Source organism: Ornithorhynchus anatinus, chromosome 3 (assembly GCF_004115215.2).
Source record: "Ornithorhynchus anatinus isolate Pmale09 chromosome 3, mOrnAna1.pri.v4, whole genome shotgun sequence".
Classification (NCBI taxonomy): Eukaryota; Metazoa; Chordata; class Mammalia; order Monotremata; family Ornithorhynchidae; genus Ornithorhynchus; species Ornithorhynchus anatinus.
Window position 1 is genome coordinate 88,733,200 of NC_041730.1, and position 144,179 is coordinate 88,877,378.

The following is a 144,179-nucleotide window of genomic DNA, read 5'->3' on the forward strand; positions in this document are numbered from 1 at the left end:
AGGAAATGTAGACTACTTGCTCAAGGGATTTGGATAGGACTGGTAGGAGGGAGGGAGGGAGGGAGAGGGAGGAGGGAAAGCTAAAAAAAACCCCATCTATTAACAGGGCTCACCTTGAACTAGACTCACCCTGAAAAGGCATACAACGAGCCTACCCCTAAACTCGGCCTAGAGGATTATTGAACAAAGTCTTAAGTTAAACACACATCTCCAACAGATTTATTTTTAAAAGAGGGTGGGATTCTTTGGAAAAAAAAAGAGGGAAGGGTTGTTTAGAATAGAAAATAAATACAAATAAATACAAATACAAACGTAAAGTTGTTTTGCTAATTATTTTATAGCCACGATGAGCAGACTAGTACACAGGAGACCCCTATACATTAACAACAGCAGCTCAATAAAGGCTTAGAGAGCAAGGTGTTCCCTTGGCAAGGCTGAAGATTTCAGTCTCTGGTATTTGGATTTTTGGCTGCAGTCCTTTTTTGGATGGATGAGTAGATCTCATAGTCCATGCTTTAACCGGATTTCAACAGAAGAATGGCAACTTGAGCACTGTGGGGTCAAGAAAGGGTTCCAAATATTCAAACTGATGTGGCTTCATCAACCCTCCGCTCTCTGGGAAAGGGAGATTTAGGTGTGGAACTGGTGGGCTTTGCAGAGGAGCTGTGTGGCCTGGCGGCTAGAGCACGGTCCTGGGAGTCAGAAGGTCTTGGGGTCTAATCTCGGCTCCGCCACTTGTCTGCTGTGTGTTGCTTCACTTCTCTGGACCTCAGTGACCACATCTGTAAAACAGGCCTTGAGACTGTGTGTCCCACATGGGACTGGGACTGTGTCCAACCCGATTTGCTTGTATTCACCCCAGCGCTTAGAAAAGTGCCTGGCATGAAGTTAGCGCTTAACAAATTCCAAAACTATTTCACTTCCCTCGGGCTCAGTCACCTCATCTGTAAAATGGGGATTAAAGAGCGTGAGCCCCATGTGGTTGTGTCCAACCCAATTTGCCTGTATTTATCCCAGCACTTAGTCCAGTGCCTGGCACACAGTGTTTAACAAATATCACAATTATTATTATTATTATTATTTTTATTGGGAGGTTCGAGGTCATGAGCTCTCACAGGGCCCAGCCCCAGTAGCAGAGGGCTTCTTTTTATGCCATTCTCTGCAGCTTCCAATAATAGAGTTTGAAATATTGTGCATTTAAGTGGAGTTATCTTCATGTCTATATTAATGTCTTCTTCCCTCTTTAGACTCTGTGTAAGTTCTCTGTAGGCAGGAAGGATGTTTACCAACTCTGTTGTACCGTACAGTGCTCTGCACACAGTAAGCACTCAATAAATTGAGTCAGCCTAGCTTCATGAACAGAGCACGGGCCTGGGAGTCAGTAGACCTGGGTTCTAATCCCGGCTCCACCTCTTGTCTGCCGTGTGATCTTGGGCAAGTCACTTCACTTCTCTGGGCCTCATCTGGAAACTGGAGATAAAGACCGTGAGCCCCATGTGGGACACGGACGGTGTTCAACCTGATTCCCTTGCATCTATCCTAGCACTTAGAAGAGTGTCTGGCACAGAGTAAGTGCTCAGAAATGTCATTAAAAATACAACTGAATGGTATCTTTGTTGCTCTAGGGTCAGTTTTTTTACTCTCTAATTTGTGAGAATTATTTATGATGCTTTTGGTTGAAAACGAGGGTGACCTAGAGACACGTGAGCCATTCCGTCACCCTCTCTACTCCAGATGTCCCAGGCCCAGCAGTGCGGGAGGGATGCTGCCCCTCTCCTGGGACACTAGGGCTTCCACGGTCCCCTGCTTCAGCCCGGAAAGGACTCGACCATCTTCCGCCAACCTTCCCGACTTTGAGAATGTCGAGGTGACCAGGGTGGCTGCAGTTATGACTTCTGGGACTGTTGGCCTGCCCTGGAAAGAGCCTATAAAACCCTGCTGCTCTTTTGATGTTTGTCACTGTGGCCATCATTTGTATTTGCCTTCGCCTTTCCTTACTTGTCTGTCGCCAACACCCTCCCTGCTATTCTTAGATTGTGAACTGTTTGGGGACCCGGGGCCTTATCTATATCTCATGTTTGCATTTCTTACCCAGCATGACTTAGCAGATAAAGCACGGGCCTGGGAGTCAGGAGGTCATGGGTTCTAATTCCAGCTCCGTCACTTGTCTGCTGTGTGACCTTGGGCAAGTCACTTCACTTCTCTGGGCCTCAGTTCCCTCAGTTCCCAGATTGAGACTGTGAGCCCCATATAGGGCAGGGAAAGTGTCCAACTCGATTCGCTTGTACCCACCCCAGCGCTTAGTACAGCGCCTGGGACATAGTAAAGCGCTTAATAAATACCATCATTATTACCCAGTGCTTGGCACATAGTGAATGCTAAATAAAACACTATTAGTGCTACTTAGGACAATCAGCATGATGTAGTTGTTTTCTCTATAAGCTTCCTCTCTGGAAAACTTCAAAACGTATTTTTGATGTTGCAATAGATATTTGAAAAGTTACTCGAATTTCAAGTAGCAGGGATTGACTCTATTGCTCCATTTAGATTAATGCAGTAACTCACATAGACGCTTGGTAAATAATCAAAAATATCTTTAAAAATCCATTAATGAGTAACTGATGATAAATAGCTATCTGCTTATATCCAAAAGAAGTCAAAGAAATTTTTTTGCAGTGTAACAAAACAACAGTCATTTTGCTTATAAAATATTTTCCCCCAGAGCCCTGCTGCTTTGCAATAACTTGTGAATACCGGTAAATAATGAAAACATTCTGCAAACACAGTAGAAAAAAAAATGTAATAAGCCACTCCACAGGACTCAAATGAAAGGAAATTACTTGTACTCCGGTGCTGAAAAGAGAGAACTCATCCTGTTGTCCCTTAGGGTCTGTGATAAAGTGGAGTTGGAATCACCTTGTAAATAAAGAGCTAAATCTAATCCACATACAAACTTCGCAATTTACTTTCTTCACTTTTCCCATCAGAAAAGGGGAACGGAAGTTAAGACTGCAGAGGGAGTCAAATGTCGAAAATGTTTAACACTGGAACACGTCCAGCCCAGAAATGGGTGGGGCTTTTCTAATCTCCCAAGCACTCCATCACAGTGCTCTACACACAGTAAGCATTTAGTAAGTAAATAAAAGCACTTAATACCACTGACTGAATATTTGGGAGAGCATGCAGTGGTACAGTAATGATAGGATGGACTAATTCAACCTTATTATCCATACTATTTATTCAGCCATATTTACTGAGCGCTTACTGTGTGCAAAGCACTGTATTAAGCGCTTGGGAGAGTACAGTATATAAACAAAGACACATTCCTGCCCACAAGGAGCTCACATCTAAGAGCTTGCATTCTAGCCAACGGATCCCAACTAAAAGAAAGGAGTTGTGCTTCCACAAGACACCCAGACCTCATCCTACCAAACTCCTCCTTACGTTTTCTTTAATCTTAAACTGCTGCTTTGCTTAAAGAAGGTATTGACGGAGAACTCGCTCGGATTTTCCAATTCAAAACTAGAAAAATAGCATTAGAGATGCAAACTGAAATCTACCCATCCATCAATCAATCGATGGTATTGACTTACGGTTTACTGTGTGCAGAGCACTGAACTAAGCGACTGGGACAGTACAACAGAATTAACAGACAGGTTCTCTGCCCATAACGACCTGACGGTCTAGAGGGGGAGACCAAGGATGTCAAATAAAAAAGTTGTAACTTTTCCATATGTAATTCCTGACTTTGTGAGCATTTGGGGTGAACTTGGATGAATCATCTTGTTCCTTATCATTTCCGTGCAATGAGGCTGCATTTTAGTTGCCCCAAATTTCAGAAGTTCCTGATGGTTAATACTGGCTCATGACAAATGGCATTTTTTTTTTTACAAATCAGTAAACTATATTTACTTTCTGTTTAGTACTTTTTTCTCTGAAAAGTAAGTTTAATATCCCTTTAAGTTACAAAGCAGGTGGGAAGTGTAGGTGCATTATAATAACCTAGCCAAATTTTACTATGAATCTTTGAGCTCAAGTCTCTGACTACACACCCTGAGAGCTTATTCCCTACCAGCCCTGCTCCAGTAACAGGACACCAGGTGAGGCAGAGTGAGACCGTCACATAATTTAGGGTGTTGGGAAGGCTGTGGCTATAATAACAAAATAATAATACTAAACGATTCTTAGGTGCTTACTATGTGTCCAGCACTGTTCTAAGCACTGGGGTGGGTACAGACAAATCAGGTTGGACACCAGTCCCTGTCCCACATGGGCTCACACTGCTAATCCCATTTTACAGATGAGGCCCAGAGAAGTGAAGTGTCTTGCCCAAGGACACACAGCAGTTATGCAGCAGAGTCAGGATTAGAACCCAGGCCCTTCTGACTCCCAGGACCCTACCCACCCTGCTAAGTCATGCTCCTTCTCCCAGCCGGTCACTGTAGCTGGGTCTGTGGTGGTTATTGTACTCAAGGCTCAAGGAATCCAAACCTCTGCTCCCTTAGACACAGGGAAGAGAAGCAACTTGGTCTAGAGAATGGAGCACGGGCCGGGGAATCAGAAGGATCTGGGTTCTAACGCTGCCTCTGTCACTTGCCTGCTGTGTAGCCTTGGGCAAGTCATTCAACTTCTCTGTGCTTCAGTTACTTCATCTGTAAAATGGGGATTAAGACCCAGAGCCTCATGCGGGACAGGGACTGCGTCCAACTCCATTTGCTTGTACCCACCCCAGCGTTTAGCCTTCATTCATTCAATCGTATTTATTAAGCGTTTACTGTGTGCAGAGCACTGTACTAAGCTCTTGGAAAATACAGTACAGTGCCTGGCACATAGTAAGCACTTAACAAAGACCATAAATGCCATTTAGATTTTTGGATTTTTATCTTTGTCCTTGTCTTGTGTTTTTATTGTTGTCTCTCTTTTTTGTCTGTCCCCACTTCCCTCCAACTCTTCGATGAGGAGGAGCAGTGAGGCTTAGTGAGGAGCGGTGTGGTCTGGTGGAAAGAGCACGGGCCTGGGAGCCAGAGGACCTGGGTCCTAATCCCAGCTCTGCCTGTTGCCCACTGGGTGACCTTGGGCAAGTCACTTCACTTCTAGGCCTCGATATCCTCATCTCTAAAATGGGATTCAATGCCTCTTCTCCCTCCTACTTAAAACTGTGAGCTCCATATGAGACAGGACTGTGTCCAACCTGTTTAACTTGTATCTACCTCAGCACTTAGAATAGTGCTCGACACATAGTAGGCACGTAACAAATACCATAATAATAATTCTAAGTCTCTGTAGGGTCAGGGATAGTGTCTAATTAATAATGTTGGTATTTCTTACATGGCTCAGTGGAAAGAGCCTGGGCTTCAGAGTCAGGGGTCATGGGTTCGACTCCCGGCTCTGCCACTTGTCAGCTGTGTGACTATGGGCAAGTCACTTCACTTCTCTGTGCCTCAGTTACCTCACCTGTAAAATGGGGATTAGCTGTGAGCCTCACGTGGGACAACCTGATTACCCTGTATCTCCCCCAGCACTTAGAACAGTGCTCTGCACACAGTAAGTGCTTAACAAATACCAACATTATTATTCTTAAGCGCTTACTATGTGTCAAGCACTGTTCTAAGCTCTGGGGTAGATACAAGGTAATCAGGTAGTCCCACACAGGGCTCACAGTCTTCAACCCCATTTTACAGATGAGGTAACTGAGGCACAGAGAAGTGAAATGACTTGCTCAAGGTCACACAGCTGACAAGCGGCAGGGTTGGGATTAGAACCCATGACCTCTGACTCCCACACCCACGCTCTTTCCACTGAGCCACGCTGCTTCTCGTGCCTCTGCTTCTGGCTGCTAATTCTCACCTGTGCACTTTTTCTAAGCTTCCGGTACAGTGCTTTGCAGACAGTAGGTGCTTAATAAACTACTACAGCTAAGATTTTTCTTGAGATCCTATTCATTCCCTTGACTGGATGAAGAAATCACCTATAGGCCCTCCCTGAAATGTGGAAGAAGGATGAGCATTAAGGTGGATAGATACATTCTCGGGACCATGCGTTGCCCAAAACATAAATTGAAATTGATTTATCAGTGGCATTCGAGAAGCTACTGAGAGTTAAGTGTTTAGGATAATATAACAGTAGTGAAATACACATTCCCTACCCTCAAGATTACAATCTAGTGGGGGGAGAGCGATAAAAATGATCTACAGCTACTGAATGCTCCTTTCAGCGATCAGCGCTTTCTTTCCAGTTTACCTCTCAATTTTCACAAGCCCAGAGATATAGGGCCCAATCTAGCTTTGTTACACTACTGTCCTTAAACGTGAAATTCCCTGGGTTCAGAGAATGGTTTATCCTGGATGGGTTCTTTCATTTAAAGTTTATATAACTTTTATGTCCCCACCCTGAGGTCATACTGTTGGAGGGAAGAGAGATAGAGAGACTGCTAGTTGAGGAGTGAAGGGTTAGGGGGAAAGAAGAAAAATAATAATTATGGAACATACGAAGTACTTACTGTGTACCGAGTACTGAACCAGGATAGATATAAGATAATCAGGTTGGACCCAGTCACTATCTCATATGTGGCTTACAATCTAAGTGGAAATCTTTCTTTTCTAAGTGAGGAAACAGAGGCACAGAGAAGTTCCACAGCAGACAGGTGGTAGGGACGGAATTAGGACTCAGATCCTCAGGCTCCCAGGCCCGTGCTCTTTCTAACTAGGCCACTAGAAGACTAAAGAAGGAAGGAAAAAGAAACTCCTCTGAGGCTCAGAAGAGATTGTGGGTGTAAATGAAGGCAATCCATTTAGCTTTTATCCCCCTGTCATAAATAAAATCATGTAAGTTATGGTACCTTCTTCCTCAAGTCATTTCTAATGAGTTTGCAGCTAATAACTTACCTTACCCTGTGATAATTTGCTACAAAGAGTGAATTGAGAATTTCAAACCTCTTCTCCCCTGAGCCAAGGATTTACCATTCGGCCCGGAAATATCCATCAAGGTACCGGGAAAAACATTCCAATCACTTCTGAATTCACTCCCCTTTTGTTTACAGGATATTCGAGCAGCGCCATGGTGTAGCGCCTTCCAAAATAAACCCCAACTTTGAATCGGAGGAAGTCCAATGGCAAGGCTAGGTTACAGATAGACAGACTGTGTTCCTTTCACTAATCTGCAGGCAGCAAGCTGGCTGTCACTGAGACCCAGAAACGTAATCAGGATTAAGAAGCCTAATTCTGTGCAACCCCAAAGGAACCGAGGTGAAGAGGAAATTAGATAGGCTATGGCAGTACTGCTTTAGATCTGCTTGGGGCCGCTGCAAAGTCAAACAAAAATTAAGGCCTCAACGTTCGGAATCAAACGGCTTTTTGGGTACCATAAATGACTCCTGGACTAAACATATTTGCTGAACTGTCAAAATCTTGTATCCAAAAAAGGTGTATTTTTGCTCCCTGATGAATATTTTAGAGTGATTTCTTGGATTTTCTTTTTATGAATATGTTTTCTGAGTACATTTGAACATATTGATTTAAAATCGTTCACTTGGAAGACTCACAACCAAGCTAATGAAAGCGCAGCTACAACTTGACATTTTCACTGGATAACTGAGACACGCGAGGGCATCTCCAGAAAATATGCTTGTTTCCATTGATTTGAGAGGTGTAGAATTATTTTACTCTGACATTAAGTTTGTGAAGGAAAGTGTTTAAAGAGGAAAGAGAAATTAGACTACTGAGTGCAAAATAGAAGTATAAAATTTATTTAAAACCACCCACAAAGTTCTGTGTAATCAGGAATGATACAATTTGTAATAGTCTTTTTAAAAACTCATGACAAGATTTAAAATATATTTTCAATTACAGTATTCATTTAGCCTTATTCAGTTAGGACAATAAAAATGAAAGTTTACGTTCTAAACAGATAATGAGACACACAAGGAAAATCAAACAGAACAGACAATTTCCACAACAACTATCTTTACATGTATGTTTCAATACTAGTATCAACATTTCAATGCATCTTGCTACATAAACATGAAATCATGTACAACAACTGCTGTGCACCAAAAATTTAGCTTAATTAGGTCTTTCAAGTAACATGCAGTCACAACTCACAAGTCTTCAAGTACCGCTGGTAAGCGTTCCCTTGTCTGCAGAGGATATTTCAAATGTTTTTCATGAACTGAAGTCATTGTTCTCTCCTTCTCTACATAACTGTGACATAGTGAAGTGCTTTTCCTTTTAGACTTTTTTTCTGGATGTTAAGAACTAAAAAGAAGGCATTTGTGGCTTTAGGAAATGTTGCTTTAGAACAGTTATTCATTTTTTAAGGAATATGACATACAGTAGGTCCATCACAGAAAAAAAAATCCCCAAACAAGAAAGTTCAGAGTTAAAAAAATGAGTAGTAAATGCATCCCAAAGAGAGGAAGAATGAGAATATGATGACGATTTTTTTTTCTACTTCGAATATCATACCTTCCTAGCTTGACCACATGGAGTGGGGGGAAAGAGTCTCAGAATATTTGATTTTGGGACAAGAGAACATTGTTCCTACTGGAATTCTATGTGACACCCTCTCTAATGTCCTCACATATTATCATTACGAAAGGAAACTTCCTAGATATTGTTCCTTTCTTCTACCATCAAAATAGAAATTTTCAAGGTCCTAGATTTGGAGGTTTTTTCCAGTCTTCTGATGGGTTCTGCGTTTGCTGCTCGGGGAGAATTTTCAGACAAGTTACACTGAGAATGTGAAAGCTGCCCTTGGATTTACTACATCTATAAAATGACTCCCACAGAATTCAAAAAGTAGCTATATTGTGGGAGTGCGATTCAGAAACTTCTCGCAAAGTACCTATCGCATGGATGATGCCCAACAAATGCTTCTAATCAGTACCAACAATAATAATAGATTACTCACAGCCTGCCGAATGAAAAGGACTATTTTGCCTCTCCTCACAAAGCTCCTTTTGTGCGGCGGTATTTTCAACCAGACATTTTGTAACAACGGGAGCAGAGTACTGATAAATGATTACTGAACTCCGTTAATACAGCCAGAATGTATGGGAACATTCAGCATCCTTTCCTACGCTTCCCCATTCACCCCAGATGGGATCTCGGATGGTTCAGGCCATCTTGTTGGATTTGATATCAGCAGAGAAGTGGGGCAATTGGGGGAGGGTCAATGAAAATCTTGCAACTGCACCTCAAAACCATCCATATCCCTCTGGTAAAGGTTGCGCTACACTTGAGCCCAGAAAGCTCAGGCTGCAGGAAAATGAAAGGAGGATACTACAGAATGGTCCTTTAGAGAGCCAATAGGTGTTAGGCCCAGTTCTACGAATATTGCCAAAAAAGAATCATCAGTGATGACCAGCACATCCCTCGGTAGGAAAGCTTCACTGAATGAACATAAGATTTACAATAAGATTTTTTATTCTGTATAAGAAGGGCTGCTTTAGGATATTGCCTTCCACAGGCCATCTTTTTTTTTTTAAAAGAAGTTATTCCTCCATTAGTGGTTTGGGTCTTCTCAGCACCCAAGAGCGAAAGAATTAAAAACAACAACAACCCAGTAAAACAGTAGCACTGATTCATTAAATCAAAGCTAAATATGTGCTTTGACACCGACAGGCCAGCCTTGTAAAACACCTCAATAAGAACAAATAGGAGCCCTGACTTATAAAAAACTGCAAAATTAGAAGATAAACTGAATACCTTTTGGAACCAACACTAGCTAACACAATCATGCAGCTTTCTCTCAGGTTTCTTTCTGTTGATATTTGCAAAATATCATAAGTAAAATAGGAAATGAAAGAGGAAGAAGAGGGAACAGCTTGGCAAGTGTAGCCTGACAACTGTCCTATGCGTAGAAGAGGAAAATCAAATTCAAAGGTAGGAAGAAGCTAAAAGGAATGAAAGTGCAATTAAGTGCTTCTGAATAAATCAGCTGCAGGGAGGGAAAAAATGCAGGCAGATAATTGGAGAAAAGTTTGGAGTCAATCATTACTGCAGAGAAACAGGAAGATCTTACCATTTGAAAGGAGGGGAAAATTGCATTTTAAGTCAAAGGGGGGTGGACCATTTTGAAAATAAAATGAAGGGGAAGCATGTGCTCAGGAGAATCGTAAGGAGAGACAAAAGGATAATCTAGTTCAGAGAAGTGAACTCATTAAAACGGTATAAATTCAAGGTGCTCAGAGAGGTGTAGGTTTAGAGGGCTCAAAAGAAAAAAACTGCAACCGAATCTTCAGAAAAGGAAGGTGATGAATGTAAAGGAGGCATGTATGGGTAGGCCCTGATAGCTTGTTATTGAACAGCAGGAGGAACATAAGGGTAGGTGCCGATAGCTTATTACTGAACAGCAGGTCACAAAAGTCACAACAGATGGGATATTTTTAGGCTGCTCAATAGATATTCGATGATAAGGGCATACCAGAAAGTGTTGGGGCAGAAAAAATAAAGTTCCAGGTATGAAGTAAAGGTCAGTCTAAACTCAGGGAAATTTAGGCAATACATGGACTTTGGAAGATTTCAGGGTCTGAAACAATTCACTTCAGTATTTTATGGGAGGCCAGAAGGAACAGGAATCAAAGCAAGAAACAGAAAAAAAAGCCAGAAGGATTCCAGACTGAGCAAACAGAGAACTGAGTGTTAGATAAGACGAGGACCAGTTTGAAGGAAAACGTGCTTTACCGTTCACTACTTACTGCATGTTAAAATCACTAAAAATACATATGTAGACACCAAAGTGGTTACTTTCAAACATTTGGAGGAAATGAAAGAAAATTGCGTGCCCACTTGAAGGAGGCACAAGTAATTCCCGATCATCTCCTAGAACCTCAATCCTAGGTAAGATATGCAGAATTTGCATCATTAAAACCTCTTAAATATGAAGGTCTTTACTCTGAAGGCAAGGATATGCAATCCCTGGTCCTCAAATCCAACTGCGTCTTTGTCCACAGCCATTTGTTTCCCACTCTAAATACGGTCTCCCCCTCTATACTGTAAGGGATGGTGCCCACCAACTCGACTGTACCGTACTCTCCCAAGCTCTCAGTAGTGTTCCGCACACAGTAAGTGCTCAGTAAACACCAATGATCGAATGATTTAGATTAACTACAGCACGCCAGCAATGAATGAACTCTCAGCTCTGAAACAGCAACGGGGAGTTATCATCAGATGAGACCGACTGATCAAACGATCAGTTGATCAAATATCTAGAGAGCCCCCACTTCTGCATAGCACCTCAGGGCTTGGGAAAGAACTTGCCTTTTTCCGAGCTGTGTCCCACTGAGGTAGAGAGGACTACTCAGGAGCCTGGAGAAAGACCGAGATAGATCAGTTCTTTCTTCTCTCCCAGCTTTCCGAAAAGGAGAAGAGACGCATCACCGTGCCTCTGTGTATACGGAAAAAGAGCACGGCCTCCTCTCCGTCGAATTATCTCACGACATGATTATCTGGCAACCCTGCAAATCTGCCGGGCTACAGAGAGGATTTCTGAGCTGCAAAAGACTGATTCCAATTTGTTCGGCAAATCAAATCCCGTTCTCTCTTGAGGGGTTGTCCCATTTATCAACAAATCTTCTTTTCAATTTCCCCTTAAGATCTCCAAGTTCACGATAAAGTTATAATCAGGTTAAAAAAAAAAGTTTTTCCACACATTAGAAGGAGTTCTCCCTCAGAAAAGCTATAGAATGTAATTGAGAGGCCCGGCGACGTTGAGCTACCTCTCATGTTGGAATTGGCATGCGGTCATTCCATGCTGAAGAATTCCGACAACCTTTACTGCAGGCAAGTTGTCTGAAAACTATCATTTCCTTAAAAAGAATACACAGTTTTAATGAATTGGGTTTCTTACTGCATACATACTAGAAGTGTGAAAAGTTTTTATTACAAAAAATCGGTAGATGGTTTTCAACAACTGACTTGGGAAGAATTCCTTGATGTGCTTCCAACTAACTGTGTGGGCTGAATTATGTCCTATACAGTATTCCCAAGGAATTTACCTATGGATTCAATTTACTTACCAGGCTCTAACAAGATATCTATATGGAATTAGTAAGTTTCTCTCTCTCACAGTCACATACACACACACACCACGTTGCATAATAAGGGTTGGAAGACTTTTTAGAAAGATGAAACCAGTACAGACTAAAGATGCAGAACATCACAAATAAAACCCTGGACCATTTGCGAACAATTGGCATTTCTCCTCCTAATGACCTATAAACATCTGGATGACTAACCTTCCAATGGTAATCGGACAATACAGTCCAGTCTGCCATAACGTGCCTTCATTAAGTGTTTGAGATAGAAGGCTATTGCGGAATCAGGGAATGTTCTTCCGACAAAGCTCATCTGTCTGGATACGATGCGATACGGAGTTGGACATACAGTGTGTGCTTCGCAATGTGAGGTTCTGGGAATGTGAAATTCTTTGGGGTCCTCCCTCCCCACCCCCGCTGCCACTATGGCAGAATCAACTTTTTTTTAGCTTAATTACATCTAGAGTCAAATCCCCTGTTCAGGACCTGACCGATAAAAGTCAGAGATGATGCTCGCATTCCTAAGAAAACATGTCTGTGTGTGTGTGTTTGTGTGTGTTGGGGGAGAGTTGGGGTATTTCAACATCAGTCTTGCAGGGATAAATCAGAACCGATGCAATGGAGGGCTATTTACAGGGCCTGTCTGCGGAAGGGGGAATGTTTCCAATGCGGCCAAAACGTTAGTAGCTGCAAGAACTGGCCTCTGTAAGGGATTATGGCAAGGTGCCAAAAAAAGAAAAATGCAACCTAACATGTTGAGATTACTGAAGTTCGGGCCATGCACCAACCATGCACACATCTCACATTGACAGCAATGGAGTTGCAGCATGAAGAGATATCAGGAAAAGCTCTTAGGTTTTTAGCTCCGATACCCTGGGATTTTGGTTCCCCATCTAGATGCCCTGGAAGAGGAGAATGAAATCAAGAAGTAACTGGGAAGAGGAAGACAGAGCTAAACTTTCAAAAGTCCAATGTTGAGGAAGCATCTTCTCATACTCTGATCTTTTGAGCGCCCCAAAAGATCAACATTTAGAATGCCCCAGTAGTCAGCAAGGAGTACACAGGGGAGAACCCCACAGATTTGTACATCTCTCCCCATCACACACCAAACAAGAAGCACGTGCATTTTTCAACTCCCGGGGGATGAGTCTCCGAATCAGGACATTTTAAAATGCTGTCAAACACTGATGTTACTGGGCCTGACCGACCAGGACAGCCAAGCTGAAATCATCATAATTTTCAAGGAAACGGTCTTCGATTTCCACAGATTAGACATACGATATATTATTATAATCACTGAACATCTCTGCATCTTTGCCATACTTATATACAGTCTGGGAAACATTCTGAAAGGGATTTCTGCTAGGTCTTCTCCTTTGGGTGTAAAAATTGGTAGCTCAACTGCAGTTGAGTAACCAAATGCAACCAAATGCAGAAATACCCTTTTCTGGGCATGCCCGTGAAGCTTAAGGATCCAGACACAGAGAACAAACAGGAGCGGATCTATGCAAGTGCACAAATCCATGCTGATTTTAGAAGTCTGGGTTTCAATAATCGATTCCATTTGCTACAGACACAGACAGTGCTGTCGAAATGGTCCTTTCAAACTGTTAGCCATTCGAGGATGAACACACTGTTTTTGCTCTTTCCACAGGGATTTCTTTTAGCACCTCAATGTCCCAGTAGTAGCCCATCCTGGATTTAGAAGAACAAGGAAAGAGTTGAAGCAGAAACTCAAAAACAGAGTCCTCCAAGCTTGGTAACATGACTGCCCTGTAGCTAGTCCTAATCCATTCGATTAAGTATGGGCTTACTATCTAAAATGTACTGTTTAGATTAAGCAGTACCATCAAGAAAGTTATTAACTATTCTAATGTTTGAGTGGTGGAGGATTTTTGCTTTTTTTTTTTAACGGTACATGTCTAAAAGAGAATGAAAGCATTGGAGAGCTACACTATTTCTATTGAGCCTAGCACATTTGGCATTTCCAATATGAAACTGACCAAAATGCTAAACAAGGGGCAATTGTTTATTCCTGATAGTCTAATCAATAAATAGCGTATTGAAGCAGCTGGAACAATTAACAATGAACCAGTTATGGTATATACAGTTGAAATGTCTATGAAACCTTAGGCTCACAAAAATATACATGTTTTCAAACAGAAATCTAAGGCACACAAAAGACTAAAACAATTTTCATGAATACTCCTATTTTACATATTCAAGAAGCAGAAAACTGCTGGTACAAGATGATGGTCTAGCATTTGACTTTTCATTGGTATGTACAATCCCTTCATGTTCCTTTACTTGAACTAGTTAAAAACTTGCAACTAAAATTTTCAGCACAGGGAATTTAAGACAATTTAATACAAGAAGTTACAACGAAAATCAATGGAAAAAGATTGCAACTTTAGTTGGATCTGAATATAAAAAATAAAAATGAAATAAATGGACGTTTTTTGCACCAAAACAGTATATAGTAACAGCTGTGGTTGAATCCTATGGCATTTCCAAGGAAAAAGCACCATCGGGTTTCAGATCCACCCAAGGAATCTGGACACTTCAGAATCCGGGTATTTTGTTATAGCACCACTAAATAGCACACCATTAAGTACAGCATTAAAAGAAGATCTCATTAAGAATTCTTCACAGAGGTTTAGCTTGGAACACCTTCTTACTGTCTGGTTATTGGTTATCCTACGATTTAATAAATACACATATAAAAGAAGGAAAAAGAAGAACGGGATGTCGTAGTATTTAGGACACGGAGTGACAACTTTGATCACGGAGGATCTACTCTACATCCCAAGTAACCATGCTTATTCTAGACTGTAAGCTCGTTGTGGGCAGGGAATGTGCCTACCAAACTCGGTTATTTTGCACTCCCCCAAGCGTTCGGTACAGTGCTTTGCACACAGTAATTGCTCAATAAATACGACTGATCGACTACTCGGGGATACGTCGTATTTTTTTCCCCACACTGAAATGTTAAGGGAAAAAAATTCAAAGTTGAAAACTAATCCAATCTAAATTCATGGGTTCTAAGCTTTATAAAATTTGATTTTTAGCAAAACACCCCCAAACCCAACAACTTCAAATGACAGAGCAATCTTACTCTGACTGGAGAGCATTCTTGAATGGTCTTGGGTAAAACTTGCTTTTAAGTATTCTACCCAGGCTCCTTAAAAATAAAAATTTTTCGACACTTAATTCATATCTGTCCAGATCAGAATTTTTTTTTTTTACAATAAGGCAATTCCAGGGGGTTAATTTTTTCCACCTATTACCCTTGAGGCAATAGGAGCAATCTAAGCCACTCTAAGCCACATAAATGGCAACACTGTCATCTCCATTCAGGGGAGGGGGAGAGAGAGACAGAGAGAGAGAGACACAGATAGAGAGAGGCAGAGACAGAGAGGGAGACACAGAGAGAGACAGAAAGAAAAGAGAGAGAGAGAAACAGAGAGAGGGTGAGAAAAGAAAAAAAAACTCTCACTGATGGGGGGTGGTGGCCTGACTAGAAACTGCAGAATTGGGCCCTTATTGCTCAAGTAAATCAGAGGTCGTATCTTTAAAAGCAACCAAAATGTTACCTGTAACTCCCAATAGCAACACAAACCACAAGAATTGGCAAGATATCTCCTAATTTCAATTTTGTAGATAATGAACAGTTTCTGCATTGTATTACTGCTTTATGTGTAACAAATATTTTTAATGCAAAAGAGAAATTAAAAAACAACACAAACCATATACACTATCAGTCTACATACTGCAGTTGTAACAATATGGAACTCTACACAGCAAGAATAAAATGATTTCTTTTGTAGAATATGCACAAACAATAGACAATATGATTCTTATACTATACTATTTCAAGTTAATTTTAAAAATAGAAAGTGCTTTTAAAATATATATTTACAGTTTACAAACAGCCTCCAACCATTACTAGTGAGAACAATTCATTGTTTTATACATCTGAGAACTCTTTCTAGAGAGAACATTTCATTGGTTATTTTCAAAAGTATACATGGATTCTGGATTTTATAGCAATGATTGGAAGTTGTTGGAACAATGGCACCATGAAGTAATAATTCAGCTTATTTTTAACTGTTTCGATGTGGTTAAGCACCAAGAGCTGTGTAGAGTTAACACTGTGAACTTGATTTTACGCCGAACGTGGACCTGTTAAAACTCCCTAAAAATGATTTTTGTTTCATAGTAAACAGACTTGATTTAAAGCACCAAAGTATAAATTCCTAAAGGTAATAAACTGAATGATTCTATCAAGGTTAACAACCTAACCAAAACTGTTCTTGAGTAACATATTAAAAACTATAAAACCTTTTCCTTTTTTTCGTATTTTTTTTTGCTTAAAATGTGCTTGAGCACCACCAATTGTCAAAATATAAAGTCACAGTTAAGAAACACCCCCCCACCCCCTCCCCCGGGGTTTCGGTTGTTTTTTTTCTTTACCTCAGCCTTAAAATGGTTGAGATGAGCAAAGAGTAAACTACAACATGATTTTGTTCTTTTAAACAGCACCTGGAAGAAATGTAACACTGCACCAAGGCAAGGCTTAAAGTCAACGGTAGGAAGGAGCCTTCAGACCCAACGGTTGTACGGCCCGGCGACTTGAGTGAGAGCGTAAGAAGACACTGTGATGATGTTGTCATGAGTGACCGTTAATGCTTTGCGGGAAGGAATCTGGTTTAATTCGTTTCCCTCACAGAAAATCTCAGGGCTCTCGCTGGCCTGCTTGGTCTTGCGGTTGATGGGTTTCAAACCCGAGTTTTCGGTTCCTAACCTCTCGGCCTCTCTCTCTTTTTCCCGGGCTCTCTCGGCCATCTTGGCCTCCCAGGCGGCCCAGCCGTGCCTCGGCTCGTTCAGGTTCTTGTGCTGGTAGAAGACCAGGGAGATGCGCGTGGGGTGGTTTCGGTTGGGCTTCCGGATGGGGGTGGTGGCGTGAAGCTCCCGCCGGGCGCACTCGATCAGCACCGAACCGTGGGACGGCGCCACGGCCACCCCGCCGATGTTGTCGTCCAGGAAGTTGTGCTCGCTGTCGGACCACAGCTCCTCTGCCTTCTCCTCCCCGTCTCCCGGCGGCTCGTCCGCGTCTCTCCGCTCCACGGGGGTCGGGAGGCGGGCGGGCTCGGGCCCCGGTCCCCCTCCGTCTGCCGGGGGCGGGCCCAGGCTCCGGGCTTCTCCCTCGCCCGCCTCTTTCGTCGCGGAGTCGGCCGTCACCGAGGTGGGGCTGCAAGCATCGGGGAAGCGGGAGGCAGGGGGGCGGAGGAGCAGGGGCCGACGGATGGGCCCGTCGGCGCCGAGCGGCTCGGGGGAACCGGCCGGAGGGTCGGCGTGGGCGGGGCGGTCTGGCGCGGTGGGAGCCGGGTCCGGGGCCGCCTCGAAACAACGAGGCCACAACATCGCCGGGCACTCCCCGCTGGCGGCGTTGGCACCAATGCACCTCGAGGAAGGCATCGTGCGGGGCGGGTTGCCCCCCCATTCTGAATACCCGTAGGGAACCGCGGCATCTTTCTGGAACGAGCCTGTGGCCGCTACACCGGGCTTTGAGGTGGTACTTGGAGGTAAGTTGGCTGCCTTCAGCGGGGGGTGCGCAGAGAACTGTTTGATCGCTGAGTAGGTTTTAGTGTTTTCGGCACGTCTGATGGAGAAAACCGGCTCTGGCGATTCCGCTTTTATTTCGGGTTGAAAAGTCTCGGTTTGGTTTCCTAAGCAGAGAGAAGGAAAGGAAAAAAGCAAGAAAGTGAGTACACCGATGGCCTCTCCCTTTCTCTGCAACGAAAAGTCACCAAGGGACAACAGCTTGGCCACCGCGTGTGTGATTCATACCGTCTAAAGTAGCCATCGCTAGTCATGACTTCCCTTTAAGGGTTTCAAGCTATTTGATAATAATCAAAATAATTATAATTATGGAACTTCTTTAGCGCTTACTTTGTGCCAGGCACTGGACTAAGTGCTGGGGTGGATACAAGCAGAACAGGTTGGACACAGTCCCCGTCCCGCAGAGGCTCAGTCTTAATCCCCATTTTATGGATGAGGTCACTGAGGCTCAGAGAAGTGAACTGACTTGCCTGAGGTCACACAGCAGACAAGTAGCAGAGTCGGGATTAGAACCTATGACCTTCTGACTCCCAGGCCCGTGCTCTATCCACTATGCCACGGATGTGTGACTCTGGACAAAATAAAGCCTGCAAAAATAGACTTGAGATGGAACTGCCATGATATGTAACTTACTGTAGTTATTTCAAAAAAAACCCCACAAAACCCAGGAACCTGGTTGATGTCCTGTTAATTGAAAGTGTAGCTACATGTTGAGCAGAATGAATCTCTCGCTCTTTGGGCTGCTGCCACAGGACACTGTCTTCCGATTTCTTCCCGTTACTGATGTATTTATAAGCAAAGCATCCTGAGAGGTTTAGACTGCGCACAGAAAAACTTGGTTTTATGGGCTTTCCTGAGAATTTCCCCTTGGCTTTCCTGTCAGCAGACTCCAGGAGGTTGCTGGATCCCTGGAGTTACATAAAGTTTTCCTTCTATTCAGCAAAGATGGGGAAAGAGTGGATCATAGATTTCGGAAAAGTACTTCAATGGTAAAGATGAAAATAACAGCTGATGGCTTCAATCTCTGCCCATTCTTTGATTTTTTTTTTTTTTAAAAAGGACAGAAACAGAGGATCCTGGAAGATCCTACTCAATTAACCCCCTCAGCTCTAAGCAAAAAGCTTCATTGATAGTATAGCCCAGGGTTTGGCGGCTGTTTCGTGCAGAAGAGCCGAAAACATACAATTTAAATGGAAGAGAAGGAGTTTGAGGGGAAAGGAAAAAAATGGGGAGAAAAGAAAAGAGGTAGAGAGCAAGAGAGAGTGGAAGAAAGAACGAATATTTATTTCTGGTTCTTCTCATCTGGGAAAGTGGGGAGAGTGGGTGAGAGAGTTGTAAAGTACCAAGCCTGCCTCTGCAGCCGTCTCACTCACCTTACCCGTCGGTTCTGGAGCTGGCAGGCACAAGGAGAGGCCGGGGAGATAAATCTTTTTCTCTGGCGCCTGTGGGGACTGTGTTAAGCATGCGCCGGCCCACCGTACTGGCCCACGGCAGCTACAACCCAGTGTGCATGTGGGAACTTAGGGGATGAGGAATTGCCCTTCCCTTCCTGGCGTGGCTAGCCCACTTGGGTGCCACTGCTGCCTTGGGGTCACGAGAAGCAGCCTCAATTTGCGTGCCATCTAGTAAAGAGGATGGGAACGTCACTGGTCCCAGAGTCCCGCTGGTAGAGTGGAAGGAGTGGAGTGGCCATCTTGGTTCCCCCTCAGCCTGTTTCTGGCTTCAAGAGATGGGTGGGATGTCTACTTCCTGCTCAAAAAGCAGTGGGGGTTAAGATAATGGCGCTGCCCTCATGGTGCTGAGAGCCACAGGTATAGGCCCTAAAGCTCTATTTGCTTATGGTGCTCTCTGAAAAACAGAAAAAATATTCCACTCTCTTGACAGGAGGGAACAGTTGGCCACCACTTTGATAGGAAGCGGGCCGGAGCTGGGCTAGAGAGACTGCATCTCTGCCATTTTTCTTTGTTTTTTTAATGGTACTTGTTAAGCACTTACTATGTGACAGGCACAGTTCTAAGCGCTGGGGCAGATACAGGGTAATCAGGTTGGACACAGTCCCTGTCCCATATGGGGCTCACAGTCATAATCTCCATTTTACAGATGAGGTGACAAGGCCCAGAGAAGTGAAGTGACTTGTCCAAGGTCACACGTGGGACAACCTGATTACCTTGTATCTACCCCAGGGCTTAGAACAAGTGCTTGACACATAGTAAGTGCTTAACAAATACTATTATTATTATTATTATTATTAATATTATCTCAGGGCAATCATGACCCTTGGTTTGAAAACACCATTCTACATAGAACACGAACAAAGGTGATTCAGCAAAGAGAGTGTTAGGGTTAAATGACTACAATGAAAAGGTTTCTATGTTATGAAGAGTTATTCATGCTCCACAGCTGAAAGAATCAGTGAAAGCTAAAGGGGTTAAAATGTTCAACCTTCTATTCAGAGGGAGCTTAAAATGTTCAATCTTCTATTCAGACGGGAGCATTCAAAAAACAAAAATGCAAAGGTTCACAGGAAACGGCAGTTATCTCCCGCCTTCCCTAGGACCAGTGAAAAGCCAACAGAGACAGCTACGACTCTCATTAATAAGGTGGAGAGAGGTCTGACTGGAGAGGAAAAAAAAAATCGAAATTTTTCCGGCCAATCCCCTTGCAAGGGACCACTGAGGCCTGCTTCCTGCTCACTCTCACACTCTATCAAGACTCCTGCTCAAGTGGCAAACTGTGACTGTTGGACTCTAAACCCCGGAATAGCTTGAAATACTGCTCCTCTAGCCAGGATACTCTATTTTTTATCATCCTTGACTCTTATCAGGGAAACAGCATGGTTTAGTGGATACAGCATGGTCCTGGGAGACAGAAGGACCTGGGTTCTAATTCCGCTCTGCCTCATCTGCTGTGTGACGCTGGGCAAGTCATTTCACTCCTCTGGGCCTCAGTTACCTCATCTATCAAATGGGGATTAAGATTGGACTATGTCCAACCTGATTAGCTTATCATCTACCCCAGGGCTTAGAATGGTGCTTGAAACTCAGTAAATGCTTAATAGTTATGTGATTGCTATGGGCAGGGAATATGTCTGCTAATTCTGTTGTATTGTACTCTCCCAAGTGCTTAATACAGTGCTCTGCACAAAGTTACTATGTGCTATGCGCTCAATAAATACCATCGATCAATTGATTGATCATTATTATCATGTTCTTGTGTTTTTACTGTTTCATCTTTTCTTACATATCTGTTGGCAACCCCTCCTCTGTCACCCCTTTATTCTTAAAACTCATTCATTCAATTGTGTGTATTGAGTGCTTACTGTGTGCAGAGCACTGTACTAACAGCTTGGGAGAGTACAATAGAACAGTAAACACACACATTCCCTGCCCACAGTGAGCTTTTGTGCGTTCCCTGGAAGCCAGGGAACATGTTTTCATCCACTCATTTTTTCCTGTGCTTACTACAATGCAGTGCACAGAGTTAGAGCCTTGCAGAGAAGCAGCATGGCCTAGTGGATAGAGCACAGGCCTGGGAGTCAGAAGGTCATGGGTTCTATTCCCAACTCTGCCACTTGTCAGCTGTGTGACCTTCGGCAAATCACTTCACTTCTCTGGGCCTCGGTTACCTCATCTGTAAAATGGGGATTGAGACTGTGAGCCCCAAGTGGGACAGGGGCTGTGTCCAACCCGATCTGCTTGTATCCACCCCAGTGCTTAGGACAGTGCCTGGAACATAGTTAAGCACTTAACAAATACCATTACTATTATTATTATAAAAACTATTACTAATAAACCAGTAACGGGAAAACCTACTGACATAACCGGAATGGGAAAGTTTGCGTTTCTCTAGACCAATCAATTCCAGAAAGAGAAAGCTTCTAATCTGGTACATAAAATAATTGTTGCAAAAGTTAACATTTTGAAAACTGCCAGCCTCTAGGAACTTCCTTGTATTTGCCTCATGACAATGACACTGTCACGGGCAAAAAGCATTCCGTGTTCATGAAAGTATCAGTCTGGTCCTTTGAAGAAGCAGAGCCCCAAAACAACTGAATGAGGAACTAGCGATGGGCTGCCCAGAAGGCCTGGGAAGGGACCACCCCAGCTGCTACTCTCTCTAATATTAGATTGTGTCAAATAGGATGGATTGATTGGGTCAATAGCAAAGGAGGGTACTCAGGTGATCACAGTGAATAGAATGGACATTCACCTGATTTTATTCCAGATAGTCTGCTTTTCAGCAGTTTGGTCCCCTGCTTGGAATAGATAAAGCCCAGACATCTTCATGTTCCACTTATTTTTCCTTTATATAACTTGTCTTGCTGCTGGCCCAGTGGAAAGAGTATTATGCTGGGAAACTGGATATTCTATGAGTAAGCAGCAGTGTAACTTACTGGAAAGAGCATAGAGCTGGGAGTCAGAGGACCTGTGTTCTGATTCTGCCTCGGCCTCTTTCCTGCATTGGGACTTTAAGCAAGCCACTTATCTTCTCTATGCCTCGGTTTCCTCATCTATGAAACAGGGATAGAATACCTGTTCTCCTCCTGTTTAGGATGTGACTGTGTCCGACATGACTGTCCTATGTGTTTGGCATATAGTAAGTGCTCAATAAATACCACAATTAGCATCACTATTATTACCAGGGGACTGTCTAGTGGGACCAGGCCATAATAATGATGATGATGGTGATAGTAATAATGATAATAATAATAATGGTACTTGTTAAATGCTTACTATGTGCCAAGCACTGACTGTGAGCCCATTATTGGGCAGGGACTGCCTCTATCTGTTGCCAAATTGTACATCCCAAGCGCTTAGTACAGTGCTCTGCGTATAGTAAGTGCTCAATAAATACTAGTGAATGAATGAATGTTCTAAGCACTGGGGTAGACACAAGGTCATTATGTTGTCCCACATGGGGCTCATAGTCTTAATCTTCACTTTACAGATGAGGTAATTGAGGCAGAGAAGTTAAGTGACTTGCCCAAAGTCATAGAGCAAAGTGGTGGAGCCGGGATTAGAACCCATGTCCTCTGACTCCCAAGCCCTTGTTCTTGCCACTAGGCCAGGCTGCTTCTTATGATAATATATTAATAATAATAATAATAATGTGTGGTATTTGTTAAGCACTTACTTCTGTGCCAGGCACTGTACTAAGCACTAGAGCGAATACAAGCAAATCAGGTTGGATCCAGTTCCCGATCTCCACATCCGCTAAACAAGCTCACTTCCCCGCTTCAAAGGCCTACTGAGAGCTCACCTCCTCCAGGAGGCCTTCCCAGACCTTGCCCCTTCTCCCCTCCCCATCACCCCAATTCCTTCCCTCTGCTCTACCCCTCTCCCTGACCCACAGCACTTATGTATATATGTACATATTTATTATTCTATATATTTTATTAATGATGGGTATTTACATAATTCATTAATTTTGATACTATTGATGCCTGTCTACTTGTTTTGTTTTGTTGTCTGTCTCCCCCTTCAAGACTGTGAGCCTGTTGTTGGGTAGGGATTGTTTCTATCTATTGCCGAATTGTACTCTCCAAGAACTTAGTATAGTGCTCTGCACACAGTAAGCGCTCAATCAATACGATTGAATGAATGAATGAATGAATGAATGAATGAATGAATGGGGCTCACAATCTTAATCCCCATTTTTCAGATGAGGGAACTGAGGCCCACAGAAGTGAAGTGATCTACCCAAGGCCACACAGAGACAAGTGGCAGAGCCGGGATTGGAACCCAGGTCCTATGGACTCCTAGGTCCTTGCTCTATCCATTAGACCACACTGCTTCTCTTTCAGTGGTGAGGCATCAAAACCCACCCAAGATGTTGAGAAAGGTGGACAGACCAAAGAGGAATCCTGAAAAAGAGCTGGATAGGGTGGGTGACACAATTTACAGTAGCTACTAACACAGTTACCTGCTGGGTTATGACACTCTGAACACAACACCGGCACTATTCTAGAGTGTGCTGCAGCCCTGTCATAACTGTAAATTTTCACTGCAATCCCCAGCCCTCGCTCCTCTAATACCAACATACTCACTGTATCTTGATCTCGTCTTCTATCTCAACACCGACCTCTCGTCCATGTCCTGCCTCTGACCTGGACTCCTTTAATGCCAACTTACTCACTGTATCCTGATCTCGTCCATCTCAACACCGACCTCTCGTCCACGTCCTGCCTCTGAACCGGACGCCCTCTTCCTATCCAACAGACAGTTACTCTCCCCATTTTCAAGCCTTACTGATGGCCCATCTCTTCCAAGAGGGCTAAGCCCTCTTTTCCTTTTCTTCCACTCCCTTCTCTGTCGCCCTGACTTTCCACCTTCATTCATTCCCCATCCCGGTCCCATAGCATTTCCGTAATTTATACATATTAATGTCTGTCTCTCTCTCTAGACTATAAGCTCACTGTGAGTAGGGAATGTGTCTGTCATACTGTTATACTGTACTCTCTCAAGCGCTTAGTAGAGTGCTCTGCACACAGTAAACGCTCAGGAAATACGACCGGCTGACTGATTGATTGAATCACTGCTCCAGAAGGCACAGGGAGACACAGTACAAATGGCACCGTGCTAACCACTCCCCCTGACTGGACTATTCGTTTGGCGCCTATTGGACATCAGGCACTGCTCTATGCACTGGGATAGATACAAGATAATAATTCCTCTTGGTCTCCAGGACCAAGATTCACCTGTCACTCCCAAGGGGAGATTCCAACCTGTTTCCTGGAAAGGATCACTCCTGAAGAGAATGCCATTTCTTTGGTCAACAAGTTCTGTCAACGCCAAATAGGGATCATTCACCTAAATGTTGCAGAGGTTTGCCGTGACTCTCAGGAGCTCCATTCTTCAGCTTAATTGGGGTTGAAAGCTTCTTCTCGGACAGTGCTATCTTTTCAACTGGTGTCTTCCGGGTATCTGGCTTCTTTTTCTTAGTGGCTCTCATTGGCTCAGCTAACATCCGCACTTCTCTGGGAAAGGCCGTAAGCACCTGAATGGCCCCGGTTTTGATCTTGGCTTCCAGTCCCTCCTCGGTACCAAACTCATCCGTCTGGGAAATTTTATAGAGAGGTAGCACGTGGAGCTGCTCGTCTTTGGGAACTGCACCCACTGAACGGTTATCTTCCTTTGTTAAAGTACAAACCTGAAAAGCCAAAGAAAGAATAATCATCCATTTTAAAGACCATTTGAGTTGACGGAGCCCCTTTGCAGGAATATAGCCTTTATGTTGTCCACCCTGCAGGCATTTAGTTCAGATTGAAACGGGCTTTACCAGCAGTATTTGTTCAAGGGCCTGGGAATCAGAAGGACCTGGGTTCTAATCCCGGCTCCAACACTCATCGGCTGTGTGACCCTGGGCAAATCGCTTAACTTCTCTCTGCCTCAGTTACCTATCTGTCAAATGGATATTAAGACTGTGAGCACTTTGCGGGACAAGGACTGTGTCCAACTTGATTAACTTGCATCTACCCCAGCGCTTCGTATAGTGTCTGGAACATTGTAAACGCTTCATGATAATAATAATAATAACAATGATGATGGTATTTGTTAAGTGTTGACTACGTGCCAAGCACTGTTCTAGGCACTGGACAAATCCCATAAAAAGACAGAAGACTAAGAGATGTTGCAGAGATGCTCGAAGTTGCTACCGGGGAGAATTTGGCAGAACTTGGAATGGACGATGGGAGACTTGGATGATTCTTTTTATACAGCTTTAGGAAAGCACCTAGTAGAGCGAACCACATTTCAAAACTAACTACCGAATTAAGAGAACATGCAAATATCAACTGAAAAGCACAATTTGGAGTCTTTGGTCACTCTGGACGTTAATCCCTAATGTCCCATTTCCAGGTAGGAGAATGCTGGATTATTTTGCTGGTTCAAAAATAGTTTGTTAGTGGATAATTTGCTTACACTGAATAAACACCTTTTTCCTAGAATAGTAATGGTATCTGTTAAGCGCTTACTATGTGCCGAGCACTTTTCTAAGCTCTGGAATGTGGAGGTTGTGTACGCGCAGAACTCTGCATTTAAGGAAAACTCCCAGTGCAATACTCATCGTGTTGGACAAACAAACCCTAATTCCCCAACAAAGTTCTATCCAAAACGCAGGGTCAAAACACAAGTTATGATCAACAGAGTGAATGTGGAGTTGTCCACATTATGTTTGCTATAAACTCAAAGGCCTTATTGCAATGGAGAAAATGTACTCTATTACAAATCTTAGGGAGTTTATTGTTGAGACTACTCATGGCTTTATTCCATTATTCCAGCGCTTAAGTACTGTGCCCGGCACAAAGTACGCTCTTAACAAATACCCTAATTATTATTATATAACACTGAAAAAAAAACCCCACTTCCCCAGACTTCCTTTTTCATGATGATAATGGTATCTGTTAAGAGCTTTACTATATGCCAAGCACTGTGCTAAATGCTGGGGTAGATAGAAGATCATCAGGTTCCAAACAGACCATTACAACCAAAGGCAGTTTAACTCGGGCAGGCTCTTGATCCTGAAGTGTCAGAATCAAGGCTTATTCATCTTTCTTGACAAGACTCCATCGACACTGAAAATCAATCATAAATCCTAAATGCTTAGTATAGTGTTCTAAACATAGCAAGTGCTCAATAAATACCATCGATTGATAAATACCATATAAATAGACCATGTATGAAGGTAAGTTGCTATAGTGAAGCAGTGTGGCTGGAGAAGTGTGGCTCAGTAGAAAGAGCCCGGCTGGGGAGTCAGAGGTCGTGGGTTCCAACCCCGGCTCCGCCACTTGTCAGTTGTGTGACCTAGGCAAGTCATTCAACTTCTCTGTGCCTCAGTTACCTCATCTGTAAAATGGGGATTAAGACTGTGAGCCCCACATGGGACAATCTGCTTACCTTGTTTCTACCCCAGTGCTTAGTACAGTTCCTGGCACATAGTAAGCACTTAATAAATACCATCATTATTATTATTATTATGTGCCAGGCACTTTACTAAGTGCTGGGGTAGATACCAGCTAATCAGTTTGGACTCGGTCCCTGCCCCACGGGCTCGATCCTCATTTTACAGATGAGGTAACTGAAGCAGAGAGGTGAAGTGACTTGCCCAAAGTCACGCTGCAGACAAGTGAAGGAGCCAGGATTAGAACCCATGACCTTCTGACTACCAGGTCAGTGCTCTATCCACTAGGCCACGCTGCTTCTCTAAACATGATTTATGTGGGGAGATTTCACCACTTGCTGTGCTGAAAAGCGCTTTTTCATATAATCTATCAACAACAGTATACTATGTTCCTTGGACAGTACAAAAGTGTTGGTAGTCTACAAAGAGATTCTATTCTAGAGTGGGAGACAGACATTAATTTAAATAAATTACCATTAAGTACATAATTGCTGGGGGGCTGAGGGTGTGCTGAATATCAAGTGCCTAAAGGGTAATAATAATGATGGTATTTAAGCGCTTACTATGTGCCAAGCACTGTTCTAAGTGCTGGGGTAGATACAAAGGTACAGATAATAATAATAATGTTGGTATTATTTAAGCGCTTACTATGTGCAGAGCACTGTTCTAAGTGCTGGGGTAGATACAGGGTAATCAGGTTGTCCCACGTGAGGCTCACAGTTAATCCCTATTTTACAGATGAGGTAACTGAGGCACAGGGAAGTGAAGTGACTTGCCCACAGACACACAGCTGACAAGTGGCAGAGCTGGGAGTCAAACTCATGACCTCTGACTCCGAAGCCCAGGCTCTTCCACTGAGCCACGCTGCTTCCCAGATCCAAGTGGAAAGGCGACACAAAAGGGAAAGGGAGTAGGGGTAAAGAAGGCTTAACTGGGGAAGGTCTTTTGGAGGAAATGTGATTTTAATAAGGGTCTGTAGATGGGGAGAATGGTGTCTGTGGTACATGGAGGGGGAAGGGAGGATATGGACAAGGGGTCGCGGGCGGATAGATGAGAAAGAGGTACAGAAAGTTGGCAGTAGAGGACCAAAGTGTGCAAACTAGGTTATAGTAAGAAATCAGTGAGGTAACGAAGGAGCGCAAGAGCTGACTGAGTGCATTAAGCCAGTGGAGTTTCTGTTTGGTGCCGAGGTGGATGAGCAACCACTGGAGGTTCTTGAGGAGTGCAGTTGATTAAGTAAACAAAATACTTCAAAGTCTAATGATGAAGTGACGGATTGATGTGGTTTTATGGCTGGAACAGACAATCCAACAATACCAAGAATCAGACTTAGGAGATGCCTATGACTTAATAAAACCTTGATACTGATTACATAGTGGCTTTAGAATAGTGGATAGGTCCCCAGGAGCAGGACCAAAAAAGACAGCCATGTGAAGACCTCACAAAAGTTGTCGGAAGCATCATCTTCGAATATCAGGGTAGAAGTAAATGTTGGTATTTGTTAAGCGCTTACTATGTGCAGAGCACTGTTCTAAGCGCTGGGGGAAGATACAGGATCATCAGGTTGTCCCACTTGAGGCTCACAGTTAATCCCCATTTTACAGATGAGGTAACTGAGGCCCAGAGAAGTTAAGTGACTTGCCCACAGCCACACAGCTGACAAGTGGCAGAGCCAGGAGTCGAACCCATGACCTCTGACTCCGAAGCCCAAGCTCTTTCCACTGAGCCTTGCCTACAGTGGGTAACACAGCGTACGAAGCGCTTCGCAATGTATAATGTAAGCAAAACACAAGTTCTCTTCCCACAAGGAGCTTACAATACAATGGGGAGAGACAGATATAAAAACTATTTACACATAATGGGAGAATAAGAAGAGCATGGATCAGATAGGTAAGAATATGCCAAGATGAAATAACAGAGTAAATAACTGAATAACCATATTTGGTATGCATAGGTCCTAAGGAGGGGTAGAAAACCATAAATCCTAAGGGATGGCTGTTCAGCTGATATTCATTCAATAGTATTTATTGAGTGCTTACTATGTGCAGAGCACTGTACTAAGCGCTTGGAACAAATGATATGACTTGGGGGTGTTGGGATTTAAATCAAGGAAAGCATCCTGGAAGAAGAGGGCTTTCTGCAGAACTTTGAGCATGGGAAGGTCAAAAAATAAAATTCTCCCGAGACTTGCCCAAGGTCACAGAGCAGACAAGACAATCCTGGCAGAGCCAGGATCAGAACCCAGGTTCTCTGACTGCCGGGCGGTGTTCTTTCCCGCTAGGTCACGCTGCTTCTCATTTAGGAAAGTACAATATAATGGGGTTGGTAGGCATGAACCTTGTCCTCAGGGAGTTTACAATCTAGCTGAGTGACAACATCACTGTGCTGGCATTGTTATTTCAGAGTAACATCAGCTGTGGTGGCCTGCAGCAGGGGAGAGGGAGAGGAGTGCAGGGGAGATAAAAGGAGGTAAAAGGAGGGGTGGGAAGATGCCCATGTGGGTAGGTCGTGGGCAGCAGAGATCGTGTCTCCTTCCTCGAGAAGCAGCATGGCCTAGTGGACAGAGCACAGGCCTGGGAGTCAGAAATCCCGACACTGCCGCTTGTCTGCTGTGTGACCTTGGGCAAGTCACTTCACTTCTCTGGGCCTCAGTTCCCTCATTTGTAAAATGGGGATTAAGACTGTGAGTCCAATGTGGGACAGGGACTGCATCCAGCCCAATCAGCTTGTATCTACTTCAGGGCTTAGAAGGGTGCTTGACACATAGTAAACGCTTAATGAATAACATCGTCATCGTTTAATCGTATTTACTGAGCACTTATGGTATGCAAAACTCTGTGAGTTTTGGGAGAGTGAGGCTTGGGAGAGTACACTAATGATAAAGGGACACATTTCTGGCTCACGAGAAGCTTACAGTCATCATCACCACCCTTCCAGCTGATTTCTGAATGGAAAGCCTTCCCTACCTGCCCTGTGTCCTGCCACTTGAGCATGGCACTTGGGTAGGTGGTGGTGCATTCTCCTCCACGGCATCTGCATTGGTGGTGGCGAACTATCTGCCCTGGCATCTGGGTACACGGTGGCACCCGGTCTGCCAATGGCACTTGGACAGGTGGTGATACAGTGCATTCCAAGCACTTAGTACAGTGCTCTGCACATAGTAAGCGCTCAATAAATACTATTGAATGAATGAATGAATATAGTATCCCACACAGTCGCAGAAACTTGCGTTGTGCTCGTCAGGCGGGAAGCCTCCCCACCACACACCTCCTACACACTTTTTTTAATGGGATTTGTTAAGGACTCCCTATGTGCCAGGCACTGTACCAAGTCGAGGGGTAGATAAAACACAAAAGTCTGAGACTTTCAGGGAAGGTTTTAAATGCTTCTCCATTTCTCCTCTTTGAGTCACATTTGGTTTCAAGAAGAGCCAGATAATGATCTAAAGCCAAAGGTTACAGGCACCTACTCAAAAGCAAACCTTGGCTTAAGCATTTCCCTTCCACTACCTTTAAAATGCTTCCATTTACTTGAATGGAGTGATTATGGCCCATTTCAGTTAAGCATAGATAATGGCCAGCTCCAGTCTGCTGACACAATGTGCCTTTTTTTTCTGACAGCGCGGGACAACACTTTTTTTCAGACATTTTCAAAAGTACTGTACTGGCATATGTTTACAAAAAAACTCCACTTCAAAATCTTAGATCATTGGTATGAATTTACATTCCTATTTAATCATGAAAGCTTTGTTTGATAGTTTTAAAAGAAGGAGGTAAAGAGAGGAAAGGAGGAAGGTGGGGGAGAGAAAGACAGGAAACTACTCAATTTTAGGGAAATGACATTTCCAAGTTTGTCTATGAGTAAGATTATTGTTTCTGATATAAGTATACATGCAGATGACATTAAGCAGGGACTCGTACTATTGTGAATAAAGTCATAATGACTAATTCAGTAATTATAAGTAAATAGAAAATGATGGGAATTCAAGGGGGGGAAATATAGTAGTAATATGTCCAGAAGAGGGCTCCCAAACTATAGAAATATGCCCTTGAAGGGATTTTTCAGAGCCAGGGATTGTTCAATGCTAAAGGATCTGAAAGGAGTCTATTTTAAGTAGGCCAGTCTGAGTGATCTGGAATGACAAACACGCAACCAGATTACAAGAGATGAAAAGTATCCTTTTACTGGATTTTGATTTCCATTTGGCATAAACTGAAAACTTCCACAAGGCAAATCTGGTAGGGTGGGGGTGGTAATGGTGGTGTGTGTGTGGTGGTGTGTGTGTGTAGGGATGCCTTATGTTTTCAATTTTTTTAAGGGTATCTGTTAAGTGCTTACTAGGGGTCAAGCAGTCAATCACATTTTTTGAGTGCTTACTGTATGCAGAGCACTATACTACGCTCTTGGGAGAGTACAGTAAAACAATATAACATACATTCCCTGCCCACAAAGAGCTTACAGTCTAGAGGGGGAGACAGACATTAATATAAATCAATAAACTATAGTTATGTACATAAGTGCTGTGGGGCTGAGAGGGAGGATGTGTTAAGGGAGCAAGTCAAGGTGATGCAGAAGGGAATGGGAGAAGAGAAAAAGAGAGCTTAAGTCAGGAAAGACCTCTTGGAGGAGATGTGCCTACTTCACACTTTTAGTTGTGTGCCCTAGGTTGTTTCTCTTCATCGAGTTAGTTCAAATGACATTTTGATCAGGTTTCACTGGATATCTTCAGTATGGCTCAGTATACAATCAATTGTACTTACTGAGTGCTTACTTTGTGCAGAGCACCATAGTAAGCCCTTGAGTTACTACAGTAGAGTTAATACATAATCTCTGCCCTCAAGGATTTTACAATCATCCTTAGGGAAACACTGGCCAAAGTGAAGCAGCCTCTGTGGCCTACTGGATAGAACAGAGTTAGAAGGACCTGGGTTCTAATCCTGACTCCGCCACTTGTCTGCTGGGTGACTTTGAGCAAGTCATTTCTCTGGGCCTCAGTTACCTCATCTGTAAAATGGGGATTAAGACTGTGAGCATGGGAAACAACACTGACAACTGAAAAAGTACAGGGGCTTTGGAGTCAGAGGACCTTATTATTATTATTATACTTAAGCGCTTACTACTTGCCAAGCAATGTTCTAAGTGCTGGGATAGATACAAGTTAATCTTGTACCACACGAACTCACAGTCTAAGCAGAAGGGAGTAGGACTGAATCCCTATTTTACAGATGAGGGAACAGAGGCACAGAAAAGTGAAGTGACTTGCCCTAAATCATCCAGGAGACACATGACAGAGCTAGGAGTAGAACCGAGGTCCTCTGACTCCCAGACCCCCTGCATCTCCACAATGCCCTAGACACCCTGGGTTTACCAACGCTTGTGGATGGTTAAGGACTAAACAATGTTGGAGAAGTCTATTTGTACCCAGAAGAGAAGTTAAGTCTGACCTACATCTCAGCTCTGCCACTTACCTGCTCTATGACCTTGAGCAAATCACTTCGCTTCTCTTTGCCTCAGTTCCCTCAACTGCAAAATGGGAATTCAATCCCTGTACTTTCTCCTACAGACTGTGAACTTCATGAGGGACCTGATGATCTTGGGCGAAGCAGTGTGGGTCAGTGGAAAGAGCCTGGGCTTCGGGCTCAGAGGGCATGGGTTCGACTCCCGGCTCTGCCACTTGTCAGCTGTGTGACTGTGGGCAAGTCACTTAACTTCTCTGTGCCTCAGTTACCTCATCTGTAAAATAGGGATTAAGTGTGAGCCTCACGTGGGACAACCTGATTACCCCGTATCTACCCCAGCGCTTAGAAAAGTGCTCTGCACATAGTAAACACTTAACAAATACCAACATTATTATTATTATCTTCTATCTCTCCCAGTGCTTAGTCCAGTCCTTGGCTATTCTCCTAGCTCCTTGCCTTTATTGCTCCCAAGCTAACCTTCAAACTGTCACCTCTGTCTTGCTCCTGCTTGGAACTCCATTCCCACCATCAGACACCCAGCAGTAGCCCCTCAAATCCCTCCAAAAATCTCCCGCCTCCATCAAGCTGTCTCTGAATAATAATAAAAATAATTCTGCTATTTTTTAAGTGCTTGCTATGTGCCAGGTATTGTACTAAGCACTGGGTTGGATGCAAGCAAAACAGGTTAGACACAGTCCCTGTCCCACCCGGGGCTCACAGTCACAATCCCCATTTTACAGATGAGGTAACTGAGGCACACAGAAGTTAAGCAACTTGCCCAAGGTCACACAGCAGACAAATGGCGGAGCCCGTATGAGAACCCATTACCTTCTGACTGCCAGGACCATGCTCTATCCACTACCCCATGCTGTTTCTCTAATCACTTCCCAATACTCTGAGCCATATCGTCCCTTCAACCAAGTTTAGCACTTAGGAACATATTTACATCCTCTTTAGCATGTCTCTTCAATTTATTTATTTTCACCATTCTAGTGGTAAATTTTTTTTTATGTTTGCCTCCCCCAACTAGTTTAAGCTCCTTGTGGACAGAACTGCATCGGTTCATTACCCTGTATTTCCCAAACATCTAGTACAGTGCACTGCACTAAGTAGGTGCTCAATAAACGCTGCTGCTATTATTATCAAAACAACCACTATTCCCCCTCACCCCCCAACTCCCCGATTTCCCTCTACTCTTTCTTATAACCACTAGAGGGGAAGATGTATCGCTTCATTATTCTGTACTTCCCAAACATCTAGTACAGTGCACTGCCCCAAGTAGGTGCTGAATAAATGCCACTGCTGTTGCTGCTTCCCCTATTTCCCCCTACTATCTATCCTACTATTTCCATAACTACTAAAGGGGGGAAAAAAGTCCAGCTCCCTATGAGACAAATATACTCAGTTCCCCACTTACACAGGTCCTCGTGAAATCCAAATAAAAAGAGAATTACAAAAGAGAGGGCTGAATATATTCTTTTTTTTTATAGGCACGTCTGATTTTCATTAGACACACGGCCTGATTTCTTTTAGGACCACGCTAAATGTTTATAGCTTGTGTTTATTTTCTTAGTTGTACACACTCACGCATGGAGCACCAGAGCAGAGGCATCAATAAGGCCTTGTGATCACTAACATCAAAGCTTCCAGATATTTTTATTCCCGTTCCAGCGCCTTTTAAACGCTCTGTACCAAGTCCACATTACTTCAAGGTCTGCTAAGTGATTCCCGGTGTTATATTAGCTTTTGCCAATGGGGCGTTCATCTTTATTTCTAAAATCCCACATTTCCTAAGTTAGTGCTAGATCTGATTTCCATTTAACTTAGTCTCAGAATAAGAATATATATGTTCCACAGTTTCAGAGGGGTTATTTTATCATTGAAATACATACAGCATAACTTGATTTTCGGAGAGGGACAAGGTTCATAATATGGGATAACACCGGAACATCCTTCTAAATGTTTTCCCGCCAAAGGAAATGTAATAATGAACAGGTCAGAGCAAACCCAGGTGTCCCATAATGTGGGGGGCTACTGTGTCTGACATCACAAACACACATATACACATCCACGAACCACATCTTTCATTCATTCAATAGCATTTATTGAGCACTTACTGTGTGCAGAGCACTGTACTACTACTACTAATTATGGTATTTTTTTAAGCACTTACTATGTGCCAGGCACTGTACTAAGTGCCAGGGTGGTTACTAGCAAATTGGGTTGGACACAGTCCCTTGTCCCACATAGGACTCACAGTCTCGATCCCCATTTTACAGAGGAGGTAACTGAAGCACAGAGAAGTTAAGTGACTTGCCCAAAGTCACACAGCAGACAAGTGGCGGAGTTGGGATTAGAACCCATGACCTTCTGACTCCCAGCTCTGTGCTCTATCCACTATGCTATGCTGCTTCCCACTTGGGGGAGTACAATAAAACAATAAACAGACACATCTTCTGACATCACACTGCATGGTTCTTAGAAGGGCTCACGTAGCTGCATGAAAGTTTCAATGCCTTAACCGTGATCTGTATTATATTCTCCCAAGTGCTTAGTACAGTGGTCTGCCCAGTGAGCGCTCAATAAACCCCAATCGAATGATTAACGAAAAGGCACGGTGAAAAAGCATGGTATGATGAACGAGGGGGCCACAGTGAGATTTACCATAAAAGGACTGTGCTTTAAAGAGGGCTTTAAAGCCTATTGTTGAGGATGGGGTCTCCCACTGGAAATGAACACTGAGCCTCAGTGCGGTCATGAAAACTTTGTCACCAAGAAGCCGAGTGAGGACTACTTATGTTCTCTAGTTCTTGTCGGTTGTGTTCCTGCTGAGACGCTGGAAGCCACAAGACAGCCGGGCTTGAGGGGAGGCATTGTGGTGCAGGCGCACCACACATTTATAGCCAAAGGAACCACAAAAGTGTGTCAATGTCGTGGCACAGAGAAGTAGGCAATTGCCAGGGGAGCCATTTGGGGAGTCACCGAGGCCTTCTTTATGTATGCATTCATTCGATCATCTTTATTGAGGGTTTACTGTGTGCACAGCCCTGTACTAAGCACTTGGGGGAGTACACTGTCACAATATTCAATCGAATTTACTGAGCGCGTACTGTGTGCAAAGCACTGCACCAAGCACTTGGGAGAGTACGCTACAACAACAGACACATGCCCTGCCCACAACGAGCTCAGTCTAGAGACGAGGTCACAGTCTAGAGACACATCAATATACAGACACATTCCCTGATATCAAAGAGAGATTTTCAAGATAGCTGCTGAGCCCGGCCACCGGGAGAGATGCCCAAGGTGGTTCACCAATGATGGAAGAAATCCAATCAATCGTATTTATTGAGTGCTGTGTGCAGAGCACTGTATTGAGCACTTGAGAGAGTACAATATAATAGGATTGGTAGACAAGTTCCCCGCCCACAACGACCTTACAGTCTGGAATCCAGCAAATCTACCCCTTTTTGTAGCTGTTTCACCTGCCACCCACCCCTGGTAGAGTGTTGGCTGGACTTTGATTTGGGGGGACAGGGGGTTTAAAACTACTGAGGGCTTCTCGGTAGAAATTATATTCTATGTGCTGCATACAGTATAGCACTTACGTACAATGCTAATTCTGTTGTACTCTCCCAATTAGTACCGTGCTCTGAACAGATTAAGCACTCAATAAATACCACTGATTAACTGATTAGATCTGTAACTTTATATTAATATGTCTCCCCCTCTAGAATGTATGCTCGTTGTGGGCAGGGAACCTTTCTAACAACTCTGTTATATTTTGTTTTCTCCCAAGTGTTTAGTAAGGTGCTCTGCACACAGTAAGCACTCACTGACTACTGATTAATTGATATAGCAATCAATTCATGAATACATTGATTGTATATGTATTATATGAATATCGAATTGTACTTTCCAAGCGCTTAGTACAGTGCTCTGCACAAAGTAAGCGCTCAATAAATACGATTGAATGAATGAATGAATTGCTGGATAATAATAATAATGGGATTTGTTAAGCCTTTCTATGTGCCAGGTACTGTACTAAGGGCTGGGATGGGTACAAGCAAATCGAGCTGGACACAGTCCCTGTCCAACGTGAGGCTCACTGTCTCAATCCATTTTACAGATGAGGTAACAGAGGCCTGGAGAAGTGAAGTGACTTGCCCAAGGTCACCCAGCAGACCAGTAGCGGCGCCAGGATTGGAACCTCTTGTTATATCCCGGCTAGACTACTGTGTCAGTCTTCTCTCTGATCTCCCTTCCTCCTCTCTCGCCCCGCTCCAGTCTATTCTTCACTCCGCTGCCCGGCTCATCTTCCCGCAGAAACGATCTGGGCATGTCACTCCCCTTCTTAAACACCTCCAGTCGTTGCCTATCGATCTCCGCTCCAAACAAAAACTCCTCACTCTAGATTTCAAGGCTGTCCATCACCTTGCCCCTTCCTACCTCTCCTCCCTTCTCTCTTTCTACCGCCCACCCCGCACGCTCCGCTCCTCTGCCGCCCACCTCCTCACTGTCCCTCGGTCTCGCCCATCCCGCCGTCGACCCCCGGGCCACGTCCTCCCGCGGTCCTGGAATGCCTTCCCTCCTCACCTCCGCCAAACTAATTCTCTTCCCCTCTTCAAAACCCTACTTAAAACTCATCTCCTCCCAGAGGCCTTCCCAGACTGAGCTCCTCTTCTCCCTCTACTCCCTCTACCACCCCCCCTTCACCTCTCCACAGCTAAACCCTCTTTTCCCCCTTTTCCCTCTGCTCCTCCCCCTCTCCCTTCCCATCCCCTCAGCACTGTACTCATCTGCTCGACTGTATATATTTTCATCACCCTATTTATTTTGTTAATGAAATGTACATCGCCTCGATTCTATTTAGTCGCCATTGTTTTTACGAGATGTTCTTCCCCTAGACTCTATTTATCGCCATCGTTCTCGTCTGTCCATCTCCCCCGATCAGACCGTAAGTCCGTCAAACGGCAGGGACCGTCTCTATCTGTTGCCGACTTGTTCATTCCAAGCGCTTAGAACAGTGCTCGGCATATAGTAAGTGCTCAATAAATACTATTGAATGAATGAATGAACCTTTGACCTTCTGACTCCCAGGCTCGTGTTCTTTCCTAGGCCAGGCTTGACGTTTTTTCACGCTGTTTTATCCTCATTTCCTAACCCTCAGCATAAGCTGGGCAAATGAATCTATGCTTGGTTCAATTACGTTTAAGTCCCCGTAGGCAGAGAGAAATGTAGGCAGTGGGCATTGACCCCAGAGAAAGGCTGGACACAGGCACCCAAAAAGGGAGGGAGTCAATATTCAATGCAACTGGCCACAAGGTGAAGCAGAACAGGTTTATTTCATGCAAGTGGCAATCTTTCTTCTCAAAGTCCACCCTCCCCAAAGTGACCCAGTATCCCAGATCAATCATTGCTATTTATTCATTCACTCGAATTTAATGAGTGCTTACTGTGGGCACAGCACTGTACTAAGCGCTTCGGAGAGAACGATATAACAATGAACGGACACGTTTATTGAGCGCTTACTAGGGACAGAGCATTATACTAAGTGCTTGGAAGAGAGCATTGGAAAAGAATTAGCTGACAGGTTCCCGGGCAATAATGAGCGTATAGCCTAGAGAGGAGGTGAGATCATAGAAAACCAAGTATTTGGTATTAAATCACACTTGCAAATTGCTTCTTAGGCACACCATTTTGTGGCTGCTTGGAAGGTCATGGGTAATAATCCCGGCCCTGCCACTGGTCTGTGGTGACTCTGGGTAAGTCACTTTACTGCCGTGCCTCAGTTTACCTCATCTGTAAAATGGAGATTGAGACTGTGAGCCCTCACTGGATAGGGACTGTGTCCAACCTGATTCACTTGTATCCACCCCAGAGCTTAATACAGTGTTTGACACATAGTAAGTGTTTAAAGATGCCACACTCATTATTATTGTGATTATTAATAATAATAAATAGCAAGGTTCTGTTTTTCCTTTTTTTACAGGCTGAAAGCACCCAATTACCCCCAGGAGTCAATCTGGAAAAGGTCATACTCATATAGGCTTACCACAGTGCTTCCATTATGCATGTTGTGTGTGTCCTTGTGGGCGTGGGCACAGAAATCTATGCAGGCAGTAACCCCAGAGAATGGCCGACCATCCTTACAGCCGAGACGGCAATCTGGGCCAAGATGTTCGTTTTCCACCTGAAAAATAGAGTCACCAGATTGATCTGGAAAAGGCACCAAGAGACTTCAGATTTCATGCAATAGAAAAGCCCTGGATGAGTCACTTTATTAGGAAATGGGAAAAAAAACCCACCTTTTTTTCAAAGTGCACACACACACACAAAATCCCTCAAATCTTCAAAATTTTGTGTTCACTTAACCCTTGAGTATTGGAGAATATTATTGAGGCAGGTATCTTAGCAACACTGAAAACAGAATTAGAATTTATGTGAATGGGAAGAGCAAGAGCGGATATATGAGGGGAAAAAATGAAAGAGAAATGCTATCAAGCCTCATCTGTTTGGGCATTGCTGGAGCTGACTTCATGTTGGAGGGCTGGGAGAGTACTTCAATTCCAGCTGCTGGACTTCTCACAAACGAGAAATTTGGGCAATGATTCCACAGTGGAATGGGCAAGTTCTGGGATTCAAATTCATCTATGTCGGGATAACGTGATGAAAATGCTTCCAACTAAAGGTGTTCCTAGCCAGCTGACATGTTCATATGTATTAACGTGTTTAGAGATCCCAAATCTAGGATGCAAAAAGAATCAAGTTCTCCAAATCCCAAGTTAGAGGACCAACTACCGATCTTGAATAGGAAATCACAAACACTTTAAAAAACAACTGTTCTGGCTTCCATTATTACATGGTTTCTTTTCTTCTATATCTAGCTCTCCCTCTCCTTTTTTCTTCTTTCCTTTAATCTCTGCAAGCAGTCTCCCCTTTTTATGATTCTCCTTAGCTTCTTATTTTTACTTTCAGTGAGTTCTCTGATTTTGGAGAAGATTATATATGTCTCTGTTGTCCTTATTCCTTTCTTTCATTTAAACATTTTTGTTAATCTATTTTAAACCTGAACTCTAAATTCATCTGTAAAAACAGAAATAGATATGTTACACAATGAATGAATGGAATGAATGGAATATATTATTGGGCGCCTGTAAACTAAATGATTTTTGCGGGATATTTTATTAGGAACGATACAGGAAATAGGAACAGCAGAACTGCAATAACTAAAGGGTACACCACTCAGAATTATCCTGGCAGTGAAGATAAGGTTTAAGGTTTTTCTAAATTATGCATAAAAGCAGAAGTTTTGTTTCAATTTCAAAAGCGATTTATTTAAAGCAACTGTACTTTCCCTGAAACGGCACGGCAGACATTTCAATAACCTACCTGATTTTGAAAAGCATCAGGAGCAAGTTTCTTATACACAGGAGCTACATCTGTAGCCAGATTCTGCAAATTATTTTCAAGACTTTCTTCCTGTGGAAAAGAACAGTATACATTTTTTTCATAAATGACTTAAATTTCAGGTTTCAAACTCTCACAAATTATTTTCTAGTGGGCTTTTTTTTTTTAACTTTTTCCAAATTTTCCCCTTAAAATAATAAGCCCAGTCTCTTGGCAAAGATTTTGCAACAACATCCACAGCTTCGAAGCTGCATCTGAAGGTGTCCCCCTGATTTAGGGCAGGACCAGTCGGAGAAAATTCCTACCAATGGATGTGAATAACATACTGATTTTCCACAGGAGCACAGTAAATTCCCACCTAACACTGAAATCGTACTCTCAAAATAGGTCGTGTCTCCATGAAATTGCCTCCTCTGAACCAATGAACAGCGGGCCCTAGAGGAAAGAGCACGGGCCTGGGAGTTAGAGGACTTGGTTACTAATCCCAGCTCTGCCATGTGTCTTGTGACCTTGGGCAAGCCACTTCACTTCTCTGTGCCTCTGTTACCTCATCTGTAAAATGGGAATTAAGACTGAGAACCCCATGTGGGACACAGACGGTGTCCAACCTGATTACTTTGTACCTACCCCAGGTGCTTAGTACAGTGTCTGGCACATAGTAAGCACTTAATGAATACCATAAAAAGCCACATCTCCTCCAAAAGGCCCTACCAAATTAAGCTCTCATTTCCTTAATCCATCCACCCCTCTGCATCAAACTATGCACTGGACCATGTACCCCTTAAGCACAGTGGATCCCACAGTATTTATTTAAATCTTCTTATACTCTATTATTTCCCATATATTTAGTCTATTCGAAGGTCTATTTCCCTTTGTAGACTGTAATCTCCTTGTGTACAGTGATCATGTCTACCCACTCTGCTGTACTGAACTTTCCCAACTGCTTAGGAAATTGGATTATTGATTTTAAAAAAAGTTCTCTATTATCATCTGTAATTTACTGGTATCTGCAATTTATTGTGATTGTTCTGTGTGTCTATCCTGCCCTGCTTAAATCCTGGGACAGGAATTTTGCCTGAATTGATTTACCTGTAATTACCCAATGCTTAGTAAAGTGCTTGGCACACAGAAAATATTTAATAATTACATAAACAGTTACAAAGAAATTACAGTACCTAAAGTGTATGTAGGTACACTTTACCTTCTGACTCCCGCCTGTCCTCCTCCTGAACTTTTTAATGGTATTTGTTAAGTGCTTTTTATGGTCGAGCAATATTCTAAGCGCTGGGGTAGGTTCAAGTTTATCAGTTTGAACACAGTCCCTGTCAAACATGAGGCACAGAGCCTAAACTGGACGGAGGTGGATTTAATCCTCATTTTATAGATGATGTAACTGAGGCACAGGGAGGTCACCTGACTTGTTCACTGTCACACGGCAAGCAATTGGTAGAGCCAGGAGTAGAACCCATGTCTCCTGACTCTCAGGCCCAAGCTTTTTCAACTAGGCCCCTAGACTGACTGCATCTTCTGGGATGGAACTGATGCTCAGCTACCTGGGAAATACACAGACTTTTTTGGTTCGCAGAGAACTGACCTAGAGTAGGAAAGGATCATTCATCTCCAACTACCCTCTGTGACTTCCTGGGTCTAGAGAATTTGGATCAGAGACAGAGGGACTGAAGTCAGCAGGGGTCCTGGCCACGCTCCCAGGATCCAGACTAGGGGACTAATTCGCTTTCAGACTGTCCCTTGACTTTTTTTAAATAGTATTTGTTAAGTGCTTACTATGTGCCGGGTACTGTACTAAGTGCTGGGGTAGATCCAAGCTAATCAGATTGGACACAGTCCCTGTCCCATACTGGACTCACAGTCTTAATTCCCATTTTACAGATGAGGTAACGGAGCCCAGAGAAGTGAAGTGCTTTGCCCGAGCTCACACAGCAGACAAGTAGTGGAGATGGGATTAGAACCCAGGTCCTTGTGACTTCCAGGCCCATGTTCTATACATAAGGTCGCACTGCTTCTCTTGCAAGGGCAACATAGAAGGGAGTGAGAGAAGAGGAAATGAGGGCTTAATTGGGGAAGGCCTTTTGGAAGAGATGTGCCTTTAATAAGGTTTTGAGGGTGGAGAGAGAAATTGTCTGTCAGCTTACTCTGTGCAGTCTGTCAGCTTACTCTGTGCAAAGCACTGCACCAGACGCTTGGGTAAACTCCTTGATGGCGGGGATCATCGTCTACCAACTCTGTTGACTTCTCCCAAGTGCTTAATACAATGTTCTGCACTCAGAAAAGGGGTAATAAATCAGCTGATGGAGTACTACAGATTGATTGATTGAGGCATACAATACAGTTAGCCCTCAAGGGGCTTATGCTCTAATGGGGGATACAGACACTAAAAGAAATTTCAGGTCAAGTTGGAAGTTTTTGAGGAGCGGGAGGAGGTGAGCAAAACAATGCTTTATAGAAAAATGATCTAGGCAGCCAAGTGAAGTACGGACTGGATAAGGAAAAGAGGTCGGGAGGTGAGTGAGGAGGCTTCTGCTGTAGTCAAATAGGGTTCTGATTAGTTACTGGACCGGGATGGTGGATAGGTAAGTTTGGATAGAGAGGAAGGGGTGGATTCTGGAGATGTTTCGAAGAAAGACATGACAGGATTTAGAGCCTAATTGAATATGGGGACTGAAAGAGAGAGGAGTCAAGGAGGGTTTGTTGTGTGATGATGATGATGATAGTATTTGATAAGCACTTTCTATATACCAAACACTGTATTAAGTGCTGGGATAGATAAAGATCATCAATTTGGACCCACATAGGCTAACAGTCTAAGGGGAAGGGAAAGCAGGTATTGCGTAATTTTACAGGAGGAAACCGAGGCACAGAAGGGTGACTTGGACAAGACTTCCCGGCAAGCTGGTAGCAGGGCTGGGATTAGAACCTGATCCTCAGACTCCCAGGCCTGTGCTCTTTCCACTAGCCACACTTACATGTGCTTGAAAGACAGGGTGGATGGTGATGATATCAAGTTAGGAGGAGAGGATTTGGGAGAGAGCAATATTCCCAAAGAGACCCTGAAAAACCAACAAAGTTTATTCTGTTCGCACTACTTCAAGTACATTTATTCCCTTTTCCTTCTCTCTCCTATCTGTACTTTAGTGTCTGTCTCCCCCACTATCCTGTGAGCTCCTTTAGGACAAGGATCATGTCTACTAATTCTACTGATCACCCACATGCTTCATATAGTGTTCCGCACACAACAGTGCTCAATAATCACAATTGATTGAACCCTTTAAGGGCACCGCAGGGTTTTATGTTAGTAACTTCTTTCTTTCTTTCTTCTGTATTTGTTAGGTACTTACTAAGGTCAAGCACTGTATCAAGCCTCTACTCAAGACCAAATATAGGTAAACTATAAAACGCCAATCCCGTATTTTATATTCAGCCTGATGCCCAATCCATATTTGATTTTCGACCCCTCTCAAAACTGAAAAGCAGTAAGAGGTGGGCAAAATAGAAGGTATATTGGAGTAACAATATACTCCAAGAGAAACAGCGTGGCTCAGAGAAGCAGCGTGGCTCAGTGGAAAGAGCCCGGGCTTGGGAGTCAGGGGTCATGGGTTCGAATCCCAGCTCCGCCACTTGTCAGCTGTGTGACTGTGGGCAAGTCACTTCACTTCTCCGTGTCTCAGTTACCTCATCCGTAAAATGGGGATGAAGACCGTGAGCCTCGCGTGGGACAATCTGATTACCCTGTGTCTACCCCAGCGCTTACAACAGTGCTCTGCACATAGAAAGCGCTTAACAAATACCAACATTATCATTAACAAGAAATGCATTCCCATGGCTCTTGCCTTGAATTTGCACCCTTTATTTACCCTAACCCTCAGCCCCACAGCACTTAGCCAAATCCATAATTTACTTATTTATATTCATGTCTGTCTCCCCCTCTAGGCTTTAAACTCCTTGTGGGCAGGGAACGGGTCTGCCAATTCCGTTATACTGCCCTCTCCCAGGCACTTAGTACAGTGCTCTGTACATAGTAAGCACTCATTAAATACCATTAATTGATTGATGGATGTGAAGTTCCAGTTTAACATGAGAGCTGACAAATCTAAAGCACTGTTTTGCAAAAAACGGTGTTCACGTCTGAAGTCCAATACAGACCTAGGACAATGTGGATCAGTGGAAAGAATGAACCTGGGAGTTAGGAGTCCAGGATAAAAAAGAATACTTATAGCTTTTCATTCATATAAATACAGAGCCTGAAGAGGTCAAATGTGCTCAGAGATTTGGAGTTCTACAACCACAAAGCACACACTCACCCCAGCTGTCTTGTAAAACATAAACACAGTTTTACCAGAACGTGTGTTTTCACTACAAGTTTGGGATAGACTATGATAGAAATTAGGGTCTGCCTTGAGATACAGTTTTGGAAAAAATAAAATATAAACACAATAGTGGTATTTACTAAGTGCTTTCTATGTGCCAAGCACTCTATTAAGCACTGCGTTAGATACAAACTATTTGGGTTCCACCTGGAGTGCACAGTCTAGGGAGGAGGGAGAAAAGGTGATGAATCCCCATTTTGCAGAAGAGGGAAGTGAGGCTCACATAAGGGAAGCAGCTTTCCCAAGGTCACAGAGCAGATAAGTGAAGGATCTGGGATTAAAACCCAGGTCCTCTGACTCCCAAGCCCAGGCTCTTTCCACTAGGACAATGCGGCTTCCCGTATGTGCACGTAGGCAGTGTTGGGGATGGTGGGAGAAAGAGGGCTAGGGGAGTATAACAGATGAGTTTTACGTAATGCAGAGATCCATAAGAACACAAGCCCCACATTATAGGAAACTGGGGGTAGGGAGTCTGGTCAAGGATAAGCAGACAACTCAGTGCAGCTCATTAATTACCCTGAAAAACAAACCCCAGGGCATATCTTGCTGACAGCAGGCCACCCCCCAGATCGTACCCTAAAAACCACAATTTCAAGTATGAAAGAAAAATGTAGACAAACACATATAACCACCCAACTCCTCTACATTTACCTCATAAATCTTCATATTAATCACGCTGCTTCTTTATATAAATCCTCACCTCAAGAAAGAACTGTTCGTTCAACATTGCTAGTGATCAAAATTCAGCTGTATTTCAGCCTACCTTCCAGAATATCTCCTAATTGCATGACATCCATTTGCTCTTCCCTGTGATGTGGAAACAGCGGCAGTGTTCCTTTTCGGGCTTTAGGATTAGAGGGAGGCAGGATTTGGTGGTGATTGGTCTCATGATGACTCGACTAGTTGCATCATGAAGACCGTAGCCCCCTTTGCCACTGGACTTGCTGACCTCTGAACTTTGTCTATCATGTTGTTTTCGTATTTATGCTATTTAATCTCTCCTATTGTGTCTGTAGCCAAACCCCTCCCCACCTAATTCTTAGGATTATAAATCCCTGTGGAGCCGGGGGCCTAGGCTAACTCTTACCCACAAATTGTTTTTCCCAGCGTTCTGTCCAGAGAGGGTATTTAATAAATACTATTATGACCTGACCTAGAGAACTGAAATGGGAGTAGAGGGAAAAATGAAAACCGGGCAATTTGTTTTTCTTCTTAAAATGTTTCTCTGGAATCAATATAAAAGTCTCAGGGGCGGTAATTACATTTGCACATGGAAAAACTTCCCAAGTAAGAGCACCGTCAGCCATTTCAACGAATTAACCTGTTTAAAAGTCAGCTGCGCATTTTACCAAGATGAAGGAAGCACTAATCGCAGATATTAAAATCACAAGTCTTCCCAAATCAGATTTAGAAAGGCACTTACTTGCTTGGGATCATCGGTGAGAAGCCGGAATCTTCTGGGGTTCTTGCTTCTGGCAAACTTGCAGCCGTTGAAATACATACTCCATGAACAGCCGAACGAGAACGATGCTCCACAAGTCTCTGGATCAAGGCCTTGACATGCACAGGTACGACTATAAGATGGGTAATTGCAAGGTAATAAGCTGATAAAGCAGGACATTTCTTTTGGCAAAACAGTCACTCGAAAGGCTTATTTTAGAGCCTTTTGTGGTAATGCTACCACTAATAATAATTATGGTACTGGTTAAGCTATGTGTCAAGCACTGTTCTGAGCGCTGACGTCGATACAAGTGAATCGGGTTGGACACGGTCCCTGTCCCACATGGGGCTCACAGTCTCAGCAAGAAGGAGGAGGATTTAATCCTCAGTTTACAGAGGAAGTAACTGAAGCACAGAGAAATTACGCAGACCACTGGGGGTTCTGTGGTGTAACCTCCTAGAGGACTTTGGGGTGTTTTTATGATAACGACCTGTTGAATGTAAGCCCCCGTCCTAGACTCTTGAGGGCTCCTTGTTTCGACGAATGAACTTGCACGTTTATAAAATCGCAGCCTGTTTCAGCTTCACGGTGTGTCGGTTGCGACTTCATGACAGGAGGCTCGATAACCAGGGCTATCAGGGGAAGGGAGGCAACGGCGCAAGTGAGAGAAGTTGGCTGCCACCTCGGACTTTCTCTTCTGTTGACCTCTCTTTTCTGCAGCTCCTCCCTGTCCTGTCATCTCCACCCTGGCCGGGCTCCCCCTCTTTGCAGCCCTGGAAGGTGGGGGCCATTACCTGAGAATGCGGCTCCCCAAGATAAATCAAACGACCGGAACTTGAATGGAGGTGGGAGGGGAGGAAAGGGAGACAGGGTTAAGAAAAGGCCCAGGAACATGGGCCAAGATACTGCAGCTCTAGGTCCAAACTAGTTCCATCAAAACACCATGACAGCATAAAAACATTAATGCGGCTATACTACTCATTGCTAACTGAATACACAACTCTGGGTAATTGTCACAAAAATAAGATACCCAGGCTTGGCTCAGGACCCAATCGCCCATTTACAATACTGTTGCTATGACAAAATCGGTTCCTTTTGTTATAACGTTCGGTTTTCAGGAGGCAGTTGTGTTTTAAGTCTGAGGCCTGCCTGAAACACATACTTTTATCCGTCTTAAAAGGACATGCTTAAGGAGCTCAAATATGTATGAAACAGACAATAATTGTATCTGGGCAATTTGGGCCTATCTGGATGTTAGCATCTCCAGTTTACTTGCTTGTTTGTTTTGCATTGTACTGGGCACTGTGGTAGATACAAGCTAATCAATTTGGACACTGTCCGTGTCCCATATGGGACTCCCAGTCCTAATCCCCATTTTTAACGTGAGGCAACTGAGGTGCAAAGAAATGAAGTGACCTGCCCAAGATCACACAGCAGACAAGTGGCGGAGCCGGAATTAGAACCCAGTTCCTTTTGGCTCCCAGGACTAGGTCATGCTGCAGTTCCAAGTTATTGGAAGAAAATGCCATTTCCAAGCCAAGTAACTACCACCCATGAGTAATTGGTATGTGTCTAATTAGCTGTTGGGACCTCTGCCTCTTTAGGGATCCACACTTTGAATTAGAAATGTGCTAATGAAATAGCACCCTTCTAAATCCTGTGACTAAATTAAGAGCCATAAATCCCAGTCCTAGCTGACCTATCGGAGTTTCTGGTTTGTAAATGGAGCTGGGTGGTTTCATTAGCACTCTACATTTAGAAGACAAGGAGAAAAGCTAGGCATTCAATAATAAATAAATAAATAAATAAATAAATAAATAAATAAATAAATAAATAAACTAAAAATTGTGATATTTGTTCAAGTCTTACTATATGCCAAGTACTTTGCTTAGCACTGGGGCAGACACAAGATAACCAGGTAGGACACAATCCCTGTCTCACAGGGGGCTCACATTCTAAGTAGGAAGGAGAACAGATATTCAAACCCCATTTTGTAGATGAGGAAACTGGGGCACGGGGAACAGAAGTGACTTGTTCAAGGTCACACAGCAGGCAAACGAAAGGGCCGGAATTAGAACCCATGTCCTTTGACCCCCAGACCCATGCTCTTTCCATTAGGCCACACTGCTTCTTGGTTTATGTAAGTGAAAATCCCCCATTAAGGATTGGCCAGTGAAACGTTCAGGTAGCTGCAGGATTTGTAAGGGGGAGCAGCAGGAGAGGAGCTTTGAAGATGTATGGCCTTCAGTAGGCTATTCAGAATAGGCTTTCAGTTTATTTATTTACTTCTTAGCTTTGGGATCCTACAGAGAGGAAAGCTCGCACACACCCACACTTTAAAGAGAAATATATACAATGACCTACAATTTTTATTTTACTGCCAGCCATGTGAAACAGAATATTTCCTTTGCAAGAAATCTCCTCTATTCTAGGGTGAAGGGCTCCTGGATGTTCTGGTAAGGGTGTCTGGAGGAGAGGTCATTTTGATTAGCGGAAAGAGTCCTGTTCATACGGAGTCAGTGGCAGCAAATGGATCGGGGCCATTAGCATGGAGCTGGTAGGAAGAAGCTTTGGCCAATCTTTGGGCAAGAATACTACAACCCGCTCACATGTGGAACTGGGTTGCAGGTGTTTGCTTTTGGGCATCACCCACGACCTATTTAAATGGAAGGAGAGTCGGCCGTGGAGGTTATCCATTAGTGTCAGATAATCAACTGCGCAGATATTCAGTGAGGGTTTGAGCAGCCGGCCTCCCTTCCCATATTCTGTCCTCACTGCTGGAGAATACAGGCCCGGGTCAGCCCTGGGGGCTCTGGGGGAGAGGGCAGAAGAGCTCAATCTGAGCTGAAAGATGACAAGGGTCACCTGGGGGAGAAACAGCCACTGCTTCTCCCACCTGGGCTGGGCAGGGAAGGGTGCAGTCTGGGTTATTTCTCTGTTAAGGAGATGCTTGCTGAGGAGAAAGAAGGCTTTTTTGGGTGGTTGTTGTTTATTTTTTAACTTAGCACCCCTCTGGGAGTGTCTCTAGCATTTTCCACAATGCCCAAGAGTGGGTCTGTCTAGTTTTCCTGGTAAGATATTTAATGACTAGCAGAACCCTGATGACTAATTTCCAAGCCCCGTGTACACACCCAAACTAGATGAGAAGCCTACTGGATTTATCAATCAATCGTTATTTCTTGTGCATCTACTGTGTGCAGAGCACTACAGTGAGCATTGGGGAAAGTTCAATACAACAGAGGTGGTAGACATGATCCCTGAAGTGAGGCACAGAGCTGAAGCCGCATAAATAGTGCTCCATAAATCCCCCGAATATAACTCTCCTATTGGCCCTAATGTCACTTCAAAGTGTACTAAGGATGGGAGAATGGAAAGCATATTGGTAAGGGAAAGAAATGGAGAGGAAAAAGAGAAAGGAAATTCTCCACTCTAAATATTTCATTGTTAAAAGCTCACTTCATCCCACAATAGCTTGGAGTCTGTCACTCACCATGACCAGCATTTCTGAAGCCCCAAGTTGGAACCTACAATAAGAATGGCAATCTTTAAAAAGAATAATCAGATTTTGAGAGATCAAAATCAGCATTAACATATGGTGAAAAACGAAGGAGATGGTGGCTAATGAAAGCAAAGAAAACTGAAAAATTTGGGTCCTCCTTTGGGCTTGCGTGAGAACAAAAATCTATGACTATATGCAGTGACTCCTTTTCTCTCATTCATAAGCTTAATCTGATCCTGTGCTAATTGATTTTAAGATAAGGAAAAAGATTACTTGCAAAAAGATGTGTAAAATTATTATTCACCTTCAGTGAAACTGATTTGGAGAAATTGAGGGACTGAACCCAAGATGATTGGGTAGAAATATTAAGAAGTCCTTCAGTAAGTATAACAGACCTGCAGGAAAATCTGCTTTTCAAAAATCTGAAAAGTGAACAGAAAGGTGTAGCTGCATTAAAGAACCCTTACAGAATATAAGGGGAAATTACATAGCATAGTGGAGAAAAACTGAAGCATCGTAAGAAATTTATATGCAACAAGACAAATTTGCTGAGGCAAATTAAGAAGAAAAGAAGGCCAAACCCAAAAAGCGATGCAAGAAATACATTTAATAAATGTAGGAGGATTTTAAAAAGCCAGAGGCAAATTCAGAAACTAGCAAAAGAAAAAAGAAATTAATCATGTTTCAGTTGTTTTGCAAAACCAAGAAAGAACCTTGGGGACAAAATCAAGGTAAAGAGAAAAGGTTAGCCAGGTAAAATGGTATTGATCACCCTCATTCTTCTTTCTTGGCTGAAGCTCCCACTAAAAATCCATCAACAGGGGCTCGAGAGGAGCCTTCAGAAGAGGAAAGACCATAAGAATTGAGGAATATTTATTACAAGCTCCTTGAAGAGTAAGAAAGAGAGAGGAAAACTCACTCTAGCATCTTTAATTTATTGAGAAGATGGGAAGGAGCAAGACAAGAAAGAGCATCAAAGCCAAAAGACTGGGAAAGAACTAGGAGATAAATGATTAACTATAGCTTAGTTGAACATCAATTCTTGGAAGAACTAAAGATTGGACAATGCAAACAATGAGGGCAACTCTGCTGGAAAGAATGAATGACACTGATAAAATCTACCAATGATACCAAATCAGGAAAGGCTGTAAACAGACTGAGATAATAGGAGTTGGTGACTTTAGGAAACAAAGCAAAAAATGCAACAGAATGAGATACAATTTAGATCACCCCAAAGTAACAATTCACTTGGTAAGATAATATCAAGCAGAGGGGGCAAAGTGGAGAACCCTGAGTAGAGAGCCTCAACAGAGGGCAAGAATCTGGGATCGCAGTGGCCTTTCAAACTGAATGGAAGTCAAATGTCATCCTGAGATACAGAAGAGCTCCTGAGTAATACCAAATGTCAGAATTCTACCCTCTTAAAACTTTACTTAGTATAGTCCCATTTACAAGACCGAATGAGGCAAACAGGTATAGGGAGATCATTTCCTAACATAAACTTATGTTTCTGTAAAGTGCTTAACTACTGCTGACCATGCCTCAGCCATAGAGATAAAAATGGCATCAGCCAGTCATCAGCTTGCCCAGGGACTGGGACTCCTAGACTCAAGACTGCTTAACTGACAGAGTGCAGTGAAGGCTTCTTCCACCTCCTGGCACTGACCTCCCAACTCCACTATCAGTCGATGAATCTAATGGTATTTATTGAGTGCTTACTAAGTGCAGAGCGCTGTACTAAGTGCTTGGGAGAGTACAATACAGCAGAATTAGTCAATACCTTCCCTCCAGGGCCGAGGTCAACAGGCAGTGGAGTGGATAAGAGAATTCGGGGCCACAATTACTCATCTCCATCAGGTGGACACCCAAGCCAATTAGAAGGCACCCTCTTCTCCCCCCCCACCAAAAAAAAAAAGAAAAATGAAAGCAGGAATACCCCAGAATTTTACCTGCTCAAGCCCAACTACAAATTTTCCAGTTTTCCTTTGTTCATTTACATTACCCCCATTTGGGTGACTACTAATGGGTCAAGTCAGCACCACTAAGGAACTGTCAGGAGCTATAAACAATTTTTTAACTTGTCATCAACTTTGCCTGGAACTGATATACTAGTAATTGTCATATTTGTTAAATGTTATGTGCCAGCTACTGTACTAGGCGCTGGGGTAGATATACGATAACTGGGCTAGAGACAGTCCCTGTCAAACATTGGGCTCATGGTCTTAACTCCATTTTACAGATAAGGTAACTGAGGGACAGAGGAGTGAAGTGACTTGCCCAAGGTCACACAGGTCTCAAAACGAAGTCATGGATGGCAGGGACTCAATTTTTATATTCCTTGAATGGCCAGAGGCTCCTGATTACTGGCATCAAGGCACTCTGCCTGCATGCTTGCTCTCTTTCGGGCAGGGAATATGTTTATTGCTATAGTGTACTCTCCCAAGTGCTTAGTACAGTGCTTTGCACAGAGTAAGCACTCAACAGATATGATTGAATGAATGAATAAACTTGCTCCTCCCCGGGAAATGTTCTGCTTCTCCCAATTTAACCATTCAGACCTCACTTTAGACACTCTCTCTCTTTCTCTCTCTCTCACCCCCCCCCCCGCAGCTGTCCTGCTGCTTGGAATTCCCATCCCCTCCAAATCTCCCAGACCACAGCTCTCCCAATCTTTAAAGCCATCCTAAAAACCCACCTCCTCTAAGAAGCATTCCCTAATTAATTTCCACCTTCCTAGAACATATCACCCCAACAGCTAACCTTAGCACTTGCATATATAATTATTATTATTTTGGTATTTGTTAAGTGTTTACTCTGCGCAACGCACTGTTCTAAGCGCTGGGTTGATACAAGGTCAACAGGTTGTTCCACGTGGGGCTCACAGTCTTAATCCCCATTTTAAAGATGAGGTAACTGAGGCACAGAGAAGTGAAGTGACTTGCTCAAAGTCACACAGCTGATTAGCAGTGGAGCTGGGATTAGAACCGATGACCTCTGACTCCCAAGCCCGGGCTCTTTCCACTAAGCTACGCAGCTATATATTATTGTGATAATGTTGTCTTGCTTTTGTTTCGTTCTGTTTTGCTCTGCCGTCTGTCTCCCCCAATTAGACCGTGAGCCCGTCACTGGGCAGGGATTGTCTCTATCTGTTGCCGAATTGTACATTCCAAGCGCTTAGTACAGTGCTCTGCACATAGTAAGCGCTCAATAAATACCACTGAATATAATGATGGTAGGTACCCCTAATATTCATCACATACTCTTCTCTCGAGACTACCAGTCGTTCTTCTATTTTTCCTCCTGCTTCCAATACCTGTACACGATTTATGCCTGTTTATTCCCGCCATTCATCATAGGCTCTGCACCTTTTACTTCTATTGTACTCTCCCAAGTTCAATACTGTGCAATCGATGATCTTCAATAGCTACCGTGGAGGAGGATGATGAAGGAGAGAGAACGTTACGATGAGAAGTAAAGGACTGCAGAACAAGCAATGGAATTAAGTAGAAGTGATTTAGGGTGATTGAAACCTCAAAGCGTGATGGCCCCAGTGATTAAAATTAACTCTTATTCTGAGTCGAAGAAAATAACTCGCTAGAGGGGGTCGTTCGATAGGCCCAAGTGAGTTAAGCAGTATACTGCATATAGTAGTAAAGTAGTATAGTATAGCAGTATATTCGTATACTGGGAAGCAGCATGGCCTACTGGATGGAGCACAGGCCTGGAAATCATAAGGACCTGGGTTCTAATCCCAGCTCCGCCACTTGCCTGCTGTGCGACCTTGGGCGAGTCACTTAACTTTTCTGTGACTCAGTTCCCTCATCTGCAAAATGGGGGTTGAGACTATGAGCCCCAAGTGGGACAGGGACTGCGTCCAACTTGACTAGCTTGTATCTACCCCAGCGCTTGGAATGGTGCACGACACAACGCAGCGCTTAACAAATACCGTCATTATTGTATAGCATCCCATCTGCACGTGTGTAAGGTAAAGGCACAGACACCAACAAATTGGGGGTGGAAGTTGGCAGCAAGGGGAAAGGGTCCTTGCCAGTTTTCCCGGAGGCATAAACTCCGGTTGCCATTCCCCTGTGGGGAACTCGACTGGTTCAGTCATTTGTCTAAAGATAACAAAAGTAGGTATTATTAGAACATGGTGGGAACAGACTAAATAGAAAACAAGATATACCCGACAAGGGCCAACAACGTGGCAGAAAGAGGTGTGCCTCCTTGTGGAAAGTCTGAGTACCCTGGAACTCTTTGAAACAAGGTGAACGGAGTACAGTAAACCTGGAATTCCAGCAAGCCTTTTGACTTCCTGGCTGCTGAGACATGGGAGGACAGGTGAGGGTGTGGAGAGCTCACGTCACCAGAAACGGTTTAAGCCCCTTCGACAGTGAACAACCCAAAGGATTAAATAACGTCTCCTTTGGTTCAGACTACGAAACACCTGCTTAACTTGAGCTAAAGGCTAGAGAACTTCATCAAGGAATTGTAGGTGCTTAGGTTCCTAAATGTTTCCAAGCCACAAAAATCCACATGAAGTTTTGAAAGAAAAAGTCTTCCAAGGGGGCACCAAAGAAGGCATGGAGAGAATGAATGAATGCTGCCTCTTGGAGATCCAAATACTGAGCATGATTTTTCTACTTAACCCTCTGTCTTCTATGTAAATTTCTGTTTTTACTCCAGGTGAAAAAAAGGACATTATTTGCAAATAAAGTTCTATTTCATTTGCAAGGGCTAATTACCAAGGGCTTTCTTCCGTTTTAAAGCATTCAATTGGAGCAGAAATGAAGGCACATTTTCCACATTTGCAGAAATTGACTGATTGGCTGACTGCCAGAAGCACCCATATCTAATACTAACACTGGCCCGCAAGGAGAAAAAGGAGGCTTATTTTGTGGTGAGTGGACCTGACAAAATGACTTCCACATTTTAATAAGCAAATTTCAATATGACTGTAAAATACTGGATCCTCTCAGTCCTCACTCTGACACTGAAAACTGCATTACAGAAGCACTGTCTTCCTTGAAGGGAAGAAGTGAAGGTCAGTGTGCCTGGATTTTCAACTTTACAAATATCGAGGAATTTACCAAGGCTTTCCTGTCACTGGCCTCTCTAGTAGGAGCATATTCACAGACCCAAGTCAACGTTAAAAAGAGTTAAAAAAAGAGCATTAACAAATTAAGTATTTGAAGGCATACTGCTGCTATGTCACTAAGAAAGAAACAGCAGTACGTCAACTCACTGTGGACAGGGAATGTGTCTCTTTATTGTTATAATGCACTCTCCCAAGCGTATAGTACAATGATCCGTCCACGATAAATGCTCAATAGATATGACTGAATGAATGAATAGCAGCACCCTGATTTTATCCAAAGGAGAACCAAAATCTTACCAAACATACGAATACTTTGAGGAATCATTATGGATGGCACCACAGATAGTTTGGCTTTATGGCTTGCAATTTAAAATGATAGTAATAATAATAATGATAATGATGGAATTTGTTAAGCGCTTACTATGGGCCAAGCACTTTTGTAAGTGCTGGGGTAGATACAAGGTAATCAGGTTGTCCCACATGGGGCTCACAGTCTCAATCCCCATTTTAGAGATGAGGTAACTGAGGCACAGAGAGGTTAAGAGACTTGCCCAAAGTCACACAGTTGATAAGTGGCGGACCCGGGATTAGAACCCACGTCCTCTGACTCCCAAGCCCGTGCTCTTTCCACTTGATATATTACATTTTAAATATATTTAATATTTTCATTTAATGAAAGATTTTTAAACAAAAACTGGACTAAAATAAAGTTCAATCAGTTCTCCAATAATGTGACTATTACGACCTGTTTGTTAAGAAGGACTTATATGGTGATACACCTTGACCAACAGTGTGTGCAAATGCTTGTTTTAGGCAGGGAATGCATCTGCTTATTGTTAAAGTATACACTCCCAAGCGTTTAGCACAGTGCTCTGCACACAATGAATGAATGAATGAATGAAAAGCAAACAATTTCTTCCGACGGCATGGGGACTTGGAAGAACGTTCCCTAATTCTTCCATTGCATTCTAGTCATTCAATTCATTCAATAGTATTTATTGAGCGCTTAGTATGTGCAGAGCACTGTACTAAGCGCTTGGAATGAACAAGTCGGCAACAGATAGAGACAGACCCTGCCGTTTGACGGGCTTACAGTCAAAACACATTCATTCATTCAGTCATTCAATCTTATTTATTGAGCACTTACTGTGTGCAAAACACTGTACTAAGCGCTTGGGAGAGTACAATACAGCAACAGACACATTTCTGCATGGGTACCAGGAGACCTGACTGGATGCTGCTCTGCATTTCTCCACGAGTGAACCCGTCACTCAGTCGAGGAACCCGTCTACCAACTCCGTTACACTGCACTTTCCTAAACGCTCAGCACAGTGCTGTGCACACACTAAGCGCTCAATAAATACTTTTGACAGGCTGGGAATCTTCCTTCAATCACTTAATAACAACATTTACAATTCTGCTTCAGAGAATGCGCTACTGGAGCCGCTGCCAGCAAGCCAGCATTAAACGGCGGAGACTTTACTTACTCTTCGTTTAGTGCGCATCGCCGACTTGTGGGGCAGCCATATTTTCTGAGACTCTGGGTCAGTTCCTGATACAACGTATCAGCAAGGAGATGTGGAATACCTTCCCAAGCCAAGATCAGGATCACAATCACAGCTGTTTGACAGTGGTGGCCCGCCCGCTGGCGGACCAGGCAGAGTAGTTTCTCTTCGTTGCTGCTTCTTCTTATTACCTGCAAAAACAGATTATATTGTCCTCAGATTAGGAAAACAGCCAGCCGAGCCACAGCTGTAGCTGTCCGTCATTTAATTCCAGAGACACCTTGAATTTAAAAAGTGCCTTTTCCCTAGAGAGCCCCAAGTCGAAGACCTGCTGAATGCTTCTCGCTTTCCGTTCTTCATTCGAGCATTTTCTTTCTACACTGTTATATTGTACTCTCTCAAGGGCTCTGCACACAGTAAGCGCTCAATAAATACGACTGACTGACAAAAGCATAACTCCAGTGACATATCAGGGTGCAAACTGGAGTCTTGAAGCCACTTTTCTTACACTAGCATATTGGCCTTGGCAATATCATTCATTCGTTAGTATTTATTGAGTGCTTACTATGTGCAGAGCACTGTACTAAGTACTTGGAATGTACAATTTGGCAACAGATAGAGACAATATCACTGTTGGATGGGAACAGCACTTGTGGGCAGGGAATGTGGCTACCAACTCTGTTTTATTGTACTTTCCTGAGCACTTAGGAGAGTTCTGTGCACACAGTGAGGGCCAAATTAATAACACTGAATGATCGATCGATTGATTGATTGATCGATGAAGGATTTAACCCAAAGACTGCTGACCAATGGCCCTGGGGCAACTTGTGTATCAACCCCAGGGATCTGCCTTTGGTATAATATTGAGATTTTTATCAGTGGCTTGGAAGTATAAATTGAGCAAACTCGCTATGTTAAAAGAAGACACCAAACTCGGAGCACCGGTGATTGTTTGCAAGAGAGAAACGGAATTTAAATTCACCGTAACACATAGAGACGTGGAAGATCATTTACACCGTGAGGTTCGCCAGAGACAAGGACAAGGATTAAACAGTGAGCTCCATGTGGAAATGAATCGTGTTACCCTCTCTACTGCATTGTTCTCTCCCAAGCACTTGACACAGCGTGGTTTAGTGACAGACCAGGGGTCTGGGAGTCAGAAGGACCTGGGTTTTAATCCCAGCTCCACTACGTGTCTGCTGGTAACTTAACTTGTCTGTGCTTCAGTTACCTCACCTGCAAAAAGGGCATTAACACTGTGAGCCCCTTGTGGGCCAGGAACTATGACTAACCCAATTAGCTTGTATCTACCTCAGCACTCGGTATAGTGCCCGGGACATAGTAAGGGCTTAATAAATACCATTTTAAAAGTCCTTAGTACAGTGTTCTACACACAGTAAGGGCTCAATAAATAGCACTGACTAACTGGAAGATAAACAGACCATGCAATATGGCGAAGGTTGAAGTGTAGGAGAAAAATTTGAAGATCAAAGTGAACCACAAGCAACACAATTTTGAAATTTAAAAGATAATCTGATTTCTAAAGGCATGAACAGGACTCTGTCAATCATGAGCCAGTGGAAAGTTGCCTTTCCACCGTATTTGGCATTGGCCAGACCCTTATTAACACGCTTACTCTCCCAAGACCTGAGAACAGTGCTCTGCACCCAGGATAAATTGGAGCATTCATTATCAACAGCACTGAGGGCTTACTGGATGTCGAGCACTGTGCTAAGCACTCGGAAACCTGCATAGAAGATGCAGTCAATCGTATTTATTGCATGCTTACTGTGTGCATAATACTGTACTAAGTGCTTGAGAAAGTACAATATAACAGACACATTCCCTGCCCACAACGAGCACAAGAAAGGACAAAAAAAACCCCAAAAAACAGGCAGGGAAAGAGACTTAATTAAAGTTTCTCTTCACTATTCAGTTTCTTCCACACAAATATTTTCCCCCAGGTCATCCAGTACATTGCATGAAGCAATTACTGAGCTACTGAATGTGTTATAACATATTACACTTGGGGGAACCCAGATGGGATGGATCAGCAGCATGACCCAATGGATAGCGCAAGGACCTGGTAGTCAGAAAGACCTGGGTTCTAATCCCGAATCCGCTACTTGCCTGCTGTGTGACCTTGGGCAAGTCACTTAACTTCTCTGTGCCTCAGTTGCCTCATCTGTAAAATGGGGATTAAGACTGTGAGACCCACGTGGAACAGGGATTGCGTCCAACTCCCAGTACAGCTTTAGGAGTGAGAAGGTCATGGGTTCTAATCCTGGCTCTGGCAACTTGTCTGCCGCTTTATTTCCCTGGGCCTCAGTTACCTCCTCGGTAAGGAGCCTCACGTGGGACAGGACTGTGTCCAACCCGACTTGCTTGTACCCACCCAGGAGCTCAGTACAGTGCTTGGCACATAGTAAATGCTTAACAAATATCATCATTATTATTCAGTGAGGCCCAGCAGCAGCCTTTATACCTTCTGGGCTTTCCTGTGGTTTATTGAGTTATCAATTTATTTATTGGTGAACTGTACTTTCCAAGTGCTTAGTACAGTGCTCTGCACACAGTAAGTGCTCAATAAATACAACTGAATGACTGAATGAATGTGATACCTGGGGCAGAGACACATTTACCACCTAATAATTTTGTTTTCCATTCTACAGTGTCAATCCAGATGGTTCTTATTCATCCCTGCCAGGAGATGAAAGCAGAGCTACCCGGTTTCAACCATGCATTCCCCTGCTCAAAACAGTTCCGTGCAACTACATAACAAAAGTAGAACAGAACCAGCTCACTGCCAAACTCCTTGGATTTGCTTTCAAATAACAGCAAACACTGAATGGGAGATCTGCATTGGTATTCAGCGCCTACAAGCAAAATCATCAGATGTCCTGCACTCTGCCAAATTTACTAGCGGAATAATTGGTTTTCACAATAAAGAATAACAGTATTCTACATGGCCTTTCTTGGGTAAGATTAAAACCTTTTAAAAGCGTAATCTCAATAGTCCTCTAAACATATCTAAGAATTGAGTGAACTGTACTGGCACCCATCAGATACCCAGTAAACCACAGAAGGAACTATTTGGGGAGTTTCGAAAAAATAGACAAGAAAATATTTTTATCCTGTGGTGCAAACCGGTGAATTGATTAAGCTAAAATGAAGATTAAGTACTATCTGAGAATCTTCTGGGATGTTGGGAAATTCTCCAGACACTGTGAGCAGTTAGAATGGAGAAATGATGCACAGACCTTTCCTTGAGTAGCCTTATAATAATAATCGTGGCATCTTTTAAGCACTTACTTTATCCCAGGCACTCTTCTAAGAGCTGAGGTAGATACAAGGAAATGTGTTTGGACACAGTCTCTGTCCCAAATGGGGTTCACAGTCTTAATCCCCATTTTACAAATGAGGTAACTGAGGCCCAGAGAAGTCAAGTGATTTTTCCCAAGGTCACACGGCAGACACGTGGCAGAGCCGGGATTAGAACCCATGTCCTCTGCCTCCCAGGCCCAGGCTCTTTCTACTAGACAATGGGGCTTAGCTTATAGTCCAGTCAGAGAAATGGTACAAACCCAGATACATTTCTTTAATAGTATTTGTTGAGCACTTACTATGGGCCAGTCACTGTACTAAGCACTGGGGAAGATGCAAGATAATCAGGTGGGACACTACCCAAATACAGAAGCATAAAATGGGATAATTAAAGTTTGCAAGTGTGTACGAGACCCACAGAACATAAATAATAGATGAATACACTGTATACTCTGCAGAACAACAAACAAGTGCTAGAGGTAATGTAGTATGCTTGGACATAGGCTGGTTTTGCAAGAAAGACCTCAAGGAGGAGGTGGATTTTTCAGGTGTACTCTGAAAAAGGACACAGACCAAGAGGGGAGGTGAAGTTTTCTGGTGAGGAGAAATGGCATGCAAATGGGATGCCTAGAACGCTCAAGTCGACGGCAAAGAAATCCATGTATTTTCATTCCAGATGAGGCTGAATCAGTATCAGTAGCAGTCAGTCGTATTTACTGATGCTTACTGGGTGCAGAGCACTGTACTAAGGGATCGGAAGCGGTATAACAGAGGTGGTAGAAATGTTCCCTGCCCTCAGGGCGCTTACAATGAATTATGGCTAGGAAAGTGCTGTAGGGATGAGAAGCAAGTGTGTCACGGGAAAAGAGCCAAGTTCATAAGTGACACGAAGGTAGAGGGAGTAGGGGAAATGAGGGTTTAGTAGGGGAAATTAGGATTTAGTCAGGGAAGGCCTCTTGAAGGAGATGGGATTTTAGTAAGACCACAATCAATCAATCGTATTTACTGAGTGCATACTGTGTGCAGAACACTGCACTAAGCACTTGAGTGTACGATAACAACTGAATATAACAATATAATTCAATTGACTAGAATTCCCAATTAAAAATCATTATTCCTTGAGCAGATTTATAAGCGGTATGTTTCTAAAACCTGAAAACCTGGCAAGTCCAAAGGGATCCACAGTCCCTGCCACATCCTGATTGTTGTACTGTGCTTTCCCAAGCACTTAGCACAGTGCTCTGTACACAGCAAGTGCTCAATAAATATGATCGAATGAATAAAACCCCTCAGGTCAAGCCTCAGTATGCTCTTCATTCTTTGCGAAGTGCAACCCCAGAGTTCAAGTGTCCCCACTTGCATTTTCTACTGCGGAGCACAGAGTTATTTTTAAATTATGACTGATAGAGGGATTGCTACCTCATCCAAACACATCCCAAGAAGCCTGTTTTGCCAGACGGGGAACTGGAATCCAGGGTGTGAGAAATCCAGGATAAGAGGCTGAATCCAAAACACCCTTTTCAAATGCAACATCTCAGGGAAATGGAAAAGTAATATTTAACCTCCAGGGGCCAGAATATTTGGTTGAATTCAAAAAAGAAAGTGTACTGTGTCTGCAAAGAGTCCAGGTGTTTAAGATCTGGACTACTCAGATGTAAAATCGAGAGCTCTCGGGAACCTAGCATATTTGTGAGAGATAATTTCTGCACAATGCTGTTAGCGAACCTATTGGAGAGAATGATAAAATGTCAAAAAGCCAGAAATCACAGGATCCAGGAGTTGTGGCCACAGCCACGCTGAGGCCTTTGCAAAACACAAGGTTTCTTTCTTTTTTTGTAGTCAACAGAAACTTTTGGCAGTTTCTCTTACTGCTCTCACTGATTGGCCTTAATGACTTACTAGTGAGGTCATACTTGTGAACATTTCTACACCAAGAGGCAGAATAATAACAATGCTTCAACACCGCAATCTGGTTCATTTAATTTGTATTTTGTGAGTGAGACAACCGCAGAGATTAAGCCAAAGAAAATATTATGGACTTGCTATTTTGTGGCTCTTCTAGGCCAAGACTTCTCTTCTGAGATACAGAACGCCTCTTCTTTCCCCCATCATCACTCCCCATCCCGCCACCAATGCCCCATCTCAGTTTACAACATCACCCTCTTCCACCCCAACCCAGGAGGCTACGATCTTCCAAGAGGCCTTCCCTGATTAAACCCTCTTCTTTCTTACTCCTTTTCTCTTCTGCATCATCTCTTCATTTGGATCCGTGACCTGCGGGCCTTTGATATCAGCCCATTCCCAAACCCACAGCTCTTAGGAACATGTCTTCAAATCACATATTATAAACTGTTTCCTTCTCTCTCTCTCTTTCTTCCTTTCTTCTCTCTGAGGCTCTGGTTCGGATGGTCTGTGGCACGGCCTTGTGGCAAGAACACAGGCCTGGGAGTCAGGGGACCTAGGTTCTAATTCTGGCTTCTCCACTTGCCTGCTGTGTGACCAAGGGCAGGTCACGTAGCTTCTCTATGCCTCAGTTTCTCTCAGTGCTTAGTACAGTGCTCTGCATATAGTGAGTGCTGACTAAATCTTATGACTATTAAATACTATTACTACTTTCTACTTCAAATTCAGACATGCAACGCATCAAGGTAGCAAATAAATCCAATACATTGCTCCTCCCCAAAATGACAAAGAGAACTGTAATAGTTCAAATCTAATTCCAACCTTTGAGACTGCTTCTAAACATTCAATTACACAGGAAGCCAAAAACCCTGAGCCATCCAAGACGATATGCAAGTTCTGTAAGTTTTGGCCCCGATCACTTTCTTCTGCAGTAAAGTAACCAAATTCTGGTAGTTATCATAACGGAAACTACTCTGAGAAAAAACTGGTGACCCCCCCTCCCCAACTCTTTAACTCTTGTTCACTACTGGTAAATCAGGTTTAGTTTGCTTTTAACTATTCAGTAACACCATCTTTCAGAGTCGTGATTCTGAGAACAGCGGTGGCATGACTTATATCAGGCGTGAGAAGAGTCAAAGCAGGAGTTCCTTAAAGGGCCTGTCTGCTCTCGCCTAAACCTAGCCTGATATCCGGTGACCAAAATGAAGATCTATTAGTAACAACATCTTCAATATATGGGGAACTTCAATGCCCTCCCAAAACTATTCAGCTACATTTTTCCTTGCTTACCTACCCAGGTCCTGATAAACCAATTGGGGAGTGAGTGGATAACTGAATTGGCTGGGGGAGGGGAGAAAGGATGGGGAGGGTTTCCTGGCTTCATGTGAGCTTTTCTCACTCTCTCCATCTCAAAAACAGCCCTGAAGTGGCATCAATCAATATATCAATGGCATTGATTGAGAGCTTACTGTGTGCGGAGCACTCTCCTAAGCACTTGGGCAAATACACTGGTAGAGTTTTTCTCACTCTCTCCATCTCAAAAACATCCCTGAAGCGGCATCAATCAATAAATCAATGGCATTTATTGAGATCTTACTGTGCGGAGCATTCTCCTAAGCGCTTGGGCGAATACACTGTTAGACACGCTCCTTGCCCACAATGAGATCACAAGGACTTTAACATCCCCTCTGGACTGTAAGCTCCTAGAGGGCAGGGAACATGTCTACCAACTAGTTTATATGGCATTCTCCCAAGCATTTAGTACACTGTTCCCTAAGCACCCAATAAATACCATTGATATTGACTGATTTGACAGTTTCTTTTTTCTTCCCACATCATGACCTCCCCCTCCCTTTTTTTCTGCTTTCAGGAAAGTGAGAGCTGAGATTTTATTAAAAAGCATAAAAGGTAGAGGAGGAAATCAGAGCTGTCCTAAGCTCCCTCTAGACTTTAAGCTCGTAGTGGGCAAGGAATGTGTCTGTTTATTGTATTGTACTCTCCAAGCACTTAGTATACTGATCTGCACACAGCAAGCACTCAATTAATGTAATTGAATCGTTTCAAAGGTAATGCTACTGATGGATCCTGCATCCAGGAAGGTGTGTCTTTGAGAGAGAATTCTTTTGCATGCTTTGTCCACAAAAAATAAGGGGAGGGCACCTTTTCTTTCTCCACCACTTTTTAATGGTATTTACTAAGTGCTTACTCCGTGCCAGACACTGTACTAAAGCGCGGGTCTCGATTCAAGCTAATCAGATCGGACACTGCCTGTGTCCTACATGGGGATCGCACTCTTAATCCCCATTGGACAGATGAAGTAACTGAGGTACAGAGACTTGCCCAAGGTCACCCACCAGACAAGCAGTGGAGCCGGGAATAGAACCCAGGTCCTTCTGACTCCCAGGCCTGGGCCATATTCACTAGGCCACGCCACTTCTCATGCTGCAGCACCCTGCTGCTCTGGCTATCACTGCTGACACCAACATTGTGTCCTACCACCAACAGAACATGCACTTCAAACAATCGATCACATTTATTGAGCGCTTACTGTGTGCAGGGCACTGTACTAAGTGCTTGGGAGGATACAACACGACAATCTAACAGACAATTCCCTGCTCACGAGGAGCTTACAGCCTACAGGGAGAGTCAGATAATAATTGTGATATTTGTTAAGCACTTACTATGTGCCAAGCACTGTCCTAAGCGCTGGAGTGGATACAAGTTAGGTTGGACACAGTCCCTGTCCCACTTAGGGCTCACCCGTGATCCCACTTTACAGATAAGGTAACTTAGGCCCAGAGAAGAAATAATGATGGTATTTGTTAAGCACTTACTATGTGCCAGGCACTGTATTAAGCAGTGGGGTGGATACAAGCAAATCGGGTTGGACACAATTCCTGTCCCAGGTGGGCTCACAGTTTCACTGAGGCCCAGAGAAGGGAAGTGGCTTGCCCAAGGTCACACAGCAGACATGTGGCAGAGCCAGAATTAGAACCCAAGACCTTCTGACTCCCAGGTCGGTGCTCTATCCACTAAGCCGCGCTGCTTTTGCTGCCGGGTTGATGATCCTAATCATCCACAATCTCTCACCCGGTGCCCCTGTGCAGAGCATCATGTTTTGTAAGCCAGCTGGTGTGGAGGGTGGGTGTGGTTTGTGGGCACAGTGGAGATTTCACCAGCAGCAGACACCTCAGGCCCCTGACAACCCGCCATTTGACAGGAGTTCCAGAATAGCTTAGTAAGGGATGGCGGAGACCCGTCCCCCTTTTGTTAAAAACTGAAAGGAAAGCAAAATAAAACAAAAAGCAAAAACGAAGAACAGGAGCAGCCAGCAAAGCAACACAGTTGTTCTGAGTCCCTTTACTCTTCCATCACACCCTCCCTGTTGTCGATCTGTGATCAACAACTTCCTTTCAAGGTCATTATAATCTGATGTTGGGCTCAACGAACTTTTTCGATTCTATCAACTCAGGTGCTGTTATTTTTCTTTTTGCAGCTTTTCTTCCTGATAATTCCTTTGACCCTGTAAGTCATTCCACATTGTCACAGTCTCCTTTTTCTTATTTATCCTATTCTTTTAATGCTGAATTGTTAGCCAGCCTATCATGTGCACGTGGATTTGCACTCTTTAACAATAATAATAATAATGATATTTGTTAAGCGCTTGCTATGTACCAAGCACTGTTCTAAGCACTGGGGAAGATACAAGGTAATCAGGTTGTCCCACGTAGGGCTCACAGTCTTCATCACCATTTTACAGATGAGGTAACTAAGGCACAGAGAACTGAAGTGACTTGCCCACAGTCACCCAGCTGACAAGTGCCGGATCCGGGATTAGAACCCATGACCTCTGACTCCCAAGCCCGGCTCTTTCCACTAAGCCACGCTGCTTTATTCACCCCTCCCTCAGCCCTATGATACCTCTGTCTATATCCAGATTGCATTTTTGTTTATATTAATATCTGTCTCCCCTGGTAGACTGTAAGCTCGTTGTGGGCAGGGAACATTTGTTCATTCATTCGTATTTACTGAGCACTTACTGCATGCAAACCACTGTACTAAGTGCTTGAGATAGTACGATAAGAGACACAGTCCCTGCCCACAATGTGCTGACAGTCCAGAGAGGGTGAATAGTGTCTACCAACTCTGTTATACTGAATTCTTCCAAGTGCTTAGTACAGCGCTCTGCAACAGTTAAACACTCAATAAATATAATTGAGGGGTACAGGAAACTCCCACTGTAAATCAATCTTCCTGAAACCCTCACCCTCCCAAAGACTTGCCTACTACTTCGCTTCAATTTTTAAAGCTGCTTCTTCTGAAAGCTTGTTTTGGGCAGGGATCACATCTGCCAACTGTTGTATTGTACTCTTCTAAGTGCTCAGTAAAGTGCTTGGCACATAATAAGCGCTCAGTAAACACCACTGACTGATTTTTTTTTGAAGTTCAACTCCTGGGTACAATTGTTTGTCATTAGGTCCCACTTCAATTCCATAATGATGATGGTGATGACAAAAATAATAATAATTGTGATCTGTTAAGCACTTACTGTGTGTCAGGCACTGTACTAAGTGCTGGGGTGGAAACAAGAAAATCAGGTTGGACACAATCCCTGTCCCACATGGGGCTCTCAGTCTTAATCCCCATTTTACAGATGCAGTAACTGAGGCACACAGAAGTAACGAAACTTGCCCAAGGTCACACAGCAGGCAAGTGGAGGAGTTGGGATTAGAACCCAGGTCCTTTAGACTCCCAGGCCCGGGTTCTATCCTCTAGGTCATTCTGCTTCTCTATGTATCAGGTTTTTAAAATTAAACATCATTAATTCATTACCAACTCCAGCGATAAAACAATGAATTGGTCTCCCAGCTTTAGTAAAGAATATGCTTTAATCAGGAATCTTCTTCACCCATTCAGTACTAATTCCCGCAGGATGTATTCCCATTGCCCTCCTGCCTCCTCTCCCAAAACCAAGAAAAAATTCCATTACTATCCAGATATAAACTGTTCTAAGAGAAAATAATTACAGGGAACAACTGCAGTCACACTGGAAAAGGCAAACCTGGTCAGAAAAGTAATGTTACTTTCTAGATTGTGGACTTGTTGCATTGAACTCTCCCAAGTGCTTAGTACAGTGCTCTGCATACAGAGAGCGCTCAGTAATACCTTTGATTGATTCGCTTTTCTACGACATTGCTACAAATGAGTGCAATCATAACATTTAACCACTTAAAACAAGAGAAAAATTCTTGTGGTGGACTTTTGAAATGGAAACTGACATCAATCTCTATGGTAAGGGGCAGTTAATAGCAATTTGTAATTTTGATTTTCTGTTTGGCTGAATTTTGCCTCAAATATTTCCAAACAATATGCCAATTAAATTCTCCACAAACAGCTCAGCCCAACAGAACAGAAGAATGGTTTCTTTTGGTTTACTGCAATCCACAGTAGTCTCATGGTGGTTTCGGGTACTTTATAAACTATTCCCAAAGGAAAAAAACCAAACAAACAGCCAAACAAAATCTGGCTGCCATCAAACAAAAATTTGCTACACTGGATGCTCAAAGTCTCATATGAATCATTTTTACGTGGGTAATGAGCGTTCATCAGTTCCTTCAGAAAACAACTGTACTTTCACTGTGTAAAGTGAATATTTAAAATTCTACTCTGATGATGCTGAATCGATCAATCAGTCAATCAATCGTATTTCCTGAACTCTCACTGTGGGCAGAACACACTGTTCTAAGCACCTGGGAGAGTGTAATTTAACAGAGTTGCTAGACACATTATGAATCTACTTGCACAATGCTATTAATGATGGTATTTGCTACGCGCTTACTACGTGCCAAGCACTGTTCTAAGCACTGCTTCTCTGTTCATAATTCTGACTTCGATCTGCCCCAGCGCTGAGAACGGAGCTTGACGTATAGTAAATGCTTAACAGATAACCATAATAACAATGATAATAAGATTAGCACAAAACTCACACACCCGGCCATAAGTAAACTTCACACTTTTCTACGAACACCCTTCAGTTCTAGTTACATTTGCCTTACAAGCAATTATCTGCCCCTTTGAGTTTTGGTAATCTCATTTTTCTTCTCTTTCCAAAGACAAATTTTGAGTCCTTAGTCCTCTGACTACCTGGTCCAATTGACTGATGCAACACTGGGATTCCATTCAATCAATCAACCAACCAATCAATCCGATTTGAGCATTTTTCTAAAGTTTTGGGAGGAGTACAACAGAGTTAACTGCCCTCAAGAATTTTCATATCCAGTTTACAATCCCTCCCTTGATTATTCTATTGCAGAGTAAGGGGCAAATCCCCGGCCCAGGGAGGCTCAAGAAGCAGGGATCAAGAGAAGCAGTGTGGCCTAGTGGATAGAGTAGGGGCCTGGGAGTCGGAGGACGTGGGTTCTAACCCTGGCTCTGCCACATGTCTGCTGTGTGACTTTGGGCAAGCCGCGTCACTTCTCTGGGCCTCAATTTCCTCATCTGTAAAATAAGGATTAACACTGTGAACCCCTTGTGGGACCGGGATTGTGTCCAACTTGATTATCTTGTATTTAACTCAGTGCGTAGCACACAGTAAGCGCTTAACAGATGCCACAGTTTTTATTGTGGTAGATCTCCACAAACCATACGCACTTCTGGGGGTTCAAGAAGGGAAAATGTCCACAAACCAACCAACCACACACACAAACACCGCCCCCTGCAAACCTGGGGTGGGGGTGCTCAAAAAGGGAAGATCTACACCAACCCCAGAAAAACCCAGAAGGAAAGTCATTTCCTCCCTGCCCATGCGACAGAAAAAGTTCACTGAGATGCATAACTAACTGCCCAACCTGGGGATCTCATCTAATGTAACTCAAATGCTGGCATATGCGCAATGTAACTTGGATTGTTACATTGTTACAAATCCCCCAACTTGCCCCTAGGCATGGAGAGGCAGCTTACTGGGCAGTGCATTAGCGGAGGGGGTACAAATACCTTGGTAATGGAAGGTTTAGGCTGATGGCTCTTAATGGGAGAACTATGCATGAGTATGGGATTGCTTTGGTTGAGGGTTCACTTCTAAGCAAGCCCAGAAAAATCACCAGTATACATGATGGAATCTATACAGAGGCAACAGATTGGGGAAAATTGCATTAAAGTGAATGAGCCGGCAATTCAACTTCCCTGATCCCTAGAACCTTCTAATTGGGAATTCCCCAATGGTCAGGGTATTCTGCCCAAATGGTTTACTGCCCAATCAGTTAATCAATAGTGTTTAGGGAGGACTTACTCTGAGAAGCAGCATGGCTCAGTGGAAAGAGCCCGGGCCTGGGAGTCAGAGTTCATGGGTTCGAATCCCAGCTCTGCCACTTGTCAGCTGTGTGACTGTGGGCAAGTCACTTCACTTCTCTGTGCCTCAGTTCCCTCATCTGTAAAATGGGGATTAACTGTGAGCCTCACGAGGGACAACCTGATTACCCTGTATTTACCCCAGTACTTAGAACAGTGCTCTGCACATAGTAAGCGTTTAACAAATACCAACATTACTCTAAGCAAAGCACTATCTGTAATGAGTGTGTGTTCATTCAGTCAGATTTATTAAGTCAGTGCTTATTGTGTGCAGAGCATGTACTAAGTGCTTGGGAGAGTAAAGAAGCACCGTGACCGAGTGGCAAGAGCATGGGCTTGGGAGTCAGAGGACATGGGTTCTAATCCCGGCTCTGCCACTTTTCTGCTGTGTGACCTTGGGTAAGCCACTTAACTTCTCTGTGCCTCAATTACCTCATCTATAAACTGGGGATTAAGACTGTGAGCCCCACGTGGGACAACCTGATTACCTTGTGTCTATACCAGTGCTTAGAAGAGTGCATGGCACAGAACAATTCCATGATGCTTCCTTCTCCCTCTACTCCCGCCTCCAAAGCTTCCAAATTTGGGCAAGCCCAGAGTGTTGCTTCCGTGACATCAATCTTTTTGGTCCCGTCGAGAGGCTGAGTGAGTGTTCTGAGCTGATGTGCCTATAGTGAATGTGCCAAAGCTCTAGGCCAGGTGGCCCGTCCAGGCCGAGTCTTGGCAGTGACAGCCACTGAGACTGTGTTGCCACTGCCCTGTGGACAAGTGAGCAGAGCTGGGACTCACTTTTCCAACTGAAAAGAAGAGTCTGACTAACCGCCCGAGGACAGACCTAAGGGTAGACAGGCTGGTTCCATTTTCCTCTTCGGCAAAAGGGAGAGCAGTACATATCATGGCGGACTGCAAAATCGGCCAGTTTCTGCGAAGAGAACGCATGTCACTGCCATTTCTATTATATTTTCCTAATTCTTACAAGAGAATTCAGGTGTAAGTTGACTACTATGCCTCAGCTGTCCATATATTATTTATTACCCTATTTATTTTGTTAATGAGGTGTACATCCCCTTGATTCTATTTATCTTGATGATGTTGTCTTGTTTTTGTTTTGTTCTCTTTTGCTTTGCTGTCTTCTCCATTTAGACTGTGAGCCCGTCGTTGGGCAGGGATTGTCTCTAACTGTTGCCAAGTTGTACATTCCAAGCGCTTAGTACAGTGCTCTGCACATAGTAAGCACTCAATAAATACTATTGAATGAATAAGCGCTTAAATACCATCATTATTATTATTACAATAGAACAATAAACAGACACATTCCCTGCACACAATGAGCTTTATAGTCTACAGTGTGGGAGACAGAGTTCAACACAAATAAAGAAAATTACAGATATGTACATAAACGTTGTGAGGCTGGGAGAGGGGTGCAGTTGACAGAGGAAGTCTGGAAGATTAGAAGACGTGAGACTGCTTTGGGTAGAATAAAGGAGAATAAAACAGCCAGGAAGCAGCAAGGTTTAGCAGATAGAGTGTGGACCTGGGAGTCTGAAGGACCTGGGTTCTAAATCCACTGTCTGCCACTTGTCTGCTGTGTGACTTGAGTATGTCACTTCACTTCTCTCGTCTGTAAAATGGAGATTAAGACTGTGAGCTCCATGTGGGACAAGGACTGTGTCCAACCTGATTATCTTTTATCTACTCCAGTGCTTAGTACAGTGCCTGGCACATAGTAAGCATTCAAAAAATATAAAAGAGTGATCTCAGCTAGTTTAGGCTGGTTGCAGATCTCCCCACTGCCAAGTCTCTCTCCTGTCCACTCCTTTCTCACTCTGGTGCACGGATCATTTTTCCAAAATACTCTTCTTCCCCACTCTTCCAAACCTTCCATTTTTGCCCATTCTTCTCCACACCAAACAAACTCCTCACCGGTGACTACAAGGCATTCGATCAGCTCTCTCCCCTTATTTATGCTCGCTCTTCCCTCACTACACCCCATCTCGCATGTTACACTCTTCTCAAAACAAACCTAGCTCTGGTCTTTTGAAGTTCAGAATAATAATAATAATAATAATAATAATAATAATAATAATAATAATGTTGGTATTTGTTTAAGCGCTTACTATGTGCAGGGCACTGTTATAAGAGCTGGGGTAAATTTACAAGGTAATCAGGTTGTCCATGTGAGGCTCACAGTCGTAATCCCCATTTTACAGATGAGGTAACTGGGGTACAGATAAGTTAAGTGACTTGCCCACAGTCACACAGCTGACAAGTGGCAGAGCCAGGATTCAAACCCATGACCTCTGACTCCCAAATCCGGGCTCTTTCCCCTGAGCCACGCTGCTTCTATTTTAATCCAACTAGCGTGGCCCAGTGGAAAGGGCATGGGCCTGGGAATCAGAGAACCTGTGCTCTAATCCCCACTCTGCCACTTATCTACTGTGTGATCTTGGGCAAGTCATTCAACCTCTGTGCCTTAGTTTCCTCATCTGTTAAATGGGGATTAAATCCTATTTCCTATTTAGATTGTGACCCCACCTGGGAAAAAGACTGTGTCCAACCTGAAAATCTTGTCTCTATTCAATCAATCGTATTTGTTGAGAGCTTACTATGTGCAGAGTAAGCTTAGACTGTAAGCCCGTCAAACGGCAGGGACTGTCTCTATCTGTTGCCGACTTGTTCATTCCGAGCGCTTAGTACAGTGCTCTGCACATAGTAAGCGCTCAATAAATACTAGTGAATGAATGAATGAATGCAGAGCTCTATACTGAGCGCTTGGGAGAGTACAATACTCCAGTGTGTATTATAGTGCTTGGCACACAGTAAGTGCTTAACAAGTACTATAAAAACAATCCTAGAATAGCTATGAAACCCTGTTCATGCTCAGAAAGGTTTTTGGCTTCGTGACAATTTAAGGTTGGGCATTACAATATAAATTAACCTAGCTTCCTTGACGTAATACAATTTTTCATTGGGAAATCACTGCCATAACAATAACTGTGGCATTTGTTGAGCACTTACTATGTCCCAAGCACTGGAGTACATAAAATACAATCAGATTAGACACAGTCCCTGTGTCACATGGGGAAACAGCGTGGCTTAGTGGCAAGAGCACGGGTTTGGGAGTCAGAGGTCATGGGTTCTAATCTATTTCTGCCACTTGTCATCTGTGTGACTTCGGACAAGTCACGTAACTTCTCTGTGCCTCAGTTACCTCATCTCTAAGACTGGGAGCCCCACGTGGGAGCCAGAGAACGTTGTATCTACCCCAGCTCTTAGAACAGTGCTTGGCACATAGTTAGCGCTTAACAAATACCATCATTATTATTAAATGGGGTGCCTAGTCTAATGGGGGGAGGGGAGCAAGAACAGGAAAAAGGGAGAACTTTTTCTCCCCAGAACTGAGCGGGTATTTGATCCCCAATTTATAGATGCAGAAACAGAGGCCCAGGGAAGTTAAGTAACTTGTCCAAAGTCACACAGCAGGTAAGCGATCAAGCTGGGATGAGAACTCAGATCTCCTGCCTCATGAGTCCTGTTCTCTTTCCACTAGGTCATCCCGCTTAACAAAAGCAGAGAGTATTGTAGAATATGGTCCTTGGGGAAAACTACCAAATGTTTAGTTAAGTATTTAACTTTCTGTTTTCCTGACTACAGCCATCTGAATGAATGGTAGCTTCGGGGACTTTCCACACAGCAACCACTGAAGTCCCACATTGGTCTACATACAGCATAATTGTTTCATTTGAAACATACTATTTTGGTTTATTACATCTGATTTACTACTTGGACATTTGCTGGCACTTAAATAACCCCCGAAAACTGCATCACTGAAATGAGACCATGTTTTTACTGTATTATCAATTTTGACATGATCTTTACCTACTACAAAATCATGTATGTAGGTAACACTGTAAAATGCAAAGCCCTCTGCTACTTGCCTGTGTGCCACAAAGACTATCGCTTGATGGTTTTGATTTTCTATGAGGTCACTGATTATACTTCAGTTCTACTCTGGTTAGCATTCTCAGTTAGTTCCAAGAAACGCAAGTGCAAAGTGAATGAACACCTAATGAAGAACAGTTTCCTTTTGGATAAACGAAAAGTCCATTAATGTATTTCTAAGATCCAAAAAACGGATAAACACTATAAATAGATACTTTTAAACGTAATTTAAAAATACTTTCCTCAGTCTTCTCCCTTGCCATGGTAACACACCCCACAGTTCAGAGAATTGAGGGTAAAGTCCATTAATGTATTTCCCAGATCAAAAAAATTGATTATTGTTATATCGATATTTTTTCAAAGAAATTTTTAAAAATGCTTCCCTAATCTTTCTCCTTCCCATGGTGACACCCCACAGTTTGAAGGCTTGGGAGTAAGATAAAGTCCATTAATGCATTTCCAAGATCCAAAAAACTGATCAACACTAGGTATATATTAGAAAGTAATTAAATAACACTTCCCCAATCTTCCCCTTTGCCATGGTGACACCCCACAGTTCAAAGCATTCAGAATAATATAAAGTCTGTTAATGTATTTCCTAGATTGAAAAAAATCAATCAATGCTATATGTCTATTTTTAAAAGTAATAAGAAAAATACTTGCCCAATCTTCCCCCTTGCTACGGTGACATCCCACAGTTCAGAGGGGCTGCACTCTGATGATCACTATGAGCGTTTACTGTGTGCAGAGCACTGCGATTGGTAAACTATAGAGTTGGTAAACCTGCCTTCAAGGAGCTTACAATCTAATGGGGGAGCAGGCATAAAAATGAATTACGGACAGGGGAAAGAACAAACTCTACATATTTCTACCTTGAACTGCAGAAGAGGTGGGGATGACGTGAGTATCAAAGTCTGAGAAGGAGGATATGTTACATTAATGCCTGTCTCTCCCTCTAGAATAGATGCTCTTTGTGGGCAGGGACCATGTCTACCAATTGTTTTATATTATATTGTACTCTCCCAAGTGCTTAGTACAGTGCTCTGCACACAATAAACGCTCAGTAAATATGGCTGATTTACTACAGCCTAGAAGGGGGCTCACAGTGTGAGCCACTGTGCGATAATAATGTTGGTATTTGTTAAGCGCTTACTATGTGCAGGGCACTGTTCTGAGTGCTGGGGTAGATACAGGGTAATCAGGTTGTCCCACGTGAGACTCACAGTTAATCCCCATTTTACAGATGAGGTAACTGAGGCACAGAGAAGTTAAGTGACTTGCCCATAGTCACACAGCTGACAAGTGGCAGAGCCGGGAGTCTAACTCATGATCTCTCACTCCGAAGCCCAGGCTCTTTCCACTGAGCCACGCTGCGATCATCCTTTCCTGATCCCAGTCTGGATTGTGACACGAGCACATATGTGTATGTGTGCATGTGTAGGTAAGTGGCCACGGGCATCCAGCAGGGCAGTCGAGGAATCTGGTGAATAGTCATGCTGGGCCAAACCTCAAGAAACTCCAGTGGTTGCCCATCCACCATCACATCAAATAAAAACTCCTCACTGTTGGCTTAAAAGCACTCCACCACCTTGCATAACTCAGCCAGCACACTTCGCTCCTCTACTGCTTACCTTTTCACTCTACCTCTGTCTTGTCTATCTCGCCACCGACACCTGGCCCATGTTCTGCCTCTGGCCTGGAACGTCCTCCCTCCTCAAATCTGACAGACACAAGCTCTCCCCATCTTCAAAGTCTTATTGAAGACAAATCTAACCAATAGGCCTTCCCTACACCCTCCTTTCCCCTTTTCCCATTCCCTTCTGTGTCACCTGACTTGCTCCCTTTATTCACCACCGCCCCCCAGCCCCACAGCACTTATGTCACTATCTGTAATTTATTCATTTACATTAATGTCTGTCTCCCCACCTAGACCGAAAGCTAATTGTGGGCAGGGAATGTGTCTGTTTATTGTTATATTGTATTCTCCCAAGCCCCTCTCAGGGCTGCACCTGGAAAGTTTCCAATAGTCTACCAGTCACAACTGTGAGAGGGAGAGTCAAGCAGAGGCTTACCCATTCCATTCCTAGCTTGGGCAGTGCCTAGCGAGTGGAAGGCAATCTCCTAGAAGTCAAATCTCACCCGTGCTGGGCAGCAGCGACATGGGAGAGAGTCAAGGGTGGAGAGTCGAGTTTACTGCACAGAAGGCGGTAATGGTAAACCATTTCCGGATTTTTACCATGAAAAGTCTTTGGATCCACTACCAGAACGACTGCAGATGGAGAGTGGGGCGTTCTGGGAGAGATGTGTCCATGTCGTTGCTATGGTCAGAAATGACTCGACAGCATAAGACAAAACTCTACCAAGCACTTAGTACAGTGCTCTGCACCCAGTAAGCGCTAAACAAGTGTGACTGAATAGACTCATCGATTGACATTGATTCTCCATTCGCAATCTCATTCTTTCATGGTGAAACGTTGCTTCTTGGCTAAGGGCATATTCCCCAAGCATACAGTAAGCGCTCAATCCAAATGGATGACTGACTGACTGACTGGGGATGAGGCCTTAGCACCCACAGGATTGAGTCAGACTCATAAAGGGACGCTCCAGGGACGCACGTGCCAGGAGACAAACCGGATACCCACACAGATCATCACAACACCAGAAAAGCCGCATAGCCTAGCGGCTAAAGCACAGGCCTGGGAGTCAGAAGTACCTGGGTTCTAATCCCGGCTCTGCCACCTGCCTGCTGGGTGACCTTGAGCAAGTCACTTCACTTCTCTGTGCCTCAGTTACCTCCTCTGTAAAATGAGGATGAAGACTGGGAGCCCCACTTGGGACAGGGACTGTGTCCGACCTGATAACCTTGAATCTATCTCAGCGCTCAGAACAGGGCCTGGCACAGAGTAAGCGCTTGATTAATACCATGAAAAAGAAACACTCAGATCACACACTTGACCACGCAGAAGTCACCTATGCCCCAGGGCCGCAGTCCCGGTTAGGGTCAGGGGGCTGGGGCCTAAGAGTGGTCAGGCGAAGCTTGGTTCTCTCCCCGCTGGGGCCAGACATCTGGCTGCCACGGCCCACCTCCCAGCCAGGATGCCGCCGCTCTCCTCAGCCCACCCACCCGGGCCCGCCCACCCCTGGAGCAACCACACTGCTGATTTCGCTTTCCATCCTACCTAATCCCTCAGAGTCCCCAGCCGCCCCTATTTCCCCCCTTTTCCATTCACTGCCTGCTCATTAAACCTTCCTCAACCATGAAAAGAAACAATATTCCTCCCTGGGGGCACTAGGGCTAAGGTGCGGGGGCGGGGGGGGGGCAGCGAGTAATTAGTGCCTATCGAGCTCACTGATGCCCGCTGTCCGGCGTGAGGGTGGGCTATCAGGGTGAAGGGGGGGCAGTGGGGGTGATCACTAGCCCTATTAATATGGCTGACGCCAAAGCCCAAGAGGAACTCACAAGAGAAGCTTGTACAACCGGGAGTGGGCAGATAAGGGGTGACTGTTTGGGCAGGATCTTGGGGATCTAGGGGATGGGGTGCTCTCTTCATTTCTTTGTTGTGTCTTAAGCAGAGGCCAAACTGCCAGAGGCAAGAGGTGCGTGACTGCCATGTGGTCTGGCAGTGGCTCAGGCCCTTTATTTCTGGGAGGTGGCCAAAGACCTGGGGGCTGCCGCTCCTAAAGCCCTCAGTTAATTGGATCCGGTACAAGGTCATAATCTTATTAATAATAAAGTTGTGGCATTTGTTTAGTGCTTGCTAGTGCGAATCAATCAATCGATAGTATTAATTGAGCACATAATAAGTGCAGAGTGGTGGGGTAGATACGAAACAGTCAGGCCATTTGCAGTCCCTGACCCACATGAAGCTCACAGTTTAAGAGGGTCGCAGAGGGGACAACTGGTACTGAATGCCCATTTCACAGTTGAGGAAAATGAGGCACAGAAAAGCTAAGTGACTTGCCCCAGATCACACAGCAGGCAAGTGGCAGGACCAAGATTGTGCTCTTTCCACTAGGTCAATCCTGTGGTCGACTTCAACCTATCGCTTTTCCGTCTCTCCAAGGTGATATTTGTTGGTTCTCCAAGTAACTCCAAATAGCTGCATTACGGAGAAGCAGACCATGTTACCACTTTAAAGAACTGGTGACAAATCCCTGCAACATTATCTGTTGAGTGATCACAAAGTCCATACCCTACATGGGGCTCAGTCTTAATCCCCATTTTACGGATGAAGTAACCAAGGCACAGAGAAGGAAAGTGACTTGCCACAGCACAAGAGACAAATGGCAGAGCCAGGGCTAGAATCCAGGTCTTTCTGACTTCCAGGCTCATGCTCTTGCTTTCAACCATTCATTCATTCATATTTGCTGAGTTCTATACTAAGCACTGTACTAAGCACTTGGGAGAGCCCAATATAACAATAAACAGACACATTCCCTTCCCATAACGAATTTACAGTCTAGAGAGGAGCTCACAGTCTAGATTAGAGCTGACTGTTCTCCTCGCAGACCCTCAACAGACAGCAGAAAAGACCACAGCCCTCTTTTCTAACTGGGGTGAGGAGACTCCCTCAGAGCCAAAAAAGTGGGGTGGAGGGAGAGACCTGGAAGATGGTCTTGCCTAGAAGCCCCAGAGGGATCTTGGCTGAAGACCATCTTATCCATAGATATCACACCCTGATCAATCAAAAGCTTTTTTTGCCAGTAGGAATGTTCCAAAATTAGCAGCAAATGGAGGAGACAGAAGAGATAAAGCTTTTCATCAAGGTTTTTTTTCTCTAGTTATTATATGGTGTTTTGAATCACCAAGCTTTTCTTCAGTTTACCATTTTCCTAACAAAGTGCTTAAGCTTTAAGATACTCTGATTAGAGTACAGGGAAAAGAGATATAGTGACAGTTTTATAATGAATAATCCCATTACATCACCTTAAGATTATTCTTCCCCAAGGTAAAAACAATCACTGACAGTTTCTTCTTAAGGCTATTATTTATTTAAAATTTTCACTTTAGACTTAATGCTTACACCGTCTCCCTCCAAAGCAAGGAAGAAAACATCTTGTTTCTCCAAAATAGGATGCAGAATCTTCATCTCTTTTTTTTAATGCACAAATTGATGAACCACAGTTTAAAAATAATTGACAGAAATATCGGGGCAGGACTCCATAAATTGTCAAATTTCTAATGTTTCCTATTTGATAGGTACCATTGGAAAAACTAAACACTTGAAGATCCAGGAAAATTCTTATCCAACACACAATCCACCATGTGCCCAAGGCCTAAAAGAAATTGCACAGCAGACCAAAAATATATTGGATTTTCCTTTAATTCAGTTTTCATAGGACTTTAACTGAATTTACAAAGGGGCAGGAAAACTTTTGCTAATGATTTAGGTAGCAATAGGTAGCAATTAGGTAGCTAATGATTTAGGTAGCAGGAGGAATGACATGGGAGAATTTAAGAGAGGCAGGGTGTCTGGAAATAGCAATATTGAAATTTTATAAGCACTCCTTCCACTAATTTGATTTTTCAATCAATCATTGACTATCGGCACATAGTAAGCGCTTAACAAATACCAATACATTGACTATTGAGGAGAATACAATACATGTAAGCTTTTTGTTATTCATCAAGAATATAACCCCCATGTTAAAGAACTATGTACACAACTGGTATCTATCAATCAGTGATATTTACTGAGCACTTACTGTGTGCAAAGCACTGTACTAAGCACTTGGGAGAGTACACCATAACAGAGTTGGTAGACATATTCTCAGCTCATAACAAGGTTACAGTGTAGAGGTAAGCAGAAATGTGTGAAAATGCATGAAATGTGTAAAAAAAAGAAATAAATGGGCAAATAAAATGAGTACCGATACATACCTAAGGCCTAGAAGAGGATGTTATATTTCAAAAGGTGGCAAAAATCAGTAATGCTTCAATCAATTGTATTTTTGAGCACCTACTCTATGCAGAGCACTGTACTAAGCACTTGGGAGAGTACAATATAACAGATTTGGTAGCTATCTTCCCTGCCCACAAGGAGCTTACAGTCTAAAGGGAGAGCCAGGTGTTAAAATAAACCACAGATATGTGATTTATTTAGCAGGTGCTGTGGTGTGAGGAGGCTAATTTTCAAGAGAGTTTTGAATGTCGAAAGGGCCATGGTCTTGGGGGAGAAGGAAGGTGGGAGGGCATGAGCAGTGGATAGGAGGTACGAGAGTCAAGAGCAAAGTCCAGTCAAAGAGGTTACCTCTGTGAGAAATGAAGAGTGCCAGGTCGGAGCCCAGGGGATGAAGAAACAGATACCTAAGTAGGAGGTAGTTCGAGGAAAACAACCAAGCTAATCATCAGGAGGTTTTGCTGGATGTGCAGTGAAATGGGTGACCCATGGTGACTTTTGAGGAGCCAAGTGATGAGATCAGAATGGTGTTCTAGAAAGACGACAGAGCAACAGGTGCTGGGAGAAGTGTCATGGCATGCTACACCAGCTCCTGAGACCTAAAATGATTCTGTCCAGCAGCTGGGCGATAACTCCTACAAATGGCCCCGGTGACTAGTTCGGTACTGCTGATGTGCTGGACTTGCATGCTGCCTGCGGAGTCACCTACCTTAAAAACAGCCTACGCTCTCAGGCTCCAGGCCTCTGGAATTTGAAAACTATTTGCGAGACCAGGTTGTCTATTTTACAACTTGTGTTCTTCATGAGTAAGAGGCTCTGAAAAGACCAGAAGACCAAGACAGAGAATGGACGAGGGACAGACTAAGTGGTAAACCAACCAAACATAAAATCTTTACGAGGATAGTGTGGAAGAGAATGTTGAGGTCTTTTCAACCACACCCACACAATGGGAAAGGTTCTCACTATTGGAGCTCATCTTCAAGTATTAATTACATGTATATATATGCACAAATACATATATATACACACATATGCTACATAAAACATTACACATAGCTGATTGTGCTTAACACACAGTTTCAAGTCACCTGAGAAGCACCATCTAAATACTGAAGAGAACTTTTCCAAGTTGTTTTTGGTTTAATGCTAATCCAAACAGAAACCCCATGAGGTACCGCACTTGAATTTGTACCCGTCATCCACCACACCCGCAGTATCATGGTGCTTATGTAAATATCCGTAATTTTTTTATAAGATCTGTCTCCCCTTCTAGACTGTAAGCTCCTTATGGGCAGGGAACCATCTACCAACTCTGTAGTCTCCCAAGTGCATAGTACAGTGCTCTGCACACAGTAAGCACTCAATAGATATGACTGATTCCGGACTTTAAATGAGTAAATTGAAATGCAGAGCTATCTAGTAAATCAGGAACAGAGTCTGAGCAGCTTTAGACCACAAGCTGGCCAGGCCTCGGCTAGGTCTGCCTTATTTCCAAAGGTCAAGAATTCAATGAGAGGCTGCCCAATCTTGATTTCCACTAATGAACAAAGGCAAAAGCAAAACCTTCTGGGAGATAAAAGGAATGGAGGAGACTGCTATCTCCTTGGGCTGAAATGACAGTGATAAAAAGGGGGTACAAAGGGCTTAGGTGAAGGAAGAGATGGCCTCGGTTACAAAATAGAACAATCTGAAATCAGATGGGAAGGGACCTCCACCTCCTCACCCTAACTTTATCTTCCAAACTGCTCACATGGTTCCATGCCAACTTCCAAATCTCAAACATTAATCAATTAATCAATCAACTGTAGTTACTGAGTGCACCATACTAACGGGTTGGGATGGTACAAAACAACAGAGCTGGTATTCAGGTTCCCTAATTGGTTTGTATGCAGAACCCATTGGATCACAACTTTACCTAAGGTCTTCTTAATTCTAATTACTAGTGTACACTATTCTAATAGTAATTTAGATAAAATTACCATGTTGATTATGAAATTTTAAACATACTGAAAAGCAGTTTGGCCTAATGGACAGAGCATGGGCCTGGAAGTCTGTAGAACCTGGGTTAATAATAATAATTAAAAAAAAAAATGTTGGTATTTGTTAAGCGCTTACTATGTGCCGAGCACTGTTCTAAGCGCTGGGGTAGACACAGGGGAATCAGGTTGTCCCACGTGGGGCTCACAGTCTTCATCCCCATTTTACAGATGAGGTAACTGAGGCACCGAGAAGTTAAGTGACTTGCCCAAAGTCACACAGCTGACAAGTGGCAGAGCCGGGGTTCGAACCCATGACCTCTGACTCCAAAGCCCGTGCTCTTTCCAGTGAGCCATGCATAATGTTGGTATTTGTTATGCGCTTACTATGTGCCGAGCACTGTTCTAAGCGCTGGGGTAGACACAAGGGAATCAGGTTGTCCCACGTGGGGCTCACAGTCTTAATCCCCATTTTACAGATGAGGTAACTGAGGCACAGAGAAGTTAAGTGACTTGCCCAGAGTCACACAGCTGACAAGTGGCGGAGCTGGGATTTGAACTCATGACCTCTGACTCCAAAGCCCGTGCTCTTTCCACTGAGCCACGCTGCTTCTCTATTCTAATCGTGGCTCGGCCACTTGTCTGCTGGGTGACCTTGGGCAAGTCACTTAACTTCTCTGTGCTTCAGTTCCTTCATTTAAAAATGGCAATTAAGACTCAGAGCCCATGTGGGACAGGGACTCTGTCCAACCTGATTAGCTTATATTTACCCCAGCTCTCAGTACAATGCCTAACTCATAGTACGCACTTAACGAATAGCAAAAAAAAATCAATAACGGTAGTCATATTTCATCCAAATTCTCATTATATGGAATTAAATTATTCTCTTGGTCTATCAAAGATCTCTGGGAAGGAGGGAAATCTCAAGCATTAATGGAAATGATTTATTCTCAATTAAGAAGGAGATAGGGTTGGCCATAAAGTGAGTGACACACAGGGCAAACAGGATACTTTCTAAATTGCAAGGTCACATCTCAAAGAATCCTTGTCCCAGAGTTGATATTCACTCAATCATATTTATTGAGTGCTTAAGTGCTTACTATGTGCAGAGCACTGTACTAAGGTTAGTCTCTTCCCAAATGATGAGGTAGAGAGGATACCTTAAAGGATCCCCAAAATAAGTTGCAAATATTGTAGCAATCAGGAAATCAGACTTACTTAAAGAAAAGTTAACAGTAAAAGACCTTTTCTGTAAGTACTCACATGATCATTTTGTTTTCCTTACACAGAATAAAACCTCTCCAACAAGGAAGGAAAGTCACCAGAATTATTGTTGAAAAAATATACCCCCCCAACAAAAGAAAGAAAATTCTCCATTTTTTTCAAAGTCTCATATAGGCATCTTTTGTCTTAAAATAACTTTCAATCTATACCTGATCACTCAGACAATGGCTCTTATTCCCCTTCCTCCCTCTCTGTCTCCTATCTACTTGCCTCTGCAATCTCTCCAAGCCATTCCACTCTTCCTTTTTACGCTATAGCTGTCTTCCCTCCATTTAACTTTTTCCCTGGGGTAGCTCTAATTTCTCTGGTAGTCCTGTGTAGTATTAGAGACTCAATCTGATTCATAGCAAAAACCAAATTATTAAAGTCCAAATGCACATGGTTTTACTTAATTTGAAAAAAAAACCTCCCACTTCTTGCGATGAAAATTTGATCTGACAAGGAATCTCACATAGCTACCTTCCTGGTTATCTATGGTAACAGAGGACAGGCATTGTATGGAAAAAGGAAATCCAGAGATAAGCCACAATGCCCATTTCTAAGCTACTTACTCTCAACAAAATTAACACATTTGAGCTTCCTCTCCTTTACTATATTTTCTGTGGAGAAGGAACTAAAGAGCTTATAGGAGGCAAAGACTAAGACATAAAAAAGATAACTTCCAAACTGGACAACTTAAAAAAAAAATTAATAAGCTACTCGAATTTCCAAATCACACAGAGAAGCAGCACAGTCTAGAGGATAGAGCATGGGTAGGCGTGTCAGAAGGACCCGGGTTCTAATACCAGCTCTGCTACTAGTCTGTTGTGTGACCTTGGGAAAGTCACTTCACTTCTCTGTGCCTCAGTTCTCTCATCTGTAAAATGGGGATTAAGACTGTGAGCCCCAAATGGGAATTTGTTCAATCTGATTATCTTGTATCTATCCCAGAGCTTAATACAGTGCCAGGCACAAAGTAGGCATTTAACAAATACCAGTGGGAAAAAAAAATACACCCTCCAAATTTAAGATTACATCTTCAATGTCTATTCAAAAACTTTTTCAAGTCTATTTTTCAATTAAGCTTTTTCAGAAGTGAAAGAGCAGGTACAATGAATCAGAGCTCTTTTAATTTACTGACTCTGAAACCTAGCCAATTTTAAACCCAGCCTCTTACGTTTAATAAATCACATTTGATTTATTTCAACCTCTGCCAAGTTATTTTCCAGCATTAAAGATCTCCTTTTCCCCTCCACCGTGACTGATTGAAAGTTGGCCACGAATATACAGATCACAGGGATTCCGGTGAGTTGAACTTAGGGTCTATGATGTTAATTCCCTTTTTTTAACCATGACGTTTTGTCTAGGAAAATGGGATATTCAGGACTGTCTTTTTCATAGTAGAAGTTATCTGCCAAAACTGTTAAACAAAAAGAATCAACAAGCTTAGATGTTTCTCTGTTCCCAAATTCTATTAAACTCTTAGTAGGAGTAACAGTAGTACTGTTTACTGAGCGCTTTCTGTGGGCAGAGCACTGTACTAAGTGCTGGGAAAGTGTATACATGTGAGGACTAATCACTAACCTTAAAAACATTAAAATAGCATAAGAGACAAAGACACAATACACAAAACTAAGGATATTAAGAAAAACAAGGAGTTTGAATTAGGGGTGTCAACATTTCATTTTGAGCAAAGCGGGAGGGAATCTGGTGGTGAGAGTGCCAAAGGGGTAGGGCTTGGAGGGAAGAGGAAGGAAGATAAGAAAGGAAGGGGAGGGAGGAAGAAAGGAGGGGGAAGTGCGATGAGAAAGTGGGAGGAAGAGTGAGGTAAAGTAACACATTCCCTGACTACAAGAAGCTAGTCTGTCAAAGTTGTCAAAAGGAGCCATTGGATGTACAAAGGAAAAATACAAAGTGTAGAAGAGTTTCTACCTGGAGAGTTTCCAGTACTCTGCCCGTCTTGGCTAAGGGAGGGAGAGTCAAGCAGAGACCCACCCTTTCCATTCCTAGCTTGCGCAGTGGCTAGCCAGTGACAGGCCATCTGCTACACATCAAAACTCCCCTGTGCTGGGCGGCAGTGGCATGGGAGCGAATCAAGTGTGGAGACTCAGGTTTACTGCACAGAAGGCGGCAATGGTAAATCACTTCTAGATTTTTACCAAGAAAGCTGTATGGATCTACTACCAGAATGATGGCGGATGCAAGTGGGGCGTTCTGGGAGAGATGTTTCCATGGAGTTGCTATGGGTCAGAGATGACTCAACAGCATAAGACAAGATGATGAAGCCCAAGAGCATCCTCTCCCAGGCTGGGATCTCCTGCAGTGGAGCTGGTTCAGCAGGCCAAGGTCAATGCCAAAGGGGACTCATGTTGGGGTGGCCACAGGAACCTGAACCCTGTGGACTGCTCTGAAGAGCCTCAAACTTCTGGGACAGACTAGGAGGGGGAGAAGTCGGTGGACACCTGCATCCAGCCAAAGACCACTGTGGGGGCACAAAGAGGCAGGACAATGGCATCCTTTCCCCATCCTCCTCCTCCTGTCACTCCTAGAAGCCCTTTGGAGTGGTGCCTACTCTTTGAACTAAAAATTCAGCCAGGTCTAGAGTGCCATGCTTCTCTAACCAAATTATTTTAGCAATATGTTAATCAAAGTCAATTTTTTTTACTAAGGTATTTGTTGGTTTTATTAGGTCGTAAGCACTGTGCTTGGGGTAGATACAAGTTAATCAGGTTGGACACAGTCCCTGTGCCACCTGGAGCTCACATTCTTAGGTAGGAGAGAGAAGAGGCACTGAATTCCCATTTTGCAGATGAGGGAATTGAGGCACAGAGAAGATAAGCCCAAGGGTCACTCAGCAGACAACTGGAACAGCCATGATTAGAATCAGGTCCTCTGACTCCCAGGTCCGTGCCTTTCCACTAGACCACACCGATTCCCCGTGTCTTCCTAAATCCCTTCTTTTCTTTCCTTAACGATATATCTCATCACAGACCAGCATCTCATGCATCTATTTGGTAGCACCAGGGCTGCTTTCTTCAATAAAAAAACACACAAAAAAATCACTTCTGTCTCTGCCCAGGCAAATTTCTTGAGAAATCCCAAAGAAAAGGAACTATTTAAACAAGAGGTTGACATTTTTTTTCAAGCATCAAATACCTTTGCCCAATTTTTTCAATGAATGTACTAGTGTGCTGCCTCTGTGAAACAAGCAGGCTCCACTGCAAGGAGATCCCAGCCCAGGGGGAAAGCACTTGGTATTATCCTCCACACTTATGAATACATATTTTTTTCAGTTGTACATTCACTAAATCACTGAATTTCAAATAAAAATCTACCAGATAATGCACCATGAAACAGAATTTGAGCCAGAGATTGGGATTTTTTTCTTTTTTATGGTATTGCTATTATTATTAACAATAATAATAAAAGAAGAATGATATTTTAAAAGTGCTTACTATGTGCCAGGCACTGTATTAAGCACCAGGGTAGATACAAGCTAATCAGGTTGGACATAACCCATGTCCCACGTTGGGATCACAGTCTCAATCCCCATTTTACAGATGAGGTAACTGAGGGACAGAAGTGTAGGCTGTGAGCCAGGTGAGAGCAGGGATTGTCTTTATTGCTGAACTGTACTTTCCAAGTGCTTAGCACAATTCCCTGCACATAGTAAGCTCTTAATAAATACGACTGAATAAATGAATAAGGTCACACAGCAGACACGTGGCAGAGCCAGGATTAGGAGTCAGAGGTTGTGGGTTCTAGTCCCGGCTCCGCCACTGTGTGACTTTGGGCAAGTCACTTTACTTCTCTGTGCCTCAGTTACCTCATCTGTAAAATGGGGATTAAGACTGTGAGCGCACGTGGGACAACCTGATTATCTTACACCTCACCTAGTGCTTAGAACACGGCTTGGCAGAGAGTAAGCGCTTAAAAATACCATCATCATTATTGTTGCCGAACTGTTCAAGTGCTTAGTACAGTGCTCTGCACATAGTAAGCGCTCAATAAACATGACTGAATGAATGACTCCGAAGCCTGTGCTCTATCCACTATGCCATGCTGTTTCTCGTTAACGTTTTACTATGTGCCAGACACTGTACTGAGTGCTGAGGCAAATACAAGATGATCAGGTTGGACACAGTCCATATCCCCATTTTACAAATGAAGAAACTGAGGCACAGAGAAGTTAAGTGACTTGCTCAAGGTCACACAGCAGACAGGGACTGGAAGCTCATTTCAGGCAGGGAATGTGTCTGTTTATTGTTATATTGTACTCTCCCAGGCACTTAGTACAGTGCTCTGCACACAGTAAGTGCTGAATGAATGCAATTGAATGAATGACGTAGCGGAGCTCAGTTCCAATAGCCAGGAAAAGAATTTGAGAAATGTTGTACTCTGATTCAGCTTCAAATTGGCAACTCCAAGAAACAAGGCAGAAATGACACGGTGGTGAAAATTTAGTATGAGCTAAATAGCACTACAGTGTGTTTACAAGAAACTCCTCAGAGCATCTCCGCTTGGTCGCTTCCTTTTTAATACTTCTAACACCTACATTGAATTTTCGATTCAGAAATGAACTCTCTTGACATTTTAGAGTTCCATCAGAGACAATTGCTTACTTCATAAACCCTGAGTGCCTACAAGTGCCTTCCACATTAAAAAGGCCTCGCAAATACATGCCCAGACACCTAAGAACTCTGCGCCTACAAATCAATCAATCTGTCATACTTATTAAGCACTTAAAGTGTACAGAGCACTGTACTAAGTGCTTGAGAGAGTGGAATATAACAAGGTAGGTAGATATGTTCCCCTCTCTAGACTGTAAGCTCGTTGTGGTCAGGGAATGTGACTCCTTTAACTGTTGGAGTTCCTCAAGGGTCAGTTCTTGGCCCTCTTCTGTTCTCCATTTACACTCACTCCCTCGGTGAACTCATCCGCTCTCACGGCTTTGACTACCATCTCTACGCAGATGACACGCAGATCTACATCTCCGCCCCTTGTCCTTTCCCCCTCCCTTCGGGCTCGCATCTCCTCCCGCCTCCGGGACGTCTCCACCTGGATGTCGGCCCGCCGCCTAAAACTCAACATGAGCAAGACTGAGCTCCTCATCTTCCCTCCCAAGCCCGGTCCGCTCCCAGACTTCTCCATCACCGTGGATGGCACGACCCTCCTTCCCGTCTCTCGGGCCCACAATCTCGGTGTCATCCTTGACTCGTCCCTCTCGTTCACCCCACACATCCTATCCGTTACCAAGACCTGCCGGTTTCACCTCTACAATATCGCCAAGATCCACCCTTTCCTCTCCACCCAAACGGCTACCTTACTGTTACGGGCTCTCGTTATATCCCGGCTAGACTACCGTGTCAGCCTTCTCTCTGACCTCCCTTCCTCCTCTCTCGCCCCGCTCCGGTCTATTCTTCACTCCGCTGCCCGGCTCATCTTCCTGCAGAAACGATCTGGGCATGTCACTCCCCTTCTTAAACAACTCCAGTGGTTGCCTATCGACCTCCGCTCCAAACAAAAACTCCTCACTCTAGGCTTCGAGGCTCTCCATCACCTTGCCCCTTCCTACCTCTCCTCCCTTCTCTCTTTCTACCGCCCACCCCGCACGCTCCGCTCCTCCGCCGCCCACCTCCTCGCCGTCCCTCGGTCTCGCCTATCCCGCCGTCGACCCCTGGGTCACGTCCTCCCGCGGTCCTGGAACGCCCTCCCTCCTCACCTCCGCCAAACTGATTCTCTTTCCCTCTTCAAAACCTTACTTAAAAATCACCTCCTCCAAGAGGCGTTCCCAGACTGAGCTCCTCTTCCCCCTCTACTCCCTCTGCCATCCCCCCTTTACCTCTCCGCAGCTAAAGCCTCATTTTCCCCTTTTCCCTCTGCTCCTCCACCTCTCCCTTCCCATCCCCACAGCACCGTACTCGTCCGCTCAACTGTATATATTTTCGTTACCCTATTTATTTTGTTAATGAATTGTACATCGCCTCGATTCTATTTAGTTGCCATTGTTTTTACGAGATGTTCTTCCCCTTGACGCTGTTTAGTGCCATTGTTCTTGTCTGTCCGTCTCCCCCGATTAGACTGTAAGCCCGTCAAACGGCAGGGACCGTCTCTATCTGTTGCCGACTTGTTCATCCCAAGCGCTTAGTACAGTGCTCTGCACATAGTAAGCGCTCAATAAATACTATTGAATGAATGAATGAATGTGTCTGTTTATTGTTGCATTGTACTCTCCCAAGTGCTTAGTTCAGTGCTCTGAACACAGTTAAGCGCTCAATATATATGACTGAATGAATAAATGAACAACAAGCCAACAGTCTAGAGGACTTGCTTTATAAGATGAATCAAATTAGGGAAAAATGTTTCTTCTTTCTTGCCTACAGGGAGTCATTCAGAGCAGGCTCCTAAAATATGCAATCTGGGCAGCTCAACCACTTCAGCTTCACTTCCACATTGGCTGGCCATGTGTATCCGGAGGTCTTGCTTCACGTAGTTCCCTATCAATCAATTGTATTTATTAAACAGAACACTGTCCTAAGCACTTGGGGAAGGAACAACATGACAGAGCTGGTAGATATGTGCCCTGCCCACGTTGAATTTACAGTCGAGAGGAAAAGCCAAAGATTCTATGCCTGATATTGGGGTTTGTGTGGGCTATATCTGTCTCTGAGCACCTTGTGGAAGTTCCTATACTTCTGTCCACCGTGTCTCTTTCAACTCTGAGTGGTTTCTTGCTGCCTTACTGAAAAAGGAGGATGCGGCTCTGTCATCTCCCAACTCTTCCCATACTGGCCATTATTCCAGAGCTCAGATCTCCCCTTAGGAAACTGTATCATCTTTCTAGTCCATGTCACAACCATCACATCTTCCCACGTGGTGTCTTACGCCTCCCACTTCTCAAACAAGGAGTCTTCCCCCGCTTCAAATCCCACCTCATTCAATAGGTGAGAGAATAAACTGAAGGAAAAGGTGAGGAGAATGAAGATCAGTGTCCCTCAAATCTCTGCCTGTCAGTTAATCTTCCCCACAGTATCTACTTCAAATCTATCTCACTTCGGAAAAGCTAGAAAAATTGAAAACCAAGTTTCTATAGGGCAATCAGTTTGTGTTTCTGTGTTATCTGTACACATAGTCTGTCTCACACCGCCTTACAAAACTAAGCCAGAGAAGACAAACTGATGAGGTGTCAATTGCCTGCTAGCACCTTTGGGACATTCAATAATTATATCTTCCAGTCCCCAGTTCTTAGACAACTTCTACCGTGTCTGTCCATTCTCTCTATCTAGTAATGGTACTAAAAATTACACTTAATAGGAACTTAAAAATGTGCTAAAAACATCATTGAATCTAGAGCTAATTTGACAATCTCCTGGTGCACCCTGCCACCTTTCTCAGATCAGATGTCTTTTCTGTCCAATCAATACTTCATTTTAATTTTTTTTTCCATTGGCTCACAAACAAATGTTGGCCAGACCTTCTTTAAGGCCTTCTCTACTTCCTTGGAAATACCTGTTAACTTCATCAAGGTGTTCCAACCTTTTAAGAGTTGAAAATACTTAAAGGAAACCAAGGATCTACATCTTATACAAACTTCTAGGTTTGTGAAATTCAAAGGAATAAAAAAAGTCCAAGGCCATAAAACTTACCCACTTTGCAATCGGACACCCCTGAGAGCTTTTTCCTTCTTTGCCCGTATATACTACTACCTCTATCCTTATAGCTCTTCCTTTTGCACCGTACCTGAACAAAAAAAATGTGGAAAATCCCATAAGTACACACCAAAACTATAAAAATAAGTTTGTTATTATAAAGGGAAAAGACAATAGGCCGATTCCTCAGGCAATCCCCCCTTCTCCTTCCCCACTTCAAAGACAATGCCGTGTACCGCCACAGCTATGAGATGTCAGCTTCCCTTAATTCCTCCATGCTGTGTCCGATATTTTATTTCAATAATTAAAGGTCCCTTCTAGAATTCTTTAAAGAAATTTTGGCACTGCTGGAACCAAGAGGCAATTTTGTTAAATCCATGGTATTTACTGAGCATTCTCTGAGTATGGCACTTTGATTAACTTGTATTTACCCCAGGGCTTGGGCAAGTCATTTAACTTTTCTGTGCCTCAGTTCCCTTATCTGTAAAATGGGGATTAAGACTGGGAGCCCCATGTGGGACATGGCCTGTGCCCAACCTCAGTTTGTATCTACGCCAGTGCTTAGAACAGTGCTTGACACATAGTAACTGTATAATAAATGCAATTATTATTATTATTATTACATTATTATTATTAGAACAGTGTTTGACACATAGTAAGAATAAACAAATACCATAAAAATAAAAGAATGAAAGAGGCAAATTTTATGTCAGGTTGAAAAACTTCTACGGAGTCCACTTATTTCCTAAAAGTCTCAAACAGCATCTGATCTGCTCATCAGCTATGGACAAGGAGTATTCACTACTATTTTTGGGCACGATTCAGCCTGGAAAGATTGAAAAGTTAAGAGCATAGAGGTAGATGTGTCACTGAATTCTCAGTAGGCCAACTGACCAAATTGACTCCTGAGACCATACTGACAACTGCTGCTCAGGGCAGATGGGTCTTCTCAATCAGTCAGTGACAGTTATTGAGCAATTCCTGTAATAATTAATAATGGTTGTAGTATTTGTTAAGTGCTTACTATGTGTCAAGAACTTTACTAAGCCCTGGGGTAGATACAAGATCATCAGCTCCCATATGGGGCTCCCAATCTAAGTAGGAGGGAGAACGGGTATTGAATCCCCATTTTGCAGATGAGGGAACTGAGGCACAGAGAGGTTAAGTGACTTGCCTAAGGTAACAAATAGCAGGTATGTGGTGGAGCCGGGTTTAGAATCCAAGTTCTGACTCCCACTCCCATGCTCTTTCCACTAGGTCATGATGCTTTCTGTGTGCAGGGCATTAATAACAATAATAATAATAATGGTATTTGTTAAGCGCTTACTGTGTGTCAAGCACCAACCTAAGCATTGGATTCTGGTAACATAAAGTCCTGAGAAGTTGGGCAGATTGGTGACCTCTGACATTAGGGTGTCCATAGTCTATCCTGCACTGAACTTGGGCTAGACTAAGCCAAACGTAAACTCACTGTGGGCAGGGAACACGTTCCCCAGCTATATTCTATTGTATTCTCCCAAGCGTTTAGTACAGTGCTCTGCCCAAAGAGAAGGTCCAAGGATCTAATCCCAGCTCCACCGCATGTCTGTTGTGTGACCTGGGGTAAGGCATTTACCTTCTCTGGGCCTCAATTCCCTCACCTGTAAAATGGGGATTAAGAGTGTGAGCCCCATGTGGGACAGGGACTGTGTCCAGCGTGATTAAATTTTATCTACCCCAGCGCTTAGAACAGCACTTGGTACATAGTAAGAGCTTTACAAGTACCATACCAAGTGCTCAAAAAACACGACTGACTGACTGATTGAACTGAAGATTTTCAACCTTTGTATAGACTCGCTCTTCTGAGAAGCAGCATGGCTCAGTGGAAAGAGCAAGGGCCCTGGAATCAGGACTCATGAGTTCGAATCCCAGCTCTGCCACTTGTCGGCTGTGTGGCTGTGGGCAAGTCACTTAACCTCTCTGGGCCTCAGTTCCCTCATCTGTAAAATGGGGATTAAGACTGTGAGCCCCACGTGGGACAACCTGATTCCCCTATGTCTACCCCAGCGCTTAGAACAGTGCTCGGCACATAGTAAGCGCTTAACAAATACCAACATTATTGTGATCCTTCAGGACCCTGACTGCCATGTTTCCAGATCCTTGCCACGAAAAGACAGAGGCTGGGGTGGGAGCTAGCCACATTGAGTTGAGTTGGAGATTTCAGCCAGTGTGTGGCTATATTCTGAGAAAGACTCAGAGATACAATTAGTGGATTGGACCTTTTTTAACATGGTATTTTATAAGCACTTTCTATGTGTCAAGTGCTGTTCATCAAGTTTATCGGGTTGGACATGGTCTCTGTCCCTGCCCCACATCTAAGTAGAAGAGAGTTGGATTAAATCCCCATTTTACAATTGAGGAAACTGATGCCCAGAAAAAATCACACAGCAAGCAACTGGCAGAACTGGAATTAGAACCCAGGTCCTCTGACTCCCAGGCTCTTTCCACTAGGCCATGCTGCTTCCAAAACATTGGTCTCCGTTGCTCCAGGAGCAACTTCTACTACTATTAGTTTGATGCTTACTGTTAGGTTTCTCCTATGAGGAATACTAAAAATATTCTCACTAAAAAAAAAATACACCTAACCCATGAGGACTGGCCTATGGATATTACCAAAGAGTGATGATAAATAATTGAATATTTTTAGAAATAAAAAAGAAGAGAACAGCAGTTAACCTTTCTGCCTTACATTTTCCCTGTACTATCAATCAATCAACTGCATTTATTGAGAACTTTCTAAGTACAGAGCACTGGACTAAGAGTGGGCAGAAACATTGCCTGCCATGGTCTAAGACTATTGAAAAAGTCAGACCCTAGTGTAAACCACTCATTCACGTTAGATTAGTACCTTTAAAGCCCTTAGCAATCACCTTTCTGGTCCCTCAGTAGCATTCTGGTGGCCTTCCTGTTGTCTAGTTTATTCAGCTAGCAGGGGAAAGAATCATTTCCAGACAGCTATATACCCTTTTTTCACCGCCAAACTAAAGGATTTTTGTCAGTGGTCCTAAATGAATCAGTTTCTCACCTGGTCTCCATGATTTCCCTGACAGCAGCCACACTTGGTCCTGTCCCCAGGTGTGTATAATACGGACCTTCGTCTTTTTCAATAATTTGTTCTGCAGAAGGAACAAGAACATTACCGTTACAGAAAGATTTTTGTACTGAATAGCAAAGAAGCAATCTATGCTGACTTTTCTGCTGGTTTTGGTGGATGGTATCTTCAACGCATCCTAACAGGTTTAACAACAGGCCTAAGACATAGATTTCTTGCTGTAGACAAAATATCAGGGAGCATTCCTAACACTTGGGAATTTACCAACTGCCTTAGTTAGTGCTTTTTTTGGCATCTGTTAAGCCCTTACTATGTGCCAAGCACCATACAAAGTGCTGGGGTAGATACAAGTTAATAGGTTCAACACAGTCCACATCCCACATGGGAATCACGGTCTTAGCCCCACTTTACAGAGAGGTAACTGGGGCACAGAACAGTTAAATGACTTGCCCAAGGTCACAGAACACACAAGTGGCAGAGCCAAGATTAGAACCCAAGGCCCTGACTCCCTAGCCTGTGGTCTATCCACTACGCCACGCTGCTTCTTAGGTTGCTTGTCATAAAAGCTACAGGTGTTGCTAAGTAAAGGTGATGAAATTTTACTTTTGAACAATCTTCAATAAACATTTTCTCTTTTGGAAGATAAAAAAGCAGCCCCCTTAGAACTCATTTATGATCTCTGGTTCTTTACCCTTTTTGGGTATCTTGATTTCATAAACTCTAGCATCCTCTGTAGGCATGGATTATAGACACGTCCATGTCCCCATTCTGTTCTATTTTTGGTGGGGTGAAAGCTGGTCTTCCTGACAAAGGTTCTTCAGACTTACAACCTCTTCTATCACCTCATGCTGTGCCCATCAGTAGCCATCACTTGCTTTTGCAGGCAAGACCAAAGTTCTCCAGGATAATCTCACAAGTTTCTCAATCACTGGAGTTTTATTTTTGAGAACTAAGGAGCTGAGAGTTTTAATTCCAGCCTACACATTTGTTCACACACACCATAAGCGAGTCACCTGAACCTCTGTTTCCCAGACATAAAGCAAAGATAATATTGAAAGCCTAACTCAAACTAAGACTGAAACAAATGATAAGGCCAATAAGATTTATAAATGCTGACCAGTAACAATTTTTAAAATTAACCTTGGTAGCGTAACTCAAAGACTAAAACAGTAAGGTCAATAAGATTTATAAATGCTGACCAATAACAATTTTTTAAACTAGCCTTGGTTCCCTCCTGCAAGTACAGTGTTCTAAACCAACCAATAAATCCCCCAATTTATCTGGAATGATAAACCATTTTCTACTCTTGCATTAGAGTACCAAGCAATTTTTAGCCAATTCATCTTTAGACATTATCCTTCATGATAACAAAATTCTTTCAAATACCAAGTAACTAGTTACTGCCTTATAGACATCCGAAAGGAAGTGACCAACTTTTGGCTAAGTAGTATTTTCATATGTTTGGCAAATTTTGAGGAGGGTGCCTTGCCATTCATCCTGCACCTAATCAACAGATTCATTCCTTCATTCCATCATATTTATTGAGTGCTTACTGTGTGCACAACACTGGACTAAGCGCTTGGGAGAGTACAATACAACAATTGACACCTTCCCTGCCCCGTGAGCATGGCCTTCAGTGCTTAAACCCCATTACAGCTTTGCGCATCTCTGAAATCTTCCCTCATCTACAATGACCCCTCTAGACGCTATGCTTGCTGTGGGCAGGGAATGCGTCTGTTTATTGTGATATCGAACTCTCCCAAACACTTAGAACAGTGCTTTGTAAGCTCTCAATAAATACAACTGAATGAGAAAAACAGAATCATCCGGGAAGGACTACCAAAAACAACCAAATACAGCTTTTAGAACAGAAATCTCTTCTCATTTACCCTACAGAGAAGTCACCCCTCAGTGTGTGAAATGAGCAAGTTTTTACTTCAAGCTTTCCAAAGTGTCTGGAATGCCAAGTTGTCAAGATGAGGAATTTTACTTGCTTTTGATATCCTTTCACGCTCGGTTTAGAAGGTTTCAGCCTACACTACATTCTATAGTCCTTTAAACTCATGAACAAATATTGGGCAAAAGCAAAGAGCACATAAAAGCAGTTTGTTTTTATTTTCCGTCGTAACACCAGAAGCCCTTGCATGAACTCAAACTGAATCCAGAAAGCGCTTACCGACACAGTTGCAGGTTGGAAACTCCGCCTGTCCTTTTTTGGTAGGGGTATCGATGAGATTTTTCGTAGGGGTATCGAGGAACTTCATGGGAGATTCGAGGAAACTGCTGAGTGTATTCTTCACCGGAGAGGATCCGGACTCTCCGGCACTGGGTGAGTTTTCTGCCCCGACGCTGTTTGATGATAGAACTGTAATTCCACCCGGACACACTGCATTTACATTCCTGAGAGTTTTTACTGTGTCTTGTAACGGGGTCTCCGAACAGGAGGCAGGCAGTGTTTGCAGTCTCTGATTCATTGGTTGCTCTTTAATGTCCTGCTGGTCTTCAACACCTGTCACATTAGCTTTCTGGCTAGGCGGATTAAGAGGCTGGCGCAAAGAATGATCCTTCTGATTGACATTCACTGTTTGCTGTACCTGAGAATTGTTCGCTTTTTCTGTAAACACCTGTACGTTATCACTCGACGTACAGGATTCGGTTTTAAACTGGGAAACAGAGAGAGGGTTAACAGGGTCCCCGCTGTCCGCTGTACTACCTTTCAGAGGATCGATACCTCGCGGGCCGCCGGGACCCACGGTTCTGACATGCTCAGTCCCCCCTTCGAACCCAAACGGCTGATCTCTCGCTCTCTCCGGCACCGACTCGGGCGAATGTCTGTTGAATTTTATCTGAGTGACGGGAGGAAATAGCTTTTTGTGTTGGGACGAGAAAGTACTTTGATTCAGTGGCTTCGGAACTTTGGTTCGGAGAGGGGTTTTTTCTATCAGGGTGGCGTGGAACTCATGTGGGGAAAACTGACCAAATCTCTGGAATTTGGACGCGATCCAGAGGTCGTGAAATTCACTGTACTGGCACGCCAACTGTTGCTGTTCGCTCTGGTCGTTCTGTTGACAACATGCTACTTGGGGCTTCTTTTTCAGTCTTTGTTTCCATGGTGCAGATTTTCCCTTTTTATGGGTTGGCTGCTTTTGCTTTCCTAACAAAGGGCCGTGATTGTTCCGTACAATTACAGGCAGTTTCTGCGGCAGTGTGCATTGTTCCTGATTGTGTTTTTGCTGAGCACCACGTGACCCGAGGCCGGGCTGCATAGTGCCACCTTCCCTCTCCTCGGGCTTTGTCTGGTTCGACTCAATTATCGACGCCAGCTGGGTCAGCTGGGTGGCTACATCTTCTTCGATCTGACTGTGCGCGGCATCTGGACAAACCGAGTTTGTTTTTGAATCCAGCTTCTCACCGGAGATTTCCCATGACCGGTCGCAGGGTCCTAAGTTGTCACTCATTGACGGCGAGCTACTCTTGAAACAGCGGTCGGCGGGAAACCGGCCTTGAAGGATGACTTCCCTGTTGGTGTGATTCTTAGGGGAATCCCAGCTAGGGACTACCACGGACATCGATTTGGGTACCCTCGGAAAATCTTGGGGTTTAAGCAACGGGCTCCAGTCTGCAGCAGAACTGTCACGCGCTTTAGAAGGAGCACTCTGGCCATTGTACAAGACCGTTTTGTTCGGGAGCTGCTTTTCTGAGGGTGGACGGTGAGCGAGGACTTGCGCTTCAGCTTGGAAGTTTAGGTCTTGGAGCTCCTTCCCCGTGGAAGACTCGACGGAACACAGGATGGCTTTGCAGCTGTGAAGTAAGTTGGCTGTCAGCTGTTCTGCATCTTCCTCCTTTTCCGATTTAGCTGGCGAAGAGTTTTCCGATGGAGCCTCCGAGAGCTGAGTCAGAGCTTCTATAGCCACCACCTGCTCAAGAGTTAACCTCCGGTCTTTCATCAGTGACAGAAGACTGGGTTGGACAGGAGAGCCATCTTGCTTTCCCTCCCGGTCTACGCCGCTCTCCCCCGTTTCCTCTTCATCCAACTCCTTTTCAGGGGAAAGGATATGCAGCACTTTCTCCTGGACACTGGGCTGGTTAGTCACAGCAAAGCCTGTAGAATCTTGGAAGAGTTTACACGTGAGGTTGGTCTTCTGCCTCACCAAAACATTGCCTTCCTTCTTGTGGTGGACACAGCAGACTCCAGCTGCCAAAGTGCTTACTGTGCTGTAAGATTTAGTAGTGTTTCCCAGGCAGGTGTGAAAGTTGCCTTCGTTTTCATGGCCGATCACGTCCACGCTTTCCTCAATCTTGATTTTCTTCAGGGACACATCCGGTTCTGCTGGTGAATAGTGTACATTTTTTATGCCGTTTCTAACTGTTTGTGCAAACAACTTTTGGGGTCCAACGAGGTCGCCGAAAGGGATTTTTTTTCCGTCGTCTTCGGGGTTTTTCGACTTTTCCGACTCCGTCGCGGTTCCGCTAAAATCTCCTTTGACGTGGATGGTGAAATGTGAGGTCTTGTTTTGTGTCCACTTGTCCACTTCTATACCGGTCATGCTTTCTTCTTCATTATTCGGGACATTTTCAAGAGTATGTGGGCTCAGCTTCAACCTTTGTTTTTCACCATGACCACATTCACTGAATTCCATGGATTCTGACTTGGGGCCATTTACTGGTTTGTTGTCAAAATCTATCTGCAAAACAACACAAAGAGTCAATGGTATACTTCAGTATCTTCTAAAAATGCCAACAAAAAGGAACCATATTATGGCAAAGTCCACGTACGGAGAACTGGTCCTTTACGAAGCATCTTGGGAGCGAGTCGAGGACAGGGACACACTTTGAATGACCAGGGTGATTTCCGCTTGCTTTTGTACTAATCCCTGCTCCGCCCCTTGCCTGCTATGTGACTTTGGGCAAGTCATTTTACTTCTCTGAGCCTCAGTTCCCTCATCTGCAAAATGGGGATTAAGACTGTGAGTCCCATGTGGGACAGAGACTGTGTCCAACCTGACTTGCTTGTATCCACTCTAGCGATTAGAACAGCACCTGGTCCACAATAAGCGCCAAACAAATACCAGAATTATCATTATTATTCTTATTACTTCCCATTAATTGAATGGTGTGTGCTGGGTGCTGTTGAAAGCAAGAGAATCAGAGCAGGGGAGAACCGATCCCCGGCACGTAGACCAGAGAAATTCATACCTGTTTCTGAAATGAGAAGTTCCTACAAAGCAGCGTGGCCTAGTGGAAAGAGCCCGGGCCTAGGGATCAGAGAACCTGGGTTCTAATCCTGGCCCTGCCATTTGTCTGCTTTGTGTCCTTGGGCCAGTTGCTTAACTCCTCTGTGCCTCGGTTTCCTCATCTGTAAAATGGGGATTACCACTGTGAGTCCCATGAGGGACAGGGACTTTATCCCACCCGATTAACTTGTATCTCTCCCAGCACTTAGAACAGTGCTTGACATATAGTAAGCGCCTAACAAATACCGCGATCGTTATTATTATTATTATAATCCCAAGGAATCTGTGTGGCTGAGATTACCACTTGGGTCACCCTTTTGCATTCTTTCTGGAGTCCTGATCTCCTAGCTAATCCCATCTCCACATTCACGGTAGGAATAGAATTTCTGGTACATTCAGGTCAACAGCAAAAAAATTCCGCCAAACCCAAAAGCCTCAAGAGAAGCGGCTGCCCGGAACCTTTCCCAGCAAACGATGCCGGATGGAAATTGGAACTCATGGAACACAGTTCTGGTAAATACTTTTAAAGCCAGAATGGGTGCGCCTGTGTCAATTACTGAAAAATGGCATGGCCTAGTAGATGGAGCACGGACCTGGGAGTATAAAGGACCTGGGTTTGAATTCTGACTCTGCCACTTAAGAATGGTATTTGTTAAGTGCTTACTATGTTCCAGGCACTGTACTAAGGGCTGGGGTGGAGACAAGCAAATACGGTTGGTCCCTATTCCATGTGGGGCTCACAGTCTCATTCCCCATTTTATAGATGAGATAACTGGGGCACAGAGAAGGTAAATTCATTCATTCATTCAATCGTATTAAGTGCTTGCTGTGTGCCCAGCACTGTACTAAACACAACAATAAACAGTGACAATCCCTGCCCACAATGAGCTCACAGTCTAGAGTGGGGAGACAGACATCAGTACAAATAAATAAAATTAGATATAATGCATAAGTGTTGTGGGGCTGGTTGGGGGCGGGGAGAGCAAAGGGAGCAAGTTGGGGTGAGGCAGAAGGGAGTAGGAGATGAGGAAAAGTGGGGCTTAGTCTGGAAAGGCCTCTTGGAGGAGATGTGCTTTCTATAAGGCTTTGAAAGGGGGAAAGTAATTGTCGGATTTGAGGAGGGAGGGTGTTCTAGGCCAGAGGCAGGATGTGGACAATGGGTCAGTGGCGAGACAGGCGAGATGGAGGCACAGTGAGAAGATTAGCATCAGAGGAACTAAGTGCGGGTTGGGTTGTATAAGAAGTTAGGTGACGTAGGGGGGCAAGGTGGTGAAGTGATTTAAAGGCCAATGGTGAGGAGTTTTTGGATGCAGAGGTGGATAGGCAACCACTGGAGATTTTTGAGGTGGGGGGTGACAGGTCCTGAACGTTTTTGTAGAAAGATGATCCAGACAGCAGAGTGAAGTATGGATTTGAGTGGGGAGAGACAGAGGTTGGGAGATCAGCAAGGAGGCTGATGCAGTAATCTAGGTTGAGTGACTGTACTAATGTGGTAGCAGTTTGACCAAGTTCACGTAGCAGACAAGTTTGATCTCTCCCTTCCACCGCCACTGGGGGATTTGGGGCAGGATTTGGGGGGCTCGTGTGAGGAGGGGAAGGAGAGGGAGGCCTCAGACCCAAAAGGTCGGCGGCCGGCCCGGCCTTAAAGCCCTGGGGTGATCCAAACTGCTGGCCACTGCTCCTAATGGGTTTTGGGGAGCGAGACATATAGGAGGGAGGGAGGAAAGTGGAGATGGATATGGCTCCTTCCTGGGAGCTTTTATTCTCTGCCCGGAAAGGGACTGGGACATGCAGACTTCTTCCCCAGCATCCCTTCTGCCATCCTTAATTTTTATCCCTACACTGATCTGGGCCAGCCCGTGAGAAGCAGTGTGGCCTAATGGATAGACCACAGGCCTGGGAATCAGAAGGACTGGGGTTCGAATCCCTGCTCTGCCATTTGTCTGTGGTGCGACCTTGGGCAAGTCACTTCACTTCTCTGGGCCTGTGTTACCTCATCTGTAAAATGAGGATTAAGATTGTGTGCCCTATGTAGGACAGGGACTGTGTCCAACCTGATTTGCTTGTATCGACCCTAGCAATTAGTTCAGTGCCTGTCACATAGTAAGCACTTAACAAATACCATAATTATTATTATTATCACATAAAGCTTGCATAATGCCTATGATATCATCATGGGTATATGGGCAAGAATTTTTTTTTAAGCTTTCACCCTCCCCTCCTGTCTCCCATGAGGATCAACCTGGCAACCTTTTTGGGTTGCCCATATCTGAATTAGACAGCTTACACAGTCACAAAATGGATCAAAATCTAAATCAAAACAATAACACACATAAAACAACTGAATAAGGACCTTCAAAGATAAACGTGTACATGAGCTAATTACACTGCAAACTATTGACACTGAATTAATCTAAGTTCGTTATGGGCAATGAATGTGTCTAATTTTTTTGTACTTTACCCTTCCAAGCACTCACTACAGTGCTCTGCACAAGCGCTCAATAAATGCTACTGATCAATTGATGCTACACAAACCATGGCATTTACCAATCAGTAAAAATCTGTGGCTTGTCACTGGGAATCCGGCCACATTCTCTAAAATCTTGGAGGGTTTCCATACTGCCCAGCTGAGTCTCAGGGCAAATGTGTCTTTTTCCATCTCAACCCCAGCACACTGGCTACACCAGCTCCCAGTTTGAGTTACAGTGCCCTGCACGCGGTAAGCGCTCAGTAAATACGACTGAATGAATGAGTTCCTGCCAGCGGCTCTCCTGCCATTCAAATAGACCCAGTTGTAGAGTTGGCGTTCCTTTCATTGAGCAAGAGCTCCAAGTGAGAAAGGATCCTTCATAGACAGAGGTGTGTTTGTAGCCAAGGGAATATATGTGTGTGTGTGTGTGTATATATATATATAAACGTATATATAGATATAGATATATGTGTGTGTATGTGTATTTACTAGTGACTGTGAGCTCCTTGTGGGCAGATGTGTCTAACAACTCCGCTGTATTGTTCCCTCCCAAGAGACTAGGACAGTACTCAGCACAGACCGAATGCTCAATTTTATATGAAAATGGTATTTTAAAAATACTTACTATGTGTCAGACACTGTTCTAAGCACTGAGTCGAATCAAATCAATCAGGTGGGACACAGTCCCTGTCCAAGTAGGAGGGAGAACAGACACTGGCAGAGATGGGATTAGAACCCAGGTCCTCTGACTCCTAAACCCATGCTCTTTCCTCTAGTCAGACTGCTGTGCGATAAATACCTCTGATTGATTGATGGAGAGTGCTGTGTATAACTTATTTGGGTGGGTGGGTCTAGATTCCAAATTACAAGATAGAGCTACTGAAAAACCTCTGGCAATGAGTCAGTAACAGACGGTATGAATCCTGCTGTGCTTCCTCTGTAGCATGGTCTATTAAACAGGTCTGAGAAGTTAAGCCCCGAAGTTTTATTGCTGATCCTCCAGCTAATTGGCTGGGGAACTTGAGTAGGGCATGTCATTGACCCATAACTCTGGAAAGGAGCTCAAAGGTCCTGCCCCTGACTCCAGGTGCAGAATGGCTCTATCATCCTCATGAAAGATGTCTGTCAATTCAATTGACCATTTCAGGCATAGATTTCACAATCTAAATCAGCAGCCCCGTCCAGTGTTTCAGTATCTTATGGACAAGAAAGACATGCTCCCTTATGCGCAACTAAATTTCCTCCCGCTGCAACTTCTAGACATCTCCCTTTCCTCAATCCCTGAGATCACTGAGGATAATTAACTGATTGTCATACTTTATGCACTTGAAGACCATAATTGGCCCCATCCATCAATCAATCGGTGATACTTATTAAGCACTTTTTGGGTGCAGAGCACTATACTAAGCACTTGAGAGAGTGTCCTACAAAAGAGTAGGCAGACAGGTTCCCCAGCCCACCAGGGGTTTACAGCATAGTGGGGGAGATAGCCATTGAAATAAAAAATTATGGCAAAAGTGTTGTGGAACTGAGGCTGGAGTGAATATCAAGTGCTTAAAGGGTACAGATCCAAGTGCACGGGAGATGCAGAAGTCACAAAGGAGAAGGGAGAAAAGAGGGCTTAATCAGGGAAGACCTCTTGGAGATGTGATTTTATTAAGGCTTTGAAGGTGGGGAGAGTGGTGGTCTCTCATATATGGAGCGGTAGGGAGTTTCCGATGAAAAGGAGGACATGGGCAAGGAGTCAGCAGCAAAAGAGACGAGACTGAAGTATAGCGAGAAGACTGGCAATAGAGGAGCAAGGTATGTAAGCCTGGGTTATAATGGCAAATCAGCAAGGCAAGATACGAGGGGGAGAGCTGATCAAAACCTCCTTAAAACCAACAGTAAGGAGTTTCTGTTTCATGTGGAGGTGGATGGGCAATCACTGGAGGATTTTGAGCAGAGCGGAGCCATGGAAAAACTTTTTTTTAGGAAAATGATCTGGGCAGCAGAGTCAATCAATTAATCAATGGCATTTATTGAGTGCTTAATATGTGCAGAGCACCGTTCTAAGCACTTGGGACAGTACAAGAGAATTAGCAGAAACGTTCCCTGCTGATAATGAGCTCACCATTTAGAGGGGGAATCAAATATGGACAAGGAGGCAGGGAGGTCAACAAGGAGGCTGATGCATCAGTCAAGGTGGAATATGATAAGTGCGTGGATCAGTATGGTAGCAGTTTGCAAGGAGCAAAAAGGGAGGATGGTAGCGATGTTGTGAAAATTCAATTTACAGAATTTGGTGAGACTGAATATGCGGTTTGAATGAGAGAGATGAGTCGAAGATAATGCCAAGATGGGCTCGGGAGGCCAGGAGAATAGTGGTTCTCTGTCGGTAAGGAGCCTGTCTACCAACTTTGTTACACTGTACTCTCCCAAGTGCTTAGTACAGTGATCGGCACACAGTTAGCGCTCAATAAATATAATTGATTGGTGTCTAGAGTGATGGAAAGACTTCTCATCTCTAGACAAAAAAGAAAACCCCTCACCATGCCTCAGTTTCCTTATAGATAAAAATGTGTATTATACCTCCCAGGGCCTCCTGGGAAGCTGTATGGCCTAGTGGACAGAGCATAGGCGTGGGAGTCAGAAGGATTTAGGTTCTAATCCCAGCGCTGCCACTTATCAGCTGTGTGATCTTGGGCAAATCACTTAACTTTTCTGTGCCTCAGTTCCCTCATCAGTAAAATGGGGATTAGGACTGTGAGCCCCAAATGGGACTTTGTCCAATACGATTATTTTGTATCTACCCCAAAGCTTAGAACAGTTGTTGACATATAGAAAGTGCTTAACAAATACTCTAATTCTTCTTATTATTAAGCTCTTTGAGGGTATGAAGTATGCATTTTCCCCCTCTTGAATTTCACTAAGCATTTACTACAGCACACTCTACTCAGGTATTCAAAGAATCTCAATCCTATACTAGATAGGAAATTTGCTTTGCAGTCTTAGGAGAAAAAAATGCTACATAAAGCCAATATGGTGTTATGATACCTTAGATCCGGGACCTAAATCTTCGGGTGACTTCTTCCTGAATGCTAACTGAACTTTTTATCCTTTGGGATTATTTCCAGGACATGTTCAGTGTAAGAGGTAGCAATTCTGAGAATAAGGCATCTGCCTCTTTCAAATCCCTGGCTGCTCAACTTCAAGTGATATAGAGGTTTTAATTTGTGTCAGAAGCACCAAAGTCCTGGGGAAACTTCATTAAAAACAGCTTTATAGGCCTTTTCAAAATGTATTTTATTGACTGCAGAAAGAAATAGGACCTTGAAATTCATTTGTTATGGGTGAAGAGTGACTGGGAAAGGAGAAAATTTGGATATTTGTATGAGGCAAAAATCTAAAAATAAAGCTTATAGAATTAAGGAAAGGACATAGACTCCACGTTTTACTATGAGCCACTGTTTTTAAATTGAGAATAACAATTTATATTTAATTTGATAAACTCTTTTCCCAAAAGGTAGGGGGAGGATCTTCCATTCCTACTACATTAACTCCTATTTTTGTCCGTAAATGCTGATAGGCTGAGACTACCTCTTGGCCAGGTGCTTTCTCAGAATTTATTTCAAGATTAGTTCAAAGCATCAGAAGGCTCCAATTACATGCTTACTGCTCTAGAAGGTGGAAGGAATGAAGGCAACCAACTTACAAAGATTGACTTATTTTTTGTGGGAGGAAAACACACACTGGGACATAAACCAAAATAAAAAGCAATAATACGAACACAATCATAGCTGAATCTAGACTGTAAGCTCCTTGTGGGCAGGGAACATGTCTACCTACTCTGTTGGATTGTACTCCCAAGTGACTAGTACAGGGGTCTGCACACAGTAAGCACTCAATAAATACCATAAATGACGACAATGGTGATGGAAGAAACTTCAAGAAACCATCATATCCAACTTTAAGCTTCCAGAAAAAGCAAAAAAACCCTAAACCTATCTGGAAAGAAGGAAACTCCGCAACTTCACTTGATAGCCTAATGCAGTACTCCAGATTCATAACGAAAAGTTTTTTCTTAGATCCACTTGAAATCTCTCCACTTTAATTTAAACCCGGCATCTCCTTCTCCTCATAAAATTCTTCATGTACGTGACGCTATAGAGTTATTACTTAGCTTTCTCTTCCCCAAGTTATATAACTCTATTTCCCTTAACCTTTCCTTTATAGAAACTAACGTACTTTCCATCCCTTTAAATAATTCTGGCACTCTTTACTGGGATCTCTCCAGTTTCTTCACATCATTATTTAAAGTTCAGTGAGAAAATCTGGTCAAAATACTCTAAAGGGTTTGGTGGTCAGTCAACTGTATTTATTGAACACTGATTGCACGCAGAGCACTGTACTAAATGGGAGAGTACAGTATAATAAAAAATAAATGAATGAATAAATGAAATGATCAGTGTATATCATGCTCCTATCCCAATCCAGGATGAAATTGGCTTGCTCTTTTTTTTAATAGTGCCTTTGCATTGCACACATAACTTCTGTTAAATTTTGGCCACTATCCCAAATCTTTTATTTGCAGTATTGTAGCCAGCCAGTCTTTATCACCCTTGTATTTGCTTTATTTATTTATCATACACCCCCTCCCTCCCTTAACTCCTTTATCGCCGCTGAACTTCAAACTATTTCTGGAGGACTTTTACAGTTATTTTTTTTCTGTTTCACTAGGCCTCTTTGAATTGTGTTCCCATTTTCCAAACATTTTTCCATAAAATAGGAAAGAATGCATTTCTGACAGCCCTTGAATTACAATAATTTTATTTCTTCCTCCAAGTTGTCTAATGAGTTGACAGACTTATTTCTTTCTTATGGCCCTTGAAATGAGTGAGACATCCAACTCTAAAATGGTACAACTCTGTATACTACCCTGCTTTTCACCACTATTTCATTATTGATTAGAGGAGCTGCTGCACTATTTCTGGATCACTAGACCTGCAAATCAGTGATTGAACAGGAATCAATTGTAATGAGGAGTTAATCTCTCCCCTTCAAAGACTTCCAATCAATCAATCAGTAGTGTTTATTGAGCACTTCCTGTGGGCAGAGCACTGTACTACTACTACTAATAATGATGGCATCTGTTAAGCGGTTACTATGTGCAAAGCACTGTTCTAAGCGCTGGGGGGATACAAGGTGATCAGATTGCCCCACATGGGGCTCACAGTCTTAATCCCCATGTTACAGATGAGGTAACTGAGGGACAGAGAAGTTAAGTGACTTGCCGATAGTCACACAGCTGACAAGTGGCAGAGCTGGGATTAGAACCCATGACCTCTGACTCCCAAGCCCAGGCTCTTTCCACTGAGCCACCCTGCTTCCCTTAGGGAAATTACATGGTCTAGTGGAAAGAGCACCGACCTGGAAGTCAGAGGACCTGAGTTCTAATGCCCATGCCACCATCTATCTGCTGTGGAACCTTGGATAAGTCACTTAAATTCTCTGTGCCTCAGTTTTTGCATCAGTAAAGTGGGTGTTCAATACCTTTTCTCCCTTTTACTTAGACTGGGATTAACTCATATCTACAACAGCAGTTAGTGCTTGGCACATACTAAGTGCATAAATACCATAATTATTATCATTATTCCAATACCATATGTTCAGGAATCACGATCCTTGTGAACAAAGAGCTGACAGGAGTCTACGGGGGAGAGACAGACATTCAAATCATCTATAGGTAGGGGAAATAGTCCTGGGATTGTCTGGAAAAGATTTCCCACAGCACACCTATGGCCAACCAAATTGAAACTTCTAGGTCCTATTAGCTCTTTCACTGGCCAGCTGGAGACCATAATTAGGAAAGAAAAAATTTAATTCTGCAAATGAATGACTTCTCCACTGCATCTAACGGTGCTTGTTTCACTGATAGATGGAATAGTGCCTCAGAAGATGAATCTGTCACCTTTCATGAGTAGCAACTGCTCTTTACAATGTTCAAAGAGAAATGTCCCTACTTTACTTACTTTGCATTGTTACAAAGTATAGTCCATCATACTTTTCATCAATATCACACACAATCCCAGGCGTTCATTTAAGCCCACACATGCACATACTTGTCCAATGCAGGTGGGTACGCTCACTATTAAAAATGATTCTGCAGGCAAAAGATGATAATTTCAAGTTTATTTAGCTCCCAATTTAGAAACAGTACATAATGCGTAAAAAACATGGTTCTTGCTCTGGATATTTTACAAATAGTCTGAGAAATATTTTTTTAAAACCCCAAAATAGTCTTCCTATGTATTAGTAGTTCCCAAACATTCTTTTAGACTTAAATTACTTAATCTATTTTTTCCTGCAATCTGAAAGGGCCACTATATTGCACCAGATCTTTTTCAGTGACAGATCTTAAATACTATCACTATTACAGTCACCTCATTTCTTAATTAAACCTGGAGAGATAAAATGTCAGTTGTTTGCTGTTGGATGATATTTTCCAAAAAATAATAATAATTTTTGGGCTACGATATCTAAATCAATAACGTCACAAAGCAAGTCAATATTGATGAAGTCCAACCTGAACCTGACTCGTCTTAGTTGGAGATTGACAGATGTGGTTTAAAAAAATCCATATGCAAACACAAATGGCCCCTAAAGACCTTAACTACTTGACACTATCTGAAAGATTTTGATGCAGAGGAAAGTAGCTCCTGTTCCAACTGTCTGGATCACTCAATCGATGATATTTATTGAGCGCTTACTATGTGCAGAGCACTTGGGAGAGTACAATATAACAAGAAAGTGACAGACTCCCTGACCACCCTGAGTTTAAGTGCTTGGAAGAGTCCCATACAACAGAATTAGCAGACACATTCCCTGCCCGTAACGAGCTTACAATCATTTCCTTTACTCACTTTCTCCTTCTAATAATAATAATAATGTTGGTATTTGTTAAGTGCTTCCTATGTGCCAAGCACTGTTCCAAGCACTGGGGTAGATACAGGGTAATCAGGTTGTCCCACGTGGGGCTCACAATCTTAATCCCCATTTTACAGATGAGGTAACTGAGGCACTGAGAAGTTAAGTGACTTGCCCAAAGTCACTCAACTGACAGGTGGCAGAGCCAGGATTAGAACCCCTGACCCCTGACTCATAAGCCTGTGCCCTAGGTAAGTCAGTGTCCCGGTCCTTCTATTTGAGGAGTTACTGTTCTCAATCAATCGATCCATGGTATTTATTGAGTGCTTACTATGTGCAGAGCACTGTACTAAGCATGTGGGAAAGTACGGTACAGTAGAACCAAAAGACACGTTCCCTGCCCATAACGAGCTTATGGTCTGCAACTTCTGCTTTTATAAAAGCATACATTCATCACTCTGTCCATCTCCCTTTAAACAAACTTTCCCTCAACTGAAAATACAAGAATCAACAGGAAACATTAGGGTATACTTAGAGTAACTTCTTTCTTTCGTGAACATGGAGTTCCACAAGACAAAGAGATGTTGGGCGAGTAAAGCCTAACTTTTTTCTTTCATGAACACGGAGTTCAGTAAGATAAAAAGATTTTGGGAGACTAATGTTAAACTTTTTTCTTTCATAAAAATGGAGTTCAATAGGATATAATTTGGTGGTCATATATTATGCCTTCATAATGGCTTCCTCAAATTTATTTCATAATTTTGTGGTGATTCCGGGGTCAGCAGTGATATTCAAATTCAGGGAAATTTACTTACTGTATTAGCTTTCCAGAATAAAAAAATTAACAAACTGAGACCAAAAAACTAAAACAGATGAATTTCACATTTATTTAGCTCCATTCTTTTTGCCTTTGAAGCTTCAATGTCCTGAGCCTGATTTTCCTAGCTTTTTGAAGCGTGAGTTAGTTAACTTTAACTCCATAGAATTTCATGGGACAGAGATTCACCATAAGTGAATCAGTATAATAATGCTGGTATTTGTTAAGCACTTACTATGTGCCGAGCACTGTTCTAAGCGCTGGGGTAGACACAGGGTAATCAGGTTGTCCCACGTGAGGCTCACAGTTAATCCCCATTTTACAGATGAGGGAATTGAGGCATAGAGAAGTTAAGTGACTTGCCCACAGTCACACAGCTGACAAGTGGTAGAGCCGGGATTTGAACTCATGACCTCTGACTCCCAAGCCCGTGCTCTTTCCACTGAGCCACAGGCTAGTACATGACACTTTTGAACTTTATCCAATGGATGGAGCTAATAAAGAGGCAATATTTATATCAGCCTAGTGATTAATGGGGAAATCTAACGTGGTTAACTGGAAAGAGCATGGGCAAGTCAGAGGTCGTGGGTTCTAATCCCGCATCTGCCACTTGTCCCTTGTGTGACTTTGGGCAAGTCACTTCACTTCTCTATGCCTCAGTTACCTCATCTGTAAAATGGGGATTAAGATTGTGAGCCCCACATGGGACAACCTGATTACCTTATATCTACCCCACTGCTTAGAACAGTGCTTGGCACATACTAAGCACTGAACAAAAACCATCATCATCATCAAATACTTTTCTTCATCTTTATCGGCCATCAGTGGTACGTACTGAGGGTTTATTGTGTGCAGAGCACTGAACTAAGCACTTGGGAGAGTACAGCAGAAGCAAGAGATACCACGTCTGCCTCTGAGGGGTTCGCAACTGAACGGGGAGGAGAGGAAGTTTTAAGTCAGTCAGTCAATCATATTTATTGGGCGCTTACTGTGTCCGGAGCACTGTACTAACCACTTGGGAGAGTACAACAGAACAATAAACGGACACATTCTCTGCCCACAATGAGCTCAGAGTCTAGATTATAATCTAAATTATTTGTAAATGACAGGAGCAGGAAGGAGAATCAGTATAAAGCACTTGGGAGAGTACAACAGAACAATAAACAGACACATTATCTGCCCACAATGAGCTCACAGTCTAGATTATAGTCTAAATTATTTGTAAATGATAGGAGCAGGAAGGAGAATCAGAGTATAACTGGTACTAGCATTAACAGGTGTTCGATATAATTTTTTTTAAATGGTATTTGTGGTTTTGGAAGGCCAAATGATTAGACTTAGATTAGCATAATTTGGACATATAATCAGGAGGACTAATTCTCTGGAGAAGGCGCTAATGCTAGAAAAAGCCCAGGGAAAATGTGGACGAGGCAGACCGGCAGCTAGAAGGATAGAGACCATGACAACGACAACGGAAGAACCGTTAGAAAGATTGCGGATTATGACGTTCTGGAGACGTTCTGAAGAAACTGTATCTATAGAGTCGCTATGAATCGGAAACGACTAGACGGCACTTAATAATAATAATAATAATAAATTGTTAAGCACGTACATCAGCTCCATACTGGTTTTTAATGTGTTGCTGCCCCCATCCACCCCCAGCCCTTGCACGCCATGCCTAGGCCTACCGGAAGAACCAAACAGCTTTAAATCAATCAGTGAATTGATGGTATTTATCGAGCACTTACTACGTGCATAGCACTGGAGTAAGCACTTGGAAGAGTAGAACATAACAGAAATAAAAGACACGTTCCCTGCCCGTAAGGAGCTAACAGTTCAGAGAATGCCCTTACTGGTTGGAAGGTGAGGTTGAGAGGAATGAAGAGTGAGGGCTGTTAAGCAGCAGCTGAAGAGAGTAGACACATAAGATGATGGGTGGACAGCCCTGAAGCCAATGGTAATAATAATATTAATAATTGTGGTATTTGTTAAGTACTTACTATGTGGCAGGCACTGTACTAACTACTGGGTGGATACAAGTAAATTGGGTTGGACACAGTCCCTGTTCCCATTTTACAGACGAGGTAACTGAGAAGAAGTGACTTGCCCAAGACTACACAAGAGAAAAATGACGGTGCTGGGATGAGAACCCGTGACCTTCGGACTCCCAGGCCCATGCTCTATCATTCATTCATTCTATAGTATTTATTAAGCGCTTACTATGTGCAGAGCACTGTACTAAGTGCTTGGAATGTACAAATTGGCAACAGATAGAGACAATCCCTGCCCAATGACGGGCTCACAGTCTAATCGGGGGAGACAGACAGCAAAGCAAAAGAGAGCAAAACAAAAACAAGGCATTATCATGATAAATAGAATCAAGGGATGTACACCTCATTAAAATAAATAGGGTAATCAATAACATATATAAATGAGCACAGTGCTGAGGGGAGGGGAAGGGAGGAAGGGGAGGAGCAGAGGGAAAGGGGGCTCAGCTGAGGGGAGGGGAAGGGGGAATCCACTATGCCATGCAATGGTAACAACTTTCTTGATGGGCAGAGGCATTGGTAGCTCCTGGAGGCTTTTGAAGAGTGAAGAGATGTGTGCTGAATGACTTTCATAAAGATAATCTGGGCAGCACCATAGAGGACAGGTCACTCGAACAGTCTGGCCAAACTCAAGTCCAGAGTTTTGAAGTTCAGCCTTGAATGTGTTTACCCCTTCCGTCTCTCACAGGCTGTTTCCTGGACCACAGAGGAGAAGCTGGAGGCTGGGAGACCAGTTACCAAGCTGATAATGTCATCTAAGAGTAGTATAAGAAGAGTCTGAACCACAGAAGTGGTAGTATGGATGGAAAGGAAGGAGCATATCTAGATAATGACAAGGAGGAAAAACCAACACAACTAGGCAACTGACTGAAGGTAAGAGCTTAAAGACTGTAAAGAGGTGAGAACGACACCGAGGCTGCAGGTTTCTGGTTAGCAAAAACCCACCCTTTCTTCTCCATCCAAACTGCTTCCCCGTTAATAAAAGGATTATCCTCTCCCGCCTTCATTACTGACCTTGCTGACCTCCCTGCCTCGGGTCTCTCCCCACTCCAGTCCATACTTCACTCTGCTGCCCGGATCACTTTTCTACTAAAACATACAGGCCCTGTTTTCCCACTCCTCAAGAACCTCCAGCGGTTGCCCATCCTCCACCGCATCACACAAACTCCTTACCATCGGCTTTACTTTGCCCCCTCTTACCTCCCCTCATAACTCTCCTACTACAACCCAGCCCACACACTTTGCTCCTCTAATGCCAACCTTCTCACTGTGCCTCAATCTGGTCTATCACACCACCGACTTCTCGCCCATGTCCTGCTCTGGCCCGGAATGCCTTCCCTTTTCACGTTCAGAGGACAGCTACTCTCCCCAACTTCCAAAGCCTTATTTAAAGGCACATCTCCTCCACAGGCCTCCCCTAACTAGGGCCTCCTTTTCTCTTCTCCCACTCCTTTCTGCATCACCTTGACTTGTTCCCTTTATTCATCCCCCGCCCCCGTCACAGTCCCACTTATGTAAATATCTGTATTTTTATTTATTTATATTAATGTCTGTCTCCCCTCTAGACTGTAAACTTCTTGTGGGCAGGGAATGTGTCTGGGCAGGGAATGTGTCTGTTATATCGTACTCTCCCAAGCACTTAGTACAGTAATCTGCACAGATTTATATTGTACTCTCCCAAGCACTTAGTACAGTAATCTGCATAGAGTAAGCGCTCAATAAATACTATTCACTGGCTCACTGACTGACTGGGTCTTTAGGAAAGATGGTGGTGTTATTGACCGAGAAGGAAAAGTGGGTTTGGGACAGAAGATGAGAAGTTCAGCTTTAGACAGCTTAAGTCTACGGTGCCGGTGGTATATTGATGCAGAGATGTCCTGAAGACTGAACAGCTGGGGAAGGATATTTTGGAGTACTCAGAGTACTGGTGATAAATGAAGCCATGAGAGGAGAGCGGCACTCAGAGTGAGGGAAGAGGGCAAGAAGAATTTATTGCTGAACTGTACTTTCCAAGCGCTTAGTACAGTGCTCTGCACACAGTAAGCCCTCAATAAATACGACTGAAAGAAGAGTAGTGGACACAACGTTGTCGAACTTCCACAGTTAGGGATGAGAGGTGGAATAAGAAAGCACCAGTGAATGAGTCTAAGAAGGAACAGGCAGAGGTAGGAGGAGAGTAAGCAAAGTATCATGAGAAGAAATATGGATTAGTGGAAGGAGCATAGGCCTGGAAGTCAGAGGTTCTGGGTTCTAATCCCAGGTCCACCATGTATCTGCTGTGGGACCTTTGGTAAGTCACTTAAGTACTCTGTGTCTCAGTTTCCTGATCTGTAAAATGGGGACTCAATACCTGCTCTCTGTCCTACTTCGACTTTGAGCCCCATGTGGGACCTGATTATCGTATACCTCAGTGCTTGGTATAGTGTTTGGCACACATATCACGATTATCGTGATAATTAAATATCATGATTATTACTATTAGAGTATTTGTGAAACCCGTCTCTTAACTTCTCTATGCCTCAATTTCCTGATCTGTAAAATAGGGACTCAATACCTTGGACTTTGAGACCCTTGTGGGACCTGATTAACGAATATCTACCTCAGTGCTTAGCACAGGGCTTGGCACATACTAAGCACTTAATAACACAATTATTATTACCTTATTTGTGAAATCCAGGTCTCAGATCATTTCAAGGAAGGTGCAATAATCAACAGGGTCTAAGGCAGCTGATCAGGCAAGAAAGACTGTGACAAGGCAAAGTCCACTGACTTTGTGGTGGAGAAGGGAGTTAAGAGGAGGAAAGAGCAAAAGGCGTCAAAATCAATCAGAAACACTTCACGATAAAGTAAGGAAAGATTACAAGGCTATTTCCGGGGGAGAAAGCTGTAAAAACACTTCGGGTTCTCTCTGACAGCCCAAGGTGTTTGCGGATGGTACTAATTGAGCCCTGGCCAGAGTTTGCCTTGAACCTTGTAAGGAAATTAGGGAATGTTGGTCTCTCAACCTGAACCTCTTTGGAAATAGATCTACACAAGACTGGAAAAATGGCTGGTGCCAACGCTTCCAGCCCTGGGATGGGTATTACAGCATGAGTTTTCCTTAACGCAGGGTTGTAGAAAAACCGGAAGCATTTTTTATGGTATTTTTTAAGCACTATTTGGCCAGGCACTGAACTAAGCTCTGGGGTAGATACAAGCTAATCAGGTTGGACATAACCTACGTCCCACATAGGTCTCACAGTCTTAATTCCCATTTTATAGATGAGGGAACTGAGGCACAGAGATGTGAAATGACTTGCCCAGGGTCACACAGAAGACAAGCGGCAGAGCAAGGATTAGAACCCAGGTCCTTCTGACTCCCAAGTCAGAGTCCATCCACAAGGCCATTTCATTGCTCTTAAATTATAGTTGGCAACTAAAGTTCGTTTTCTGGGACTATTTCCCCCAACTCAGCTGATGAGCACCCTGTGGGAAGGGGAACTGTCCTATGCTGAGGCCAAGAGAAGTGAAGTGACGCACCTCAAGTCACAGAGCAGACAAGTGGCAGTCAGGATTAGAATCCAGGACCCTCTAACTCCCAGGCCTGAGCTCTCTCCAGTCTGCCATGCTGCTTCTCGATATACTCAGTGCAGTGCTTGACACCTAGAAAGCACTCAATATATTCAGTATAGTGCTTGACACCTGGAAAGCACTTGGGCATAATAATGATGTTGATGACTTGGTAAATCAACAGGGAAATCCTAGAGAAATCAGATAGGATGCAAAACTCCCAACGGACATTCAATTAGCTTGTGTTTGTGCTCCAGGATGATTAATGTAAGGATAGCTTCCACTCCTCCTACCTCTCAGCTGTGCCCTCCAACATTCGTTGGTTCTGCCAACTCCATAAACTACTCTCTAATTTATAGATGAAGCTACCGATATACAGAGAGGTGAACAGGTGATTTGCCCAAGCCCACCCAGCTAGAAAAGATCCAAACTGATAGTTTTTAGTTGAGTTCCACCCTGAAACGGTGTTGCTCTAGAACCTATTTTATCCTACCACATCCACTCTGTTTGCAAAGTATGCTACACTAAATTTCCTGTACTGAGCATGAAGTGCTTAGATACTACAACGATAAGCATTTTCAAAACATCTACGGAGAAAGATAGAATCAGCTGAGGCCTGTGATCTACGCTAGCAGGAGACGAACTGCTTGAGTTAAAAATCCACTAATGGGTCTGCAAATTTAACGAGAAAGAGTGAAGGAGTTTGGTAATTAAAGAGAAATGACGACTGCCTAAACTGTGGCCTTCATAAACATCAGTACGCTCTCTGCCCTGTAGATGAACAATTTCTGTAGGAGTTTCCATCTCCCATCACGTGTGCCAGGCAGTCTTGAAGATTCTGGGCTGATAACCTGCAGGAAGAGATTGATTCCGGTGGTGGTGGTTTACAGAGTGGCATTCGCAGGGCAGTGGATACAACCAGCTTGGGCAAGTCACTTCACTTCTCTGTGCCTCAGTTCCCTCATCTGTAAAAAGGGTATTAATACTATGAGTCCCATGTGGGACAGGGACTGTGTTCAATCTGATTAGCTTGTATCTACCCCAGCGCGTAGTATAGTGCCTGGCACATAGAACGGGTGATTAACAAATACCACTGAAAAAAAAACCCAACAAACTAGTCGGTGAACAGGAGTGCTATTTTCAGGAGTCCTGTTAAACCTATCATTCAATCAATGGTGCTTTTTGAGCGCTTACTGTGTGCAAAGAATGTACTGAGCATTTGGGAGGGTACACTCCCAACAGAATTGGTAGACATGATCCCGGTGCACTAGGAGCTTACAGTCTCCAGTGGCAGAAAGGCACTGAAATAATAATAATCATGGTATTTGTTAGGCGCTTACTATGTGATAAGTACTGGGACAGACACAAGACAATCAGATCAGACACAGTCCCTATCCCAAGTAGGAAAGGAAAAATGGCATTGAATCCCCATTTTAGAGTTGAGGAAATTGAAGAAGAGAAGGTAACTGACTCGACCAAGGTCACCCAGCACAAAAACGGCAGATACGGGATTAGAACCCAGGTCCTCCAACTCACAGGCTCATCCTCTCTCCACTAGGCCACCCGGCTCCTACTGATAATAATAATAATGATGGCATTTATTAAGCGCGTACTATGTGCAAAGCACTGTTCTAAGCACTGGGGAGGATACAAGGTGATCAGGCTGTCCCACGTGGGGCTCACAGTCTTCACCCCCATTTTACAGATGAGGTAACTGAAGCACAGAGAAGCTAAGTGACTTGTCCAAAGTCACAGAGCTGCCAAGCGGCTGAACCAGCATTTGGACCCATGACCTCTGATTCCCAAGTCTGTGTTCTTTCCACCGAGCCACTGAGCCACGCTGCTTCTCAATATGTACATAAGTACTGTGGGGCTGCGGGTGGGGTGAATATCAGTGGGTAAAAGTGTAGGGATAAGATGGAAGCGCATAGGATATGCAGAAGGGAGAGGGAGTAGGGGAAATTAGGACTTCATTCATTCAATAGCATTTATTGAGCGCTTACTATGTGCCGAGCACTGTACTAAGCGCTTGCAATGTACAAATCGGCAACAGATAGAGACAGTCCCTGCCCACTGATGGGCTTACAGTCTAATCGGGGGAGACAGATAAAAACAATAGTAATAAATAGAATCGAGGGGATGAACATCTCATTAAAACAATAGCAATAAATAGAATCAAGGTGATGTACATCTCATTAACAAAATAAATAGGGTAATGAAAATATATACAATTGAGCGGACGAGCATAGTGCTGAGGGGAGGGGAAGGGAGGCCTCTTGGGAGAGATGTGACTTTAGAAAGGTTTTGAAAGTGGGCAGAGTAGTGGTCTAAAGGGGGGGGGGGGGGGCTGTTCATTCATTCATTCAGTAGTATTTATTGAGCACTTACTATGTGCAGAGCACTGTACTAAGCGATTGGGAATGTACAATTCGGCAACAGATAGAGACAATCCCTGACCAATGATGGTGTTCCAGGCCAGAGGGCGGAAGTGGCCAAGGGGTCAGTGGCCAGCTAGAAGTGATTGAGTAGACAGGGGTAAGAGGAGTGAAGTGTGCAAGGTGGATTGCAGTAGGAACCTATCCATGAGGCCTGATGTCTTACATAGCTCCTTGGTCTGACCCCCTCCCCACTGATAAACTTTCCCAACAGGCACTCACCCTTTCTATTTCATTCATTTCCACCCTATGCTGAGGTGTGGGTCCAAAGCAGGCTGGCAGCTCCTTGTGGGCAGGGAACGTGGCTACCAACTCTGTTACAGTGTACTCTCTCAAGCACGTTCTGCACCCAGTAAGCGCTCTATAAATACCACTGATTGATTGTCTGATTGTAGGAGGATGAAAGTATAAGAGCTGTATGGTACTTAAATCACCATCCCGGATTTAACAATGATGTAGCACTGCAAAACTTTCTGAACATCACATACCATGGTCTTTCGTGATCAGATAATGGTCCCTGATCTGATTATCATCAATCTACCCCAGAGCTTAGGAAAGGGTTTGGCACCTAATGATAATAATAATGTTGGTGGTATTTAAGTGCTTACTATGTGCCAAGCACTATACGAATGGAAATAACAAGATAATCAGGTCTCCCACAGCTCCTATCCCACTCGAGGCTCAGAGTCTGTAAAGGAAGGAGAACAAATCTCACCAGAACCATTAATAATAATAATTAATAGTTATGGTATCTGTTAAGCGCTTACTATATGCCACACACTGTCCTAAGCACTGAGGTGGATAAGGTTGGCAAATCAGGTTAGACACAGTCTCTGTACCACATAAGGCTCACGGTCTCAATCCCCATTTTACAGATGAGGTCACTGAGGCAGAGAGACATGAAGTAACTTGCCAAAAGGTCAACCAGCAGACAGGTGACGGAGCCAGGATTAAGAACCCGTGACCTACTGACTCCCAGGCCCGTGCTCTATAAGGTTGGTATTTGTTAGGCGCTTACTATGTGCCGAGCACTGTTCTAAGCGCTGGGGTTGACATAGGGGAATCAGGTTGTCCCACGTGGGGCTCACAGTCTTAATCCCCATTTTACAGATGAGGGAACTGAGGCACAGAGAAGTTAAGTGACTTGCCCACAGTCAGCCGACAAGTGGCAGAGCTGGGATTCGAACTCATGAGCCCTGACTCCAAAGCCCATGCTCTTTCCACTGAGCCACACTGCTTCTCCTCCACTCTGCCATGCTGCTTCTCCAATTATTTTCTTTACTTCAAACCCTAAACCTAAATTAACCTGTAGAACTCTCTGATGGCCAATTCTGGGAAAGGCACAGAGCAAATAGTTAGAAAAAACTTTTAGAGAATCTGTTTTATTTTTCTTAATAACTCTGATATATAATCTGACTCTCATGGTAGGATCAACTGTTACCTGGTTAATTTCTTCAACTTTTCTTTCTGATATAACGTGAAAGGACTGAAAAGCGATAACTCAATGTCTAAAGGGTTTTTTTCCTCAAGCTAACCTCTGCCTCATTCCTGTTCCTCCTGATCTTAACCTCTTATTCTCCCCCTCCCCGTGCCTGGAGTTCCATCCCCACTTTCAAATATGACACCACCAGATCTCTCCCCATTTTCAAAGCCCTGCTGAAATCCTATCTCCTCCAGGAGGCTTTTCCCAATTAATTTCTATTCTCTCCGGTTTACTACTCTTTACTACTTTCTACTCGCCTGCATTTTCAGCAAATCCTTGCCATTTAAATATTCACAACCACCCATATCGTACTGAGCCTACTACTTAAACATGAATTCAGTAAATAGTATTGCTTAAAAAGCAGATGGTGTCCTTATGCAGAGACGCAGCATGGCCTAGTGGAACGAGCACGGGCCTGGGAGTAAGAGGACTTGAGTGCGAATTTGGCTCCCCACTTCTCCGACACTTAACTTCTCTGGGCCTCAGTTTCCTCACCTGTAAAATGGGGATTCAATACCCGAATCTCTCCTACTTGGACTGCAAGCGGCATGTGGATAGGGACTGTGTCCGCCCTGATTATGTGTATCTATCCCACCACTTAGTACAGTGTTTAGCACAGAGTAAGTGCTTAACAAATACCACAGTTATTATTATTGTTATTATTGGGTCGGTCTAGAAGCAGCATGGCTTAGGGAGGTACAGCAAGGCCTGGGAGTCAGAAGGACCTGGGTTCTAATCCCAGCTCTGCCACGTTTGCTGTGTGACCTTGGGCAGGTCACTTTACTTCTCTGGGCCTCAGTTACTTCACCTGTAAAATGGGGATAAGAATGTAAGCCCCATGGGGGCCAGGGACTGTGTCTTACCTGACTAACCTGTATCTACCCTAGGGCTTTGAACAGTGCTTAGCACTAAGTAAGCGCTTAACAAGTACCACGATTATTACGTCTAGAAGTCCCCACAAATGACCATGGCTGCCCAGGTGAGCTCAGCCTGTCAACCACCGGTCCGAACTCTGGAACTGGTCTTAGATTGTGAACCCCCTAAGAGGTGGACTGTGAATGATTCCCACCTGTGTGGGAGTACAAGGCGTCTAGTACAGTTTGGAAAGTGTTTGGTTTAGTTTTGAAGTAGCATGGGCTAGTAGAAAAAGCAAAGACTTGGAATTCAGAAGGACCTGAGTTCTAGTTCCAGTTCCACCACTCTCTGCTGTGTGTCCATAGGCAAGTCAACTTCACTTCTTTGGGCTTCAGTTCCCTCATCGGTAAAATGGGATTTGAATCTAAGCCCCATGTGGGATAGGGACTGTGTCCAACCGATTATCTCGTCTCTACCCCAGGGTTAACTACAGTGCCTGGTATATAGCAAGCGCTTAACTAATACCCTTAAAAAAACAGTAGTTTATTTTTTAATTTTTTGCATTTGTTAAGCGCTTACTATGTGCCAGGCACTGTTCTAAGCGTTGGGATAGACACAAGGTTATCAGGTTGTCCCACTTGGGGTTCACAGTCTTAATCCTCAATTTACAGATGAGGTAACTGAGGTACAGAGAAGATAAATGACTTACAGCAGACAAGTGGTGGAGCCGGGATTAGAACCCACGATCTCTGACTCCCAAGCCCGGGCTCTTTCCATTGAGCCACGCTGCTTCTCTGTCTCGCCACACAGTAAGTGCTTAATCAATATTACTGATACTATTGCTCTGAGATAAGTCGAGGTGGAAGCGGGGTGAGACGTGAACTGTGGAGGGGTTGAAAAAGCCTGACTGAAAGGGAGTTTATCAAAAAAGGTAGGCAGGCTGATCTTAGGGTTCCTAGGGGCAATGAAGGAGGGCTTGGCCCCTTTTCTCTCCTCTCCCAAGCATTTCTGGGCTGGCTCTTTAGGCTGACTCCCGCCAGATCTCACCTCCCTCTGGGGCTTGCAACATTCGCATCGACTCACTCCTCCCTCCTCATTAGACAACACCTTTTCGTTAGTTGTTCTGAACTCAATCAGTTATAGTTATTCATGGAGCGGAGAACTGAAGTGACCACGAACAGAAGAGGATCACTAATTTAAAGAGCATACAGTTCATTTAGCTGACCTCATAAGGACACAATCAACCTCCAAATCCCATGAGCGTTCCTGAAACTGACACACAGGTAGGCCATGAATTATTCTTTTCTATATTCAAAGTGATCAAAGGTGTCACAGATTTTGGTGAGGTTTTTTGGATCAAAACCTTTTGTGGACCTCCCTAAATGATGTTATTTCTCTACTTGTAGACGAATATTAATTCTGAACTGCAGTGGTGTATTATTTCTACTCCAAATATTCTGACTTCCTTTTGTGACACAGTTGTCTCATATTTTATACCTTCAGGTTTTGAAATGTATTCCAATTTATTTTCCACTGGCCTCTCTCCACCCAAGGAATCCACAGAAAAAGAGGCCAATATATTACTTTAGTTTTACATCTTTCAATCAATTTATATTACTGCTGCATTCTCTCTTGCTATTAATGCCTCTCTTTTAGGTGCATACAACTATATCTTAAAGTGAAAAACCCTGAATCATAGATTAATTGTGAACCAATATTATTACTGTGTGCCTTCTATGTTCAGAGCACTTTACTAAGCACTGGGGAGAGTAGAATAGTTACTACACATGATGCCCACCCTCGAGGAGCTAACAATTTAGTGGGAGACACAGACGCTAAAATAATTTATGGATAGGAAGGTGAAAAGTGGATATTCAGGTGCTTCTAAATTCTCATTTGATGCCCCAATGATGTGACACTATTTTTCTTTGACTGTTTAAAACTGTGATTTAATTTTTATAATTGCGAGACTCAAAACAAATGGAAAATGTCACCTAAATTTAGTGGCCTAGTCTGAGCTGCTATAGATTAAACGAACTGATATGGAAACAAACAGGATGTGCAAATGCAGGTCCCTTTGCTCCTTCAAAATTCTACCAACTGCATGAAGCCTTCTCAGATGAAGCCCTCAACCCTGTTCAGGTCATTCAGTCCCTCCTCCTCCAACTGTTTCTATCTTGCTAAATCTTATATAAATATTTTGTTATTTGTATTGCTGTTTTAGGTCCCTGACTCTTACTATTGATCATTTAACTTTAAATCTGGGTGGGGGGAGGGGAGGTTTGCCTTATCTCCCCGCAAAAGACTTCAAAGCTCCTTAAGAGCTGTCTCCCTCTCTAGACAGCAAGCTCTTTGTGAGCTGGGTAGGGGTTTCCCACCTCTGTTGTCTTGTGCTCTCCCAAACCCTTAGTTCAGTTACCCGCACATAGTAAGCATTCACTAGATACCACTGATGACTGGCTGGAATTATGCCCTTCCCTTCTCCCCTTCTCCTTCCCTTCTCCCCTTCTCCTTCCCCAAAGTGCATATTACAATGTTATGCCCAGAGTAGGCGCTTAATACTGCAGAACTGAAGGGCCAATTCCACGAAAGAGACAAAGCTGTGTCTCAAATGTGGTGTCTGGCAGTGTAGCCTTGTTGTTGGCCTGGAGAGCAGGAAAGGTATTTCACCCAGGACAGCAGGGACTACACATTATATGAGACCCTACTTTAAACCCACTGACAATTTTCACAGACAGGAATCCTGAGATGACCCATAGCTACAAAGAGATATCCCAAAGCACCCTATCAAAAAAAAAAAAGAGAAAATATTTAGAACTAATCAAAGTTTTGTTTTACTGAGGTCACTGATTTGTTCCTTTCCCAATAGTTTGCTCAATAAACGCTCCCTGTCTTGGCACATCGTCACAGGAGGCTTTATCACACAGTCTGATCAACTTTCTAGGTACACTGCTCCTTTCCAACCCCAACCTGAAAGGCTGCGGGTTAAGCAATGAGCAGGGGACACAAAGGCTGTTGGATTACAGAGTCGGGAAAGCCACTTCCCACTCTGTACTTCAGTCATCTGTCTCCAAACTTGGGAATTTATTTATTTACATTAATGTCTGTCCTCTCCTCTAGACAGACTACTTGTGGGGAGGGAATCAATCAGTCGTATTTATTGTGTGCAGAGCAATGTACTAAGCTCTTGGGAGAGTACAATATAAGACACATTCCCTGCCCGCAAAGTGCTTACAGTCTAGAGGGAGAGACAGACTTTAATACAAATAAATGAAGTATGGATATGTACACAAGTCCCTTGGGGATAGGAATGAATAAAGAGAGCAAGTCAGGGTGAAGCAGAAAGGCAGAAGGAGTGGAAGAAAAGGAAAAGAGGGCTTAGACAGGGAAGGCTTCTTAGAAGAGATGCGACTTCAAAAAGGCTTTGAAGACAGGGAGCATGATCGTCTGTTGGATATTCATTCACTCAATCGTATTTATTGAGTGCTTACTGTGTGCAGAGCACTGTACTAAGCCCTTGATAATTATGGTATTTTTTAAGCACTTACTATGTGCCAAGCACTGTTCTAAGAGCTGGTGTAGGTACAAGGTAATCACGTTGTCCCACATGGGGCTCACATCCCCATGGGTCTTCATCCCCATTTTACAGATAAGGTAACTGAGGCCCAGAGAAGCGAAGGAGCTTGCCCAAGATGACACAGCATACAGGTGGCGAAGCCAGGATCAGAACCTCTGACTCCCAAACCTGGGCTCTTTCCACTAAGCCACGCTGCTTCACTTATTCTTCTCTCATATTCTCGGATATGAAGAGGGAGGACCTTCCAGCCCAGAGGCAGGACTGGGGCTAGAAGTCGAAGGCGAGATAGATGAGATCGCGGCATGGCGAGTAGTTTGGCATTAGAGGAGCAAAGAGTGCGGGCTGGGTTGGAGTAGGAGAGTAGTGGAAAGAGCATGGGCTTTGGAGTCAGGGCTCATGAGTTCGAATCCCAGTTCTGCCACTTGTCGGCTGTGTGACTGTGGGCAAGTCACTTAACTTCTCTGTGCCTCAGTTCCCTCATCTGTAAAATGGGGATTAAGACTGTGAGCCCCACGTGGGACAACCTGATTCCCCTCTGTCTACCCCAGCGCTTAGAACAGTGCTCGGCACATAGTAAGCGCTTAACAAATACCAACATTATTAGTGAGGTGAGGTAGGAGGGAGCAAGGGGATCAAGTGCTTTAAAGCCAATGGTAAAGAGTTTCTGTTTGATGCGGAGGTGGATGGGTTACCATTGGAAATTCTTGAGAAGTGGGGAAACATGGACTAAACGTTTTTGTAGAAAAATGATCCAGACAGCAGAGTGAAGAGTGAAGGGAATGTGTCTACTAACTCTGTTACATTGTGCTCTCCCAAGCACTTAGTATAGTGCTCCGCACAGAGTAAGTGCTCCATAAATATGAGTGACTGACTGATGCGTTTCCTCTACACTGTAAACTCGTGATGGGCAAGGAATATATCTGCTAATTCTATTGTACTGTACTCTCCCAAGCAGTTGGGACAGTGTTTTGCACACAATAAGTGCTTGATAAATAGGACAATTAATAAATACTCTGCACACAGTGAGTACTCAATAAATACCACCGATTGATTGATCTTCACAAGAAAGGCCCTTGTAGCACAGACCTGAGGGTCAGAAGGCCTGGGGTCTAATCCCAATTCCACCATTTGCCTGCAGTGTGATCTGGGGCAGGTTGCACAACTTGGTTGGGCCTCAGTTTCCTCATCTGTAAGAGTTTTATTCAATGCCTGTTCTCCCTTCCTACTTTTGACTATGAGCCTCGGATGGGACAGGAACTATGCCTGACCTGATTACATTCTTCTACCCCAACTATTAGTATAGCGCTTGGTTACACAGCAAGTGCTTAATGAATACCATAATCATTATCATTCTTTGAGTACTCTTTTAGACTATTTATTTTTATAGTATAGTAACAAGCACAAAATTATCACTAAATATAGCCTTTTACCTCTCCGGTATTGTGTGAAAAATAATAAACCATAAAAGATTGGGTAGATTTGCTACATTGTGGAAAACTCTAGCACTCTCCCCACTCACAGTGATCCAGGGATGGAATTCAAGATAATGGTCTAATATTTGACCATTCTGAGTGCTCAAAGGCTTACCAACCGCTACCCTCTTGTTCGGAACAATTTCTAAAAACTTAAGGTGAATCTCTAAACTGGGTCAGTCACTTAAAAGTATTTATTGAAGGTCGATTGTGTGCAAAGCACTGTACTAATGGCTATTCCCAACAGGACCCCAGTATCGCATTTCTGTCTAATTGGTTCCCCCAAGCATTTCCACCTGTTCCGTGATGTGGAAATTCGCTTTCTCTCAAAGAGACTGCCAGTCAGGTTTCAGCTTTGGAGAATTCACCGGGTGAGTAACCCCCGTCTTCTCCCGCTCCCATCCGCCAGCGGAAGCCTCCCTGGCTTCTGGCTCGTCTTTCATGGCTGCCCTTCCCAAACCCTCAACTTGCACCCCGTGTCCTCTCCCTCCACCTTATGTGGAATTACCTGATTCTTTTTTTTTTTTTTTTAACAGCTCCAACTGCTGCTAGATTCCTTCAGAAACCTCACTGCTCTATGGCCTCAAAACTAAAGCGCTAACGAACCCATCAGGTTGGAATGAGGGAAGAGCAGGCGGCAGAGGGGAAGACAGGCGAGAAGGAGGAAGAGGGAACTGCCAAAGGGACTGACTTGGTCCCCACTGCAGCTTTTAAACTCTCCTCATCCTATTCTAGTCCAGACCCTGGTTCCCCCATTTGCAGCCCTCGAAACCGGACGCTGCCAGCTGCTGAAACAGACTCCCGCAAGAAAAGCAAGGTCTCTGAGGGAATCTGGCACAATTCGAGTGGTTAAAGAGATAGATAGAAACTAAAATTGAAAGGGCAGCACGTGGGACTGGAGAGACGGGAGAAAGTCTGACAGACAGGAAAGCCACGGGAAGCAAGAAGGGGAGCGGGACCGAGTTTACAAACCTTGAAGGCAGCGGGGCTAGTTTTACGAACCTCCAGAGAGAAGAGGTCATGAGGGTAACTTCTGGGGGCTCCCAGCGCAGCGAAATTCACGGCGCTGACAACTCCCACATGCACACAGAAATCAATTAACTTGTCTCCACAACTTGGTTGACGGGTTAGTACACTTGCATCACTGGTAAATGTAGCCAAAGTACCCCTTCTGCTTCACTCATCACATTTACTGCACTTGAGGAAGTGAGTCATGGTATTTCTCCTTTCCTTTTTCTTTCCAATTCAAACAGTGACATGAAATATTCCAATAGTTTACATTAGAGTCAGTCTGTCATTTAATTTTTCTAAAAAAAAAACCCTACTCCATTCAAAGAAAAACCAATCCAAGAAAACAGAGTATCCTGACCACATTCTAACCCTTTTTTTTTCTTTTTAAATCTCTGGGCTATCAGACAATCTTTGTCAACAGGTAGTAAGTTTAGGAAGCAAAAGGTAAAGAGATGGGGTTGGAGTGGATACATCAAGCGCTTAGTTCAGTGCTCTGCACACAGTAAGCGCTCAATAAATACGATTGAATGAATGAATGAATGAATAACACTATCAATAATTATGTGGTTTCTTCCTGGTAAAGGGGATAGATCACTGGACTGTAAATTCCCTCTAGAATCTAAGCTCCTTGTAGGCAGAGACGTATCCACTAGCTCTAATGTATTGAACTCTCCCAAGCACTTAGTACAGTGCTCTGCAAACAGCAAGCGCTCAATAAAAACCACTGATTGGTTGGGCTGAGCTCTGGAGATCCAGTTTTTAGGTCCCAAACCCTGGTTGTGACATTATGCGACCTGGGGTAAGCCACGATCTGTTCCCAGGGGCCCATTTTCCCACCTCTAAAATGGGAATATTGCCTGCGCTCCTTTGATCTACCATCTCAACGGAGTTTACCCCCCAAACTCTCTGCCCTCTGACTCGGCAAAGAAATTTGGGCCAAAGGAAAAAAATACATGGCAGTGAACTTGACCCTTTTCAGCTCCCCAATATCAACTTACATAAAACTGTTTACAAAAAATGTACAGGTTGTAAGGCAAGAAGGAAATTAAGGACTGGAGAGATGAAGGTGAAAAAGTGTGGGATTGCAAAGGGAATTCAAGAAGACATTACTGGTGGAGAATTTTGAGAATAAGGAAGAAAATACCAGTCCCCAGTCTGAGATGGATCACTTCTCTAAAAGCCCAATGTACAGAAGAAAATCATTTAATTTTTAAATCTCACATCCTGAGGAAGGCTGAAAGGGCCAACATATTTGTGTGTAATGTATAATAAATGTAGAAAAATAACACCAGAAACTGCTGTGGTTTCTTGGTTTGGGAATGCAAGGATGGGGGGGGGGGGGTGTTTTTATTTTTTGGTTGTTGAATATTTACTTAGCTATTATGAATAACCCAGTTACAATCTGACACTCTCCTACTCCCCTCCCACCTCCCCACGGTCCACCAAAAGAGCCTACTCATAAGTTCTCTGGACAATGGCCAGATACCCTCTCCTTGCCTCTTCCTCAAACCAAGCTGAGGTCTGCTAACAAATGAGATGACAGCAGTTCTGACTAATGGGATTTTCTAAAACACAAGGCTTTGGATGAAGAGGCTTTAACAGATGTTCTACATTTGGACATTAATAATAAAGCAGTTTGTAAATGGTCTTCTGGAATTTTCTTGCAAAATTGGTTAAAATTGGCATGGGTCACAGCCGTCATGTGGGAGAAAAACTGGCTGAAAGTGGGTAAACAATGGGGAATGCTAAATAGCCGTAGGTCTTGGTGGGGGAGGTGGTCTTGTGGGGTGTTGCAAGGGTCAGCGAGATTCACTTAGCAACTTCATTAATGATCCGGAAAAGGGAGTAAAGGACGGGTTAATGACATGTGGGGATAATAGCATGGGGGGGATGATGTCGAACCTCAGAAAGGAGGGGGGTGATAAAAAATAAACACTTACGGAACCAAGATTAAATATGGGACTGAAAAATACTCAGCCTTTTCACCTAGAGATTCATTCAATCGGCGCAATTTCCTATGCTACAAACGGCACCGAATTTAGTCCGAGCTCTCGAAAAATAATGAGAACAAAAACCGCTCATCATAAACCAAACAACTGGAGAAATATAACTCACGGCGATTCAATGGACAGGGAAAATGTGGAAATAATAGGCTAAAGATAGACATGGGGTAACATAAATACAGCTGGGCAGCAATACGATTTGGCAGAAAAGGGGTTGCTTGAAGAGAAAGAAATCAAGCCAGACTCCCCCTTATCTGGAATCCTAAATTAAGTTTCATGTGCAACTTCGGGAGAAAGAGCTTGCAGTCTAAAGAGCAGGAGAGGTGTACCTAAAGGGCCGGGAGGCTGAAGTTAAGGAGGAGCATCAGAGCTGCAACTATTTTCTTTCCCATTTTACATCCTACAGAGGGAGGCCACTTGACCTAACAGAAAGAGCAATAGAACAAGGAATCAGGAGACCCGGAGTGCTAGTCCCAACTCTAGCTCCTTGTGGACCCGGAATGTGTCTACCAACTTTAATGTACTTTCCTAAACACTTAGGGCAGTGCTGTGCACACAGCAGGTGCTCAGTGAATAACTTTAACCGACTCTCTTGTTAAATGATCAGGAACGCATGACAACCTCTCTGTACCTCAGTTTCCTCATCTGTAAAATGGAGCTATAACCTCCCTTTAAGATTATATACACAGTATGGGTCAGTGATTGGGTCTGACAATGATTATCTTGCATCTACCCCACCACAGTGCTTTGGCAACAGGTACTGAATCAATGCTATTATTATTATTAATACCCTCAACGCTATTAATACCTTCCCTCCAGATACTACTACTTTGAGGCTGACCGATCTGTCCAATCCAAGTGACTGTAAAATCACCATTAGTTCATCAATTGATAGCATTTATTGAGCCCCTAGAGAGTTAAGAGCACTGTACTGGGTACTTAGGAAAGGAGGAAAGAAGGAAAAGACACAATTCATGCCTTTAAAGAGCTCACCAACGAGTTTATGACTATTGTACTCATTCAATCGTATTTATTAAGTGCCTACGGTGTGCAAAGCACTGTACTATGTGCTTGGGCAGTACAATTCAGCAACAGACACAATCCCTCCCCACAACAAGCTCTCTCTCAGGTGCTTAGTTCAGTGCTCTGAAAGTAGTTAAATGCTTGATAAATACCATCGACTGATTAAGTAAGGTCTAGTGAACTATCTACAATTCTGCATGCAGCTTCTAGATATTATTGCAGATTCATTGTCATTCAATCTTATTTATTGTGTACTTACTGTGTGCACAGCACTGTACTATGCGCTCAGAAGCTAGCTAGGATACCCCACTGTCCTTTAGGACCACTGTTTTAAAGATCAGGGCAGGGAATGTGTCTACTCTTAGGCTGGACTCTCCCAAGCATGTAGTACAATGTTCTACACAGTAAGTGCTCAATAAATACAACTGACAGGTTCTAAGGAAGCCAAAGCACTGCCCTAACACTCACTGGCTGCAAATTCTTTTTCAACACCCCTAAGTACAAAGCCCCTTTCCTTTGCTTTTTGTTCATTTCTTCTTCCATTTTTCAATCCCACTCCACTCCACTGGCTTGCCCAAACTGTGCTTATGAACAGGCGTACCTCACATCTCTCCTCAGAAATGTGCCCACTTCTTGCTTATTTCGGCAACACAATCTTCCTTCTATTCCTGGAAATCTCAGAAGACGAAAGCCAAAAAAGAGTGACTTGGTCACCGTACACCCAGTTCTCCTATACGTCGGGGGTTGCTACCGTGCAAAAACCCACATTATAGAAAAGTTGCCAACTATTACCGGGTGTCTGGCATTGCGTCTTCCAACCACGTCTTCCAACAAAACGGCGTGCTGCATCCTAACAGGCAGGAGCAATCCGACAGGCGCTCCCTAATTTCCCAAGAATCCAGGATCCGGAGTGAAATCACTCACTGCGGCAGAACTGGCAACCCTACAGAACTAATCCTCTTGGCATCCCTCACATGCAGATACCATTCAATCCTATTTATTGAGCGCTTTCTCTGTGCAAAGCACTGTACTGAGCGCTTTGTGGCAAGTGGTGAAAATGAAGAGATAATTGTGATGGGGGGAAATTCTGAGTAGACTGTTCCAGGGGGGGAATACAAAGTCTAACTTTTGGGTGAGAGGATTTCGAAGGGGAAGAGAGGAAGCAAGAAGTTGAGGACTAGAGGAGGAAATGGGAGGAAGGATGGTGAGCCTGTACTGCTCTTTCCAGAATTTCTGTGTTCTTTCTGGTTACCCTCCTTTTTCCAATTCCCTTTCCTTTTCCAGGTACTAAATCTGGTGCTCCCAAAGGTAAAAGCAGTGTTCTGTGTCAAATACTTGACCCACTCACCATTTCTCCTACAAGTTAAAGAGCAAACCATTGCTCATCCTAGATATTACATGTGGAGTCCACATGTTCCACTCATAATTCTCCCACTTACGGAGTTGTCACTCAACAGCTCTACTCAGAAAAGCCTAATCAGAAATCTGAGGCTTGGCTTTAAAGCTCTCTTTAGCTTTAGGGCAATAATCTCCACCCTACAATTTCTACAGCTGTTTCCAATGTCCTACAAAAAAATTTACAGGTTTTTTTTTCACATAAAAACTTTAGAAGGGGGAATATCTCACCTGTCTACCAACTCTGTAATATGGTACTCTCCCAAGTACTTAGTACGGTGCTCTGCTTAGTAAGCGCTCAATAAATATGACTGATTGACCGAAAAAAATTTAAACGCTCCAAATATTTCGGTACGCATACCCCAAGGCACATAAGTATCATTTCAGGCAAAGTGTGCAGGGAGGTCATTTAATACAACCCCCCTTATGCGAATCAATGTGTGTACATGTAAACACATACTTCGGTAGAAACTGGGAGATTCGGAAAGTTGAGGTGAAAGATGAAGGCTGTTGTGCTTCCTCAAAAACAGAAGTATTTGCAGGTGTTTGGAAATGCTAAAACTTTGTACTGCAACACTCATCTGGCAGGGTTAAGCCTCTACCACAGGTGCTGAAATTCAACCAGCTGCCAAGCACTACCTTCATTCCAAACCTCTTGCTCAAATATTCACTCAATCAATCGCATTTATTGAGCGTTTACTGCTTGGAGAGCACCGTACTAAGCGCTTGGGAGAGTACACTATAACAGAGTTGGTAGACACATTCCCTGCCATTACTTTGGATGCTCTCCAGTAAAACTCCTATTCCTGCCCTTCTAGTTGATGTCTATCCTCTTGGGAGAGATATTTGGACTCTCCCAAGGCCTTAGTACAGTGCTCTTCACACAGTTAGTGCTCAATAGATACTACTGTGATGATGATGATAAGCTTCAAACTCAAAATAGCCCTGCCTAGTTCTATTTACAACCCAGTCCACACACTCCGCTCCCCTAACACCAACCTATCCTCTGTACCTCTGTCTCCTCTCTCCGGCCGCCGACCCCTTGCCCATGTCTTCCCTCAGGCCCCGTACTCTCTCCCCCTTCATATCTGACAGTCCACCCCTCTCCCCACCTTCAAAACCCTCCTAAAATTATATCTCCTCCAAGAGGCTTCCCTAAGCCCTCATTTCCCCAATCCAGCTTCCCTCTACATCGACGGTGAGCTTGGCTGGGTACCCTTTAAGCACTTCGATACTCTCCCGCGCCCCACAGCACTTATGTACGTAGCCTTATACTCTACTTTTTTCCCCCTATCTGTAATTTACTCTAACATCTCTCTCCCCGACTCGTCTGTAAGCTCCCAGTGGATAGGGATCATTTCTACCAATTCTATCGTATTGTACTTTCCAAGCGCTTAGTACAGTGCTCTGCACACAGTAAGCACTCACTAAATACCACCGACTGATTGATAGTTCCAACTTCTTTTCCCATTAATTATCTGTGGTTTCAGAACGGATCCTGTTCTGAAATTCGTTTCAGGAATTTGGGTGCTTGGTTTCAAGAAGAGCTTAAATACACAATACCTCAAAGGATATAAACACCATTAGCTTGAAAACTAATGACACTGAATAACACACGAATCTAATTATTCTCTTGCCTCGGTCTCTACTGTATTGGAGCAGTCAGGGGATTGGACACTCCCGTCTGTGGGTTAGGAATTTCTGGCTGACAACAGACATTCTAACTCTTCAAACGGCAACAGAAGGGAGAAAGGGAGGAAACCAACCGGTGGGAGCTTCAGGCCGGGTGGACGTCGGCAGAGCCGGGCTCGCCAATCGGGTCCCTCCCCAGGTTGTCTGCCTGGTCTTGTCCAAATTCTCCTGGACCGTCTCGCTCTCTGTCTCGCTCGCTCTCGGGCCATCTTTCTCATCTCTACTACTCCCACCTCGACCACTGCACACTCGACCAGGTCCTCCAACTCATTCCTCTTAACGGCGTGGCCTCGTGGAAAAGGGACTCGGCCTGAAAGTTAAGAGTTCTCATCCCGGCTCTGACGCTTGCCTGCTGTGTGACCTTGGCAAGTCACTTCACTCCTCTGGGCCTCACTTTCCTCATCGGCAAAATGGGCATTCACTATCTGCCTCCCTCCTGATTAGCCTGAGCCCCATGGAGGACGCGAGCTGGGTCTCACCTGATTAACTTGTATCTACACCAAAGTGCAGGCACAAAGTAAGTGCTTCACAAATACCACAATTATTATTTACTCAACTTCAGACCAACGGCATGGTAGCATCTCGTTTGCCATAACTATTCCCACCACCACCACCACTTGACCAGGCCCTTATACGAGGTCTTTGTAACAAGAGTTTACAGAATGACGAATTTGTAGTATGTTTGTGACACAATTATAGCAGTCTGTCCAGCAGTTTGGGATTTGTTGTTTTTTTTAGGGGAAAAAAAGCCTAGGAAAGGCAATGTTTGCTTTAAGACACTTTAATTTAAAAAGGACTAAAAACATTTACATTCTGATATTTGAAACAAAGCAAAAAGAAGGACTTTGTAGACTAAAAACCAACAGGATAGACATCATTTTATCTTCTTATCCTCCCAAATGAGGCACTGTTAATCCAAGTTCTGCAGCCATGCTGTATCTTTAAGAAAAGAGAAATGCACATACAGTAAATATAATTTCTCTTAGCAGCATTTCTAAAATATTATCCTATATATCACGAGTTGAAAAATGGGGCAAAGAGCAACTCAACCAGGTTATTAAAACTAGGTCATGTTCACTCTAATGTCTCTTTCGCCTTTGGTTAATATCTGATTGTTTGACATATATTACTAAAAGTCATACAAGGCTTCATTAGAGCCAGGGAACTTCATTATTATACCATTGCCCTTCTCTTACGTTATCTGAAATTTGGAGGTATGCGTGTGGAAGAGAAAGACAACTTGAGCAAAACATCTTCCATTTACCCACACAATGTATATCAGTCATAGCCAAAAACACAAGAAACAGCATTATACAGTGCTTGTGTTTAGCTAAGATTCAACTGATTGAAAACTTTTTTTCCAAATCCTGGTTTATATGCAGGAAGAGGGACCTTTAATGGGGTGGATTCCCACAGTAAGAATATCACCAAGTAGAGATACACAAGAATATAATACTCACTTTACCGTGTGGTTGACTGCCGCATCAAACTCGACTGCCCCTCAGCTCCTCTTCATTTAGTATCTCCACCAAAAGAGGTGAATTTTGTGACCATTCAGGTGACTTATGTCAGTGCAGAGCCTAACAGGGATATCATGGAGTGCAGTTTTTTTCTTTAACGGGTCTTGGTCTGTGGGTGGTTGGACTGGTTTTCCACTGATGTCTATTTTGGTAGCTGTAGAACCACTGCCTATCAATCTCCTATGATATGTGAATGCCTGGTTCTCTCAGATAATGCTTCTATAGGTTCTCTGTATCCACCTGCAGCCACCTGTTTTACAAAGAACCCCAAACAGGTAGATGAAAGAAGGCGGAGGGACGAAATGGTGGGGAGGAAAGACTGGAAAAGAAAGAGGCTCTCCCTCCCACCGCTATGTGTTGAATCTGTAAATATATACACACTGCCTTTTTATGGGTAGTTTCCTTTTAGGAAACAAAAGCACAATACAACAATCTACTCAAGACATTTCCAAATGCTCTTTTGCCAAGAGGAAAAGACCTTTTTTATTCCTTCTTCTGGATCATTTGCTCTCATTTATAGTTACCCACACCATTTTTCTACCGGGAAAAGATGCCGTACTGCTAGAAGATTCAAACGTACATATCAAGATGAAACAAGTTACCTCATGTTATGATAAATACATTCAAACAGATGACTCTACATAACTAAGTACCTCACCCGGTGATGTCCCCTTGCTCAAGAGCTCCCTCCTGCCCGGAACTCCCTCCCGCTACATATGACAGATCACCCGCCACGCTCACCCATATTCAAAAACCCTAATGAAATCCCTCCTCCTCCAGGAAGGTTTCCTGGACTGTGCTCCCCTGACCCACCCTATTTTTTCACTCCTCACTGCCTCACCCCTGCACTAATCCCACACCCTAGGGTGCTTAGGTATCCATCCCACCCCCCACAGCACTTATGTACATTTCCATATACTTGGCTGAAAGAGGTAGAGTTTTACCAGTCGTAATGAGGTTTGGAATTCTCCTCAAACATTGACATCTCAAAAATAACCAATTCTGGATCTGCCTGGTGCTCCCTTCCAGATTTTAACAAAGGGCATTTGAGAATGGCTAAATGGTGCGGACTCTGCCTTGCTGAAAAGTAACAAACAAAAGCTTTCAGAAGCACAAGGAAACCAGAGGCTAGGAAACCAGTACGGTCTTGGACAAGGTGTCCGGGAACAAGGGGAGGGAAATTTGACGGGGAAAGAAAGTTGAAATCTTTATCCGTGCATTCTCTCCCCCTTTCTTCTCTCCTGGACCCACTGGATACAGGAAAAGACTACCAGGCTAGCGGCTAACAAGAAGTGCTTTTAAGTCCTGACCTGACCATTTCAATTAGAAAGATGCCCCCTCACCAAATATGGACTAAATGATCCAATTTAAACAACAGAAACACTTTCTTTAAGGTTTCGCATTATTCTGCACCTGGACAGCAACTAAATTTCAGCACTAAGCAAAAATCAGCAAGTATTTTGTCCTTGAAGCCAGGGAATTAAATTCCTTTGAGAGCAAAGACAAAAACTGTCCGTGTAACCCATACCGAAAGAAAAGAAAGATTTTTAAATGCCAAATGCACCGAGATTCTAAGGGTCACTCTTTTGGTGTATTCCACCAGATTAATTCAGCAGCACCGATCAGTAAAATAAAAATTTCAAGAGTGATCATTTAATATTGCTTGCTGTGAGAGATCACGGACAGCTCCCCAATAAAAATAGGATATACAAAGAACCTGGAATATACAGAGTGTGGTCCACAGCTGTAGGCTTTGAACTCCAAGTACAATAGGACTTCAAGGACCCCAGCAAATCTAACAAAATAAACATGAAAACAATCTAACTCCAATGCCATCTTGGAACATAGGGAATGTAATAATCATTCACTCTAGAAAGGCCTCACTCTCACACTGTAATCTATTATGAGTTTCATCACTAGAGCTTCATACATTCTGTGACAGCAATTTTTCATGGGAGGGATGGAAAGGCAAGGGTGGGGGGAGTCCGGGAGGGGAAGCAGAACGACTGTTCTTAAGGAAGATTTAAAGGCTTCTTCTGGCATCCTAAAACTAGAGGTGGGTTTTCACAGTTTGGAAATAAAAGGATTAGGGCTAGAGGTGGGGTTTTTTTTATTATTGATAAACTACCTTAATATGAAGCAAATCGGCTTTGTAAATAGCCTGGTCTCTCACTCTGGTAGGGCAAATGGGAATTTACACTGGGCACACTGATTGCTTTCCTTTACTACTAAATGAACCCCCACGAGAGGAGACTGCTAAATTTTTATATTTATGTATAAGACCTAGTAAGCACATATAATCGTTTAACATGTCCACGACAAAATCCAATATCCAAGAGGATCTGATTACTGAGAAATAGGATACAATGTAGATCTCATTCTTTAGCTCAGCTAATTTTCAGGGAACCAAAATGGTTACAATTAATGTATGGTAGTCTACCGGTATACAATGCAGCTGGGAAAATCAAAGAGGTACGATTTTGAATGTAATACCCACACTGAAGTGTCACCCACCCTGTTCAATCTTTTGATTTTTTTTTTAACCTTTTCTGCTCTGGGGCTTTACACACACACACACATATACACAATATGTATTTTATATATGAAATTGCTTCTCCTTTATGTATTTATAATATGAAGTAATTGTAGGTAAAACAATGTCTGAAAAAATCAAATTATTGGAACTGTGCTCTACACAGTCATAAAAAAACCAACGCTTTTATGACTCAAAATATCATCTTTAATGAAATAGGATGTTTGCTCAGGCTGCTTACATTTTCAATATTCACATTCCTTTTCTCACCAGACAGTAATCTGAAATTTCTTTTCATTTTTAAATAACCACAGAAAAGCTTACACTGAACCACACTCACAAAGTGTAGCTCAGAACTTACTTTTAGTGATGTCTCGTAAAACCTGTGTGATACATATTAACCCTTTCTGGCCAAAATACACACTCCATAACTGGGCTAGGCTGCTACTTACTAGACAACAGGCATCAATCAGACAATTGAAAAAGAGTACATTCACAAGGTTGAAGACATTTTTATTAAACCGATACAACCTGGCTAAAAACCTGTCACGGGGGAATAAACGTTCTATGATGGAACTATTTTTCTGGAAAATACCACCTGCCAATTTACAGAAGACCCTGCCCTCAATTTAGATTTCAAGAAGACCGCTAGCGCACTCATACTATACCACACAAATCTGACATTAAATGACACCTTTGATAGCACCTTCCTTCCAGAGAAGCCACTTATGCCACTTGACATATATATGTATATATATATATATGTGCTGAGAGCAAAAGTCTACCCCCAAAAATGGAACTAAACTTTTCAGCCTGCAGATCCGTGCAGCTGGAAATAAATAATGCAAATATTGCAGCACAGCAGATCAAAGAACCCTACCCCCACCCCAAACACTGGAGTGTCTTCAAAATCCATTTACCAACTGAAAATCTAGAGACTGCCTCCCAGCAGCCTTAGCTTCCAATTTACCCCAAGTGACAGGAAAAGATATGGTTTCAAAAGGACAGGAAAATCAGTATGATTAAAGCCATAGCTCATTACCTTTAAAACTTTGGCCTTCTTTTCCCTCTGTGGCCTTTTGTTTTCTTTTATAACCTAAAAAAAAATCAGATGGCAAAATGAGCCTCAATGTCAGCCCCCCCCCAAAAAAATTAACCCCTCCCCCCCCATCCAATTTATGGCTTTCATTCTCAAAGTGCTTGCACCACTTAAAAACACACCCATGTGTGAGCAGCAGCCTTTAAACTTGAAAAGTCCACCCACCCCCCCCATCGGATAAAAAAAAGGCATAACCCAAGACTATTTTCATGGAGGTGAAAGAGGGGAAATACCCTTTTTCCCCCTTTAAGTCTGTGTTAATTAGTCTCTGCATTCTTCACAGCAAAGCCCACGAGGTAGCCATCTTGCTCCCTTCTGCAGAGGAAGCCTCTCCAGTAGTAGAAGACTTCTGCAAACTGCTTTTTGGTATTATTCTCATGGTGTTTAAAGGCAGCCCCGGCCTGGCAGCGGCGGAGACGTGCTGGGCATGCCTTTTGCAAAAACAGCCCCACGACCGGCTCAGCCAATGGCGAGGCGGGATTCGGCCCCTCCGAAGCGATCGGGTTGCGCCGGCCGGCCGCCGCCGAGCCCCGGCCGAACCCCAGCCGAACCCCGGCCGAGCCCCGAGCCGAACCCGAGCCCCGCCTAGACAAAGGATCTCCTCGGCCGGGCTGGGGCTCGGGGCGGGCTCGGCTGGGCTCGGCTCCGGCTCGGAGGGGGCTCGGCGGGGCTCGGCGGGGCTCGGGCCGGCTCGGCTCCGGCTCGGCTGGGCTCGGGCGGCCCCAGGACGCGCGCGGAGACACCGAAGCTGCGACCTGGATTGCGCGGCGCGGCGGAGGAGGATCCGCTCCAGACGCCGACGCCGGGGCCCCCCGAGGCACATCGGGGCCTCCGGTTCATAATAACTCACACACACACACACACACACACACAAAACCCAAGGCACATGCACACACACACACAAAACCCCATGCACTCAACACGACCCTAAGGCACATGCACACATTGCAATCTAACTGCATATTGCACACACACACAAACCCCCATGCACACACACACAAAACCCCCATGCACACAACACGACCTAATGCCACATGCACACACACACACACACAAACCCACTGCACTCAACACGGACCTAATGCACATGCACACACCAAAACCTAATGCACATACACACAAAACCCCAATGCACACAACACGACCTACTGCACATGCACACACACACAACCTAATGCACATACACACACAAAAAACCCAATGGCACACAACACGACCTAATGCACATGCACACCCCACACAAACAAGACCCAAGGCACATGCACACACACACAGAGCCCAAACGTCCCGATGCACACCCGGAGCCCTCCGGTTCCAAAATAAAACACACAGACACACACAGGAGGACACACAACACACAGCTCAAATGCTCCCAATGCACACCGGAGCCTCCGGTTCAAGATAAAATACACACACACACACACGGACCACCCCCCCCCCCCCCATCCAAAATTCCGGAACCTCCGGTTCCAAATAAACACAGACACATAGACACACCACACACACAAAACGTCCACAATGCACCCCGGAGCCTCCCCGTTACACAACACACACACAAAAAAAACCCCAATACACACACATAAAAACCCAATACACACATACACAGAAAACCCAATACACACCACACAAACCCAATACATACACAAGAAAAAGCAATACACAGAACAAACAACCCAAAGATCCCAATGCACCCACCGGAGGTCTTCGTCTAATAAATACACCACCCACCCATCCCCCCACCAAAAAAAAATTGCACCCCGGAGCTTCCTGCACCCAAAACACACCCAAAACAAAAACAACAAGCCCCCTCTTCTCCCCCCCCCCCCAAAAAGGAAACCAACAAACACAAAAAATCGAACAAACCCTAATGCACCCTTGTAGGTCTCAACAGCCGGATCCCATGGCGGTGCCTCCCGCACCGGGGGGGTGGGGGGGATTAATAAAAGCTCCACCGATGAGGGGCGGTGGGTAAGCGCCGGGGCACGGCAGGGAAGGGGGGGGCCAGTCCTCCGGGCTCCGATGCACAGGGAGACACAACTCTGCACACACACACACATTCATATACACACACATGCACAGAGCTACACACGCAGAGATATGCACACATGCCCAGATACACACATGCACATCGATATGCACATAGGTATGCACACATGCACAGATACCCACATACACCCACTCCCATAGATAGGCACAGAGATACACACACGCACATCGATTTGCACACAGGCACATTGATACACACAGGCACAACGATGTGCACACATGCACAGATATCTAGGGACACAGAGGAAAAGAGGGGGGTGGGGGAAAAAAAAAACCCCAATTAACCCCCCGCCCACCCCATGTCAGAAGGGGCTAAAGTGTGTAAGGTGTTGTGTATTTTGGACTTAAAGGGCAGGCTCCATCCTGATTGTGTGTGTGTGTGTGTTGCAGGGCCGGGGGGTCATGTGAGGACAGAGGCGGGCCGGGGCTGAGCTGGCGGAGGAGGAGGAGGAGGAGGAGGGGGAGGCCGGCCTCATTCCTGGGGAAACCACACCTCTTTGCAGCAGCAGCAGCAGCAAGCCCTAGGCCCTAGGCCCGGCCCCCCCTTCAATCCCCTCCATAAAACCCCTCTGAGGACGGGGACCCCCCCCCACCCCCCATTGCAAGGGACGAGGACGGTGGCTGCTAAAAGCTTCCTAGGTGCCCAACACTGCTCTAAGCACTGGGCACTCTTCTATAGCTGGGAGGGGGACAGCCTCTCCTGGGAGGGAGAGGGGAGGAAAGGGCTACACTGCAAGGGAGAAGAATGAGGGGAGCTGTTGAGGGCTTCCTAGGTGCCCAGCACTGATCTAAGCGCTGGGCACTTCTATAGCTTGGGCGGGGGGAGACCCTCCTCCTGGAAGGGAGAGGGGATTAGGGGGGGAAAAGCTACACTGCAAGGAAAAAGAATGAGGGGAGCGGTTGAGCGCTTCCTAGGTGCCCAGCACTGATCTAAGCGCTGGGCACTGTTCTATAGCTGGGGGTGGGGAGGAGAAACCCTCCCCCTGGGGAGAGCGGGGAGGGGGAAAGAAGTTACACTGCAAGGGAGAAAAATGAGGGTAACTGCTAAGTACTTCCTATGTAATAATGTTGGTATTTGTTAAGCGCTTACTATGTGCCGAGCACTGTTCTACGCGCTGGGGGAGATACAGGGTAATCAGGTTGTCCCACGTGAGGCTCACAGTTAATCCCCATTTTACAGATGAGGGAACTGAGGCACAGAGAAGTGAAGTGACTTGCCCACTGTCACCCGGCAGACAAGTGGCAGAGCCGGCATTCGAACTCATGACCTCTGACTCCCAAGCCCGTGCTCTTTCCACTGAGCCACGCGCTTCTCTAAGCGCTTGGCACTCTTCTATAGCTGGAGGCGGGGGAGGGCAGAAGCTACACTGCAAAGGATAAGATTGAGGGTAGCTACTAAGCACTTCGTATGTGCCCAACACTGATCTAAGCACTGGGCACTGTGGTGGGGGGGAGACCCTCTCCCTGGGATGGAGAGGGGATGGAGGGGGGCGGGCTACACTGCAAGAGAGAATGAGGGTAGCTGCTAAGCACTTTCTATGTGCCCTGCACTGCTCTAAGCACTTAGTATAGTGCTCTGCACATAGAAGCGCTCAAAAAATATGATTGAATGAATGAATAGCTGTTGTGGGGGGGGAGACTCTCCCCCTGGGATGGAGAGGGGATGGAGGGAGGAGGGCTACACTGCAAGGGAGAAGAATGAGGGTAGCTGCTAAGTGCTTCCTAGGTGTCCGGCACTGCTCTAAGCGCTGGGCACTGTTCTATAGTTGGGGGGGGGGCGGGGAGAGACCCTCCCCCTGGGAGAGAGAGGGGACGGGGTGGGGAAAGGGCTACACTGCAAGGGAGAAGAATGAGGGGAGCTGCTAAGTGCTTCCTAGGTGCCCAGCACTGATCTAAAACGCTGGGGCACTCTTCTATAGCTGGGGGGGAGACCTTCCCCTAGGAGGGAGAGGGGCATGGGGGGGAGGGAAAGAGACACACACACCTCCCCTCCGCCATCCAGGGTGACAGGTCCTGATGCCTTTTCAAGGAGGACTTAGGGGTGACCTTTCAAGAGCTTGTTGTTGGTCAGGGATGGTCTCTCTCTGTTGCTGAACCGTACTTTCCAAGTACTTAGTCCAGTGCTCTGCACACAGTAGGCGCTCAATAAATACGACTGAAGGAATGAATGAATTTTCAGACCCCCCCGCCCAAATCTCCGACTCTTCCCCCCCACCCCAGTTTTGAGGCAGTGCATTTGCTCCCACTAGGGCTCTGCCCTCTCTCTCCCTCCACCTTTTTCATTCATTCAATCGCATTTAATGAGCACTTACTGTGTGCACAGCACTGTACTGAGCGATTACTTTTCTCCCCCATCCCCCCAAAAAATTAATGAATAATCCTTCCCGCAGATGGGAAATCATCAGCCAGTGCTTCCAGGGCACAGCTGGGAGGTAGGTCCTCCGGGTGGGAGGGGTCTCTCGGGTCTGCAGGGATGGGGATGCCCAACCCTATCACCCCCCAACCTCCATCCCCCATCCCCGGGTTTGCTGGACACCTCCGGACACAGGTGGACTGGAGTGGACCCCTCCAGATCTCCCTTGCAGACGATTCCATTTGATGAGTGCTTACTGCATGCAAAGCACTGTACTGAGCCCTTGGGAGAGTGGAGGGTAACAGCGCCTCTTGGCCAAGGACCCTGCCTGGGGTGTCGAGTGGGTGCTATCAGGGCCACAAACAAGTCACCCTGAATCCGGGACGGGTGGGAGCCCACCCCCCCGAAAAAAACCTAAAACTGCTCCCTCTGACCAGTCCTGGGGAGGTCCTGGGGGGGGTCTTGGGGGTGGGGGGAGCACTGGGGGTTAGAAAATCCCGGATTGTGGGGCATTCTAGCACACTGGCCCCCAATGCAAATGCAGTTTTCCTTTGTCTGGAGGTCCCTTGCACCCCTGGTTTAAAGCGCCCAACGTAAAACACATTTGACAATGGGGAGGGGGAGGGAGCACACATTCTCACCCCGCAATAAAACACATGTAATAAAACAGACACACGCTAGGCTAACCACAACGACATTGGCGACTGACTTCAACCACAGCAAAGCTGAAACCATTTCTAAACAACAGAAGCCGCTCTCTGAGCAGAGGGCCTGCTCTGTAACCCACTCTATTGCAGGGTTCAATAAGTACATCGGGGCTGGGGAAATATGAGGGGCTGAATCTACAATTCTCATCAACAATTCTTTAAAAATCGGAGGGATGGGCGTTTTTTTGGTTGTTTTTTATTTATGCAACCGGGTCTCTAGAACACTTAGATGATTAAAACATTTCCCAAGTTGTTATCTAAATTGTTTTTACTTTGTATCCAAAGAGAGCTGGGGGGTGGTAATTTTTTGCACTGTTGTCTCCAACTCCTACGATTTTTTTTTTTTGGATAAAATGAGGGACCAGGAGACCATAAGAAAATGAAAATGCAGTTCCCAAAAACCTCTAAACAAAAGTCCACAATTTTTTCCACCTCACAGTGGTTCCCGACCTGAAATGACATCTGGCAGTGTAAGGTGATCCTGCTAGTCTGTGTGGCATTGTTCTGTAAAACGAGTCAAATAAAATAGTGTCTCAACTCATTTCTTGGTAGATTGTGAGAGTTAATCAAAGTGACCAGAATGACATTAGCTCCAAATGTCCAGCTGGATTCCGCATCTCAAAGATGTGAAACTTGTTTGAACATAGAAACAGATTGGTAGTGGCTGATGGTTATGACCATCTGTTCCAAGGCCTTTATCTAGTGCTGTGACAGTCTCAGTTCAATGCTTGGGCAACAAGGAGTCTAAAGATGGAGGTAATAAACATGAAAAACAAGAGTGGATTCCCTTTCGGGCATCTGGCCAGCGAGACGCGATGGGTCCCGTCTGTTGATCGGCTTCTTGTCTGGGGCTGAGACGGCCCGGATGGGCCAGTACCAGCCTAAGAGCCAAGAGATGTATTACCCAACTGAAGGTCTACTTTCAACTTGTGGTATGAATTTGGGAAAATCCTTTAAACCTCTCTGTGCCTAGGTTGCCCCCCCACCCCGCTTTTTTTTTAAATGGTATTTGTTAGGTGCTTACTATGAGCCACATACTGTATTAAGTGCTGGGGCAGATACAAGCTAATCAGGTGGATACATCCCTGTCCCACATGTTCCACAAATTCTTAATCCCCATTTTATAGATGAGGGTAACTGAGGGCCAGGGAAGTGAAATGATTCGCTCAAGATCAACACAGCAGAAAAGGGCAGAGCAGGGAATTAGAACCCAGGTCCTCTGACTCCAGGTCTGTGCTCTTTCCATTAGGTGACGCTGCTTCCCCTACGAGTTGCCAACTGAAGTTAGAACCACAAGAAACACTCCTATAACAACCTCCCCTTTCCCTCTGCCCCTTCTTCCCTCCCCATTCCCCTACTCCCTCCCTTTCCCCCTACTCCCTCCCTCTGCTCTTCCCCCTTCTCCTCCCCACAGCACTTGTGCATATTTGTATATATTTTTTTATTACTCTATTTTATTAATGGGTGTCTATATCTATGATTCTATTTATCTTGATGGTATTAACGGCCTGACTACTTGTTTTGTTTTGTTGTCTGTCCCCCCTTTTAGACTGTGAGCCCGTTGTTGGGCAGGGATTCTCTCTTATCTGTTGCCAAATTGTACATTCCAAGCGCTTAGTACAGTGCTCTGCACATAGTAAGCGCTCAATAAATACGTTGAATGAATGAATGAATGAATGAATTCCCTTAAAATATCCATAACTTTTTTTTTTGGAAAGCCAGGGTTGTAAATTCACTATGGACAGGGAACGCATCTGCTAATTCTGGTGTACTCTCCCAAACACTTAGTATGGTGTTCTACGCATAGTAAGTGCTCAATAAATACCATCGATTGAGTGGGACTGTCACAACTAGCAAACATCATCACACACGTCAGTGCTGGATAAGTGAGCTTCAGGCCCAGAGACAGCTATCACGTCAACCCTTTAGCTTTCATATAGCTTCTCAATCGAACTGGACAATGCCTCATTATGTCACTGGGGAAAATGCCATTAAAAAAAAAATATCCTCCCTCTACCACAGAGCGGTGAGGACCTTCAAAATTCTTTTTATGTCTTGGATCCCAAATATGCTGCTTCCACAAGCACACCAGGAAAGTGGAGGTTCCCTGAAATGTCATTCCCCTCTCAACTCGTTGCGAGCCAAACGGGAGTAGGGATCGACCAAAACCCGGCTTCCTTAAATCGCCACCTCTTCCTTTTCCTCTCCGCTCTCCAATTCCTTCATCCCTCAGTATTCTCAGAAACTCTTCACTGACATTCTTCCTTCTTCTCCTTCTCACCTCTTTTGGGGGCTCCAACTTTACGAGCGGTAAGTTGGACGAAATGATTCCGGCTGTCATATTTTCCGAACCGTTAATAAACACAAAAAGGCACTCCATGTGTCTCCTAACTGTTCGGGGTTGGTTTTGTTTTTGTTTCATTTCTCCAAGCCTAGGGCACTACAAGTTCACAAGGGGGAGAAGCTCTTTCCTGACTCAGGGGCTGAGCAATAGTCTGGGCACGCAGCGAGGCCTCTGAGTTCTAATTCCGTCTTTGCCCCTGACCTGCTGGGTGACCTCAGACAACAAAACATTTCACCTCAGTTTCTTTCAAGTGTGAAAGAGACCAGCCAAGGCAGGCTTGGTTGCACACTTGGCCAACTTAAGACCCTGGGAATGAATGATGAATTTGGCTCTTTGTCTCTGTTGAGCTAATGGATGGGAATCACATACACTTCTTGGCAGGGATTTGAAGAGGCCACGGGGTGAAAAGTGGCTGGTTTAAGTCAATACCAAGACCTAACACACAGCACAGACAGATGCACCCCGTCCTGGAGACAAGAAAGAAAGTACTCAGGGCAGATGAAAAATACGGCTAAAGGAGGAAATCGTGCTTGGTATCAGAGGGAGGGTACAAAAAAGTGCTGAACAAAGGGAAAACAAGCAAACTGAGATTAGTTTTGGTTGAGAAAGGAGAGTAGGAGCACAGCCAAATTCCTCTCTCCTTCATTGAAATACATAGAGTAATTAACCGTTATGTCCCCGAAGGTGATCAAACGGCCCTGGCACTCTGTGTGTGTGTGTGTGTGTGTGTGTGTGTGTTGGGGGGGGTGCCTCTTGCAAGATTCCTGGACGCTTTAAGACTAAAAAGCTAGAGGATCCATCCCCCAACTCTGGTGGACACTGAACAGCCAGAAGGACCTTCCAGCAAGCAGCCCCCTTCCTCTCCAATTTCTCCAATAGGACCTTGAAGATTAGGATCTTATTATCAAGTAAGGCCTAGGTAAGACCTAACAAGACCTCCGCTTGATGTGCACCCATTTTTCGGCACCCATTTCACTTCCTCCCACAACCCTCCAGAGTTGCTTAACTTCTCTGGGTCTCTGTTACCTCATCTGTAAAATGGGGATTAAGAATGTGAGCCCCATGTGGAATAGGCACTCTGTCCTACCTGATTAACTTGTTTCTACCCCGCGCTTAGAACAGTGTTTGGCACACAGTAAGCGCTTAAAGTACCATAATTATTATTAATTATTACTCATGTACATAGTCGTAATTTATTTATTTCTAAAAATGTCTGTATCCTCCTCTAGTTTGTAGGCTCGTTGTGAGCAGGGAATGTGTCTTCCAAACTCTGTTGTACTCTCAATCACATCAATCGATCACATTTATTGAGCACGTACTGTGTGCAGAACACTGTAAGAGGCACTTGGGAGAGTACAATACAATTAACAGACACATTCCCCGCCCACAACAAGCTCTCCCCAAGCACTCAGGACAGGACACCGCACACAGTAAAGTACTCAATAAATACCATTGATTGTCCGATCAATTAGAAAAGCCCTCTCTGGCCTCCTCCCCATCCACCCAGTTACAGATTAAACTTTCTGTATTTCACGTCCATTTATAAAAACCAACTCATAAAATGGAAGAACGGTGCCCAGAAAAGAGAGAGAATTGGAAAACCCAGAAATGGGCACATCCCAATATTAGACAGTCCCGGGAGATTTGAGGGCCACAGGGAGGAAGAAGGCTTGGAGGTTTTCCAAAAAGTAGATTGTGCAGCGTCAATGGATATGACAAAACTCAGCTGAGGGCTCAACTGGTGGGGACGGAAACTTTCCTAGACAGTCTAAAAAGAACAAAGTCCTGGGTATGATTGTCACAGTTATAACAAGTCCTTCTTTAAGTTTCTCTCAATCTAGAATTATTGAGATTACCATTACATA

The 144,179-nt window shown here is 44.0% G+C and overlaps 1 protein-coding gene and 2 long non-coding RNA genes across 4 annotated transcripts; 1 reads left to right on the plus strand and 2 right to left on the minus strand.

Annotated features, from left to right (window-relative positions):
* Positions 1 to 16,186: 16,186 nt before the first annotated feature.
* LOC120638288 lies at positions 16,187 to 16,698 on the plus strand. Its single transcript, XR_005659871.1, has 2 exons — positions 16,187 to 16,296; positions 16,574 to 16,698. It is a non-coding gene; the product is annotated as an uncharacterized LOC120638288 (long non-coding RNA).
* On the minus strand, positions 16,289 to 96,430 carry TET1 (tet methylcytosine dioxygenase 1). The gene is made up of 9 exons (XM_029059995.1): positions 93,919 to 96,430; positions 91,716 to 91,806; positions 88,649 to 88,742; positions 55,331 to 55,539; positions 45,229 to 45,379; positions 39,403 to 39,492; positions 38,066 to 38,203; positions 24,466 to 24,805; positions 16,289 to 17,763 (listed from the first exon to the last, which is right to left on the minus strand). The coding sequence occupies exons 1-9, from the start codon at positions 96,380 to 96,382 to the stop codon at positions 16,637 to 16,639; spliced, it is 4,704 nt and encodes a 1,567-aa protein (XP_028915828.1). The 5' UTR covers positions 96,383 to 96,430; the 3' UTR covers positions 16,289 to 16,636.
* A 34,047-nt stretch (positions 96,431 to 130,477) lies between these two features.
* LOC103169825 lies at positions 130,478 to 135,423 on the minus strand. Of its 2 annotated transcripts, XR_003757841.2 has the most exons (4): positions 135,098 to 135,423; positions 134,808 to 134,861; positions 131,173 to 131,482; positions 130,478 to 130,651 (listed from the first exon to the last, which is right to left on the minus strand). It is a non-coding gene; the product is annotated as an uncharacterized LOC103169825 (long non-coding RNA). The 2 variants fall into 2 exon arrangements; XR_005659870.1 differs by having other exon boundaries at positions 131,173 to 134,861.
* Positions 135,424 to 144,179: the final 8,756 nt, after the last annotated feature.

What these genes read in the sequence shown, in the direction of transcription:
- TET1 (XM_029059995.1), bottom strand. Translation starts at nt 96,382, where the DNA reads ATGGAATTCAGTGAATGTGGTCATGGTGAAAAACAAAGGTTGAAGCTG. An exon ending in TCCAACCTGCAACTGTGTCG is followed by an intron (nt 91,807 to 93,918) that starts GTAAGCGCTTTC and finishes TTCCTTCTGCAG; the next exon opens with AACAAATTATTGAAAAAGAC. An exon ending in CAAACCTCTGCAACATTTAG is followed by an intron (nt 17,764 to 24,465) that starts GTGAATGATCCC and finishes CTCTCTGCTTAG; the next exon opens with GAAACCAAACCGAGACTTTT.